Source organism: Vulpes vulpes, chromosome 4 (genome assembly GCF_048418805.1).
Source record: "Vulpes vulpes isolate BD-2025 chromosome 4, VulVul3, whole genome shotgun sequence".
Lineage (NCBI taxonomy): Eukaryota > Metazoa > Chordata > Mammalia > Carnivora > Canidae > Vulpes > Vulpes vulpes.
Window position 1 is genome coordinate 80,499,722 of NC_132783.1, and position 126,650 is coordinate 80,626,371.

General features: G+C 54.8%; 1 protein-coding gene and 1 long non-coding RNA gene across 3 annotated transcripts; one reads left to right on the forward strand and one right to left on the reverse strand.

The window, feature by feature from the left end:
* The first annotated feature begins 35,623 nt into the window (after positions 1–35,623).
* Positions 35,624–121,177, forward strand: COL13A1 (collagen type XIII alpha 1 chain). The gene is made up of 37 exons (XM_072756217.1): positions 35,624–35,628; positions 41,078–41,104; positions 43,952–43,987; positions 46,555–46,581; positions 48,625–48,675; positions 55,405–55,440; positions 56,265–56,291; positions 57,341–57,367; positions 61,877–61,903; positions 61,998–62,024; positions 62,872–62,898; positions 65,872–65,937; positions 69,541–69,648; positions 72,102–72,128; positions 72,948–72,983; positions 82,075–82,119; positions 82,990–83,022; positions 83,730–83,756; positions 86,214–86,267; positions 87,082–87,168; positions 88,685–88,738; positions 90,013–90,057; positions 90,419–90,487; positions 91,679–91,702; positions 93,863–93,925; positions 94,946–94,990; positions 95,377–95,529; positions 99,939–99,980; positions 100,893–100,919; positions 101,820–101,900; positions 108,067–108,120; positions 109,191–109,244; positions 110,245–110,280; positions 115,286–115,372; positions 116,283–116,360; positions 118,925–118,963; positions 120,731–121,177. Exons 3-37 carry the CDS (start codon positions 43,973–43,975, stop codon positions 120,731–120,733), a joined length of 1,701 nt encoding a protein of 566 aa, XP_072612318.1. The 5' UTR covers positions 35,624–35,628; positions 41,078–41,104; positions 43,952–43,972; the 3' UTR covers positions 120,734–121,177.
* On the reverse strand, positions 89,339–108,019 carry LOC140598623 (uncharacterized). Of its 2 annotated transcripts, XR_012001108.1 has the most exons (7): positions 107,795–108,018; positions 99,374–99,492; positions 96,531–99,126; positions 95,964–96,171; positions 91,563–91,994; positions 91,189–91,317; positions 89,339–89,670 (listed from the first exon to the last, which is right to left on the reverse strand). It is a non-coding gene; the product is annotated as an uncharacterized lncRNA (long non-coding RNA). The 2 variants fall into 2 exon arrangements; XR_012001107.1 differs by having other exon boundaries at positions 95,964–99,126; positions 107,795–108,019.
* Positions 121,178–126,650: the final 5,473 nt, after the last annotated feature.

The window sequence follows — 126,650 nt, forward strand, 5'->3', positions numbered from 1 at the left end:
GTTTCCATTAGCTCATCCCTTGCATGTAAATAATGATCTCACAGGGTTACCGCAAGAGCGCTCGGTCAACTGTGCAGTCCTACACCATGAAAGATCCAAGAGGAAAAGCAGCTAGGCTTGGCCACAGTGCAGTACTTAGCAGAATGTAGGCTGTGTGAGTGCTGGGGGCCACAGAGAGCCATGGACCGTGGCGGGGGGGGGGGGGCGGTGATCACAAGTGGGGTGATAGTTGGCTCCTTTGACGGGGTGTTTGAGATCACTGCTGATACTGTGGGTCAGGGGACCTGGCAACTGCGGTTTATGAAGAGACTCACCCTCCCTGCATGCCACTGTCTCCAGCCACAGCCTGGAGTGGGAACCACCGGGCAATGGGACTTTTCTGAAAGGTCGTGTTCATACTTCTTACCCAAATGGAGGCAGGCTGTCAGCTTCGCTCTCTGTCCGGAGAGAGAAACAAGCCACACTTGTAGCAGCTGTGTTGCTTGGGGTGTGGGTGACTCTGGAATTTTGCAAAAACTCCAAAGAATCAGGGACAGCTGTCTGGCAGGGGGGACTCCCAGGTAGGCAGCAGCACTCTCTGTGTGTGCATTTCTCCTTGTCTGTCTACCTCCCTATCTCAGAGAGATCAGCAGAGGAGATCAGGAGAAAGAAGAAACCATACTGCCCGAGGTCCCAGAGGGCCATCCACTCTTGTGATGATTCCGCATGTTTTTATCAGACGCTCAGCTGTCAGTCTTTTCCTTACAACCTGCCCTGTGAGGGAAGAAACTGTGGCCAGAGGAGTTAAGTGAACCCCCACCTCCCACCTCCTAACCCCAACCTAGCAGAGGCAGGATACACCCCAGTGGCCAGACTTCTGGGCTGGCCATATACTCTTTACGAGCTCTAGGCTGCCGTGGGCTGCATCAGCAAGTGACCTTGACTCACAGACGGGTATCAGCCACTCAGTGCCCTGGCAATACCAGGTGAATTACAGTTCCTCCTGTTCAGAGTTAGGTAAATGCTAAACGGAGTTGGGAAATGCAAGAGGAGTGGTTACTTTTAAAAGGAGGAGTCAAGAAAGGCTTCACGGACGAAGGAGCATTTGAAGCAAGCCTTGAAAGACAAGTAGATTGTCAGTAAATAAAAACATAAATAAGACATTGTGCACTAAGTAAACAGGGTAGAAAAGGTGTCGAGACTTAAGGAACCAGCTTTTTCTCTCCCTCCCCACTCTGTGAATGATCCAGAATAATGGTAGCAAGCTCCCATGGAGGGATGGAGTAAGAGATAAGGCTGAAAAGAAAAGTTGGGGTAGGGGAGGTAGCCACGGAGGGGGTTGGACATCACTCTGAAGATGCCGTGAGGGTGTCCAGGAAAGGATGTGACATGATCCAGCTGTGCGAAGCTGCAGCTGAGGATGAACTAGAGCCAAGGAAGGAGCCAGGAAGAGGCTGCATGGCCCCACTGAGAGAAGACATGGAGTGGCATGCGGAAGGGACGAAGAGAGGGGGTAAAATCACAGAAGTAAAACGCGCAAGTGTTGGCCACTTGTTAAATGGTGGGCAAGGGACAGTGCATGGCAGTGGCGAGCCCGTGGGCCCAGGTAACCACTGACGATCCTGCAGGTATTTACATTAGGAGAGAGCATCTTACCTCGTGCCTTAAATACAGTCCAAGCAGTCTGTGACGTGGGGCTGTGGTCATCTCCAGTTCGAAGCTGAGGCCACTGAGGCTCCAATGTCTAGGGATCACACAGGTTCGGATGCAGAGAGACAGAGCCAGGACTTCAGCCCAAGGCTTCTAATGGTAGTACCTTTGCCCTAGGGACAGGGCAGAGGGCCGTCAGATAGAGACGAAGGATGCAGAGCTCTATTCTGGATCATCTGAGAGTAGGGTGGGGTGGGTGGGGAGGCAGGATGTCCCTGGGGAAGTGCTGAGGGCCCTGGGAGGGCTCGTCTCTTAGGGACAGTTGGGTAAGGAAACCTTTGATCCTTTAGCCTTAGAAAAGGGGCTTCATCTGGCTGGCTGCTGAGGTCACTGCTCAGGGCACAGAGAGGACGGGGCAGGTTTTGCTGGAGAGTCACTCGTCCCACACCAGCTCCAATTCCATGTGTGCCGTGGAGCTAAGGGCTTGTCTCAGGCTGCTGAGGGCAGAGGGGCTCCCTGCCTCAGACTCCATGGAGGATCCCCAGGTCTGGCCTCTGCCCACTATGACCCACAGGGTCCCAAGAGAAGACTCTACCATAGTGTCGCTAAAGGAGTATCCATGCCACTTTATAGAAAGAGGACAGTAACCAGGAAGGCCTGTGACCCTTATAAGATAGGATATATAACATAGGGCCTTATAAGGTAGGGCACGTGGGTGCAGCCTTCAGTTCTTCTTTCTGGAGTTTCCGGGCAACCCTCTCCATCACTGACCGACCCACACCTTGTCACACCCCAGCCAGCCTCTTACCTCAGTGACTCCCTGGCGAGTTCCTGTTCCACCATCAGGGCGGCCTAGATGGTAGCGTGATTGCCTGCCTTGAGCCTTGCATAAGTCACCTCCTCCTCCCCACACCTCTCTGATGTGAAGGCTCCCATGATCACATTTTCCGATGCGGACCTTGAAGCGGGGAGGGCTTCGTTCAAGGATACGGGGCCGGGAAGTGGCGGAGATGGCACTGAAATCCAAGCCCAAAACATCAGAAGATACATGCTTCTGATGCACGTCCTGCAGGGTACCCCCTCCAGCGAGCAGAGGGCTGCCCTGGGGCCCATCAGGCAAGCGAGGCCTTGCTCATCCAGGGAGGCAGTGCTAGATGAGGCTGGGGAGGATGCTCGTTAAAAGTGGCCACAGCCTATATCTGTGCCAGGCACTGTTGTAGGTACTGTTAGCGCCTTATCTCATTTAATCCTCACATGTACTCTATAGGCAGATACTATGATTATCTTCGTTTTGCATGTGAGAAAACTGAGGCCCAAAGACGGGTGCGATGTGGCCAAGGTCGCAGAGCTGGTATGTGCTGAAGCCGCAGCTCTCTCGCTCAGAGGGAACCAGGACCGTCAGAAGGCAGACTTGCTTTCTCTCTCTGTCTCCATGGCTTTCTGTGACTCACTCAACAAACTGGTATTGAGCACCAGCTCTAGCCCCCATCCTGTCCTCGGGAGACTAAGAAGAGCTCACAGACCAGGTGAAGAGATGCATGGGCTGAGCAGCAGCTACCGCAGAGCCCCGGGGTGCAGCGGGGCAGGCCCCACAGGTGGTGGCAGGTGCATGCTTTGCGAGCCGTCCAGTGGCAGTCCTGGGCAGTCCTGGGCCGAGCCCTGGGATCCCGGCTCCTGCGAGGTGGGCCCGGGGCAAGGCAGACACCAAGGCAGGGACGCTGTGGAGACCCACACGGTTGTTGGTGGCCTGCACAGCTGGCATTTAACTGAAGGCCACTGGGGCTGGGTGAGAAGCAGGAGAGGCCCCCAGCACAGAGGGGAGCTGGCTGGGCGCATGGGGCTGTGGCAGAGGTTGGTGGGGGCAGGGCAGACAAAGAAAGGGGAGAGGATTACAAAAGGATCAGACCCTCCAGAAGCTGAGTGGCAGGGGTCTGGCCTGGGGCCTGCCTGTCATTCTTTCCAGCTCACTTCACAGACTTGTTTTCGGACTTCTTGCCATCCCCGCCAGCCCTGAGGGGGGTGTCTCCAGTGGGGCGGGGGTGCAGCTGAAAGAGCAGGAGGTGGCTGGGCTGGCGCATGCCGGGCCGCATCCTCTGGGAGGCCCTGCGGAGGCTCCTGGAGGCGGGGATGGGGGTCGAACATGGGCAAAGGACTCCAGCAGAGCCTGCCTGCCACTTCAGTCCACCCAAGTGGGGAGGAAATGCGATGAGCCAGCCTGGCGTGGAGCCCTAGAAAGATGCCCAGCAGGCATGGGTATATAAGTGGATGCTGGCTCTCTGCATAGTTATGCAAGTTGTCACAGCGGGCTGGCACACGGTGACAAGCTAGCAGGGAGGGCGAGGCAGGCCCCAGACATCCTGGGAGCAGCGTGTAGGGGGCAGAGTGGCTGTGTGTTCTGAGAGCCGCCCGCGTGTGGGCACAGAGGGCTGACCCGTCTGTGTCCCCAGGCTCCAGGGCGCCTGGGCTCGAGGGCTTTGGCAACTGAAATCCCTCCCTCGTTGCCCTTTCAGCCTGGAACCTGGTGCCAGTCCTTCTCAAATGAAGAATTTCCGTTCCCACATGGTGCTCAGGAGTCTGGACGTGATGGCCTTACCCATTAATCACGCTGGCATTGGTTCGGACTGATGGGTCCCGCATTCTTATAGTTCCAGATACTTGACAACATCGGCCCTGGCGCTGCTGTTGCTTGCCAGTCGGCACTCAGAGACCACGACCAGCACGCGGTGCTCTGTCTTTAGCTTAAGGAGTGGGGTGAGGAAGGGGTAGAGGATTCACTGGGCCGAAGGTGCCCTGCTTGTGAGACACCGCGTTGGAAGTCCACGGACACCTTTCTTTCATGGCTATTATGTTACTATTTTGAAGTTATGCACCCCTGTCTCCTAAAAGGGTAGCATTCTGGATAATTGAGTTTCCTTTCTGCTTAGTCAACGTGTGGTGTGTTTGATGCCCACTCGCCTACTTTTTTGTAGACACAGATCATTCGCTTCCCGTCTCCACTTCAGCTCTTTGTTTCTTCTCCACCAACCATGAGAGAGAACTCGACTTTGGAAAGTGTGCCCAACTCTAGAACACAGCTCCCAAGACTCACAGTTATGATGTTGGCAGCTGCCAACGTGCTCCCCAATTTAGCTGAGGGAGAGGTAGGAGGAGCAAGCCCCGGCCTAGGGGAGGGGGAGCAAGGAGCCTTTCCTCTGGGGAGGGGGGTGGCCTAATTCTGCATCCAGACCAGGCCTCTGAGCAGGTGTGGAGGGGACTGAAAAGAAAGGGTTTGCCCCTGTCCCGTTCCACCCAAGGTGAGCTCCAACATCCCCTTGGTGTGGACTGGACAGCTGTACAGGGGACGCAAGTGCCCCTTCAGGATGGAAAATCCATTGGTGTCCCCTTGTTCATTTGCAGTTGGACAAAAGGAGGCCCCCGAGAGGACAAAAAGAACTTGTCTTAACCTGCGCAGCCAGTTGGGGACTAGAGGCATCCTCCATTCCTGCTGGGCTCGTCCCACTGCATCCTGTCCCCCAGATGGTCCCCAGAGCCACTGCTGGGGTCACGGGGAGGCAGGGGTTTTTCAGAAAGGAAGGCAAGGCCAAGGGCTGTTCAACAGCGTGTGGCCAGTGTCAGCCAGCACCGCAGGTCCTTGCGCCTCCCGAGGGGAGGGCTCCGGCCAAGCAGGGTGTCTGGTTCCGGATGCCAGCAGACAGCCTGTTCCTCCTGACAGAACAAGACATGCTGCCACATCCCCGAAACTGGCTGGCCCCTGCAGCCACCATCCCGCACAACTATTTCTAGGAATGAAGTCAGGTCCAGCCTCCTCTGCTCTCCCTGGGGCGCCTTCTCACTCACCCTCCTACGGCCTCTGAGGCCGAGGAGGGTAACCTTCCCCGATGAGTCAGGACGAGGCCCCGCTCTCCTTTCTGTCCTCCACGCCCATCCCCCCGTGGGGAGGACACTCAAGCGGTATAGTCCCATTTCTATAGGGCGACAGACTCACACACTCAGGGACAGAGGGAGGGAGGGAGGGAGGAAGGATGGAAGGAAGAAAGGGAGGAAGGAGAAAGGAAGAAAGGGAGAAAGGGGGAAAGGAGAGAGGGAAGGAAGGAGGAGGGATGGAGGGAAGGGGAGGAGGAAGGAGGGAAGGAAGGAAAAAGGGTGGAAGGAGAAAGGAAGGAGGGAGGGAAGGGATGGAGGGAAGGGAGGGGGAGGGAGGAAGGAAGGAGGGAAGAGGGAAAGAGAGAAAGAGAAAGGTAGAAAGGAAAGAGGGAAGGAAAGAAGGAGAAAGGAAGGAAGGCAGGAAGGCAGGAAGGAAGATACAGAGAAGGTTTTCTTATCCAGAGGAAGCCCAGGCTGGGAGCCCATTTCTGACGTTCATTTGAGCAGCTCTGCAGTGGGGAGCATGTTCCTCGTAGCACTTGCCCACCGTAACCCCCTCCCTGCCCCCGTGGATGTGAGGAGTCACTTTGTTGGTCGCTCCAAGGCCTCCCAGCCCTCCTCCGTTCCTGGGTCCCCCTGGCCTCTGTCACCCAGCCAGCACACGAGCCTGGGGCCCTGTGGATGATTGTCCCTGGCCAGTCCACCCATGGTGCCCTGCGCAGAGCACGGTCTGCCCCTGCTCCAAGCCAACCAGCAGGCCCTTCCTCAGCTTGCAGGGGCGGGGGTGGGGGGCGCACAGGAAACACCAGTGGCCACACATCTTGTCTTGTCACCTCCCTGACTCTTGTTAGAGTGGGACAGGCCTAGACAAGATCTTGTGTGAGCTGGGGCTTTACAGATAGGCTCTAAAACCCAGAGAAGATGAGAGGTTCTTTCAGGGTCACCCAGCCGTTTCTGGAAGGGCCCTCACTAAGCAGTGGCACGACTGTGTGCTGGGAAAGTGACTTAGGTTCTCAGAGCCTCAGCTTTCTCATCTGTAAGATGAGCACAATGACAACATTTACGTTGCACTGTTGTGGGCATTAAGGAAATGTGTGTAAAGCACTTGGTGTAGCGCCCGGCACAGGGGAGGTGCCTAATAAATGCTCTTGAGCTGCTGTCACCCCGCTCTCCTGAACCCCAGCCCAGCATCCTTTTGACTGCTCACCTTACCTCTCCTCCCAAGTGCCCCGGGGACCAGACCGTCCAGCGGGCTGTGAGCAGGAGCCCCTCAGGGCTGCCTAGTGGCCGCAGCAAATGGGGGTGTCTCCACTGAGCCCCATGCTGTATACAGGGCACCCGAGCTCAGGTGGGCACAGCCCTTGGGAAAGGCTTGAGATCTGCACTGGGAGATGGGGGTGAGCCCCGGCTTTTGTGTGCACTGCGTGGCCCAGACTTTCTCTGCCTTAGCTCCTGCATCTGTAAAATGGGGCTATGACAACCTCAGTGAGTAGCTGGGAGAGACCCATGAGTTCCTACCTGGGAAGATCCTTTGGAAGTTCTACAGTGCATTGCCATTTGCTGTGAACCCACCAACTGCTGTTTTCACATTTACATGAAGGTGGACAAGACCTGATCCCCTCCTTCTAGAAGCCCATCTCCTCACGGGGTCTCCAAGCAGCATCCACAGGAAACATTTCCCACTTAGATCCTGTAATTTGTACAGGCCAGCCGTAGGGTTTAGAAAGCCTGGTGGTCTTAGAAGCCTCCTGGGGAGAAGTGACCCCTTGATTCATTCATTCTCACGGACACACACCGTGCGAGGCTTTAGGGACACAAGGATCAACCCGACCGACAGCTCCTCCTGGAGCTTCTAGTCCAGTGGAAGAGATAGCCAATGAGAACATAAGGAAATAAATAAGAAAATATCATTGGTTGTTATGATGCAAGTGAATCAAGACTTATTTTCTATAGGGTCTGGTCTGCAGGGAGCAGTCTATCTGTGTCAGAGGAGGCCCTCACAAGCAGGGGGCATTTGACCTGACAGGAGGGAACCAGCCATGCAAAGAGTTAACAAACTCTTGATTCAGAACTCAAAAAGTGCTTAGAACAAGCCTGGCATCAAATAAAGCACAATAAACGTGTCAATTGAATAAATTAATTAAATAGTTAAATCAGAGGATGGGGTGAGCGTTCTGAGAAGCGGGAACAGCATGTGCAAAGGCCCTGAGGTGGAGAAATGAGCTTGATGTGTCTAAAGAAGAGAAAAGTCAGAGTGGCCTGATGGAATGAGGGAAAAGGAGAGAGAAGACAGGGTGTTCAGAGGGGTCATGGGACCAGCCCGCTGGCACTTTGCACGCCTCTGGCAGTGGGTTTGTAAATTTTACCCTCAATGAACCAGGAAGCTATTGGAGAGTTTTAAGAAGGGGAGCCACACACTCAGCTTTACATTTTACATTCCTCTTGGCCCCGGGGTAGAGAATGGATTAAAGAGGTGTAAAAGCAGGTAGAGGAGAGCCCATTGTGGGTGCCCAGGTGAGAGGTGACGGTGACAGAGGAGTTGTTTCAGAGATGATGCTGGCCCCCCTTGCTGCTGGGCTGCCTGTGGGGTGCCAGCGTGCAGCTGGGTCATGAAGGGCAATGAAGAGGGGCTGCAGCCCAAGGCACTGGGGGTGGGGACGGTGTCCTGGAGGGATGGGACAGGACTGGAAGAACAGGCTGGGTGGGCAGGACAGTGGGCGACATGGAAGGAGGGGTCCTGAAACTGACACGTCCCCCAGCAGTGGCAGCCCTTTGCCAGAGCGAGAAGTCAGTTGAACGGCCTAGTCTCACCTCTGGTTCATCAGGCTTGCTGGGCTTAGACCCCACAGAGGGGGCCTGGGTTTGTGGGGGGACAGGAAGAGACCGGCGGCCCGCCCTTACGGTTGTGGGAGTACAGCACGTTCACTGATGAGATGCAACGGCCCCAGAGTCAAAGATGTCCTGAGTTCCCCTTCCCACCGGGCAGCCCGTAGTGCGTTTCCTCCCCCACTAACTCCCGAAATACTAGGATCATGGGCCCCCCTTTGAAACTTGAGCGAGGTAAGTTTAGGACAGATTAGAGGAAGTCCTGCTTCTCACAATGACTCAGGAGCTCAGGGGACTGGTTACCCCATGAGGTGGTCCAGGCTGGGAATGTCACGGGATCCCAACGGGATCTTGGTAAAAAGACAAATTGCAGCCCTTACTGGCTCCTGAGAGGAGACCTGGGATCTGTGTGACCTTTATGTTGACGTCAGAGAGGAAACCAGTCCCCTGAGGCTCCTGCTGGCAGTGGACTCCGGAACCTTCCCAACCTAGCCCCATGGGCCTCATACCCCCAGGCGCCGGAGCTGGAGGGCCCCGAAACTGCTCACTCAGTCTTCTCCTTTTACGCAGGACACTCGTCTGTCGCCCCCCTGCCTGAAACCCCACAGTGGCGCCGGCGCCTTCACAACAAAGTCTCACTGGGCCGCCTGGCCCCTTCTCTCCCCGCTGCCCCCCACCACTTTGTGCCCAGCTGCTGCTCGGCCCTCCTTGGGCTCTCTCGCTGCCAGCCCTTTGCCCCTGCTCTGCCTTTGGCCGGCGGGTCCCCCCACGTAACCTCATCCAGGGAAGCCCTCCCTGGGTCCCAGCCGTACGCCCACCGAATGCCTCTACTAAGTGCTTGCGGGTCTTCCGGGCAAAGCCTTATGCTGCTGTGTCATAGTGTCCTGTTTGCATGGCTGTCTCCCCTCTAGACAGTCATTCTTTGCCCTTCCCAGCACTTGGCATGGAGAAGATTCTCGACACGCCATCATTTAAGGTATCAGGCCCAGAGAACAGAATTGCCTTGCACAGAATCACAAAGCATCCTTTCATCCATGTGCACCTTCGTGCATTCTACTCATGCTGTTGAGCACTCACTCCATGCCAGGTCTTTGCTAGGTGCTGGGGACCCAAGGGTGAACAAGCCATGGTTCTTCACGGAACTTAACAGTTTCGTGAGGAAGGCAATTTCCATCAATTGCACTAGAAAATGTAAAATTGCAACGAGGACCAGCCCTACCAGAGGGATATACAGGGGTTTTCATGAAAAATTGGAAAAATCCTTAATAGTCAGAGAGGTCTAAGAAGGCTCCCTCGAGGCAGTGATCCTTAAGGAGTAGAACTGACTGGGCAAAGAGGAACAGCTTATGCAAGGGCCCTGGGGTGAGAAGGAATATGGCAGGAATGAGGAACAGAAGGAAGAGCAGGGTGGCCAGAGCAGGGAGTTTGGGAGACAGAGAGGTATGAAACAGGTTTGGAAGGCCAGCGGTCGTCAGAGTACACGGGGCTCTGCGGACTAGGTCAAGGTTTTGGTCTTTATCTTAAGAGCAACAGGGAGCAATGACGTGTAGTGAGCAGAACTGTGACCCGATCAGCCTGGTGTGAAAAGCTCCCTGGCTTCTGTGCAGAACAGAGACGAGAAGCCAGGTGTCCTTGTACCCAGTCCTCACGTGATGTGCATATTCTGAGGCCTCCCCCTGTCCCCAGGTCACTGCATCTCTAAGGGTGCATCCCACCTCCCCTACCCCCCGTCCCCACCCCCACAGCATTCATCTGTCCAGGCTCACAGAGCACTAACATTGTCCCCACCCCAAACACTGGCTTTCGATGATGCCATAGTCTTCTCTACACCCTTGTTTCCAGCAGTCAGGACAGGCTGTGGGTGCCCAGAGGCTGACCCCCAGGTGCTGCCACGGGCCAGTGTCAGTGGCAGCACCCACTGGGTGAGCACTGCTTCACTCTGGTTTGGTCCTCCGGGGAGCAGGGATCCCAGCCTCCTGCCACACCTGTTGGGCTTGACTGCATGAGACACGGGCCCAGCAGTGGCCCTCACATGCTTCAGGTCTACAATTGTGGATGTTGGTACCAGGACCAAGCATGGGGACATCTTCCCTGTTGCCTGGGCCACAGAAATGCAGTGAGAGTAAACTGTTTATGTTCTCGGGCTGCAGAGCCTGTGGCCAAAAGCCTCTTGCAAAAAAGCTGTGCTTTTTGGGATGTCAGTGTGGGAGGATGTGGGATCTCCCTCCAGTAACCACTATCAGAGCAGGAAGGGGGCCCAGGAAGGGCCATAGTCTCACATCCTTCGGCCACACAACACAAAGTGTCCGAGGGCTGCAGAGGTCACCAGCCCGCAGTGGAGCTGGGGTGATGATGCTGACTCTTCCCCACTGCACCCACAATCTAGGGATGAGGCAAGGAGTTGGAGTTACAGCACGGGGATTGCCCATGTCTGGATGTCAGGGCCTGTGAGTCACCCCTTTATCATTCATCAGATGCAGGCTCTTGGACAAATCGCCTAACCTCTTGGGTCTTCCTTCATCTACATACACTCCCATGTCCATTATGACCACCACTGGCTACATAGGAGTCTATATTTAAGTTCATTCAAATTAAATAAAATTTATTTTATTTTATTTTTTTAATTAAATAAAATTTAAAATTTAGTTCCTGGGTCACAACAGCCATATTTCAGGTACTTGCGTGGAAATGGTATTGGACTAGCACAGGCGTAGAACATTCCGTTACTGCAGAATGTTCTATTGGACAGCTTTGATCTGGAAAGACAATGAGAAAGAAGGCTCACTCTGCTGATCGGGACATGATTCCATGAGGCAATGGACGCACAGCCAGTCGCGTGGCTCCGGGCATATAGTAAATGCTCAACTAATGTTTACTGGGATGATGAGATTGGTGGCTGTGCATTCACTTCCACACACATTCTCAGTGTCCTGCTGCTTCCACCAGGAGAGGTGCCTCCAATGAATAAAAACGTGCAGGAGCTAGGCGTCGGTAAACCCGGACTGCTTTGTCAGGAAAAAAAGTTGTGATCATCTACTCTGGGCCAGGCAGCGTGGTAGGTCTGTGATGGATCCCAAACTTAAACAAGACACATGCTCATCCTCCAGGAGAGACGCCCACAAGGACACAGTGGCAATGCCCTGCGAAGGAAGAGGAGAACATCTTGCCTCAAGATCGGCCCCATGGCAAAGACAAGGCGGTCTGAACCTTGTGCTTTGGTCCTCATCTGTAAAATAGGGAAACAATAGTAGCCACTCTATTGGCTTGTTGCTCAGATTGAGCGAGTTAATGCATGTGGCGGGCTTGGCACGGTAGCAGACACAGAGGGAACGCTATAGAAGGGTCAGCTGTCAACGTTGGCTTGATGACAGCAGAGATAGTCGTTTTTGTCTTGGAGAAGAGAAGTGTTGGCCGACCTACCTCATTATTTGAGCAGGACTTAAAGGTTCTTACCTTAAAGGTGTTTGAGACCATAAAATACATATGTCAGGTGAATGCACACTGGAGAGACGGGTGCCCCACACTGTCAGTTAACGGCCGTGCTGGGGAAGCAGGCGGATTCAGTCTCAGTTCCTGAGCGGGTGTACTGGTTTTGTTCTGGATGGCCTGGGTTCCATTTGGGGAATCCCAGGGGAGGTGACTTCATATGGGTTTTGAGAGATGAGTAGGAGTTTGTCAGAGAGGACTTCAAAGAGAACCATGTCACCTAATTAGTCATTTGATTCTCTGTCCCTCAGTTTCTTTATTTGCAAAATATGTTTGGTTGGATGATGCCTAAGATCCCTTCCTGAATAGCATCTTCTGATTTGTTCGGTGGAAGGCTTGGCACTTCTCTGGAGGTCCTCTCCCGGATGGTGGCAGCCTGGGGCGAGCCACAGGCACTCTCCCACTTCCCATAACTTCCGTATCTGGCGGTATACAGGCATCAGGAAGGATGGAGAAGTCACAGGAGGGTCAGTGTGGGCCTGAGTCGCAAAGGAAGTGGCTGGTGCAGAAGGGGCCACTGGCCAGGTCTCTGGGGGCTCTGGCAGTGTCTAAGCCACCAGGGATCTCCAGCCTCCAGCTCCTCTCACCTTTCCAACATTCAGAGCCCAGGACAGAGTCCCTGACTTCTGTACCCTCAGTCCCAGAGGATCTGTGGGAAATGGATGGCCCACCTCCCCAGGCTCCTGAGACAGTCTGTTCTGTGTCATGGCCAAGCTCGCTCCTACTCACTCCTCAGGTCTGAGAGGACAAGTGCCGTGCAAGGGGAGCTGTCTCGAAGCTTCACCCTGATTAGTTTGGGTCCCCCTGGGTTCTGGGCCTGGCATAGTGTCTGGCACGTAGTAGGCCCTCAGCACATAAGTGCTTCAGCTGAGAGCAAGGCTCTTGGTCCTCAGCACACATGTCCCACCCAGCTGCAAGCAGGCCTTGAACATGAGCAAGAAATGAGGACACACATCTAACACCCCCAAGAGGCCACAAGCACTCTATAGAGATGGGGTAACAGGCCAGGGGGTGAGGAGCAGAGAAAGGGAGAAGAGAGAGCTCCAGGTCTCCTTGGGTGAGGCCCCACACCCCCTCAGGCCTCAGTTTCCCTACCTGTAGCATGCTCAGAGTGCCACTGCGGCCTCGTCCTGTGCTGCCCTTCCCTGAGTCTGGGCCAGGGCCAGGGCTCTGGGCTCCCCTTGGCCATGCCCCACTGGGACCCATGTGCTCTTCAAACTTCACGCTCTGTGACATCTCTCTGCCACCTCCTCTCTTCTCGAAATGTTCCCCTCTCTTCCGGGACCCTGTTTCTCCTTGGTTTGCTCGTGCCTCCCTGCCTGGTCCCCTTTGCTAACTCCTCATCTCCTTGCAGTGTCGGGGCTCCTCAAACCCACCCTGGCCCCCTAAACTCCCCCCCAGGGACCTCATTCACTCCAATGACCCCGTTTCCGTGGGGGTCAGTGTTTCTCAAATGGCAAGTCACAGCCTATCAGTGTAAAATCAATTTAGGGGGTTGTGACCAGCATTTTTTTTTTTTAAATTAAATGAAATCAAATAAAGACAAGTGAAGTCGAAAATAATAAGTGCATTGCAGCTGGTAGGGGAACTACTGTTTCAGGAAGCTTTTTGCTTCTGCGGGTAACTGACTTTCTTACACTAGGTCAGTTGAAAATTGGAAGCCACAAAGCCTTGGTCTCTGCTATCTCCCCAATCCACATCTTCACCCTGCTTTTCTTCCCTCCATCTGGATCTATATGTCCAGCCGCCTGCCCGCTGCCCATCTCTCCTGGGATGGCCCCCCAGGGAGCTCGCAGTTACCAGGTCCAGAACCAAAGGCCCTTATTCCCTCCTCCCCCTGAGTCAGCCCATCCGTCTTGTATCTCCAGCCTCGGGGAGAAGCAGCCCTCTCCACCCACCTCCAAGACTAGAAACTTGAGAGTCTCTGCAGCTTCCTCCCTGGCCCTTCCCGCTCTGTCCACCAGGCACCATGTCCCGTGGACTCAGCCTCCTTGGCACTCCCCATGGCTGTCCGCCCCTCCCGACCTCCTGCCACCATCCTACTGCACCCTACCCTGGGCCATTGTTGGGCTTCTTGCCATCACCTCCTAATCTCTGCCCCCTCCTCCACTCTGGTCCCCTCCACCCACTCAACTTTGCAGCTAGAAAGGTCTCTCCAAACTGCAAACCCAAGCAAGACCTCCCTTCCTAAAGACCCAAACTCCCCTGGGGTGCTTCCATGATTTCACTTCTGGCTCAGCCGGGTCTTGGCCCTTGTTTCAGCCACGCCACGCTCGGCCTTCTGCATCCCGCCAGCCTGCTTCACCCTTCTTCTTCCTCAGCCCGCCCTCCTTCCCCAGCAGGAATCCGCTCAGGCCACCAGATCTCGAAGGCTCTTCCCGCCTCCTGCAGCTGTCCCCACACCCCTGCCTGGCACCCTCCTTGTCCCCTACATTTCAGCCTTCTTCCAAATCGATGCCAACATCCACCTGCAGCAGAATCACCCGCTCTGCTTACAAATGCAGATGCCCAGGTCCCACACCAGACCTGCAGCCTCAGAATCCCCTAGAAATCTGCATTTGGGTATCTTCTGGGTCATCCTTCTCCTGTTGAACCCTGGAAAGCCCTATTATATATACATCTCATTTTCTCAAATTCTGTTTGCTCCTCTCTCTTTCCCCGGCACTGGACGGCGAGGTCCTGGGGCCAGGTAGCGAGGCAGAGACAGACACAGTGCCTTGCTCTCCATTTCCCAGTACCCGACACAAGCCCTGGCACAGCGCCGTGCCCACACAGTTCTGAATGAACCATTCCTGGACGTGGCGTGGTTCCAGACCCCCCTTCCCGCCTGTGCCGGAAATAACCTTTTATGAAGGCTTTCCTGAGTGGTTTGAGATCTCTCTGGGAGGCCGGGCATGTTTCCCTTGGTTACAGGGGAACCTAGATGAAGAGTGGCCCAGCCCTTGGTGACAAGGGGCTCAGGGTGGCCCTGGGACAGGGAGCCTGGATGAGGAGGGGGTCTGGTCAGGCTGGAGGGGGACTGGGGGAAGGCGTCCCGGTTCCCAATCAACAGGAAGGGCCTTCTTCCCTCCAGGATCACTTTTCAGCCCAGCTGCTTGGACATAACCTGAGCTGGGGTTGGGGCAGTGGGGGAGGGGCGACGACAGACAGACAGGCTGGAGGGAAGGCCAGCATCTGGACACATGGCCGAGGGCCCCGCACGCCTGCCCGGCTCCCACACCCCCCAGTGCCCGGGAGGCCAGTCCAGGGAGAAGGCTGGGCTGGTAAACACTTACTGCCCCGCCGGTCCCCTCCCCCAGCACTCCCCTCCCCTCCTCTGCTCTCTCCAAGCCCAGGGACATTCAATCCTTCCTTTGATGGACAGCCAAGAAAAGACTTCTTCCACATCCTAAATTTGTTAGCACCAGCTAATCATCTTAACCTTCCTCCCTCTTGCACTCCCAACAGGCGCCTCCTTAAAGACACAGGGGGCTTTTTTGATTCTCAGCAGGGAGCCCCGGGGGGGGGGCAGGGGCACCAGATTCCCACCCCCTGAGGTCCCTCAGCAGTGAGCAAGCTGTGCAGGAATTCTCTAGTTCCCCCTCCATTATTCTTAGCTGGGCCTTCCCGCGGGAGCTGCCATCTGCCCTCCTCTATCCTCCATCTGCCATGCTCCATCCTCCATCCACCATCCTCCATCCTCCATCCTCCAACCTCCATCCTCCATCCTCCATCCGCCATCCACCATCCTCCATCCGCCATCCACCATCCGCCATCCACCATCCTCCATCCGCCATCCTCCATCCTCCATCCACCATCCTCCATCCGCCATCCACCATCCTCCATCCTCCATCCTCCAACCTCCATCCTCCATCCTCCATCCGCCATCCACCATCCTCCATCCGCCATCCACCATCCTCCATCCTCCAACCTCCATCCTCCATCCTCCATCCGCCATCCTCCATCCTCCATCTGACCCCTCCATCCTCCATCCTCCATCTGCCATCCTCCATCCTCCATCTGCCCTCCTCCATCCTCCATCCACCATCTGCCATTTACCATCCTCCATCCTCCATCTACCCTCTTCCACCCTCCATCCTCCATCCTCCGTCCTCTGTCCGTCCGCCATCCACCATCCTCCATCTTCCATCCTCCATCACCATCCACCATCCGCCATCTGCCATCCATCATCCTTTAGGGGCTCCTCACCACAGTGCTGCAAGAAAAAAGAAGCTGCCCAAATCCCAGGTGGAGACAGGCGATGAGTTCTCACGCTCCAATACGCCACCTTACCTTCTCCTGTTTTTCCCCCTTTTCTATCCCCTGTCTTTCCTGGCCACCCCCCCTCCTCCCCATGACAGCCACCATCTCTTGCACGTTTCTCAGTGTGCCACGCACCATGCTGAGGTCTTGATTCCAGCTTCTCTAGAACTCTGGGAAGTAGAAATTCTCATACCCATTTTGCAGATGACAAAACTAAGGCTCAGAGAAGTGAAGGAAGCTGTCTGTATCCAAGTCATCCCTTAAGAGTCAAGGCCAGTATTGGGACCCCAGCCTGACTCAAAAGCCATGCTGTCATTGACCGCAACACCACCCTATCTCCCAGCACATGTCTGCACTGCTCACGCATGCACGTGGATTAGTGACCTACCGCAGTCTGCTCAGTGTAAACACCTGTGACCGCCTCATCTAAGACCAGGCACAGAGTAGGCCCTCAACATAGGAGCGCCCCTCCCCCATCCCATCCCCGCATCTCTCTCTGTCTCTCTCTGCCCTTTCTCCTTCCCTCCCTGCTTACAACCCAGGTGAGAAGAGCCAGGACAGAAGAGAATGTGACCACAATCTCATTCTGGCCCTAAGCCTCTCAATAAATAATGAGTCTGTGTATAAACCACTGGCTCTGCAGCATCTCAGCCTGCGAGGACAGGCGTTTGCAGGGGAGGGATTAAGAGCCGGGGGAAGGAGGGACAGGAGCCTTTGGCCAAAGTGGGGGAGGGGCTCTTACTCCCCTCTACCCTCCCCATCAGTGACCCACAAAGGCAATGTGGCAGGTCCCACAAAATCAGCCGAGAAACTTAAAGAGCATTCGATAGGTTTTCCCCATCAAGGTCCTCAGTGGGGATGGAGCTGGCCCACTGGGAGAGAGGGAAGGGGAAGGGGGCCCTCTCCCTGCACAAGACTAGATCCTCACCCAGAGGCATGAGAGTGCACATGCTCCTGTGCTCAGAAGTCAGTGTGCAAGAATTCTTGCACAGCCCTTCTAGCCCCGTGGCTCCACCCTGCTTCCTCTGCGGCTTGTCTGGGTCCTACTGTGGGTTGTCTGGGCCCCTTGGAATCAGAGATGAGGGGCTCCAGGGGAGGAGGTGCCATGCTGCACGAGGGTCACCAATACTGACAAAGGCGAGCAAACCGTGCCTGATATAAATTAAAATCACCCTACAGCAAACACCCTAAACCCACATGATGGCTTTAGGAACCAGAAGCAACGCTGGAGTTTACTGAGCACTTATTAAGTGCGTGACCTTTGCCTCCATGGATCCTGCCCTCACAATAATCTTGCAAGCGGATTACTCTTAGTCTCATTGTATAAATAATGAGACGGGGGCTCAGAGAAATGAAAAGAAACTTGCTGGGGGCTCCAGAGCTACTGAGAGTCACTGAGATTAGAACCCAGGTCGGTTTGACTCCACAGCTCAGGTACTTCTGAGGAATGAGGAAACCTCTGATCTGGTGTCCTTAAGGAATGTCCAAGTGTAAACAAAACTGCGCTCCCTGGAAGAGAGGTCGCCAGCAGGTGCACACGGACTTGTGTGCCTCTTAGACGGCGTGTGAGTCTCCCGTCCTCCCTGCCCCAGGCTTCTGGTGTGTATTTCTGGAGACACATGGGCAAGGATGGTTCAGTGTATGGGAAAGGGATCCCCATCCCCTAATGAAAACAGAACAAAGCACCCCACACACACCGAAGAAACCCCTGGCACTCTGGGGGAGCTTGAGGACAAGCCAGGTGACACTGTCACCCCTGAGAGCCCCCCTCTGACAGCTCGCCTTCTCCTGTGCCTGCCTCACAGGCAGTCTGCACGTTGGTGCAGCCAAGGGCTGACACATCCAGCCGACATTTGCTCCTGCAACGCTGTCCCCGTGGGATTTCCTGCTGTTGTCACCATGCCCCGCTGCCCAAGATACCTTGACACCCTTCTCTGCCTGAGCCATGAGGGCAGTTTGTCTCCATAGCCACCCTCCAGCTCAGATGGACTGGAATTGCCTTAACGGTTTTGCCAAAAACACGGAGAAATATCAAAATCCTTTTTTTTTATGTCTTTGAAATTTAAAAGCATTTTGAATCGTCAATGCTTACAAGTGATAGGTTTCTCCCAGGCAAGTACCAACCAGGCCCCTACCCTGCTTGGCTTCTGAGATCAGGTGTGTTCAGGGTTATAGGGCCATAGACTCGAGCCATAGGTTTCTGGCCCTAAACCAAAGGAAGATCACTTCCAGGCCTCAGCCCCATTCTCTGGTCCCACCAGAGACAAGATAGCGTTTCTCTCCCCTGGAATTCCTTTCGTACTTCCTCCAGGAGGGCAGCTGGAGGCTGACATAGATGCCCTGATGCCCTAGCCAGGCCCTTGAAGGCAAGGGGGCCCTCGTCCTGTCCCCCCACCCCACCACAGAGGCCCACGGTTGGGACCAGATTCAGCAGCCGGGTCAGTCCCCTGCTCTGCGCTATGGGAAGGGCTGGAGGTTAAGTCCCTCCTGATGACAACTTTCTATTCTTGTTTCCTTATAATAAGAGGAGAGGATGGTGTTTCTCTTTTTTTTTCCCATTTCTATTTGATCCTGGCCCCAGTCCTCCCCCACCCTGGGCCCCCATTCTGAGGACTTTCTGACCCTAGTTGCGTAGGGAAACTGGCTTTTCAGAAGTCTTGTGTAGTCTTGTACAGTCCTGTGTCGTGTTCAGGGACTGGCAACAAGGAGAGTATCTCCTGACATCTTCCCAGGCTGCCTCATCTTGTCCCCAGGGCAGGTCACTGCTGTCATCCCCAAGTGACTCTTTTATGGGTGTTTTTTCCCATCTGCTGAAGTCACAATGTTCCTGGCCTCTTTCCAGGCCTTGCCCACTGTGGGCTGCCTAGAGGATTGTGGCTTCCCTGAATTGTCCTGCCCTCGTGCCCGGGTTATGCACTGGTCCCACAGCCAGCTCCTGGCTGAGGTCAGGGGTCAGGAGAGTAGCTTGGGTTGACCACCCTGGGCTCCACTGAATGATTTATGAGCCACTCTCTCCATTAGGGGCTGTTAGCACATCAAAACCGTATTTGTAGAGCCTGGAAAAGTAGTGACATGACATGATGGACGGTAGCCGTGACCATGCCATCAAGCCCACTCATTGAGCAGGGGGTGGAGGGAAGGGGGTGTCACTTTGGTTCTTGGCTACAGCACGGGTAAGATAAATCCAAAGGCCCACGTTCCTTAACATGAGTTCGTCCCCCACTGCACGAACCCTTGGGTGTGGAACTCTGTGAGTCTAGGCCGCACAGTGCAGTGTAGGCAAAAAGAGTGGATTCTGGAATCTGCAAGATCTGAGTTCAAATCCCAGCTCTGGCTTCTGGGAGCTTTGGGAAATTGGGCTCATTGTGGACTTTCTCGCAGCCTGGGCCTTGCTTCCAGCCAGATATGGATCACAATACTGCTCTTGGAGGAGGCCTGCAGAGGACATGGCCCACATGTGTAAACTGTGTGGCTGGGGGCACTTGGTGGATAGGATTTCTCACCCCTGGGCCCCGTGGGGACCTTGCAGTGGCCATCCCTGTGCAGAAGAGGAAGCTGCCTCTGCTCAGGGCTGTGCTGGACTTAGTGCTGCCCTTGTGGTGACTACTGCGCTGTCCGACTCCTCATCTGTCTCCCACCCATGTGCTAAAAGACAGTTCTCCTGTGAGCTGAGGTGCTGAGGCGGCCTGGGTGCTCTGGCAAGCCTGTGTCCCACATGGGAGGGCAAGAGAAGGAAGCAGGAGCCGGTGAAGGGAGAGGCTGTGCTGTGGTCTCAAGGAAGGCCTCGCCGACCCCACATAGCTCTGGAGCTGGGAAGGCCTTTCAGGGCTGTCCCACGTTGGGCACGGGGGGCCAGGCCACCGAGGGGGCCCTTAGACAAGGTGGTTCTCTTCGCCAAGGCAGTTCCTGAAGACAATGGACAGTGGCAGCACTTTCAGAGTCTGGGGCCTGTCCTTCACTCTCTGAAGGGGAGCTCGGGGGGGCACAACACAGCTTCCACCACTGGGGCCTTTGTACAGGTGCCAGGACACAGCCAGGACCAGGAGCTCCACCTTGGTCTTCACTAAGTTGGGAGGGGGAGACATGCATCACTTGGGGAAGGGCCAGGTCTCTGGAAGTTTCTGCGGCATTCCTGTTTACTCTTCAGAGCATGGACGTTTATCAGACTTGGTGAACACATCTGTTCCCCTGGAGCTCTGACTTTTGAGGATTCCTCAGGCTCAGACAAGCCGGAAAACCAGAGGGAGCTCCTCCTCTACCCCTAAGCCAAAGTCTGGACACCCCAAAAGTCTCCCAGTGCACTTGGGAAGATACCAAGCTCCTCAGTCTGGCCTCCAAGATCCCTGCCCAGCCTTCCTGCCAAATCTTGTGTCCATCTCTTCTTTTCTCCCAAAGCTCTAAGGCAGAGCCATTTACTAGAACTTTCTACAACCATGAAAATATTTTATACCTATGCTGTCTGATACAGTAGCCATTAGTTCTATGTGGCTCTTTAATACTTGAACTGGGGTTACTAAGACGGAGGAACTGAATTTTAATTTTATTCAGTTTTCATATAAATGGCCACAGGTAGCTACTGGCTACCGTATTAGACATCACAGTTCCAGCCACATAGGCCTTTTTCCCTATTTCCTGGAGACCCAAGCTCATTCCTATCTCAGGACCTTTGCACTTGCCATGACTTATGTGGAATGATCAGCCCTTAGATCATCTCACACCGGCTGCTTGTCATTTTTTAAGTTTCAGTCCAATCGCTTCCTCAGAAAGGCTTTTCTCTACCCCCAAGGCTACAGCATTTTCCCCGGTCTCAGGCCCCTTAGGTGCATTGCCATATGCAACTTCACAGCAGTTATCAATGCCTAAATTTTCTCACTTAATTATTTTTGGTTAATGTTGCTTGGAACTAGAGAGAATAATAACAATATAATAATTAACATGGACATACCGTATGTTGGGTACTGGTTTGAGCACCTCACATACATTGTCTCAGGTAATTCTCACTCACCACATCCATCCCTATGAGGTAGGTGCTGCTTCTTCCTCACTTTACCCATGAGGACAGCAAAGCTTGGAGGTTGACTTACCCAAGGTCACGTGCCAGGACCCACTTTATCTTTTCCAGCTCTGTAACCCCAGCAGCAGCTTTGAACAGTGCCAGACCCTGAGGGCGAGGGCTCTGTAAGAAACTGTTGGCTGTGGGCTGGCTAGGGCTCTGCTGGGTGAGGAGGCCCAGGAAGGCCCCGGGGCTGGGCGTTCGCACCAGCCCTATAGCTCCGTGGAACGCCAGGCTGGAACAGCGAGCTGGGGGTGAAGTCCAGGGTGGCACTGAGTCTGACCTAGAGTCACCCGTTCAATCCTAGGAGTCTCTGGCAGGCTGAGTGTAGAGAGGAGTGGGCCTGGCTGGGCTAAACTGACAGATTTTTTTCTCTTAGGCAGTGATGTGTGCTCTCAGCCAAGGTTGACTCTCAGTGGCTAAGCCTGGCCTGGGGCTGGGACTGGGGCAGAGGCAGGGCTAGGGCAGAGGCTTGGCTGGGCTGGGGCAGAGGCAGGGGCAGAGGCAGAGGCAGAGGCAGAGGCGGACGCCAAGTCTGGGCTGAGGATGAGGCAAGGGCAGGGGTTGGGACTGGGGCAGAGGCAGGGCTGGGGCTGGAGCAGAGGAAGGGGCTGGGCTGGGCTGGGCTGAGGCAGAGGCAGAGGCCGGGTATGGGCTGGGGATGAAGCAGGAGCAGGGGTTGGACTGGGGCAGAGGTTGCTCAGTCTGTGTTTATTATGCTTTCCCGGTGCCTCGGGCAGAAAAGGACCAGAACTTTGGAGACCACCCAGCTTTTTCCTCCGCAGAGAGCTCTCACACTCTCCTGCCCTCCCCACCAAAGCCCGAGCCTGGGGCTGTCCAGCTGCAGGAAGGTGGGGTGGAGGGGCTCTGTGCAGAGCTGCAGTGGGAAGAGGCTTCTCTGCCATGAGCTCCTTCATGCGAATCAGCACCTGATAACACAACCTGGTGTCCTGGGGTGACCTGTCCGGCACCCCCCCACCTCCTGACCAAACAGCATCTTCCCTTAATTGATAAGTCAGACGGGGCCTCCTGTGGGGAAGGCACATTCCATGAGGAGGGGATGCTGGTGGCACAATTCAGAGAGGCTTCACCCTCTTGATGTTTCCTGTAGGGTCTGCATAGCACACCCTCTCCCCAAACTGCCCCATGCCCCACCCCCACTCCACAGGCAGGGCTCACGGGTGTGCAGGAGCTTTGGACAAGAAGCCTGAGGTACAAGGGCTAGTTCCAGCGGAGCCTCTCTTCTGCGGGGTGACCTGGAGTAAGCTTCCTAACTTCCAAGCCCGAAGTCCAATGCTCCGAAAATTCTTGAGATTTAACACGTGTGAGGTCCAAAATAAGCGCAAAAAGTCCCAACGATGCTCATACAAAGTTTGCGTGTTGACCCAACCATCCACTTCCTTAGCCTAAGAAAATAATTTATCAAAGGTGCTAAATGCACAAAGGTATTCATTGTAGCATAAAATATAAAAAAACATAGAAACTTCCAGATCTAGCAGCCAACAAATCTAGTTAAGTCATGATACACTGTGCAGCCATTTGAAAAATGGCATTTGGAAGGCTGCACAATGTGGGAATGTGTTTACCTTGTCACGTTAAGCGAAAGAGGCAGTGCGCCGTATTACGTGCATGCTCGTTTCCACTCTGCAAGTGTAGGTATGTGTGTGGAGGAGGATCAGAGGCGAGAAGAGAAACTGGAAACAGTTGTGGGAAAGCGGGGGGCTCGAGGGGTGAGGGACGATGCTTTTCTTTCACAAAATGTCCTTTAATGTTCTTAAAGAGCTGTTTGAACAATAAATAAATGTCAGAAAAACAAACCAAACTTCTTTTTAGAAAGCAAAGCCAAATGTAAGATCCAAAGTGTTTTCACTCTTCTGCGCTCAGATGTCTCTAGTTCCTTGGCTCCACCTTCACCCCAGCACCCCACAGCCCAGACACATACACGTGAGGTCATGTGCCGGCCCATCCCAGGCCTGTCTGGCCTGGCACACAGCCTACAGGGCCTCACCTCATCCTCTCCTCTTCCTCTGTCCCTTTTCCTTCACGTGTCTCAGATAGCAATTTCCATCTATCTCTGCTGGCCATTGGACTCTGGCTGGAGCTTCTGCATCCTCTGTTATGAAAGTTCCTTCACTCACAGCTGCACTGGGTCCCTGGCCAAGGAAGGCGAATGTGTTTCCTCATGGGTGCCAGCTCCAACTAATTGGTTGTAGCTGCCAAAAGTATAAGAAGCGGAGCTGAAATCGACTAGTTATGTCTGCGATGGGCCCCAGATAGAGGGTAGTGGTATGTGTCTCAGGTATTTGCCATCCGAGAGTAGTCTGGTACTAAAAATAGGGCTCTGACATCTGGGTTTCATCTCAACCCTGCTTAGTGGTTCTCTGGAGCATGGTGGCTGCTGTATGTACACCTTTGTCCTGTGTAAGGAAGAGTGGAAGCACCCAATGCTCCAGGCAGTACGCTGGTGTGGAAAGAGGGCTTTGCAGTCTGACAGACCCAGATGGGAATCCCAGCTCCACCATTTATTAGCTACTTGACCTTAGACAATCAACTTACCTTTATAGAACTTTCATATCTGCCCCTGTAAGTGAACATATTTGCAGAAAGGTTGTGTTACAAAAATTAGAAATCATGACTAGAAAGTACCCAGGCTGCTGCCCGACACACAGTAGGCGTTTCTGTGGCTATGATGGGGTTCAGGGTTGTGGTGGGGCTGTTCAGGCAGGCAGTGTGCCAGAAGGGCCACTCAGGAGCTCTGGGCTGCTGCCCCTGGGTCCATGTATTTCTTTATGGCTCCCTCGCCCACAGCTACGCATGCACACACGCATGCACGCACACTTTAACCACGGCCTTGTGGGCAAATAACACAGCTGCTTAAGACATAATTCATTGAGAGACAAAGGCAACCAAATTTTTCACTTGATTATGCTATTATAAATGAAAACACTCTGTATTCTGAGCCAAGCGTTAACATTTATTAATGACTAATCATGGTACATGTTTTTAATTGTGTATAATTTAAAGTAAGATTTAAGAAAAATAGATAGCCAGGGGCAGTTAGGTTCCTAACTGATTGTTAATATATCCCAACCACTTCTCCACATAACCCAGCTTCCCCTCCAGGCCTGAGTAAAGCTCCGCTGTCTTACTCACCTGACATCCTGAGGTTTGAGCCTTCTTTGTTGCTGGTCTTCAGCTCTGGGCTTCCATGCCTAGTGCAAGGAGAGGGCCAGAGGGGAGAGAGGCAAGCGCTCTCGAAGGTGACATAACCAAACAACTCCGCACAGGGTTAAAGCTCATGCTCAAACACAAGTCAGTTTCCAAGCACTGTGATGGCATTGTTTTTTCATAGATCCTTAGTTCAGGTGTCAGCCAATGGACCTGCCCACACGCTCATTCATGAATTCAGCAAGGATTTACCGAGCACACCTTCTGTGGAATTGGAACATGTAGGGCCTGGAAGGCCCCCCACAGAGACTGTGTATTATGAGGTCGTATTATGAGGACTGCATATTATTGGCGACTTGCGGTCCAAATATACCTCCTTTTTTGCTTGCAGAGTAGCTTTTTTCTATTTCTTAAATAATTCATAAATGTTCAGCATGGTTTGAAAGTTATCTAAGTTTGTAGGACCAGATAAAACGAGGACCCCTCCTCTTCCACTATCTTGCCTCCTCCTCCCTCTATTTTCTTAAATTAATATCAACATTTAGAAACTAGAAAATTTTGCATAAAATATCCCATTTTTCTGGAATATTTTCAAGATCTGACAATAGTGAGTCACCTTCCCACCCTGACAGTATTTGGTTGGAGCTGATGAGTGCTAATTCCATTGAAGGCACACAGGTTAGCCCTTAGAACTTTGCTACAGTTCCTATCCTGCCCTGTGGCACTACAGTTGGGCTGTTTCATTTATTTATTACTTATCTGGCTTCTTGCGGGCACTGGGGTTTGCAGCATCTAATCTCCCTCAGCTCTTCTTGGACTTGGGACTAAAAAATAAATGAGCACACCCATCAGAAATCTTACATTCTAGGGATCCCTGGGTGGCGCAGCGGTTTGGCGCCTGCCTTTGGCCCAGGGCGCGATCCTGGAGACCCAGGATCAAATCCCACATCGGGGTCCCTGCATGGAGCCTGCTTCTCCCTCTGCCTATGTCTCTGCCTCTCTCTCTCTCTCTCTGTGACTATAATAAATAAATAAATAAATAAATAAATAAATAAATAAATAAGAAATCTTACATTCTAACAGAAAAGGCAAGGAAGGAAAACAGAATTGGCATCTGTACATAGAAATGAGAACAACAACTAACTGAATATTTGGAGGGCTTGGGAGAGAATTGAGCATGGGACCACGGGGCCTTGGTAAATCAAAGCCAACTGCTTGGAAGAGGTGGTGTGCAGCTGCCGTGTTTATGCTGCGGCCTTTGCTGGAGAACTGGTTGTGAGTTTTAGATGTGGCAAGGGAGCAACATTTGCTCAACTGCTGACTTCCTCAGCTGCTCACTTCCTGGGAAGGACCCGAGGAAAGGCGTGGGGGTGGGGTGGGAAGTAACTCTCCTTGAGAGCTATCTCCAGGTCATTTGGGAGGACCTCACTGCTTCTTAGAGATACGGTGACAAACTTGTCAAAGGTGACAAGTTCAAGTGAGACTCCAGATCCTTATTGAAATAGGGTCGAGCGGGGGAGGTAGAGCCAGCAGAGCTTGATGGGCACCCCGTCCTTGATTGCTTTCCACCCCGACTACACAGGGGGTGCCTTGATGGGGACCCTCTCCCCAGCACCCGGCCCACTGTCCTCATGTGTCTTCAGGCAGCTCAGCCCCTCTGCCCTGAGCCCGAGGCTGTTCTGGGAAACAGGCCACGGAGAACAATGCTGGTGGCCCTTGGCCCAAATCTGCAGAATTGGGCCTGTAATCTCCACCAGCAAGACCTGCCCCCCAGACTTCCTCACTCAGGACTTCTGATTCTGACCCCAACTTGGAAGTGTCAGGGGCCCAAGGAAGTGAGAAAATGCGTAATTTGTCCCACTGGTTCAAAGCTGGCGACTGTCATCTGTACTATTTTAGTCAAACGGTCACCCGGCCCCATCCTGCTCTACTGATCTCAGCTTGCTCTGACCCCTGCCTGTTTGTTCTCCCTGGTTTCCAGGGATTCAGGGGCTCATCAGGGAGGCAGTCCAGGAGAGAGATGAATAGCCAGGACCCTGCAGCCTGTGGCCCCGAGCAAGGGGATGCACCGCACTGCACCTCTACTTACTCATCTATAGAATGAAAGCGATAAAGGTGCCACCTGATAAGGCTTAGGAAGGATTGAATAAGGTAGTGTCTCTAAATCACGAAGAACGACGCTGGGCACATGGAAAGAGCTGAGTATCAGTTGTCCTTCTGGTTAGAACACAGAGGAAGGTAGCATGTCCTTCTGGGACAGGACATCATATTCAGAACCAGAATAACCATCAGACATATCATCTGCTGAGCGCTCGCTCTAAGCCAGGAACCGTGCTAAACCCTTTACCTGTATTCTCTCATCTGCTCCCTGTAACCCAATGAGGTTGATACTCTCGTCACCCTGTTTTACAGAAAAGGACACTGGACCTCAGAGAAGTTAAGCAACTTGCTCAAGGTCACACAACCAGCCAGCAGCAAAATTGGGATTTGAACCAGTGGCTGTCTCGCCCAAACTGATGCTCTTACCCACGGTTCTGGGCCAGAGCCCCATGTGATGTGCAAAAGACCCCAAGTTGTCAAGTCACTTTTCTATTCCGTTACTTCTGCAAAAAGGAAAGGATGAATGGTTCTCAATGAAACCATGAGACCACGTATGCATGTGGCTGGCTGGAGCTCCTGCTCAGATGCGCCCCTGTCCATGTGGGGTTAGCAGCCAGTCCTCAGTGGGGGCTCTCGGGGCACTCACTGCAAGAAAGAGATGAAGGCAGTCTGAAGTGAGCCCATAGATGAGGTCTTGCAGTCCTCAAAGGGACTAAAAAGAACATACGCAGATTTTCTTTCTCTACAGTCTGACCCCCTCACCCCACCATCTAAGCTTTGTCAACTCTTACTGGCTTCCACAGTTGAAGCAGTTAATGCACAGGTTAAAAAGAAAAGCTTTTGGGAGTAGCTAATTTTGAATGTCAGCTCTGCCCCTTACCAGCTGTTTGACCTTGGAAAAATTATGTGGCTTCTCTGGGCCTCAAGAGCCCCATCTGTAAAATGGAACAGTAATAGGACTGCACCTGCCTGCCAGGATTGTGGTGTGGCTCTTGGGTGAGGTACTGCCTCCATCTGGGGCTAAGGATATGCTTGTGTGCCCCCGTCTGACTGTGGGCCTGTAACTTTGCCTGTGTGCCTCAGTTCCCTTCTCTGTTGGGTGTGGATGATAGTAGTGTGACCTGTAGGACTAGTGTAGACGAGACGATGTGTAGCACACCTGGCCCTTGCTGGAGGTTGGGGAGTACTCAGTACCTGTAGGTGTTTATAACCATGCGGAAACACAAGATTCAGGATGCCAGCCCCTCCTGGGTCATCAATAAATGTGACTTGAAAATAAAAAGCCCTTCCCCGGGAGGTAGAGGCCTGTTTGTAAAGATAAGGCGACAAAGCCTAGGGGCTGTCCTAGGGCCTGAGGGATAATGTCCTGTGTGGGTCTGCCCAGGGCCGCGACCCCTAGCTGCCCGCCCCCACCCCCTCTCCTTCTAGCGCTTGCCCGGTGGGGCCCTGCCAGCAGAGAGGTGACGTGTGAGCTGCCCCAGGCAGGGCCTTCCACGGGAACATCGGATACGGCGGCAAGGCGGCAAGATCCGGTGTCAGGAAGGACAGGGTCAGACGTTGGTGTCTCGGAGGCTTATCCTCCTGCAGGGACCGATGTGACAGCCTGCGGAAGAAAGCGAAGCCTGGTTGGGGGCTGGGAGTGGCAGTGGAGGGTCTCATGGGGACCCCCTGCCCCTGCGGTGCTGTCCCGACACGGGTCTGCAGGGGGGCACCAGGGGAGAGGTTCGCTGGTTGGGCAGCCCCAAGAGGCTGTGGGCAACACGTCCCCTACCTCTAACCTATTTTGCCACCCATAGTGGGGCTGCTTTTACCTGCTCCCACCTATTGGGGATTTTTTTGGTGGGTCAAATGAAGAAAGATAAAACAAGAGCCTTGAAAAGGCAAGATCTGGTGCCATAGCACCCCAGGTGGGAGCTTGAAGGCCGTGAGGGGGAGGGGACAGCTTCGCTGCGAGACCCGCAGCAAACCTGGCCCAGATGGTGCTCAGGGTCTGGGGCTGAACCCGGGGGTCAGGGTGGGGGCCCCGGGCTGACTGGGGTGTCTGGGAGGACTGTGGGAGGCAGTAGGTAGGGTGACCAGCAGCTGAGCTTTGCTGGAGGGAGAAGCTGGTTGGAAGCTCAAGCCCAGGGACAGAGTGTCGGGGGGGTCACTTGAGGTGGGGAGGCATCCCCTGAGCTGGAGAAGCAGCCCCTCAAGAACAGCCACGGTGCCTGATTTTCACCCCATCCAGCACAGCTGGCCACATGGCTGGCATCGAGCAGATGTTCGCAATAAGAAACATGTGCACAGTGAGCATGCTGGGGACGCAACTAAGGGTGCCAGGACACACTCTTCCCCCTCCTAGTGCTGCGCTCGGGGCCGCCCTCAAGCCCCTGCCTCCGCCGAGGGCGGCCGGCTGACTCAGCCACTGCCTGCCTGCTACTCAGCCTTCCAGGCCCCCTGTTCCCCCGGGCTCCCAGGGCTGCAGCTGAGGGGACACGGGGGTGGCGGGTGGCCACCTCTGGTCTGAACTGTTGTCTATCCTGCGGGGGCTGGGCCTGGCCCTCTGTCCCCTGGGTAGGGCCCCCATGGCCAGGTCCCCAGGCTCCTTCTCCTCCCTGCCTGTGGCCTCCTGCAGCCTCCCAGTGGCTTCCGGGGCCTCAGGGCTGCTTCCCCGGGGACAGGGTGTGGTGGAGAGAGCTGAGGTCATTCCCTGGAGAACAGATCCCCCGTCCCTTGGTGTCCTCAACTGCAGGCTTTCCCCCGGGCCTGCTCAAGCTGACCCCACCAGGGCCATCTCCACCTGCATCCGGGCCCTAGGCACTTCCCCCTCATCCCTTCCTAGCTCGGCGTGGGGGAGAGGGGGGCTTCCCTGCAGACATGGGGCCATGTGGAGCACGGTGGAGACCTGAGTAAAATCGGGGTTACATTAGGAAGGATGCGAGGAGAACCAGGTGCCGGGGAGGCAGCTGAGGAGAATGCTACCCTGGCATGCCCCCTTGTCCCACCGCCCTCTGCCTATCCCTGGGAACTCCCCAGGAAGATGGAAAGCAAGGACACAAAAGGGGATTATCTCCAGATTGAAGGGAAGGGTTTGCCAGGGGCAGAGTGCTCCAGAACCCTCTGGAACTGGACCCCCAGGAACAAAGGCCACTTCCATGGTGTTTGCCGGAAGGTGGCCACTTGAGTTGTTCTGATGACCCCAGATGGGGCAGCGATAGGTCCTCCCCTAAGGACCTCCTGTGGCCAGAGCAAGAAGGGAACTGGAAGGGCATCTTGATAGCTGCTCCCTTCCCTGCTCACGCCTCCCATGCCCTCTGCCATTCAAGACAGCTGGATGGGGATGGGGGAGAGTCCTGCCGTGAATGTTAATCTCTACCCCTGGTGTGAGGTGGTGTATCTGGGGGGTCCTGGGTACCCAGCCTCCCCCCCCCTCCATCTTTGCTGTGCCCCAAGGCTAGACCCAGCCCTCCTGATAAGTCAGAAAAGGACCCTCGTGCTTCTCCCACTTGTTTCCCCGTGTCTCAGCCCCCAGGTGGCTCTAGTTCCAAGATGACTAATAGGTTCCACCTCAAATGCCAGTTCCTGCTGATTTATAGTGGCTGTGTTGGAAAGAATTATGAAGCCTTGTCAAGGCTCATTGGGGAAAGACTAGCTGTGATTGATTAGCAATGTCTGCAGTGAGTGCAGAAGGAGAGCATGTGGTGTGTGTGATTTTAACTGCTGCCCACTCCTCTCAGGACCTGTTACTCTCCACCAGCCCAAACTGGAAAGGTCTGTGGATGTCTCGTGGCCAAGAGACATCATCATGGGACAGATCTAAGCTGCACCGTGCTGGGAAATGATTAACACATGGCTCTTGGGGTGGGGGTGGGGTGACTTTGTAGCTTTTGCCAATTTCTGTGGTGCGAATACTCCCATAATGGCTAATTTCCAGCTGCCAATGTGAAGTCACTGAACACAGAGCTGGAAAGAGATGTGTACAATCGACTCTCGCGAGGCTATGAACAAGCTGGCTTCAGCACACCACTCTCTGAGTAGTTGTGTATTTTTTTCTCAGAAATGTAAAGCCCCCATCTTCCCCTCAAAGCTCTGCCAATGGTAGGCTGCTCTGGAAGAGCACTGAACTAGGAATCGGAATCACGTACCAGCCATGGACCATAGGCAAGTGTGTCCCTTCTGAGCCTCAGCGTCCTCATCTATAAAATGGGAGCTGGGTTGTGGTGAAGCTCAATGAGGTCAGAAAGCTTGATTTGTCAGGTGGGCTCCCAGAGCACCACATCCAGGGGGTCTGCCCAGAAATCTGCCCTGGCCCTCCCTTCAGAGCAAGTGTTCCTGCCTCAGGGTGTAAGGGAGAAGGGCTTGCTGTTCTCTTTGATGTCAACCTCAAAGGACAGAGGCTGCCTGGGAGCTCATTTAGTTTCCCTTAAAAGGCCATCATGTCTGTCACTGATGAATTTCTCACGATTTTTTTTAAGGTTTCTTTTATTTATTCGTGAGAGACACACAGAGAGAAAGAGAGAGAGGCAGAGACACAGGCAGAGGGAGAAGCAGGCCCCATGCAGGGAGCCCGACATGGGACTTGATCCTGGGTCTCCAGGATCACGCCCTGAGCATTTTTTAAACTACTCGTGTTTCTCTCCTTTACCGCTCTTTGGGAGAGAGGGGGCTCCATTTATTTCTCATGCACATAACTTCTTCAAGCTTCAGGGACCCCACAGTCCTGGAAGGCTGTGCCACGCTGTGTCCACGCCATGGTGGCGTCAAGGCAGATCTGGGTTCACGTGCCAGCTCAGGCATGCATGAGCTCCCGACCGTGAGCATATGTCTTAAACTCTTCCTGGGCCATGCCTTTTCATCTGTAGAATGGGAATAACAATAATGATAGTAACTACTTCACCGGGCTTTCGGGTGGACTGAGTGACATAAAATACATTATGGTTCTTTGCATAGTGCCAGGCAGACTAGATACTCACTACATGAATTATTATTTGTCCTAACAGGGTCTTGAATGGAGGTAGGACAGGCCAACCTATAGAGGAATGGGATCCCCAATGTTGGCAAACCATAGGGTTGAGCGAAGGCTGGGGCCTCAACTCAAGGGCACAGGCAGGACTGTAGGTGCACGGGGAGCCCCAAGGCAGGACTGGTCCCATTAGTCTAGGGCAGGGCTTGTCACCCCCAGTAGAGTTGACATTTGGGACCACCCCATTCTTTGTTGTAGGAAGTGGTAGCCTGTGCATCACGGGACGTTTAGCAGCAACCCTGGCCTCTACCTACTGGAGACCAGAAGCAGCCTCCCAGTCATAACAATCAAAAGGTCTCCAGATATTGCCAACTAACTATCCCCTGGGGTGCAAAATTGCCCTCGCTTCAGAAACCGTGCTCCAGCAGACACAGCATGACCAGCACTGTCCGTCACCCCAGCTCCAAGGAGAGCCGGAGGCAAAGCATTTGTCCCAGCAGAATGGGTGGGTCGGCACGTGGCAGAGCCAAGTGGCAGGTGGTCAGCTGCAGGCGGCTGGCAGCAGGCACCAGGAGGCATGGGTCGAGGCTAGGACCCCAGCTGCTGGGAGCCCAGCGGTCAAGCAGGGTCAGATCGCAGCTCATATGACATTAAACCCTATGGCTCTTTGCTTCCCCCTCCAGGACCAGGACTGGATCCAGGGTCTAGGCAGGGCCAAACCCCCAGAGTGGGGCAGGAGGCTTACCTGCCCGCATCAGAAAGGTATGAGTCTCAGGGCCAAGCCTCCCCTCCCACCCCTTATGACTTTCATGACTTCTAGCTCAACAGCACAGGCTTCTGGGTAAGAGAGACCTGGTTCAAATCCAGGCTCTGCTGTATGGAAATTCAGCCTAACAAAAAACAAAACCCACACACATAAAACCCAGACTCAACCACTTAAGATAAGGAGACCACCTTAGGCTGGTTGCTTAATCTCTACACCTCAGGTTCCTCGTGTTTGATGTGAGGATGAGGGTGGCGACCTCAGAGAGTTGTTGCAAGGGTTAAATGTGCTGCTTTAATGACCGTCCTCAGTGGGATGCCTGCCACATAGTAGGCGCTCAGTAAATGCTGTTGATTGAATGGGTACATCCTCCTGCGCAAGCCTTTCTCCCTAAATCCTTTTGTTCAGTTCATTCCCTTCTCTGGAAATTCTCCAGCTTTCTAACAGAGCAAAACTGTTGATTTCTCAAGGGGAGGAAATGAGTTATTCATTTCTGTGTCACTAGAGCTTAGCCTGGGGCCGGGTAGGTATTAGGTGCTTAAATAATGAAGTCTTCCTTTCTCGAAGGGCAACGACTGCGCCTTACGCTTCTCTGTATAGCCACAGCCTGGCACCGCGAATGACACATGGCAGGTGATCGTCAGGTGTATGTTGAATAAATGAATGAATGAATGGACAAAAAGAATGGTGGAAGAAAAGTATGACCCAGAATTCTACCCCAAGATCCTTCCTAGAAGTCCATTCCTCCATGTCCATTCAGGAGGAACATCGCCTCTTCCCTGGAGGCCAGCCAAACCCTGGAGAGGACAGCAGCATCCTCACTGAGATGACAGTTGACAGACAGACAGAGGGAGGAGGGTCTCAAGCAGAACCTCTGCTGTGGATGCTGCTACACCCTGCTCTGCTCACCCCAGGGGACTGCTGGGCAGGCCAAAGGTGGAGTCAGGTGGCTTTCTCCTCTTTCCTCCTTCAGGCTGTGGCAGCGTGGGTATGGGTTGGTTAGGAAGCCCCAGTAGCCCTGGGTTCTGACCCCATCCCTGTCACCCACCCACACCACGACTACATGGTCACTACCCTCCCTGGGCCTCTGTTTTCCCCTCTGTACAATGAGAACTTGGTGCTGCATTGGGGTGACCCTCTCCTTTGGTGCCTGGCCTCGGGACAGGCTGGTCAGCGGTCATGGTACTGAGGATGGCCAAGTGGCCACATGGGAGACCCGTCTGCAACATCAAGGCACTGCTGGATTTCACAAAGCCATGAGCTCCAAGCCACCTCTGAGCTGCTGGGCCTTGAATCCAGCGTTGTGGGTAAAGGAGTCCAGTGCTGACAGGGGTAGGGCAGCATTTAGGGCCTGAGGATTTTCCAGGGGAACACTTGAGGATCATCAGTGATGGGGAAACGTGTTTATGACAGAAAGTCTTTTTTTTTTTTTTTTTAATAATTCCTCTAGCCTTCTTTCCCTTCCTAAGGTACAGAATCAAGTAATAAACCGGGGGCTCTCCTCATTCCTCAAGTCTGGGTGGGGAAGTGGTGGCTGGAAGAGATTGACACAGCCAGATTCCCTTGCATAAGAAAAAGGAGCCCATAACAGAGAGAGACAGAGGGAAGGGAGGATCTAGAGAGAGAAGCCAGAGGCTGAAAAGCTGGGCATGCAGGCAAGGGAGCAGATCTGTGGGCAGTTTGGGGGTAGGCATGGAGGGAGGCACTGTAGCGAGGGCCTGGGGACGGTAGCCCAGGTTTGCTGTGCCCCAGAGTCTTCATCTGCAAAATGGGGATAATAGAACCTTCTCCATAATGAAAAACACTTAGAATGATGCCCAGCACCTGGTAAGGACCATGGAGGTGTCTGCAGTGACAATGGTGGTGACGATCATGTGGAAACCCTTGACATCTTCGGTAGAATTTTTATCACTCTGGGGCGGACCCAACAAACGGCTCTCCTGGGAGCCGGCTAAGCGCCCAGTCCGGTGTCAGCTGCCCAGCCCCATCCAGCTCACCCAGGCAGCGGGGACGGCTAACAGCAGGCCAAGCCATCGCCGAAGCAAGGCTATGTCACCAGAGGTTCCTCCAGAGCCAGTGGCTCTGGCAGGCCCGGAGGGTGCAGGGCATCTGTCCTCCATGTGGCTCAACCGTCCCAAACTTGTCGTGTACTGAACTTTGTCACCAGCCTGTTTCTCATGAGGACGCTTCCCCGAGGCGGGAGGTATGGACTTTCCAGCTGGGCTGGCCCCTCTGGCAAGCTGCACTCAGGGGATATTTTCAGATTCTGGGTGACATTCCCCTGCCCCTCCACCTAATAGGTCCCAGATGCTCCCCTCCTCCGTCAAGCTCCCTCCCTCTCGCTGTTCTGCAACCGTGCCAGGCTGCCTCGGGCCTCCCTACCCAGTCACTACTCCTCTTGACTTATTATTTTCTTAATTTAAAACATTTTGTTCCCCCTTAACACTGATGGCTTGACAGGGGCCAGCATGAAAGGGGCTGTTTCCTCTTAGCCGGACGGAGAAGCAGGCAGGTGAAGGCAGAGAGAAGGAAGGCGGCCTGGGGAACGCGAGGAGTCAGGGGAACATAAGGAGTCTTTCTTGGCTGAGCATAAAAGAAGCAACAGGAGTAGCAGCTGTGTTAACGTGGCCAGGTCACCGGGGGCCCGGCAGACGCACCAGGCCCAGCTGGGAATCCCACGGGCCCTGGGGGTTTCATGACTCGCGTCAGGGCAGAAATGCTTTCGGTTCACTCTCCTGCAGCCTCTGCTCCTTCGGCACCTTCCCTCTGCACCCATCATCCTGCCGCCTTCACGGAGCATTTGAATCTGTGATTCTTGGCTGTCGTGGGCAATGAGATTGGGCGTTGCTGAGACCGGGGGGGGGGGGGGGGGGGGGGCAAGGTGGACAGAAATAAGAGAGGAGAAGGAGAGAAGCGCCCAGGGAGCGGGGAACCCCTGGGCACAGGAGGGCAGGGAGCAGGAGGAAGGAGTGGGCAGCAGATCCAGGGGGTAGAAACGCCTGACTCACCGCTCAACAGAAATCAGGACAGGCCAGAGACATGGGGGGAGCCTGGTGAGGAGTGTCCGTTCGCCCCTGCTGCTGGCTGGCTTGTTGCCGTTGGAAGCCTGGAGGGGACAAGTGAGCTAATAACCGCCCTCTCTTGAGGTTCTATCACACAGTTGACATTTTGCAAGGTGACCTTGGTGCTTGGGCACCTGCGTTCTGGAAAGTGACCACCACCGTGTCCCTAAGTCGGGGCGGGGCCCCCCAAGGAGCCCATCTCCTGGGGCGGGAAGTGAGAAGGGACCATCCTTGGGCAGTTAGGGCCCTAGCCGGGCTCCGCCTGGGGCCCAGACCTCTGGATTTCTCATCCAATAATGGAAATAAGGAGATGAAATAAAGGGGAAGAGATTATATTGGGGAAAGTGGGCCAGGAAAATACAAACTTCGAAGACCAGATGGAAACCCCTCAGCCGAGGAATTCTTGGACTCAGTTTCTAAGGCAGCTCTGCTTGTCCTCCCCGCGGTGACACTGACCCTGGCATTTTCTCTGTCTCTTTCAGGACCTCCTGTAAGTAACTCCAGCCGCAGCCCAGGCTCACACCTCTGAAAGGCCTTGCTCCCTGCTGGTAACCGGGCCCCGGGTGGGGGTCTTCCGGGGGAGCCCCTGTACTCTCTGCAGAAGTTCTGCGGGGTCCCTCCAGGATGTTGACACAGGGGAGGAGACTTCCATTTTGCTTTCCAACCACCTCTGTGCCTCTCCTCTCTTGGAAGGGGACAAGACAATGACTAATGACTGCCCCTGGGGCACAGCAGGTCCCAATTTCAATCTGAAAGGCTGGCTTGCCCCATTGTCAGGCTAGCTCCTGTGTCCCCAGAGGAAGCAACTGGACTCACAGAAGCTCCAGGTATTAGAAAGAAGAAAGAGATCATCTCTACTCACTTCTGGTCCCGAAAGGTCTCCTGGCCTTTCAGTAAACAGGTCAGCCAGTGCGCTGCTCTGAGTGAGGGTGCTCCCAAGGCCGTGCTGTCCACACGGCTGTGTGCGCAGCTCCATTCCAGCCAACCTACTTGAGGCCGGTGGTCGTGGCTGGTGGTGGTAGTGGGGGGGGGGGGGGGTATTTTGATGTGAGGGATCGGTTTCAGTGGGCTAGACAGCGGGAGACAGCACAGATTAGAGCAGGTCAGGCTCCTTCCCCGGCCCAGGGCGGGGCGCGGGAGCCCAGTCACTTCCAGAGAACCTGAGAAGAGCCCACGGAGACTGTCTCCCCGAAGTAATGGATCCAGAGAATAGGAGCTCGTCTTCTTTGAGGACAGCATTTGATACCCCAACAAAAGGCCCCAGAGGTTGCCGGGAGGGCTGGGGATGGGAGTGGGAAGGGCGGAGCGCTCACAGCAGATCTTGCCAGGGTTCCTGACAGCAGCAGCGCTATCCCAAGGCTTGCTCAGAGCTGCCATCGCACGGCGGGTCCCCTCTTGGCCTGTCCTTCGAGAGCAGCCGGCCCAGTTTGCTGTCAGATCAGTACTTACCACTCGGTCTGGTCCTGAGAGGCTCACTGAGGCCGTGCGGCCGGCCCAGCCCAGCTCTCTGGCCGCCCGGTTACAGGGAGAGGAAAATCGTGTCAGTCCCTGAAAGCAGGGGGATGATTTATCGTGGCATGTTTTAGATGTCAGATCTCAATTCCTGTCATCAATCTTCCAAAATAAACTCCACCATAGGAGAGACTTCAACAGACCACCTGCTGGAAATGGGCTGCTTTTCCCCTTCTTTCCTGACAAAGCTAAAAAGAGCCCTCCTCACTTCCTCCCACGCCTGGGATCTCCCCCATACGCCCGGCCCCCACCACGGCCAGGCTGCTGGGCCAACCTGCTCCGGTTGGCCTGACCAGGGCCTGCCCCCCACCCCCGGAATGTAGCCTTCTGAGAGCCTCCACCGGCCTCACCCCCAGGGGGTTCCCAGCCGGAGAAGGTGCTGCTGCTGCCTCTGGGGGCTGTGCAGTGCAGGAGCGAGTGAAGGGGATGGATATGGGTCTCCCTCGGTGTCCCTGCCCACCAGGCTACCACCTGAGCCCAGCATAAGGGGGAGAGCCCAGGTGGCTCCCCGACACAGCCTCCGTGTGTGTCCTGCACTCTCACCTTACCCTGGTTGAAACCACAGGGAGGAAAGGGGAAGCTAGCTGGGGTGGGAATCATCTCCTAGCCCGGTTCTATCAGCTTCCTGCAAAGGAACAATGCTGCAGAGGGAGGCCAGGGATAGAGAGATGGCAGCTGGTGGCAGGGCCTGTCCCCACCTCTGAGTGTCTCTTAGGAAACCCTCCTGGGGTAGCTCTGTAGTCCAGTTGGAAGACCCAGGTTCCCATGGATACAGGATGGCCACTGCCCAGGAGGATGGATTTAAGTAGCAGCAGGAATCCCCACTGCCCCACCCACTGCACCCGTGGCAGACATTGCTAATCAATCAGGGGGCTTCTTGCCATAATGCTTTACTCAGCGGCTACCAACCCATTGGAGTCTGCGCATTGGCGGTGGCACCTGCGGCCCATGTCTGCCTTAGATTTCAGAGAGAACTTCTTTAAAAAAAAAAAAAAAAAGATTTTATTTATTTATTCGAGACAGAGAGAAAGGCAGAAACACAGCCAGAAGGAAAAGCAGGCTCCATGCAAGGAGCCCGATGTAGGACTTGAACCCAGGAATCCAGGATCATGCCCTGAGCCAAAGGCAGGTGCTCAACCACTGAGCCACTCAGGTGTCCCCAGAGAAAACTTAATGGGAACTGTAAGGCTGAAACAGATGGCGGAGGGAGGTGGGGAAGCATCTTTCTCCGGAGGAATACAAGGGAAAACGTGATGTCCAGCTGCCACCGTGGCTGAAGGTGATCCTTACTGAAATCCTAGCTCGCACTTGCTGTGTGTTAGGCACTGTTGTGTCTGCGTGGAGGCAGTGTAGCATAGTGACTCCAAGCTTGGGCTGTGGAGCCAGGCTGCCTGGGTCCGAATCCCGGCCCTGCCACTTCTAGCTGTGTCAGCTTGGGCAAGTTGCTTTACCTCTCTATACCTCGGTTGCCTCATCTGTAAAATGGGGATAGTAATACTGTCTGCCTGTTGTTTTTTTTTTTTTTAAGATGCTCTTTATTTGAGAGAGAGAAAGTGAGCATGAGCAGGGGCAGAGGCAGAGAGAGAGGAAGAAGCAGACTCTCCGCCGAGCAGGGAGCCCGATGTGGGGCTGGATCCCTCTGGGATCACAATCTGAGTCAAAGGTAGATGTTTAACCGACTGAGCCACCAGGTGCCCCTAGCGTCTGTCTTTTCCAAGAGTTGTGAGAAATATATAAATATGTAATTATATGCATATGTGAGTGTATATCTCTGCATTTATATACATAAACATACAAATGTGTGTTAGAACACATTTCCGGTTAGAATATATTAATCCATTTAAATCCTAGATTTAAAAGATTCTGATAAGCCTTTAATTTTAAGGAGGAAATTATGATTCTGTGCGTTTTCATTAATTTATTATTTCATCTATTTCTACCCACCTTATTTTAAAATGCATTGTGGGGTGATTTACAAACTAGATATGGAAACAGTGGAGTAGAGTGGAGAGCAGAGGCAGGAAAGCAGAGGGATCCAGAGCTGATGACATTACAACATTCCATGCAAGACGAGCCACTGACTTGGCTCCGAGCTTCCTGGTGGTCAGAGCAAAAAGGAAAGCAGAGTTGTTCAAGTCAGGCTGCGGTAGGGTAGGAGCACCCCTGCCACTTGAGTGGAACACAGCTTTTCCTGGTACTGAGACCCAAGAGAAGTCCCTCCTGGGTGCAGATGAGGTAGGATGAGTAGGTGGTTGGTCCACAGGAGCGGTAGGTAATCTGTCCCTCTGTCCCTCTTTGGAGCAGACCCACTGTGTGCTTCTCCCTTCCCAGGGATGTGGAGAAGGTGGCTGCCCTACCTCTTGCCCCACTCCCTGGTGGCATCAGGACCAGGCAATGTAGAAGTGACAGAAGGCGGCATTGGCTCGGTGCTAAAAGCTCTGGGTTAAGGAGGATGCTTGGTGCCTGAGCTGTCTTTGTGGGGACCTGGGAAAGGAGGCTGAGCTCCCAGGCTCAGGGCATCCGCCCTCAGGTTCATTTATGCACAAATAGGAATTAAGAACCCACTAATTGCTCAGCACTCTGCAAGGCACGGGAGGCACATTCATGAGCAAAACCCAAACAATCCCTGCCGTGGGAGCTCACAGTTTAGTGCCGTGGAGGCAAAATCAAGCAGAGTGAAGAGATGGGGACTGGTCATGTACCCATGAGAGCCATTACCCCGCATTCCCCAAGGACTCCCTCCCTGGGCCTGACCTGGGCTCTCTGCGCCACTGTCTCCGGGATGTCCTCAGGGATAAGGGACAGAGGGGGCGACTCATTCCGGTGCTGCCTGGGTTTGTCCGAGCAGCCTTGCCGCAGACGGCCTTGTCTTCCAGTGAGCACCTTGGACCCGCTCCTGGTTCTGCCTTAGGTTTTACAGGAAGAGCAGGAAGTCTGGAAGGAGAGAAACCACATCCGCTGGCAAAGTCTCCGCAGGGAGAAACCGAGGCCAGATCCACACACCTCCAGCCAGTGCTCTTCTCCAACAACCCTAACAGCTAGCATTTATGTGGCGTTTGCTGTATGCCAGCCCCCGCACCGTGTGGCTCACATACACTGTCTCACAGGATCCTCGGGGACAGCTCTAACTGTTCTCCCATTTACGAGATGAGGAAACTGAGATACAGGGAGGCCTAGCAGCTTGTTAAGGTACCAAGGAGGAAGTGACAGAGCTGGGAACGAGCACAGGCAGGCTGACTCCGAGCCCGTGTTTGTCACTAAATCCTTCCTGCTGTGTCTGTTACCATGTCCCCGGGACCCATGCCCCAGCCCTGCCAGTGCAGCATCTCTGCGCCAAAAGCTCTCTCCAGGTGTTTCCTCCTCTTCACCAGGTGCTCCCTGATGCCCCCAAGGCCCCTTCTGAGCAGTTTCTCAGCCACCCTCTTGTAGCAGAGCCACCTGGAAGTTGAGTGCCAGACCTAAAAAGACATGATTTTCTTGGGATTTGCTTGGTTCTTGAGCCATCAGCTCTGCACATTGCTCCATGGTCGTTACCAGCACTAACGTACATTTTATTAAAGGTCTTCCTTTTCCACTGGGATTTCAGATCCATCACACGGAGCCTTTAGTCTGTGCCCAGAACTGTGCCAGGCAAGAGTACTGGGATAATGGGGATAGGGCTGAAAGACACTGCTGTGGTCCATGAAGACAGGCTTCTGGAACCACACAGGGCCGGGCCCCACATATGAGGGGAACCAGGTTCCTGCCTCGTGCCCAGCACTGGCTCATCGTGGAGAGGTCTGAAGCTGGTTGGAGGCATTAGAGGAGGGACGTCCCACTGCTTCCCTCACCAACCCAAGAAAGGGGAAGAGGCCCTCTGGGGTGCCCCTCTTCCCCTGGCCCCATAGCCATGTTCCAAGGGCACAGCTTGTCCAGCAGAAGCATCTCCTGGCAGATGTGCTTCGCCAGAGTGGGCATCTGACTTCTGCATGGTAGGACAGGGAAGACCCAGCCCCCTCAGGCCCTTTCCAGGCCAGCGCCAGCACGCACGCATGGTGGACAGCCTATCGCACTGACTGAGATGGACAGGCTTCAAGGAAGGGGAGGTGTTGGTGAGGCCCACGGCCCTAGTGATCCTTGAGTTATGAGGAGCAGAGACATGGGAGGGGACATTCTTGTCTTTCCTTTCCTTGCACCTTCCCTGGGTCTGACACAGAGGAGACCCCCACTAACTGCTTTTCTGAATGAATAAATGAATGAGTGAATGCTAAAACTGAAAGGAAGCTTAGTGATCAAGGTCCTGCCTTCTTTTCATTCATAAAATAACAGAGGCTCCTAGAGCACAAGTGACATCAGGCCACATAGCTAGTTGGGCAGTGTGGAATGCTCAGGTGTTAATACCTTGACCTTCATAAATCTCTCTCTCTCTCTCTCTCCCTCAATTTCAGGGTCCCGCTGGAAGACCTGGCCTCCCAGTAAGTAGCTTTCGTTTCTTCCTTCCTTTGTGTCTCTCTCGTCTGCTCTCCTCAACCCCAGGGCTGGCTAGGTTGGGTGGCTGCTTTCCTTCAGGCGTGTCTGGGTGAAAGGCCTCGCTCTAGCACCTCTAACCTCCAGCTGAGAGGGAAGCTCCTGGGTAGCCCCTCTGGGGCCCCAGGCAGGCAGATGACAGCACGCAGGCCCTTCCAAGGCTGGACTTGACCTCTAGACTGAAGGTCCTCTAAGGGGGGGCTGGAAGAGGAGGCAGCCCACTGGCCTTCACTGGCTATCCTCCTACCTACCAGCTTAGCCTAAGACCACTGTCCTTCCTTTGTCCTATGACATCTGGTAAGAAGAGACACAAAAACTTTGTCATCCCCCCCACCACCCGGCCCAGTTACCATTTCTGGATGCTAGAGAGGCTGAGTCCAGTAACCATGGAGACTTTGGATTGAAAGTAGAAGTAACACTAATAGACTAAGAGCCACCTCTTATTGCAACCCTACAATAGGCCAGGCACTGCTAATCGCTCTTCATATATTTGATTTGTTTGACGACTCAGTGAAATGGCTATTATCATACCCATTTTATAGATGAGGAAACTGAGGCCCACAGAGGTAAAATACCTTGTCCAATTGTCCAAGCTTCAGTTAAGACCTATGGAGGGGCCCATGCTGTCACACACATTTTGTACCTCTGTTTCCTGTGGTCTGTGCTTGACACCTGAGAACAGTCTTTAAAGTCTTCAAAGACATGGCTCTGTGGGATGTAGCCTGGGGCATAGATGCACTGAGTGCTAGATACTGTGGGCCCTGGGGTGGCTGGGGAGTCAGGCAAGATGTGGTAGCCAGGCTGAGGGCAAGGCCAGGTATGGAGGGTAAGCCAGGGACTGGCACTGGGCTACCCTCCTGGCACCCAGGGCCACATCCACTGGATGCCAGACCCTTCTGGGCATCCCAGCTACTCTTCTTTTAGACATAAATTATACCGTAACCTCTTGACTAATCTAGCAGCTTCTAGAATTCATGTCCAGCAGTGACTTTCTTAATGAAATGCATGTGGGAGGGTGTTTAGCCTCGAAACTGGAAACTCTCCCAGTAAGTATGAGCCCCGGAGCAAAGGAGGACGGGCAAATCGGTCCCATGAAATCCAAGGAGCGGAAAAATCAGATGACTGGGGAGAACGTGGGCAGACTTTTTTTTTTTTTTTTTTTCTGACAACGTCCACCTTTAAAAGCATTTGGGGGCAATTCACAGAGCAGGGGCTGCTGCACAGAGTTCCCAGTCTCTGGCCATTCCATGCCTGTCCCTAACCCGAGCATTTTACGGCCAGGACTGCAAAGAACATTAGTTTTTAAAAAGAACCCGAAGAGAAACCAAAACACACATGCTGCAATATCATTCAAAAGCCCAAGAGTGCGTGGGCCGTTGGGGGTGTCACAGCCAGTGTGCGGCAGGCCTGGTGTCCCCAGCAGGAAGGGCAGACCCCTGGTCCACGGGTCATGGTCCCGTCCCCCTTGTGCTTCTACGTGGGGGGACCTGGGAGTGACCCGCAAGATCTGCTGTTGGCAGCCCCTTGTGAAGTGCAAAACGTGTGAAGTACAAACATGCTTATAAAATTCACTTGCCCGTGGCGGTGCTGGGCTCACTACCTGTAGACACGGCTTATGCAACACTCACCAGGTGCCAAGCCCCGGGAGAAGGCTTTCCAGGCCCACCTTCTCGTAGCATCCTCCCAGCTGCCCCTTGAGAGAGACGTGGGGGCTCAGCAAGGTACAGAAACAGATGCGGACTTACGATCAACGCTGCTACCCCCGTTTACTTTTTTGCAAAGGGGGAACTAGAGACACCACTGGCCTGTGTGTGTAACAAGAACCTAATTTCAGAGCTACTTGCTGTTCTCGTGTGCATCTACGTACATCTTGAGATGCTAACTGTCCCTCAAGGTTGCTTCAGTGGGGTCAGCAGTCACAGAATTGCCCCCCAGAAATGCCCACACCCTTCAGGGGAACCCACAAGCCCATCTCCCTCCTGCCCAGGAAGCCGGGACAAACACTGTCTGATTTTTGGCCCCGTTTGCTTTCTGTCCTTCTAGACTCCTAGCAAACCCCAGGCCCCACCCCAGATTTTATGATGTCTGCACACGTATGATTGCAAAAAAATATTTTCTACCAAAAGCGAGAGGAACAAAACTTACTAAACAGATTTCCAGAGTGAGAAAATGTAACCCCTGGATACAAAACAAAGTGGTTCCCTCTGAGCAGCTGAACCTCATGATGCAGCCGCATCCACATGGCTCCCCATCCTTCCTGTCGGTGCAGGGGGTGGCTGAGAGGAGGGCCAGGGAAAAGGACTGTCGTAGCCTTCTCAGACGGAGGGCCTGGCGAGGAACAGGGGGGACATGGGCACTCACCTCCGCTCTGGCACACATAGACCACTCACCTGTCACGTGCGGCCACCACACCCCCAGCTCTGTGCCTCGGAGTTGAGCCGGTTGAGGATCCAGCACATCCTGGCAACAGCTGGCCTAGACTGTGACAGCAGAAGTCTAAGGAAGGAAGGGCCTTGGACCCCTTATGAAACACACAGGACAACCGAGGCTCAGGCTGGGGACCAGACTCCTACGTTAGTGCATTTTCCTCAGCACCGCTGAGTGCAGGTCGTCACGGGGTGGCTGCTTGCCTAACAGTCCTTGGGGGCTGAGTGGGCAGCTTCTTCCACACGACACCTGGGCTCCATCCCGACTGCCCACGCAAAGCAGGTCTTGGGTACGTAGCCAGCCCATGGGGTCCTTCATGTGCTGGCCCCGCTCCAGCCACATCTAATTGTTTCTGCCTCCTTCATCAGGGGGACAAAGGTGCCATTGGGATGCCTGGACGTGTGGTGAGTTGGCACATTTGCACCTGCTTGGGTGGCCACTGCTTGCTTCTTCATGCTGGCTTGTCCTCCAAACTATGGCAACCTCCCCAGCCCCAAGGAGTGGTCAGACCTCTCTCTTCCCCCCACCCAAGTCAGCTTCAGAGAGGGACAGAAGGGAAGAAGCTTTATTCCGGTCCTTCAGATCTTGCAGTATGACTTTACTCTCCAGACAGCTGCCATGGCAAAGGGAAAATCCAAGAAATGGCACTGAGAAAGTTCTTTGTCGATCACCCACCGGGTGACAGGATGAGGCCCAAGCCGCTCCTGACGTCAGGAGGACTCCCACCCCCTCCATCCCCCCCACCCCAGCCCCCATCACCCTCAGATCTCCAGCTGCTCTGCAACCACCACCACCACCCCCAGCAAGGGCAGCAACAGATGGTGAGAAATGCAGCCTCAAGATGCCCTATGGAAGCTGCAGGGGGGCCGGCTTCCAGAGACATCCTCCCTAGGCAGAGGCCAGAAGCTTCTGGAGACAGGGCTGGCTCCCAGGTGGTGCCTCCAAATCCTCACCAAGAGGCTGGAAGTTAGACACTGAATGTTTCCTGCTGAAAACTTAAGATGAAGACAGGGAAACAGGAATGTTCCACAGGGAGGGTACAGCTCAGAAATGGGGAGGCTGGCACTCGGCCTTGGGGCCCCAGCACCAGGCGTGTCCTGGGGTGGCTGCTAGCCCTCCAAGGAACTAGAAAGGGCAGCCCAGGCACTGATGGTGGCCCAATGGAGTGCTGGCCACACGCTGGCCTCACCAGCACCCAGTGAGTCTAGGACGTGCCCAAGCTACTCTCCCCGTCTACCCCTGACACCCTGCCAGCCATCAGCCTCATCCTGCACCCTGGCTCCCGGGTGGCCTGAATGCCCCCCACATCATCCTTCCATGCCACTCACATGCCTTGCCTCTTGACCTCACCTCCTCATGGGTTGGCCTTAAACCGGGTGTGGGTTTGCTTGCCTGGGGTGAGCCCCGTGCTCGGAGAGAGGGCAGCTAACACTGGAGAGTGCTCACTACATGCTGGGTGTTGTGCTCAGAGCCTCACATGCATTAGATTAGCTGGTTCAGGGTCCCCAGAACTACCCACAGCAGGCACAGCTTCCACCCCCATTTTTCAGATGGGAACCCCGAGGCTCAGACGCTAAGTGACCCTGTCCCTCTGCTTCAGGTTTCTAATTCCAAACCCCGGGTCTCCCAAGCCATCCCTGGTCCCTTCCCATGTGGAGCAGAGAGAAAGCAGCCAGCCAGCCCTTCTCAGGGGCTCGCCATGCGGCAGCCTGGGCCGGGCACGTTCTCCACTGTAGCCTTCCAGAAACTTGTCCTACTGATGAGCATGTTGAGACTAAGTCGGCCTGGGATGGGGGGGGGGGAGGTGTTGTGGAGCTGGGCGTTGTACCCAAGCTGACTGTCAGAGGCCAAGGTCCTGGTTCCTAACAAGTAGGCTCCGGGACTCTCCACCCTGAGTGTCGCTGCCAGCCCACAGGGACGGCTGCAAAATGCAAAGGCCTGCCCCCTCCTGCTCTCCTTCTTGGGCTCTTGTGGACGTGGGTCTTCGGGAAGTGTCCATCTGAGCTGAGTTCTCACCCTCAGCGGTGGGGGCATGGGGTGGGAGCACAGGAGGTTCCCCTTTTTTTGACACAAGGCTGTTTTCAAGCCCCTTGGGGGTTTTCACACTGCTTGTGCTATTTTAAATGTGACAATGGACCCATTTGGCTACCCAGCAGGAGTCCTGGCCCCGAGCCTTCTGATAAGGCCTAGGGTGGTCAGTGGGTGTGAAATGCATGAATTGCTCCTGTGGTTCAGCAGAGTTGGCCCCACTGGCTTCAGTGGATTCGGGTAGATTGGAGCTGTCTGTCTGCTGATTGCACCCCAGACCCATCCCCCTATCCTCCATCCTCCCAAACGTCTGTGTCCTACTGTCCATCCTGTATTCCTGTCTTCCCTCCCCTACCACCTTGCCTGGCCCACCCCGATGTCTCCCGCTGTGTGTAGCTCTGCAAAACTTTGTGCTTGGCTCTCAGCTGGACCTTCAAACCAACTAAACTCCACCTCATAGCACAGTCCTTGGGCAAGTGCCCCTTACCCTCACCACCCCCAACACCTCAAGTGACCCAGTCAGCTGGGGACATGGCTTCTCAGGAAGATTTTCTGACCTGGGTGGGTCTCTCTCTCTCTCTCTCTCTCACACACACACACACACACACACACACATATACACACACATACACACACACACACACTTCGAGAGGTCTCTTAAGGCTCCTGCCACTATTTCTCTCTGTTATCTGGGACAGCTGGTGGCTGGGGCCAGGCCCCAGGGAGAGGCAACAGCCATCGTGCACTGTGCTTGTCGGACATGGGACCTGTCACGTGTCAACACCTATGTTGTGTTTTGTTCTGTTTCTTATCTCACGGCAATTTCTTTCGTTTGGTCACTGTGCCATGAGCACAGACTCCTGTGTGTGTGCCTCTCTCTTACCCTTTCTTTTTTCTCTCCCCCTCTCTCCTCTACACTCTGTGTTGCATGTGGCTGCCCCAGGGAGTAAAGGGCCAACCAGGCGAGAAGGTGAGTCCTCACTCTGCCCACCACCCTTCGGCCCCAGTGTCTTCCCTTGGACCCTTGGGGGTGCTTTCAGAGGCCCCCATTTCAGCCTTCCCCCAGCAGGCAGGGCCCAGCACTCTGCCCTCACAGGCTCTCATGGCCCAGCGTCCAGGTCCCTGACTCCTGGCCAAGGCCCCAGCTTCCCTGCTGCGTGGGTCTAACCAGTTCACTTTACAGAGAAGGAAACTGAGGCCAAGAGAGGAGGTGGGGCTTGCTGGAGCTCCCACAACAATAATGACGGCAAGCAGGGGCTGGAAGCCAGACCTCCTGATGCCCAGCTTGGTACTTCCTTGCCTGTACGTGGCAGTGTGTGTTTCTTGAGCGTCTCCCTATCTCCCAAATAATGACAGTGGCGGTGAAACACTAGCACTATGATGTACTAAGCACAAACTGCCAGGTGCAGAGGTTTTGCCTCTGTTCTCCCAACTAACACAGATACAGCCCGTCTACGGAGGCTTTGATATTCTTCCTCACATGAGGGAGAACTGAAGCACAGAGAGGCAGCTTCACAGATCCAGGGTCACACAGCAGCAAGTGACAGAGCCAGAGAAGAGCCCCGGCGTGTCTGACTCCAAGGCTGGGGTTCCTCACCATTGCGCTATGCTGTCCTCCAAACAGGACAAAGGCTGTCGCTCGATCCCACCCCAGAGGGTCCCCTCCTGGGGCTCCAGGCTGCCTGGGAGAAAGATGAGGGACATGATCGATCGATCGTTGCAAAGGGATAATTGCAAACATTTGCTGGCCCCATCATGCGCCAGGCACAGTCTTAAGCACTTTACAACATTATCTCGTGAAACTTGCACAGCCATCCTATGACACAGGTGCTATTATCCCTCTCCTTGCACAGATACGGAAACTGAGGCAGAAGGAGGTTAAGTAGCCCAAGGTGCCATAGCGGGAGGGAGCAGAGCTAGGCTTCATTACAGTATCCTGCCTTGTGTAACAATTGCTGTATCATTGCCGTGGTACAGACAGTTACAAATTCGAGATCACTGCTCACCTACGTGTGAGGCATGACAGTCACAAATGCATTTAGGTCCTTTGCTTCCAAAGATAGCAGAGCAGCCCTCAGCACCCAGTTCACAGAGGACGGCTGGGGGCTGGGAGAGGGCCTGGGACTTGCCTGGGAGACCTGGGAGTGAGGCCCCGGGCGTTTCCTCTGCCAGGAGGGGGGATTCCTGGTGGGAAGCAGCATCCAGCCCTCCTCCCAGCAGGGCCGGGTCCAGGTCCTTCCGCCAGAGCATCATCTCCGACCCCCATCTGCATCCCATACACCTTCATCTTTGTGTTGCCCCTCCTGCCCCCAGCACCCACATGCGTGCCTGCACACGGTGTAGATATCTGGGCAGCTCGGCCACCCTCGGATGGCACTGGGAGCTCCCAGCTCAGCAGTGGCCGCCATCCTCTCGGGGCTGAAAGTGTGTGTCTTGCCCCCTCCTCTGTTCTGAGCAACGCCATCCATGGGGCAGCCGGGTTCACCTGTTGCCTGGTGTGCACCACACAGGCATTTGGGGGCTGGGGTGGAGACAAAGGCCTCAGGGGCTCTGAGCTTGGGTGGGGCGGGGGCAGGTTGGAGGGCGCTGGGCAGGGCAAGGGGGAGGCCTCTGGGGCCTGAGCGGTGTGGCTGAGCTGCGTGCCTCCCCCTCCCTGTGCTACCTCTTGCTCATCCCTGCGCTGCACCCCTTCCTCCCTCCTCTGCCTGGGGTCTCACCTCCCTCTGTCCCTGGTCCCGCATCTTATGCTACTGCTCACTGCTCTTCCCTCTTCATTCCTCCTGCCTCCTGCTGCCCTTCTCTCTCCCTCCCGGATGCTCCATGCACCCTGTGCCTCCTCTCCTCTGATCCTCCCTCCTCCCTCCATACCCTCTGCCCCCCTGTCCACCTTGCCTCTGGCTGGGTACCCCACCCACCCTGCTCCCCTTCCCCACCTGCCAGCTCCTTCCTCTCCCCTCCCATCCCTACCCCTCTCCCTCTCCCTCTCCCTCTCCTGTCTCTCTCTCTCCCACAGGGGGCCCCAGGAGATGCCGGCATGTCCATCATCGGCCCCCGCGGCCCCCCTGTAAGTGGTTTTTCTCTTCTTCAGGGTGGGGGATGGGCCAGTTAATGACAAGGGTTTGGGTGGAGGGGCAAGTCCTGGCTGTGCCTCTGGGCCTGGTGGCCACTGCCTATGATGTGGTCAGCCAGGCCAGGCCTGCCTAAATAGACCTAAATTACACCCTCTCAGGAAGGTTCGTGAGGGCCACCCTTTGGCCAGGAAACCAGCAGCTATGAGGTGGCCTTGCTGTTTACAGGCAGGAGAGAAAGCACTTGTTTCTCCCCAGATGGCGTGCTCCAGCTTTCCAGGGGACAAGTCTTGCTTCCAGAAGCCCCTGGAGCAGATACCCAGCATCCAGATCCGTTGCCCCAAGCACCCACTCCTGGTGTCAGCAGAGGCCCGACCTACCACTCGTCCTCAAAGTCTCCTTCCTATGTACACTGCTGGGTCCTGATTCTTAGTAGCCTCTATCCAGTGGCCCAGAAATCAGAGGCTTCCCCCTCAGATAGGTTTCCTTAGGGACCAAAAGGGAACATAGGTGATGATGTGGGAAGATATCGTGACTATGGGAAGAGCCCAAACCACAGGGCTTCGGTACAATCAACAAATGTCAGGTAGAGAGGACTTCAGTGATGGTCTAGCACAGCCCCCTCAGAAGGGGAAACTGAGGCCCAGAGAGGGGCCAGAGGCCCACACACAGAGACTGGGGCAGGACTAGAACCTAAATGCTTGACATCCAGGGCTTCCATCATGGATCAGGCCATCCTCACCATGCTCTGCTGTGCACTTTTCCTGCCCTACACAGTGAGAGGGTGAGGGAAGCAGACAGCTACCCTCTGGGAGTGTGAGGCTAGCCCAACGAAAGTGTGGAGTCCAGCCTGCCCATTCCCCTGCCTTCACTGAGGGAGCCAGTGGGAAGCAGGAGCATCTCCTACCCCTAGTCTAGGGATAGGGGTCAGAGAGCACATTGCTAAATCACACCCAAAAGAGGGGCTGTGCTGAGAGCGAGGAGCGGAGGGTCAACCCTTCAGGGCTGCTTGGAAGTGGAGGGCAGGTCAAAGCGCGGAGCCAAAGGGCAGGTCTAGGGGCTGGGGAGCAGGGCTGGCAGGCAGGTCAAGGGCAAAGGTTGGAGGCAGGCTTGGAAGGGCTGTGGGCTGCAGAGATCCAGCCTCCTGGGCAAGATTTCCTCTGATTAGGGTCACCCTTGGCAGTGAATCTGGCAGGCAGCATCCTAAGACCATTACACACTGCAACTCACCAAATCCTCACACCAACCCCACTGGTAGGTACGATCAGCGCCTCTGTTTCATGGATGAGAAAAGCCCAGCACAGAGAGGCTGAGTGACTTGCCCAGGGTCCTTCACTAGAGTGTGGCCATGCTGGGATTCAGTGATTCAGCCAGGCCGTGTGGCTCAGAGTCTGCCCCTTGGACCCTCACTGCTGTAGCAGACCCCCAGGCCGCTTGCTTACCAGCATCTGTGTTTCTGAGCCCATGTGGCCACTGCACCATCGGGCCATAGCTTCTGTGTGTGTTAGAGGAGCCACCCCGTGGATGCCCCAAGCCCAGCCATTCCGGACAACGGTGGTACTCAGCCAGGGGGTCGCTAGAGAGGAGCAGGTCTCAGAGAAGGTCTCAGAGAAGGTCACAGAGAGAGCCAGTCCCCAGGTTCTAAAGGCCAGGACCAAGCGTGGGCAGGCCTGTTGGGTGAACAGAAGAGCAGCAGAACACAGGCCCTACCCCTTGGCCACCGCCTCTGATTGCTGCCCAGGCTGACCCCAGATTCCATTGTGTGGCTCACGCTGGTCCTCCAACACCCTCTCGGTGGTATGATACCAATGAGCTACCTAAGAGTTGTTGGAAAGGCCCCCTGTGGAGAACATACTCAGGGGCAGCGGTCTGCTTCAGTGCCCTTGGCTCCAGCCCAGTGTGCCCAATCAGGAACCATAGCCCCTCCACTGGGTTTGACTCCAGTGGTGAAAAGTACCTTTGTTTAGATACTGGTGATAAATTCCATCCCCTGGGCACCCGTCCTGCACTGAGAGCCCACCTGTGCCCGGGCCTCCATCAGCCCTCCCAACAAAGCTGTGGGGCAGGCCCGCCAACCCATCTCCCAGAGAAGGAGACAAGAGTTTCATAACTCACCTGAGGTCACTCAGCTAGCCAATGCTGGAGCTGGGGTTGGGCCAGGTCCATCTCATTCCAAAGCCAGCATTCTTGCTGCAACCCTTCCTTCCAGGTTTCAAGCTCTACTGTTTAAAAGAGATATTTACCTTCAGGAGAAGAAACAGTTCTCCATGTGGGTACAGACTTGGTGGTAGGAGAAGTGTATAGGACTGGGTTAAGCCCAGCATGCTTCTACTTTGGCCTTTGTGGGTGACCATCACCCAGGTGACTGGGGCGTCCCTGCTGAGTCCTCACGAAAGACCAGGGAGACCACCTCAACTCCTCCCGGGAAGCCACCCAGAGCTGGTGAGAACAGAGGGTGAGGGGAAGACAAAGGGGACATCTGTCACTAAGGGGGAGAGGTCAAGTAGGCAAGCCCTCTGTGGCCAAGGATTATAGGGAACATGTGGCTTTCCATTCAACCAGAAGGGGCTCAGAATAAATGCAATGAGTGTTATTTGCAACTAATGAATTATTGAAAACTACATCTGAAATTAATGATGTACTATATGTTGGCCAATTGAATTTAAATTTTAAAAAATCAAAATTAAAAAAAAAAAGAAATGCTCCTAATAAGAACCAGCCTTGCCACTCTCAGGGGCCACCTGCCTCCTCTCTTGGAGCTTCTTCCGAAATAGTCTGAGCCAAGGGGGAACCAGCCAGGAACTTTGGAAAAGGATAGTTCACATTCCAATGAGGCAAGATGCTAGAGTGGTGTGCCCCATTAAAGCAAGGGGAGGCCGGGACATTGGCTGGCCCAGCAGACACTGGGCAGGTCATCTTCCAAGCTAGGAAACACACACACCCCCCATCTCAAGGGGAGCTCACTCCCTCCCTGAGCCCCCCAGCTTGTCCTCAGGGTCTGGGAGGAGCCATCTGAACTTCCAGCCCTCATTCACAAGGAGGTGCTCCTTGCTGGGTTGATATATCTGTTGAATGTTTCTTCATTTTTTCATCCCATTAATATTTTTTAGGCACCAACTGGAGGCTAGGTGCTGAGTAGACAATGAAAATCGGACCACAGCCTGCTTGTCCCTGTGCAGAGAGACGAGCAATCCCATAGTGATTATAATATAGACCATGCTCAGCTGTGATGGTTAGGGATCTGGGCAGACAGGGAAGAGGCACCCAAGTTGGAGTGGAGGTGACAGAGAAGGCTTCCAGGAAGGCGGGATAACTAAACTGTGATCAAGAATGAGTAGAAGTGCCCAGTTAGTAAGGTGAGGGAGGAGACCCTGAGGTAAGAGAGTTCCTTATAAGTTACCGGGTGAGGCCAATGAGGTGAGCAAGAGCCCAGTTGGGAAGTACTTGGACAGGGTCTTCAGGAGTCGGGACTTTATCCTGAGGGCAGGGGAGAACACTTGGCTTGTGTTCAGCTGAGGATGGACATGATCAGATTTGTAGTTTATTTCTTTTTTTAAGATTTTATTTATTTATTCATGAGAGACACACAGGGAGAGATAGAGACATAGGCAGAGGGAGAAGCAGGCTCCAGGCAGGGAGCCCAGTGCAGGACTCAATCCCAGGACCCCGGGATCATGACCTGAGCCAAAGGCAGATGTTCAACCACTGAGCCACTCAGGCATCCCGCAGATTTGCAGTTTAAAAAGATCTCCTGCCCCTCCCTGCTTGGGCGTGAAGCATGTTTAGAAGCGGCTACAGGTCAGGGACTGGCTGGTAGGCACATGCATTTAGCAAGGGCTGGGCTGGTAGGACCTCTCGTAGGTGGAATTGGCCAATTAACTGCCCTTCTCCAGAGAGGGGAGCAGATTTTGCTGGGGAACATGAGTCTAGCTGGAACATGATGAATTGGATGTCCTTGTAATGTCCAAAGGGACATCCCATTTGCTGCTGGAGGTCAGAGCTGGAGCTGGCTCACTCAGCTCACAAGAACACCCCCTACCAACTCTGCGTTCGGTGGCATCATGTTGGTAGCTTAAAATCAGCCAGGGTGGGAGGTATATTTACACCCCCAGAGACTGGCAAATGCTGTACAAATCAAAACTCTTCTCTCCCTCTCGCTGTCACCTCAGCTGGCGATATTAAACACTGACCGGCACGGGGTCTTGTTTGAAAGATAGTCAGCATTGACTTGGAATGGGAGGCCGGTTCTGGGCAGATGGGGAGTCCAACTGAATAATATTCATTTCATTTGGGAAAAAAGTAAGCTTTCATAAGGATGTCAGGAAAATTCTGAAAAATAGAGCGAGGGGAATAGAGGAGGACAGGACCAATTGTTCTACTAGATATCAAATGTATTATAAAAACAGAGCAGTTCTATGGAACAGAACGAGGAGGCCAGATATAAAACCAAACTCATCTGGGAAGTTAGTCCATGGCAAAATTTTGTTTCACAGGAAGAAGAAAAAAATAGATTGTTTAGGAGATGATGCTGGGATAGGGCACAAGCCATTCACCAAAAGGTAAAGCCAAAAAAAAAAAAAAAAGCTGCATCTGTGCCTCACTTGTTATATCAGAATAAATATCAAATGGATGTAAAACATGAAACCATAAAATATGAGGACAAAGCGTGAGCAAACATTTATGAAGTTCGCACCAGGGAAGGCCCTTGGAAACATGGCATAAGACCCAGGAGCCTTAGGAAAAGATCGATAAGTCTGTCGACATAAACGTAAAACTTCCATCAGGCAGGAAATACAGCATGAAAAAGACAAATGCCAAAGTGGAAGGAATATTGGCGACACACGCGACTCTCAAAGAGTTACCATCCTGGACAAAGAGCTCTGTCCTCAGGTTAGTGGGAGACAAACAAGCGAGGGCAGATTGTTGGTAAGGAACACAAACAGGCGGTTCGCAAGTAAATGACCGGCCCATAAACACTGGCAGAGATGTCCAGCTTCAGCGTGTGATTGAAGAGATGTAAATTAAAATCCAGTTCCAGGCCTCCGAGAGCGCCTTCCACAGCCCAGCATCTCCAGGAAGCAGAGTCCCAGTTTCCACTTGGTCAATGACAACATTTTTCCCAAGATCCCAAAAAAGCCCTGGTTGGCTCTGGATTTGGCTCTGAGCCGGGGAGATGCATTCTGCTCCCGGGCAGGCTCTGTAATTAGTAAACCATGTGATTATCCCTACTGTGTAAACATTATCCAGAGTGGGACTTGAAGATGTTTCTTGGAATCCTCTCCTGCTGACCTTTTTCTCAGGCCTCTCGGCAGAGTAGTTGGAAGTTTACACTGCGAGGTTCCAGAGGCCACATAGTACTGTTTCAGGGTTTTCTCCTTAGTGCTATTCTTAGCATCACTTACCTTTGAGAGGAGCAAAGCCCGGGGCCCTCTGACATGTGAATGGCATCTCCTCCCTCCCCCCGCTGGGCTGCTGCCACAAGCCCATCCCGACCCCGTGAGCCACCACAGCTCGCTCCCCACTTCGATACCCCCACCCGGACGGCAGAGTCCCTGGCCCACTCAGCCATGTCCCCTGAGCAGAGACTTTGGGACACTGCCTGCTTGGGCCTCAAGGAAGACCCCTCCGGATGGGCATGGACAATCATCCATAGGTTCAATGGTGACAGCTGCCACTGAGGGAACCTTTACAAGTACAATTGGATGCAATGGAATGACCCTGTGCGGGTACGCTGTTGTCCCCATCCCGTCAGGATCAGTAGAGGGAAGCCTAAGGACTTAGCCCCCAGCCACGGCTGCAGGAGGTGGGACTGCAGCTCCGCCTGCCAGACTCGGAGGCCCAAGCTTGGGAGGATGTTGTGACCGTCTCCATCAAAGCCAGACTCCAAGCTGAGGGCTGACCGTGGGGAAGATGGGGTGTGTGTGCAGGGAAAGCAGGGGAGCCATGTGCACGAGCAAGGCATGGGGGAGATGCGGTGGGATCAGGGCTTACACGGTGAATGACCCATGAGGCGAGGGGACCACCAGCCTGACCTCCTGCTCAGCCCCGCCAGCCCTGGGTCCCCACGGCCCCACCCTTCTTCTGACGTCTCAGCACATCTCTGTTGTCCCGAGGCTGGAGCAGAGGCCACTGGGCTGTGACTAGCGGCGTCTAGCCTCCAGCCTAAACTCCTACCTGCGTGGCACTCTGCACCTGCAGGAGAACGGGTGTGAGTGGGCACAGAGATTGTCCAACCCAAGGGGCCCGCTGGCCAGGGTGAGAAAAAAACAAGCCATCTGACCCGTGTGGCCTGCGAACGCACACTGTGCAGGTCGGTTTCTGCGTCAATATAAAGGACTCAGGAGATCGCAGCCCAGGAGCTCAGGGTGCAGCAGGCCAGTCCCCGCTGTCCTGCTGTCCAGCCACCTGTTCACACGTGGGGTTCAGGGCAGGGAGGCAGGAAGGAGCTCTTGGGGCTACTTCCCAGGAAGACCTGAAGGATGCTGGGCCCCTCCTCCCTCTCTCCCCCCCACCCCCCAGCCCCTGGAGGACGTTTCCCTGGTGTTCGTGTCCATCCTTCTCCATCCTCCCTGCTAGCCAACTCGCCGTGCAAAGTATCTCCAATGGAGGACCCCAGGAGAGGGGGACGGAAACCACCTGCCCGCTGGGGGCAGAGGCGAACCTGGGGACTCAGATTCGCTTCATCCCCTTTTCACCCATCCTCACTCTTCTCCCGCTCTTTCCAGGGTCAGCCGGGCACGCGAGGTTTTCCTGGATTTCCGGTAAGTCGGGAGGGCTGAGGTTAACTGTGTCCCCGGTGACCCCTGGGCCTGACTGGGTTAAACTTCATGTGGGGCCAGCCTTCGAACTGCTCTTGACCTTCCAAACTCGGGTCAGTAAGGACCCTTTCCTGCAGCCTCTCACAGAGAGCAACTGAGAGTAGCTGGCACTTGGCCCAGAGTGCAAGAGAGGACAGGGAAACCCTTAGGGAAATGAAGAGACAGTAGGACGGGGACAAGTGAGCGAAGTCACAGGCTAGGTAAATCCAGCAGGACACTGGAACGTGAAAGAGATGATGCACCTCCAGGAAGCAACCCCCAAGCTGGTCTGGAGAGATCCACCTGCAGGAGGCAGTGAGGCGGCCACCTGGATGTCTGTGACCCCTGCCCCAGGGATCTAAGACCGGCTCTGAGAGGAAAGGCAGGGGAGCGGCTAGCTCTCCTTTTCTGCAGGCCCTGGTGCTGGCCAGCCCCAGGCTTTCTAGAAACATCCAGCTCACTTGCCACTTGGAATGAGGAGGAGGTCTGTGATTGCCACAGTGACTCTCATCCATCAGCTTGTCCCTCGTGCCAGGCACTGGACAGGTGGCATTTCGTTCACTCCTCACAAAGACACTCCCCCTTCATGGAAGACTCTATTTTCCCCATTTTAGGATAAGAAATTGAGGCCTAAGTTTACCCATGGTCACATAACCAGTAAGTGGTCAAGCAGACACTTGAACTCTTACTTGGGATTCCAGAGCCTGTGTCCTTGACCACTGCCCAGGCTGCCTCTTCGGCAGGACACCTGTGATGCTGTCTTTAATGTGGCTTCTTTCCTCTTTCAGGGTCCCATTGGGCTAGACGGCAAACCGGTGAGTGGACCTCTGGGGCTGTAAGCTCTTCTCCCTGACTTAACCCAGGTCACTAACCCTGGGTCCTTAGCCCTCTGCAAGACCCTAACTCCATGAGAGAAGCTCCAGACGGAATGAGAAGTTCCTGGGGTGGGATATTGTCACTAGTGGGAGGCGGGAAGGGCCCCCCGACCCCAGTGGGCCTCCCCTGGGCACAAGTACATGACCGTCAAGCCGGGCTCTCAACATCCTGGGCAAGAGCCACCCCTAGAAGCTGGTGTTTCTGAGGTGCCCTTGGAAGGGGCTATGCTAGGGAGTGAGGCAAGGATGCAGCCTGGAGGGAAGAGGGGTGGAGGGCTCAGGCTGCTGGCTCTAACTGGAGCCTGGGCACCCGCTCACACCTGCCCCCTAGCACCACCAGGCGTCGCCTGCCCCTCCCTGTCTCCTCAGGTCTCCCATCCCTGTTGGGACCCATGTACACCCAAGTCCACATGGAGTCTGGGTCCCCATCCACAGCTCCTGTCTCTGTCCATTTTAATCCTTTGGACTTGGACCCTAGACCCCAGTGTTCATGGGGGAAAGGAGACCCCTGCCCACTCCTAGGAAAGAGTGAGCTGGGGAGAGCTCGACCCCTCTGATGCCCTCAGAGATTACATGGGAAGGCAGGGGGTGCCAAGCCCAGCTCTATGCACTCACTTCTCCCCCCGAGCAGCTGGCATCCTCCAGATGAGGGCCTGGTCACCCATCTGGTCCGTCCCCCACTGCAGACCAGAGCTAAGCACCACGAGGGGTCTGGAGGCCATTTGCACTCAGCTCCCAGGCCCCGGCATCCCTCCACCTCCCCCAGGTGTGTGCCTGGGGCAGGGGCTCTGCAGGGGCTGGCAGCTGCTAGTAAGACCCAGCGAAGGGCAACAAGCAGATGCCCCACCTGAGCCAGCGGGCCCAGGACTGAGAGCCAGAGAACTGGGGAGGAGGAAAGATGTGTGCACAATGAGCGGTGGGTGAGGGAGGGGGCAGGCAGGGGCTTCTGGGCTGCAGCCTACCTGGCTCTCACGCTCTTCTCCTTCCAGGGCCACCCCGGACCCAAAGGGGAGATGGTAAGACCCCAGCTTTCCTGCCTTCCCTTGAGGGGTGGAGAGGTCGGCCTAGCCCTTGTGGGCCACGGCCAAGCGCCACCCGACACAGGGGACCCACAGGGACAGTCCTTTGGCTGCCCCCATGGTCACTCCCTAGCGTCCTCACATCAACACAGGGAGGAGAGGTGGGCAGGGGGCTTTTCCACCTGAAAAATGAGGAAAAGGAGGTCCAGGGATAGATCAGTACCACCAGTGCCCCACAGAGGAAGAGGCTGGTGCTCCCAAACTGCCACAGGTCTCTGCCTCTGCCTCAGGGCTGAGTTTACATTCGGTCCCCCGTCCTCGCACTGGGGGTGTGAGGAGCCCATTGAGCACTTTCTCTACACCCGCACTCCGCTCTGGGTGGCCCCAGGGCTCCAGGCACTCCTGTCCCAGCTGGGCATCAAACAGACTTGGAGAAGGGGACGGTTGCCCCCACCTTCCCCCTAACCCCTTCCACCTCTGCAAAGCCTTTTAAAGGAATTTCCTGTCCCTACAACTCCTCCAGGCCACTCCTTCCAGAAGGGAAAGCCTCCCCTTGTCAGGGGCCACCCACTCCAGGGGAGGGGGCCAGTTCTCCAGGGACGGGGACAGATGGGCCATTAAGAGTAGATGGGCCAGCTCCCCGGGCTGCCTTCCAGGGTGGTCACCTCTACAGTGTGAGGACCCACCACCTGCAGAAGGGTCTGGAATGTGCAGGGTGGTGAGACTGGCACGGCAGGCTCCCCGGCTCCCCGTCCAGCCCAGCTCAGTGCCTGTCCCGCTCTAAGGGCAGGCATGAGGACACTCTCCACTCACAAGTGGGGCACAGCCACAGCACAGGAGGCCAGAACCCTGCCCGCCAAAAGAGGTGGCCAACTTCGTGGATGGGAAGGGAGTCCCAGCCTTCACCCTAGCTCCCCCTAAATTGTGTGGGACCCTTGGCAGCTCAGCTCCCTCTGGGCTTCCGCCTGTCCCATCAACTCAGGCCCAGCTAACATAATTGAGGGTTTTCTATGTGGTGGGCACGGGGCTGGGCACTATGCATGTCTAACCTCCTCTATGCTCAGCCTAAGCCTGGGCCCCAGGTCCTAGTAGTAGCCCCTTGACAGCTGCAGAAACGAAAGTTCAGAGAGTCTAAGTAACTTGCCTGAAGTCACACAGCTAGAGAGCATCAGAAACAGAATCCGAACCCAATTCTCTAGGTCCTTCCCTCCACATTTCATTGCTTTTCTCCCTCCTTCCTTCCCCTGTCTCCTGTCCTATCTCCCTGCCTCCTGCCTTCCCCTTAACACATTCTTAGGGAGTATCTGCGCTATGCTGGGCACTGAGCCAGGTGCCAGGGGTAGAGACAGGAGTCAGAAAGACACTGTCCTTGCCGTCCTGTAGCTCACCGTCTACTGGGGGAGCAGGTATTTAAATAACCACTCACATAATTAACAAACCGCCTTGGCAATCAGTGCTGTGCCGGTTAGCCTGAGAAACCTCCGTGTAACAGCGCCTCACCCAGGCTGAGGGTCAGAGAGGCTTTCTGACAAAGGCTTCAACTGGGGCCCAGGGGATGAGGGTTTCACAAAGAGAAAAAGGAATGGGAAGGAGCATTCTGGACATGGGAGAGCAGCATGTGCAAAGGCCCTGGGGCAGGCAAGTGCTGAAAACATCCACAGAACTGGGAAAAGGGTAGTGCGGTTCTGGAGGCCGTGGGCAGAAGAACTGGCTTTGGAATCCAGGTGCCCAGCCAGCTTTCCTGCCCGTCACAGCCACCCCCACTGCAGGTGCATGTCCTGCTGCCCTTCCCCTGTTCCCAGCATGGTTGTGTACATGCACAAAGCGGTGGAGACTAAGACAGGAACACTTCCATGCTGCCATTGTTCTAGAGGCACAGGGGTTTAGATGCCAGGAGTTTGGGGCCCTTGTTCCCTCAACCCCTCCCTGCCACCTTCTTCCCCTTCCTAGTGGCCTGACCCTGCCATAACACAGTCTGTGGCAACCCAGAAGTAATAGTAACGGTCAACTAGGCACTGTTGTGTAATCCTCACAGCAGCTTATTATCCCCACTCGACGAAAGGGGAGATGGAGGCACAGAGTGGTTGATATGTTGCCCAAGGCTACCCAGCTTCTAAATGACGGAGCTGGGATTGAGCCCCATGTGGTGGGATCACACCACACCTCCTTTCTGCTGCAGAGCCCTTTGTCCTGAAGGAGAGGAACGCTTCTACGGGGCTCCTCCTCTGCCATCTGTCTGTCCCACCCCACTGAACGACCCATGTGTCCCCCTGTCCGGAGCTAACCCGGGGGGGAAAGGGAGAGGCCATCCCTTGTCCCGTGAGCCCGCATCAGTGTGATAGATCCTCTGTGTGCCTCTCAGTCATCCGTCAAAATCTGACGGGCCACAGAACCATTAGGCTTCTGTTTGGCTTGGCACAGGGACCCCGCGCTATTAATTCAACACACTGTCTAGTGTAATTATCTTGGCCTGCTTATCATCTGTCTTTCTCCCACTCACCTCCATCCCCAGATGGTTCCCCCTCTGCTAGGCATCCAACATGGGGGGCTGGGGCTCACTCTCACATGCTTACCCTCTGTCCTCACTTCCAAAGGGGATCACCCCCGGCCCACCCACCCCATAGGAGCCCCCAGAACCTAAGGAAAGGTGTGGACAGGATTAGGGATCCCACAAGTGCCATCAAGGAGAGCCGGGACCCTGAATGCACATCTTCTTCCACTGCTCAGGGCTGCCCTAAGGGTGGGAGCCCTTAGCAACCAAGTGCTCACAACAGTGCCCAGCAGACGGCAGGCAGGACAAGCACCCTAGCACATCACCCATGCCCTATCTTAAAGGGGCAGCCACTATTCAGCAAGAGCTAATTGGTGCCATGTGTGGTTGGGCCTTGAAATATTTAAGAGAAACTTGAAATCCAGACTCGTGTCATACTCTCCTTGCTCTTAAATGTTGGCAATTCATTGAAATAAAATTGTGTGGCAGCAACACAATAATACCTCTGGGGACCACTGTTGTGACACGGGCCACCATCTGGGACATCTGGATTGCATCCTGCAAGTCCCTGCAGCCCCAAACCTTTGTATGGCTTTCTTCAGCCGCGGGCCCTCCCCTCCTCATCATATGCCTCTGTTCATCATGAGAGGGGGTGGCCAGTCACCTGCAGGCTGCTTCCCTGCCATGCATCACACTCTGCTGGCCTTACGCTGAACACATGGTCAGCCACATGGGCTGTGATGCCCCATGGATTGTCCCAAAGGCCACTTGTCCCCTCCCATCGTGAGAATTTCCCAGGTTGTTGGTTGGTCCCATTGACAAGTCAGGGACAAGAGAGGCTCTTCTCCCACCCACATGGGCCCTTCCCAGAAGATCCTGAGTTCTTTCAACCCCAAAGAGGCTGGTGCAGCAGATGGATCCTCACAGGAGCTCAGGATGGTGGCTGGAAGGGACCTCGGGGCCCCAGGGGCAGAGCACTGCCCGTGGCTCTGGCCAAGTCTAGAAGCCCTGCCTTCAGGGGCCCAGTTCAGAGAGTGTGGCTGAGAGGAAACAGCTGGGCCTTTGCAGTCAGCAAACCTGGGCTCTCGTCCCAGCGCCACCGCTCACTGGGCTGCAGGGCCCTGTCTCCATCACCTCGGCTGGGAAGCGGAACTGACGCGAGCGTCTTCTCCATGGGCCAGTGCGGGTGTGGGTTCGGCTCATACTGAAAGCCTGCCTTGGAGCGCGTCCTCAAAGTATCCCCTCTTCCTCCACACCAGCCTCGGGTCAGCTCCTGAGACAGCCAGCTGAACCCTGTGTCCTCCTCAAAGGACTCGGGTCTACCCTGACCCCAGGCTTCTTTCTCAGCCCTACAAACTTGACAAGACACCCCAGAGGGCACCCCAAGGCCCCTTGTGTTACTCTCAGGGGCCCAGAACATGGCTTAGGTCACCAGCTCCCTGCTCCCTCTCTTCACCAAAGGTTTCTCCAAAGGCCCCATGTGTCAGCAGCATGGCCCCCAGCACCCCCCTCCACTGCGCATACCCCAAAGCCCTTCTCGCTCGGTGGGTTTCCTGCTGAGGCAGTGCTGGGCAGAAGATAGAATGGGCCAGGGTCTCCTAGAGGCTTTCGACTTCTACTTCTTGGTCCCATGAGGGGAGGAGATGGGCATGCGTGAGGCAGGGCAGCCCACAGCAGCAGAGCACCACTTGATGTGTACATGCAGCCCCCTTCACAGCCGGCCCATGAGAGGGTGATGGAGAGGAGGAGGAGGAGGGAAGGCCCCTGGGCTTCCCCACTGGGGCCCAGGGCACCCTGAGTCACACCCATTGACGGAGGAAGAAGCTGAGACTTGGTGTACAGGCCACATCACCTAGAACATCCTGGGCTCAGGAGCACAGGCCATGGGTGGTGGAGCCCAGCCTTCAGGACTCCGTGCATTCCCTACAAGCCCTGGCCCCCAGCATGCCCCGCGCATCTCTGATCCTGCCCGCCCTCTGCGTGCCCACTGACCTCTGTGTGTTTCCTCCCTGCAGGGCCTGACGGGTCCCCGAGGACAGCCGGTTGGTACCTCGCCCTAATGTTCCTCAGCAGGGAGGTTTCGGGCCCCTGTGGCCTTCGCTTCACTTTCTAACTGCCATTTCTGTCTCTTCATAGGGACCTCCAGGACAAAAAGGAGAAAAGGTAAGCCTGATGGAGGTTTTCTAGAATTTTCATCATAGGAAACAGCCTCCCTAAATATAGAAAGCAGTCCAAAGCGATGGTTTTCAGATGTTAGTATTCATCAACAGGACCAGGGCATCCCTGGTGATGCTGCAGTGGATGAGAGACAAGAGGGAGGGTGTTCTGGGTGATGTTCTCTCCTCGGGAGGAGGGGAGGCTAGGAGCCTGGCCCCTCAGACTCCTTCTCTGCCCCTCCTGCACGTACACCCAGGGTGCTCCCTGATGTATCCCCACGGGCCTCTAGGATTTTGAGGTGTCCATTTGTAAACCACTCACCTGGTTCCCTTCTTGGCCTCATACATTTGCCATCTCCTTAAATTTCTCATGGACATCCTGCTGGGCTCACCCTGCACACTCTGCTGGGTGCACCTGGCACCCCCAACCTCAGAGAAGGCATCTCCGAGGGGTCCATGCCCACAGCCCCCCTCCGTGTCTGCACTTCCCATCCAGAGGCTCCTGCTTGGGGCAGTGCGATGGACCCACCCAGAGGGTTGACCTTTTCTGGAAGATACCTCCAGCCAGGCATGGAACATAACTCCTGAATGCGGTCATGGCAAGTGGGATATGGCAGGAGAATCCTGCCCTGTGTCCCACGGGACCATGTCCAGGCAGGCCTCAGGGGTCTTCCCCGCTGCCAGCCAGCGGGAGGGAGGGAGTTTGATCTCCTGTCTCAGAGAGTTTAGTCCAGGACCAGAGCAGGGCTGGTGGGGGATGAGTACGTGTGGTATGTCCCCAGGTCCTGAGGATGCCTCTGAGGCACAATTTCCCCAGTGCCTAACACAGTCTTCTGCTTCCCTCCCTTCCCCAGGGGCAGTGTGGAGAGTACCCACATCGGGTAAGTGAACCCCTGACACTGATCCATCCCCTGGGCACAGCCCCCAGCTCAGCCTCGTCTCCCTGGGGCCCCCAGCACCCACAGAGGTTGGCCAGAGCAGTGGCCGTGGGGGTGGCCGTCCCCCAGCCCTGGAGTATGCCTGGTGGTCAGCAGCGCGCTTGTGCAGGGCTGGTCTCCAGGGCTCATGTCCACCCGCCCGTGCACGTCTCTGTGCATGTGCCCCTGTGCTGGCTGGCCCGCAAGCCTCCCAGCGTGTGCGTACTGGAACTCGGGTATCTGGTCCTGCGACTCCTCTGCACACCGCGCCCCTCTGTAGGGCTGTGCAGCTTGTGGGAGTCTGTGATTCTGACTCCCTGCCCTACGTGTGTGTGTATGTGCGTGTGTGTGTGTGTGTGTGTGTGTGTGACCGGGTGTGCATGCCTGGCTTCCTGCCCCGGCTGAATCAGAGGGACTTTCAGCTTAGTCATTGTTGCAGATGACCCAGACCTCAATGGTGGGAGATAACTGGGGGCTGGCTCTATCAGTTCAAGGATAAAGTCTCTGCTTTGCCTCCTTAGGAATAGAGGAGGCCTTCTCCAAGCAGAGTGGGGACTCTCTGGGCTGGGATGGCCTCCCAGTCACCCCCATGCCCTAGCTCCTTCCTTTTCCTTGCTTTGCCCCAGGATATAGGGCCCAAAGCTTGCTGTAGTCCTATTAGGAAGCTACAAACATATGCAGCAATAGCAGGAGGGCATTCTTGGGACACAGAGGGCAAAGATGTGGGCCTTCCAGTAAGACCTGGGACCAGAAAAATATTGCTCTCAGACCCTAGGATCTTTGGGTGCCCAGCCCTACACCATGGGCCTCATTGTGCCCAGAAACACACGCACAGTGTGGCTTCCCTGGCTGCCACCCCCATCAGGCAAGGGGACTAGAGTCAGGCTTAGAGTCGACCTGGCTATAGAGGGCCACTGGGAGGGCCTTGCCAGCAGCATCCAGCCACTTGGACTCTGACCCCGGAGTTCCTGGGCTCCTGGGGAGAGACTGCAGGTGGTCTTCAACATAAGCAGTGGGGTTTGGGGGTTGAGGCCAAAGCTGGGTTGGGCTCTGGGCAGGGGGCGCAGGCCGGTGGCCACGCAGACGAAGCTAGCCTGTCAGCGACATGTGCTCCAGGAACGCAGGGGCGCTGGTGTTCCGGCCAGCCTGATCCTGATACAATAATAGAAGGTCAGCTGTGTTTATTTGAAACGATGGACTCACAGGATTGTTATGTTACCCGAAAGAAAGACAGCATCCCCCAGCACAAAAGACAACACGACAGCAGACATGTTGGCGGTGTGTCATCCGTCTTTAGTGAGTGCGGGGGAGGAGGAGTGGAGGTGGGGAGGCTCTCTGCCCCTCGATTCAACGAGAGACAGAGAGAGAGAGAGAGAGAGAGAGAGAGCAGTGATGGAAGCCTCCAGAAGCATCTTGGCCACAGAGTGCAGCAAAGCTATGACTGTGGCAGGGTTAGAGACCAAGTCAGGCAGGGGTGAGAGCCGATTTGGACAGGGCAAGGCAGCTGGCACCCCCTGTTGATCTGGAAGTGGGTAGGAAAGCAGGGAGCATCTAGGGAGAATGGTCTGTTGGTGTTCTGAGGGGTCTGCAGGCATGACGGGGGTGGCAGGCCTCCAGGATCCTGCCTCTGCTCCAAGAGCTAACCAGAGATCCTGCCTCTGCTCCAGCCTGTAGCATCCCAGGGAGGGGGGGGAGGGAAGGGGGGAGTGGGGCGTGGAGTACCCCGGGACAGGGAACAAGGCAGCTGGTGTCTGTGGGCTCCGGCACTCACGCCCGGGTTGCCCTGTCTCTGCCACCTCGGTCCCCTCCCACGCCAGGAGCACCTGAGCAGCACCCTTTCGGCTCTGCGTTCCAACCAGATCATTACCCTGAAGGTTTGTGGCTTCTGGAAGGTCTGCGGGCTCCTCTCTGCTGAGAGGCTCCCTGGACGCAGAACCCAACATTGCACATCCCCAGGCCCCACAGCGGGAGGCAGTGGGGCTCTCGGGGCAGCCGCTGCCCCTCAAGGCAGCAGGACCGGGAAAGGCCACAGCAGGCTCCCAGGTCTCAGTCCAGGTGGGCCCCCGGGTCCTAACACTCATCCCAGGGGCCTCGTGTGAGGTAAAATGCTTTCAAAAACAAGGGGTCAATGATATGCCACCCTTGTCACATGGCCTCCAACCACTTCCTGAAGCCTTGGGGTGCTCAGAGAGGCTGGAAGCAACGAGAATGTCCAGAAATGAAGATCACAGTAGCTAATGTGATTGAAAGTTGCCTGCCCCAAAAAAGTGGTTGAACATGCTGGAGACATCTTTGCCCAGCCTTTATTTTCCAAACCCACCACCCCCGGGGGGGTGGCGGGGGGGGCATGGAGAGACCTCAGAAGCACTTAGCTCGTGCCCACACTGGCCACACCCTCGGCCGGCTCAGCCCCCGGGAGCCCGACTTGGCACTGCCCGTGACCATCCTCCCCAGATTCGCTGACGCTAGCCTTTCTCGTTCAACCAAAAAAAGAGCCCAGAGGTTGCCACACACCAGCCTGGCCTCAAGTCCCAATTTAGCTGGTCCTGTGGGTCCCTCCCGAGCCTCTGCCTCTGCTGCCCACGTCCACCGCCAGGGACAGACGAGGGGCCGACAGCGCAATGGTGGGCTGTGTGTCCAGGGGCCTCTGCGGCCCAGCCGAGGAGGGCCACTCTCCCAGTCGGGGGTGCTGCTGGCCAACACCCCAGGGGACCATGTGCCGTCCAAGGGCAGGCTCTGCGCTGCGCCCCTCGAACGGCGAGAGGGCCCACCCACACCTTCCCTCCCTGCGCCTCATGCTCGCTAATCACTCTTTTCTCTTCCTCTCCTCCCCTCCCACTTGGCCACCCTGCCTTCCTGGCGACATTCGGCATCCTTCTGAGCATCTGCGATCTTTGGCCTTTGCCCTCTGGCCTTCCAACTCATCTTTCTCCTCAGCTGCTGCCTCTCCTCAATTCTGTGCGACTGGCTCCACCCCCAGTCATAAAAAGACGGACCTTCCAGGTAGACACCGTCCCTTTGTCGGGACCACGCGTGGCTTCCCCGGGGGCTTGGCAGGGCTCCGGGCCCCGGCAGGCCAGCTGGGGCTGGAGACAAAGCCAGCACCTCACTCTACTTCAGTTCGATTCAATTAGACAAAACTGGCCCCGTGAATGGCACAGATGTGGAAACACACGAGGCCCGAGCCCAGGAGGTCCCCCCACTGGCACACACCGCGGCTCCCCAGAGCCGTCAGCAGCAACAACAGCGCAGGGTGCAGCCACGGTGCTACGGGTCTCACAGGGCCGAGCTCGCCTCATTCCTCTGACCACTTTATGGCTTAGGCACGATCATGCTCATTTTGCAGGTGAGAAAGGCAAGGTTCAGAGACACCCAGTCGGTTGCCCGAGGTCACACACCCAGTACATTGCAGAGCACCCAGCTTCTGTGACTCTCATTAGCTGCGGGGTTGGGAGCAAATTGCCTAACCTCTCTGTGCCTCCGCTTTTTCATTTGTCAAACGGGGACATTAAGGGTCCCTGCTGCGAAGTGTGTGCAAAGCACTTGGGATAACTCCTGCTATTATTAAAGTGAGGCTCAGAGGAGTGAATTTGTGCCCAAGGTCACACAAGCAGCGAGAGGCAGAATGGGAACCTGGCAACCAGGTCTTCAGAGCCCACATTTGTGGTCTTCTCCATTGGACTACACCCTTTATATTTAGAAATGGATTGCTTAGCACTTGATCACTTGTAATCTGAGTTTGAGGAGCGAGGGAATTTGCTGAGGGAATGTAGCCCACAACCAACAGGTGTAATCGTTGTGAGCAACTGCTTCCTTCTCCCTGCCTTACGAACCCAAGGAGGCTAGGGTAGGGCCAGGTTACAAAGAACAGAAAACAAGAGACCGCAGAGCCAGGGACCCAGGCACAGGCATTGCAGCTTGATTCTGGGCTGGGCAGCCCACGGCCGCCACTTACACCCCAGCCTTCGTCACGCTGTGCGGGAGTTAGGTGACCCCCAGGGCCGAGGGGATGCTGGAAGGGGCAGGTCTCCGAGGCTCTCTGAAAGCCCAACGGCAGGGCCCGGAGCCACCATCTGGCCACACTCAGGAGTCAGGAGCCCAGGGGCCAGCGGTTCAGGCACCTGATTGAACAAGGCTGAAGAATCACTCCAATTAACAGCTAAAAATACAGAGGGCCACGTGACGCGTGTGCCACCCGAGCCTGCATATCCCATTACAGCAGCCAAATCCTCGAGAGCCTCCATGTGCTCCCAAGGCTTACTCCAGGCACGGCTCTTCAGGGGCCCCACCGGCAGCTCAGAGAAGCACCAGCACCCCCCTGTGACCCCCCTACCTGTGTCAGACCCCATTCCAGAAGAGCTGCCCTTGCCCTCACACTGGCCGTTCACCTCAGCCCCCAGGAGCCACCTCCTGGCCTTAGTTACATTAGATGCTGTTCGTTAAGCCTCGCTGGGCTCCAGGCGCTGCGGTAAGAATGCCACATGGATTATCTGGTGTCATGTGACACCGGCCAGCGGGCGGCGCAGGTGCCATCATAATCATGCCCACCTTACGGATGAAGAAATCGAGAGGGTGCCCAGGATCCCATCCAGGCCACTGCACGTCACTGTCTCCCTTTTCAAGGGCAGGGCGTGGGAGCGCCGGAACTTTCTGTGCTGCCCTGACCTGGTTTCCAAAGTAGAGAGGGAAGCATAGGGGCCCCTTCCCCACCCGCCGTGGATCGTGCCTGGAGAAAAGGGTTTTTCTGCGGTCACCCATCACAGGACGTAAAAAGGCCTGCCCATTTCCTATCAATAAAGTGATATTGATTTTACAGGCTCTGTAAGGTGCTTAAACACTGGCCTAACATTTGCTGAAAGAGGAAACTATATGAAATATGATGTACTTAGCAGATGGTGTTGGAGGCCATTTCCAAAGTGCAGAAAGTTGGACAGTGAGTAGTTTTTTCTGGGGGCTTATTTGGAACGAGTAGGAACAGTGTGGAGTTCCGGGTTTGGGACCTGGCTCCCCACAAATTCTCCACGTGACCTCAGTCAGGGAGCTCACCTTCTCTGAGCCCGTTTTCTCTTCTGTGAAATGGGACTCGTGACCCAGGCAGCCCCTGCCTCCTCCACCACGGGCACCCTGTGCCCTCCCTCGGGTGGCTTCTCAGAGGGTACGGCAGGATGAAGCCCAGGCCCCAGCATGACCATGCTGGGTGCCATCTGGGCGAGGATGTCCTGGCCCAGGGAGGCTCAGGCAGCAGCTGCTGGAACCCGACAGTTCTCGTTCTGAGGTTGCCCACCCCTGTTTCTCCTTATCTTTTCCTCCCGTGGGGTTGCAGCAGGCATCCTCAGCCCCCCCGTTCCTACAGACGGTAGGAGGGTAACAGAGGGTCACTGGGAGCACACCGAGAAGGCTGGCCGGCTTGCAGCTCCGGCCGCCCGTGTCCCCCCACATCCCAGCCCGGAGCTCACATGCCTGCCAGGTGGTTCTGCCTCAGTCTGTCTGCAGGTATGGGCCTCTTCTCATAGGAGCTGAGCCCAGACAGTCCCCGGAGAGGTCACTTAGAAAGTAACATGACAGCTTTGGTCCAGATCTAGGATGACTCCGGTTGGCCCCCGGCCCCACAATGTGGGTCACATGGACCAGGCTCTCTCCTCTTCCTGAGGGAACACGATGCCACCCCTAGCTCTCTGGGCCCTCGGCCCATCCTGGACAGGCACGGTGGGTGACAGGAGCTGGGCTCAGAGCAGCTGCCTGAGGAGTGGGGGCAGGGCACAAGAATGCTAATGGGGACCCCCGACAGGCATACAGCCCTTTATAGTTCCCAAAACTCAATCAGCTCAGGGTTGCCAACTCAATTGTCATTGGAGGCCGAGCACAGATGACGTAAGTGACAGAAGCAGGCGGCCTACAGAGAGGATGGGGAAGCGGGGAGTCGGCCTGCCTCTGTCACTTACGGGGGGGGGGGGGTGGCCCCCGCCAGAATGCAGGCCTCGAGTGCCAGGGCTACCAGTGTGACATCAGAAGCCCCCAGTCCAAATGTTTTTACACAAGAGCTCTTGCCCAGTTGTCTAGTGAGCCAGACCAACTTCTGTGGCCTCTGACCCAAGGGCCTCCTTTGACACTCGGGGCCAGAGAATCAGACAGCAAAATGCTGCGGCTGGAAATAGGGGACCGCTGCTCTCACTCAAAGCCTGGGAGGCCCGGCCCAGGAGAGGATGTGACTGGCCACGCGGAGGGAGGGGCCGAGACAGGCCAGGCTGAGGACCACGTGGACTGGACCCCGGCCATCTGACCAGGCCCAGAGCATGCCCACAGTCGGGCAGGGTCACCTTGCTCACTCCTCTACCCCTGCCCCCTGCAGGGTTCTTGCTCTAGGACCAGCTGCTTGTGCAGCAGGTCCTCCCTGGACCCTTCCTCTCGGGGGCCTCATGTCTTGGCCGTCTCCTTGCTGCCACTGGTCCCTGCATGCGGTCACCACCACAGCATCATCACCATCACGCCACACCGCCTTCCCACCAGAGCCCCTGATGGGGCCTTCACTGGGTGCATGGCACTGGGGTGGGAGCCGCTCCCCAGCCCTGGGGCTCTCCCTCTAACTCTCGTTTTCACCAACATCAGGGTGAACAGGGCCAGGCCGGTATCCAAGGCCCACCAGGGCCACCAGGCCCCCCTGGACCAAGCGGACCTCTGGGGTACCCGGGACTGCCAGGGCCCATGGGGCCACCCGTAAGTTTTCCCTTTCTCTTTCTACCACCTCCTCTCCCAAGAGTTATCCAAAAATTCTCTGGCATGGTGTGGCTCCTGCAAGAAGCTACCAGGCCCCGTTCACCTGTTATGCTCTGGTTCTGAAAACCCAGCTTCTGGGGCCAGGCCTCAAGTCCAGTCATTGCCTTTCAGAGGCTGCCCCATTCTCAGCCTCAGCAGAAAGGAGCTCGGAAAGAACGTTCCCAGGGCCCACCCTTTGATGGGTGTCCCCTGACCCCTGAGCTGGAGGAGAAACTGAGCTGGGGGCAGTGGGTTCTGAGGCAGATAGCAAGGGCACACCTGACCATCTGGCATCCTAACGAACATGCCTTTGCTGCTGTATGTGCGCCTTACAGTCTTGGGCCGCCTTCCAGACAATCTGCATGTCTAGTAAGCCAGGGAGATACCACATTAAGCCTGAGGATCGGACGGCTACTGTGGGCCAAGGGGGCAGACAGGCGCCCCCTCCAGGCAAAACCACACTCAGGCAATAGTAGGTCAGGTCGGGTGTCCACTAAGCCATCCGGTTTCCAAGCTCTGGCCAAGCGCACGCTCTCGGCCTACTTGGTGCAACAGAGCAGGGGAATCACTCAGCAGGCACCTGGACCTCTTTGCCGAAAATGGGTTCTATCAGTCTTAGAGCCAAGACCAATGTCCTATGTTCCTGAAAGGACAGGGTTAAGGGGGAAGTCTGTTTAATAGTGTTTATTTCACTGGGCTGAAAAAAAAACTATTTTTCTTTTTTTTAAGATTTTATTTATTTATTCATAAGAGACAAAAAGAGAGAGGCAGAGACACAGGCAGAGGGAGAAGCAGGCTCCCTCGGGGGAGCCCGAAGCGGGATTCAGTCTCAGGATCCTGGGATCACGACCTGAGCCAAAGGCAGACACTGAGCCACACAGGCGCCCCCTGTTTTTCTTTCTTAGGACAAAAGCATCATCCACGCATTATGAAAAATTTGGAACACAGACAAAGAAAAAGCTTTAAATTGTCTGTTTTGCCATATCCAGAGTTCACCATCATTAACATTTTGGAGGGCCCCCTTCCATTTTTCTCCTTAGACACATCCACATGTAAACATCTTCCAGGTTGGTAACAGTCTGAATAAGGTAACAGGTTGTGTCCCGTAATGTTTTTCACTCAACACCATAAACCACACCCTTTCCTAGAGCAGGAATCTCCCGTGGTGTGGATTGTAGGGCTGCTGGGCCCATTTACAAGTAGGTAATGAGTTCCCTTCTGTAATATGAACGTAGATGTTTGTGTGCATCTCTGATGCCTTCACTGCAGTAGATTCCCAGAGGTGGAATGGCCAGGTCAGCGATGTCACTGCCAGGCAGCCCTCCATGAGGATGGCCACCTTCCAGGTCACTCGGCCTCGCACCTGGGCCCATCAGCTGCTCCAGCTGCCAATGCTGAGGCTCGGTGCGGGGACCCTCCAGGCTGGCCCACAGCTCTGGCCATCCGGGGCACCCAGCTTGGCAGCTCAGCTCGGTGTGAAACCTGACTTGCCAGCCCTCCTGCCCAGCTTGACCTCCGTGATAAATGTTAACTATCGCTGTGTCGTGGGATCCCAGGAGGAAGATTAGTCTCACTTCCATGGGTTTGTAGATGGGAAAGTGGAAAACCTGAAAGGAAGTGAAATTTAGGGAATGAAACCAAACCAAACCAAGAGAACCAAAAAAACTCCTCAAAATCCACTTCTTTGAGGACCCTTACCACCCAGACATGTTGGGTTCCCACACGCTGAACCCAAGCCAGGTGGTTTTCTTTGTTAGGTTGTTTATAAAGAAAACAACCAGCAAGCATGTTTTGAAGCCGACTGAAACAGCCCAGACTTGGGCATCTTGCTTTTCTCCTGCCCATGTTTGCTGCCCAGACCTCTGCCCCAGACCACGGTGGAGCCAGCCTGCTCTGGCCTCTCCCTTGAGCTCCCGCAGGCCCTGGGCCACCCCCACCCCTGCCCCCAATCCCCCCACCATGGCTGAGTGCTGTGGTCGCAGCACCCTGGGCCAAAGGAGACAGAAGGCTCCCTGGAAGGCTGGCAGGGCCAAAGGCAAAACCAGCGCTCTGCTGAGCAAGGTCGGCTTCCCAGGGAGGGGTCCCAATCAGGAGGTGGGAGGGTGGGGACCCAGACCAAACCACACTGTCAGTTTAACAGGCTGCCGCTGACCTATTTTCCAGCGGGTGAGCACAGCAGAGATGCCCACAGCGCCTGCATGGCTCCAGAGGGAGCTGTGAGCCTGTTGTCCCCACATGTCCTCAGCAGATTTCAGATACCGTTCCAGAATCTTCTAGATCTCGTCTCTAGCATATCCAGAACTCATTATAGCTACTCGAGCACTCCTCTGCCCCCAGCCTCCACAGTAAACACGCCTAACCACACTGTTTGCCAGAACTTTCCATTTCCACTCACCTTCTTCTTGCCTCCACAGGGCTTACCTGGGCCTCCTGGACCAAAGGTGAGGGCCCTTCGGGTGATGCGCTGCATGGGCGGGAGAGCTGTCTGCGGAAGGAGGGGAGACAGCACTGCAGGCTACTGGATGAGATGCTGAGAGTGACCTCAGTGAGAGATGGGTCACATTTGACTCACTTCCAAAGTGCCATTGTCCTCTGGGGAACCACCTGGGTCCCCCAGAGATTGCACTTTGGTGTCCCCAGGCACACTTCCATATGACCAGTATGGAAGCCATGGTCCCATCCTCCAAGGAGCTTAAGGTCTTGTTGGAGACTCCAGGTTGATGCCCAAGACACTGTCACAACATCTCAATGAAAGGGTGTATCATACAGAGTCAGAGCTAGAAGGGCGACCTTTGGGATCATCTGGTCTCTTGTGAGACCTTGTTTGTAAGCCCACCGTGTTAAACTGACTGTCTCTCTGAAGCTGGGGGCCCTGAGGCCCTGGGGACACAAAGTTGCAAAGGACTGACCCTACCCAACCATTTTATACATGTGGAGGCTGAGAGCCCTCAGGAAGAGTGACTTGTCCAGGCTCAACAGAGAGTCATTGATGGAATCAAAACCAACATTCGGGTCTCCTGGGCCCCTGCCAAGTTGACCCTGTCCACCTCCCTCTGCCTCTGCAAGCTGGGGACTTGTTCTGAAGAGAATGGTCTCTGCTGGCCACACAGGAAGCAGAGCTATTGTTCCAGGGAGGGCCGGAAGTCGGGGGGATTTGCAGTCATTGAGAAGAAGAGGAATGGCGATGTGAGGGGAAGAGTGCGAGCCAAAATTTGGCATTTGGAAAATCCCACTAATGGTCTTCTCTTTGTTCCCCCCAGGGAGACCCAGGAATCCAGGGCTACCACGGCCGGAAGGTAAGCAGGAAGGGGAGGGGAGGGCCCTACCCCCCAGTAGTAACCCACATGGGGCTTCACCACAGTGCATACAGGGTCAGGACTTGGTCATGCACATGTATTTTTGCACACACACTTGCCCAGTGTGAGCCTCACATTTGTGAGGTTGGCCGGACAAGAGTTCATGTCTCCACTTGAGGAAGGAGAAGGCTCAGAGGGGCAGGGCTTTAGGCAATCAGGGGCCCAGTCAGACCTCAGAACCAGGTGAGTCTCCTACCACCAACCTGGGTTGCTGTATCTATACTGAGGCAGGCCAGGTTGTCACTGGCCCCCCGAGGGCCTGGTAAATGGGAGCAGATTACCAGGCCCCACCCTAGGCAGAGGTCCATGCTAAGCACGGTGAGGGATTCGGAGGTAGGGATCCCAGGCCTGCTTTCTGGCAACTCACGGTCCAGAGAGACAGATTCCTATGAAGGCAGATCGTGCTAAACTCTCATCACAAAGCATCGTGTGAATATGGGTGGCAGAGGGTAAACAGATTAATTCCAGGTTGGGAGGAGTTTGGGAAGTCTTCTGGGAGAAGACAACCTGTGAGCTCAATCCTGGCAAATGGGTGGGTGTATCAGTTATCTAAAGCTGTGTAACAAACCATCCCAAACTTCCCGGCTTAAAATGAGGATTTATTTCCATTCTGGTTCTGTGGATGGGCCATCCAGGAGTGCTGCTACTCTCCTCTGGACTCAGTCATGCAGTTGCATTAGATGACAGATGGAGAAGCCTCCAGATGTTGGGTGGCTGGTGCAGGCTGTGGGCTGGGTGGCTCTGTTCTCTACAACATGGCCCTCTCAGTGCCCCCCAGTAGGCTATACAGGGTTTCCTACAGTGTGGTAGGCCCAGGGCAATGTTCAAACCTGCCAAGTCTGAGTGCACAGGAGCTTTTCCAGAGTGGTCATGGGCATCATGCTTTCTGATGTCCTATCGGTCAAAACAAGTCACATGGCCAAGTCATGCACGTCAGTGGGGGGAGAGGAGGGGACTCAGCCTCCCCTTCTTGAAGGAGGAATAGCAAAACATTAGTGGCCTTTGCCAAGCCACCACTGTGGTCCTTCAACCAGCAAATCTGAGGGGACCTGGCCTTTCAGACAGGGAAACAGTGTGAGCAAAGCCCAGAGGTGGTCATTACAGTAACAGTAACATGCAAATCATCTCAACAGTAGTCACCACTTACTAAATGCCTACCGTGTCCCGGGCTGTCCTTCGATGTGACCGAGCTGTGGGGCTGTGGGGCCGGTACTGTTCTCCTATTCAACAATTGAGGAACTTGAGGCTTGCCTAAAGTCTCGAGGCTCTTAAGTGGCAGAGCAGGAACTCAAGCCCAGGCCTGGGTCCTTCCCAGGACCACCCACTGCAGGGAGCCTGTGCAGACCTCCAGACCCCAGCACCAGGAGAAGAAAGGAAGCAGGAAGGAAAGGGAGGACAAGAAGGGGGAGGGATTTGGGAAAGGGAGAGATTGCTCCAGAGAAGCACTCTATAATCCAGGGCTGCCATCACCGCATTGTTTTATGGGTGCTTGGGGAGTGAATGGCAAGCCCGGAGAGACCTTTAATTAGTCCTGCATAAACTGAGAAGTTTGTATGGTGTCAGGAAGTGGAAATTATAGCCTTTGCGGTTGCTTCCATCCACGCATACAGACTCAAAATTTACTGCCTCCTGGTGCAGTGCAGGCGCAGAGGTTCCCCCAGTGGCTGGCCACCCTACTGTGGTGGGCATCTGCATTCGAGGGCCAACTGGAAATCTGGTTCATCCAGAAAGGAGCTTGGGGGCCTGTTGTCCTGAGGATGGGAGGCCTCAGCTTGAGGCTGGGGTGTCATGTGACTCTCCGGAGGCTACAAGTACCCGTCCCACTGTCCCAGCCCCCCTGGAGCTGTGGGTGTCTTGAGCCAGTGACCGCTATATGCAGGCAAACATTTGCTTCCCATCGGAGCTCTGAGATAGAGGCTCATGCCCAGGGGCAAGTGCAGCAATACTTCTCATCTCTGGTTCAGCCAAAGTTCACTCACTCCCGGTCCCACCTGGTCCTTACCACGCCCCATTAGAGCTCATTATCCCCCTGGTACAGATGAGAAGTTCAGAGAAGTTAATGCTTTGCCCAACGTTGTACAGCTGGCGAATGATCATGCTGGAACTGGAAGCCAGGTCTCGAAAGCCCAAGCCCAGAGGCCAGTCTTCTTGTCCAAGCACAGAAGTGAGCGTCTACTCAGAGGGTCTCAGCCCAGCCTGAGCTAACTGTGCACAGACCACCCTCTCTGTGCCTTGGCCAGGATGTGGGGGCCTGTCTCCTAAGCTCCTTCTCTGTCCGTCAGTTCTTTTTCTCTCGCCTCCTCTCTCTGCTCGGGATGGGGCACTGGGGTGGGGAGAGCTAGAGACAGCTGGAGGCTGGGCAGATGGGTTTGCCCCCACCCCAGCACCCAGGGAGGAGGGAGGGCTGGCGGTGAGGACACCAAGCTGGGACAGAAGCCATGGGACCGTCGCCTGTGTTTAGGGTGTAAGGGGAGCTCATGGGCTAACCAACAGACCCTCCACATCTGCTTCAATTGCTCTGTTCCAGTGACTTGATACACATACAGGGAGGCCTTTCTTTCAGCATCGGTGGAATTTAACTCTTAGCAAAGATGTTTCCTGGCCTGCAAAGTTTGCTAATGATTAGTTCCGTCCATCACCACCCCCACCCCCAGGCAGCTGGACCAAGCCTAGCATCCTCTCAAAGGCCAGCCAGGCCAGCAGGAGCTTCTTCTCTAGATCCTTAGGATCAAATCCCGGTGTGACCAGCAGGCCCCATGCCGCCCCCCAGCCCTGCTTGGGACCAGCCCTTCTGCCTAGACACTGCAAGTAGTGTTGCTCACCCATGTGGTACCAATTTGATCCAAATTTATGGCCACCGATCTACTTTAAATATGTTGTAAGATGCAAAGTGTGTTTAAAACATTACAACCTTGGCTCTCTTTCAAGGGGATGGATGGGTATTGTCAGACTGTATGTGGATCACAAAACCTGGTGAGAGCTTATCTCCAAGCGTGTCGGAGCTGGTCCATCTGACATGGCAGCGGGGGGTGCATTGACGCACGGGCGGTCTGGGTGGTAAGGCTTGGGGTTCGCATGAAGGACCGTGACTGAAGCACACAGTCCCTTCCCGCAGGCTGGGGACTATGCGTTTTCAGGCCAGGGGAGGCAGGATGTGAGAGCCTCACACCAGAGCTGCTTATAGCTGCGGTTACTTCTGTGGTTACTTACTGGAGGCTATGGGGCTCCCAGGGGAGAAGGTCAGATGGGCCCTAAGGTCAGATGTCTAGGGCACCAGGGTGAAGGCAAGAGGACCAGAAGCTTGCCCACCCAGCCCAAGTAGGCCCTCCTGACTCTACGGCCATGCCAGTCCTTCTCACCCCTCCCCAATCCTTCTACAAAGGGGCATGATCATTCCTAACCCTAATTTACAGATGAGTAAACTGAGGCCCAGAGAGGTGAGTCCAGGAAGTAGCAAAACCAAATCCTTACCCCCAAGGGACTTTACTCCATGGGCCTTATGAGCAAGGAGAAGGGGCAGATGCCATCATTTCCGATTTCCGGGAGGCCCCTCCTCCCCTAGAAAGAAAGAAGGTGGAAGCTGAGCTGATGTTCCTGAGAGAAAAGAGGCTGCAGCTGGATTTGGGCCTTTCTCAGAGCTTCCTAGCCTCTCTGCGAGCAGACCTTGGGGTCCTTGATGCATTTCAGTCAAGGAATCTGGAAAGTGGAGTGTTTTGTTCATTGGCACTGATCCCCCAAATTATTCCCCCAAGGAGTTTGCATAGTCCCGTGACTTCCATTAAAGGCAGGAGAAGACAGCCTGAATCAGGCCCCCACCACTGCCATTCCTGAGGCCCCCGTACCCCTCTGGCTCTCAGAGGGCCTGAGGAACCCCAAGCTGCATGCAGCATTCACGTGCATGCAGCAGAGCGCTCCATGCAGATGGAAGCCGTAGATGCAGGAGCCTTCTGGGGTGCGGACGGCACTTTCTTTCAAAACCATGAAATCCCACCGGGGACATGCAGACCATTTCAATTAAAGCAGATCAGGGATCTGAGACATGGGCCTCAGATCGGAGGCCTCGTGGGGGCTGAGAGTCTCACCCCGCCGGCCTCCAGCCCCCAGCTTGTGCTCTCTGGGCCCTGTTTCTCCCACACTCCAAAGCCCACGGATTAATTAGAGCTGACTTTTCTTTTTGGAGCTAACTACAAAATCAACCGATCTCAAATCGAGATTACAAGCCAGCCGCCCTTCCAAAGCCCCGGCCTTCGATGGGGCGCCTGACCCCGGTAATTCCCCAGATTACTTCCTGCCGGTCCTAATTACCAGAGGACCTGGCATCTCCCTGGTTCCAGTCCTCTCCTGTCTGAAGCTGGCTAGGGCAGCGAGGAAGGAAATGAGCTGCCTTTTCCTGGAAGGGAGTCCTAGGAACCCTTTAGGGCAGAAGGAGACGTGAGTCCGCCTTGCCTGCTTTCCCAGCCCAGGGAAAGGCCCTGGTCCAGGCAGAGGCCAGAGCCGCCCGCTGGCCTCCCCCTGCAGCCCTGCGCGCCCAGCTCTCAGACAGGCCTTCCTCCTCCCTGCAGAGAACAAAGAGTCTGTGTGTGGAGCTGCTTCATCGGGGCCCTCCCCTGGTGCAGGGCTGCAGCGGGAGCTCCACACGAGGGAGGTCCATTCATCTCCCCACACTCCCCTGGCCTGACCCCTGCTTAGCTGGGGAGCTGACCTTGAAGCCCCCCACCTCCCTCCAGACTATGTCTTCTTGCCAAGTCCCTGCCCTGCTCATTCAACAAACAGTAAATCACCAATTAAGAGGCCACTCCCGCAGGACAGGAGTGTGGCCATTTTGTGCTCCAAGGAGCTGGCTTTCATCCTGTGGTCTTGGTAAGCGGTAGGTCCCTCCACGGAAGTGGGGACCAGAATAGCCAATGTACTGAGGCCGCAAGGCGCTCCTGTGCCAGGCTCAGCTGGAGAGGCCCCGGCATGGTACAAGTCAGGACTGGGAGGGGCCTTCCAGGTCATGGGAGGCAGCCCCCTCCCTACCCACCTGTGCTCACCCAGTGCTCTCTGAGGCACAATGACTGGAATCTACCCCTTCCTGGCCAGCAGTGAGGCACAGGTTCTTGGCAGCCTCTTGGCTAAAGAGCCAGGCTCCTCGGTGGTGGGATGTCCGGCTTGATTCCACTGCAGCCTGTGCCAGCCATGCTCTGTGCACCTGCGCGGTGCTCAGTGCCCACCTCCGCAGCTGCAGAGTGGCCCAGATAGCATCACTGGGGGCCCACTGGGGGAGCCCCAGAGTCCTACTGGGAGGATAAGGAAAGGCAAAGATAGAGGGGAAAAATAGGAGACCTCAGACTTGGACTGACTAGGAGAACGCCCTCTGTACCTAAGACGAAGACACTTGCCAGTTAGTGAATCTAAATTCAGCACAATTCCAAACTTAGACCTTTCTTTTTAAGATTTTATTTATGTATTCATGAGAGACAGACAGAGGAGAGACATAGGCAGAGGGAGAAGCAGAATCCCCTTGGAGTAGGGAGCCTGATGCAGGACTCAATGCTAGGACCCCAGGATCACGCCCTGATCCGAAGGCAGACAGTCAACCACTGAGCCACCCAGGTGCCCCTCCAAACTTAAACCTTTTAAACAGGAACACTTTTAAGAAGGGAAATGTAGAAAAAGGAGCCTGTACATATGCCCTCACAAAGACAAACCGAGGGGAACCTGTACGAACAGAAGTATCATGGACACCCTTTTAGCAATAGCCACCAGAAAGCCCCTTCTTGCTCCCTGCAGACAGGTGCCCTTGCCCACGGCCACCCTCAAGTCCTTGACAATGACTCTGCTCCGTCTCACCTCACAAATCCAGGCATCGGCGCTTCCTGGCGTAGAACCGGGCCGGTCCCCAGGTCAGAGGTCAGGCTGGGGTAAGCCCAGCCTGATGAGAGTGGAATGAGCCTGCAGAGTGGGGTCAGCCTGGGGCACCCCTGCTTCCTGCCCGACAGAGGGCTGGGAGTGACGGAGGCCTGGCATGGGATCAAGAGAGCCTGGGTCATCTGCAGAATTAAGAGACTTGACCCAGAGGGCAAGGAAAGGGCAAAGGTCAGCCACACTAACGAGGAGGGCTGCCTGCTTAGGAGGCTCCAAGGGGCCCCGATTTCCCTGGGGCGGGTAGTTTTGTCTTTACACACAAGCCAGCGGCCCGGACTGAGGACAACCCCAATTAGCGGGGAAACCCTCACTCCCGGGGTTCGCTCTGCACCGCTCCTGCTGAGACTGGAGACAGAAGCCCAGAGATGGGGCTCCAGCAGACTCCACCCCCCCCCCTTGCTGAAGCATCTGTGGCCATCCCTCGGCGGGGTGGGGGGGGAGCAGAGACCCACTGAGACCCCCTCCTACACCAGCATTTTCCCCACAAGCTCAACTCCCACCTCAGTGGCCTCGCTCTGGAGCTGCCAACAGACCCAGGGGCTCTGACCTCTCTTCCCACTAAAGGCCTCAGGTAGGCGGGGCTGGGGGTGGCTGGAGAGAGGGTCGGAGCAGAGGTCTCTCATCTGGGTGGGTGGGAGGTCTCTGGTCTCCCACCCAGAGAGGCAAAGAGGCTTACCTAGGGTCACAGGGCCTTTCCTGACTCCCAGCCAGGTCCCCCAGCTGGAGGCGAGAAGAGGAAGGCGGGGCACTGAGAGAAGGCTAAGGGGAAGAGGAAGGGCCAGGCTGAGCTCCCCCCTGCACCCCCCACCCCAGGGGACTCTGTCCTCGGGGCTAAGTCAGTTGGGTTGGGCCGGCTGGAATGGTAGCAGGAGATCTTGGTCCTCTGAAGGAGAGAGTGGCCCTCAGCTGGCGCCTCTGAGGAGGGGGCTCTAACGGATCCCCTACACTGGCCAGACTTCTGCCGAGGTCCTGTGGCACCCTCTGCTGGCCACAGAGAGACCTGGGCTGGCAGGCGGAGCCCTGCCCAGCAACTTCCTCCTGGCACAGGGCACGCTTGTGGTTAAAGACTCAGTCTGCCCAAGAGCTGCCCTCCTATGCTGATCCCTTCACCCTCGTGGGGCACGGACCTGAGGGCCCTCCAGCAGAGAGGGGCTTTAGAATCAGCCCCTCTGATGCTTGGGGTCGGCTTAAAGAAATGGGTACTTGGGCTTTGGCAAAGACCTGTGTTCAAATCCCTGCTCTGCATGACCTTGGCCGTTGTACCTGGCCCCTCTGAGCCAGTTTGTTCGCCTGTGAAACAGGGATAAAATCCGTGGCCACATTGGAGAGGAGTCTTGGAGACTGAATAGAGGAGAGATGTAAAGGCTTTAGCCCTGTGCCAGGCCCCTGGCAGACACAGTAAATGGCCTATAAGAGGCATTTCCCAGAATTTGGCGGCTGGGCCAGATCTCAGGCCCTGACTTATCTGCTGCGCTCACTTCCTGAGGGCGGCTCCACTAACCTTGCCTGTGGCTCAGGGGTCCTGGTGGGCCAGGGTGAGGAAGGGCTCCTGTATTTGGAGCTAAAGCTTCTGGGCCTTTTGCAGAATTAAGAGACAGCCCAAGGAGGATGGAGGTGAACCATCCCAGGCAGGCATTAGTTCATGCCTGCAGATCACAAATGCCAAGTGGTCCCTGCTGCACCCCAGAACCAGCACTGGGTTATGGAGCACAGCAAAAGGCTTCACAGAGGAGATGGTATTTGACCAGGACCCCCGACAATGAACAGGGTGTTGAGTTGAGGGAACATCAGAAAGGCATAGAATTCTGGGGCACCTGCGTGGCCCAGTGGGTCAAGCATCCAACTCTTGGTTTTAGTTCAGCTCGTGATCTGAGGGTCGTGAGGTCCAGCCCCCCATCAGGGCGTGGAGCCTACTTGAGATTTTTTCTCCCTTTCCCTCTGCCCTCCATCAAAAAGCACAATCATCCTGAAAATGAGTGGTGTTTCCAGGGAAACAGGGAATAGGTATCAGGATGTGAGGAGATGAGGCTGGGAAGGAAGCGAGGACGGAATGCCTGGCCCCCTTTCTAGAGTCAACGCCAAGGAGCGGCTGTTTTGAAATAAGGGAGTGTTATTGTCCGGCCTGGGGAGCTTACCCGGGTGCCAGCGTGGAGACCCAGTCATGGAGGAGAGAGGTTGGGAGAAGTTCCAGCTTTGGCCAGCAGAAGGGTGGATAGGACTTCCCATAAGATGGCAGAGAAGGGATGAGGACAGCGGAAAAGATGCAGGCCGGGTGGGACCTGTCTCCCCCTCTGCCTGTGAGCCTGTGGCAACTGCAGCCTGGCCTGAGGCCACCGCTCTTGGGTCCTGAGTGGGGAGGCTGGTCTGGGACACGGTCTGTCAGGACCCCACGTTGCCAACCCCAGCCTTCAGATGCCTTCAGAGGCCTTCAGATGCTGGGAGCTGCAGCAGCGGATGGCAGCCACCTGTCGCTGCAGGGCATTCAGAGCCCTGGCTGGGGCTTATCTGGGGTTCAGCTCATGGAGACGGGGGCGGGGGGGGGGGGGACTGCCCTCCTTCCTCTCCTGCGCACCACCCCCTTCTCTGACACAGTAGGTTAGTCTGGACTTGTCTTGACCTCCATTTGTCACCAGCTGTCCTTCCTGAGCTCACACCTCTGCCCCACAGATTTGGCATTTTCACGAGGAGGTAAAAGAGGTCAAGGAGAAAGATGGGACACTGCTGAGGTTGAGAGCAAAGCCCACAAAGTCCTGAAGCCACAGCTGTCTTGGTACCTCTGGATGAGTTCCAGGCAGCGCCCTGCCTCCACCCCTCACCCCCCACCCCACAAAGCACAGGCTGGCCTTCTGCCACATAGGGCCAAGACCCACATGCCCTCAGAAGGAGTTAGATCCAAGGAAGCTGGGAGGAAGAGGAGCCCAGATGAAGAGGCAGGGGGGCAATCTGCCCTGTGGCCCCACCAGCAGGTACCACTAGAGCAAAGCTACTGGAGTGAAAATGGAGCAAGAGGTGCTAGGTGGCAATGAGAAGGAGGGGTGCACAGCTGAGCAGTCACGTGCACCCAGGCCAAGGCCTCGGGCAAGTAGGGTCCTCTTCTCAGCGTTTCTTTTCTTTCTTCCTTCAGGGAGAACGAGGCATGCCAGGGATGCCGGGCAAACAAGGAGCGAAGGTACCTGCCCCTCACCCATCCCCCGCAGCCCTTCCCTGAGCCCCAGCCAAGTTCTGGAAGTCCAGCTCCTTCTCCTTCCCATGTCGCTGCGAAGCCATGAAGACAGGGCACACATTTCCTCCCCCCGCCCTCTCCCTGTGCTGTGCCAGCCTGCTCTTCCAGGCAGGGGTGCTTCTGTCTGGCTCACGAGCGACACTCACCGGCGCCCCCCTGGTGGCCAGACCTCCTCCTCCTGGGCACCTCTGGGTCATCAAATAGTTTCTCCAGTAAAGCCCAGCTCTGGCTGCAGTCCCCTGCGGGGAGTAGGGACTCCCTGCAAATCACCTCCGCTTGGGATTTATTAAGTGGTGCGTTTGGCAGCCTCAAAGTGGTTGGTTTGAGCTCAAGATGTGAAAATGGGGTTCACTCCCAGCTGCTCCCTAGTGCATGAGGGCACAGGTCCGGAGAATTCTCTATAAGAAGAATCCCACCTGCACACCCAGAAGTCAGCCATCTCCCATTCTCCCCGTCCACGCGGCTCTCCCTTCCACCCCCTTCCCTTCCCATCTCCTCCTCCACCTTTCCTATCCCACTGAAGCCCTCCCCACATTGCACCCTAGAGATGTACCCCCACCTGGACACGCATGGGCTCCCCGACAGGAGGGCCTGGATGCTGAGGAGGGGGGCAGGGAGCCTGAGGGACTCACCTGTGCTGCTCAGAGCCTCTTCCTTCCTCGGGTCCCACGCTTCCTGTGCCAGACTCAGCCACCCACCTTTGCTGAGGGATTGCACCTCACATCCCCTTGAGGAGAGCCTGGGACCCTGGCCGCTCCCTCTGGTGCTTTGCCCCAACTGCACAAAGTCGCCATGCCTTTTTCTTCTCTTGTCCAGGGAGCTCCTGGAATTGCTGTGGCCGGGATGAAGGTTAGTGGAACGTTATCACTCAACACATTAGGGGCAGGATAGGAGGAAGGGGAGAGGAAGACAGAATTGGGGCTTCAGGGACTCAGTAGGGTGGCCACTGGACCAAGGAGGGACAGGATTCAGAAACCTTCCTCTTAAGGCAACACTGATGCCATTATGCACAACTTGAACAAGAGACATTTAACTAAGCCTCGCAGAGTAAGTAGGAAAGGTTTACGAGCCTCAACGAAAGGGCTCACCACCCTGCCAGTGTGCAAGGGAACCCAGCCCTTTCCTTTATGCTTCAGAATTCGGCAGCTCTGTGCTTGCAAAGCTCCCAAGAAGAGAGCAGGAGTCCTGCCCCTGAACCCCACCCTAACTGCCCATTTGGTTGGCAGGCAGATGGGTGAGGACCCCCAGAAGCACAAATGTAGATCTCCCGGCAGGTCCGTGGACGGGGGCCACTGTGTCCAAAGCAGATGGCCATTCCTTCCTCTCCCTCCTTGTGGGGTGCCTCACTGGCCCTCACCCTTGCCATATCCCTCACTATAGGGAATTGAGGCCAAGAGGCCTCCTCTGGCCTGGGACCTGAGGCCTAGGCAGAGGGAAGCCCTGGGCTGGCCAGATGCTTCACCTACCCCGTGAGGACCTTTGCTCATTTACTCCTGCACTGGCTCTTACTCCCTCTCCCTCACCTCTTTATCTGAGTTTTCTTTTTTTCCACACAGGGTGAGCCAGGGACCCCAGGAGCCAAGGTACGATACAGAGGGAATGTTCTGGGCTACATGGAGCATCACGCATGGGGTGGAGGTGGCAGTGGCTGCTGTTGTTATGCTCTCCATCCCCCTGAGGCTGGCCCGGAGCTGGGGACCTGACTGAGCAGGCAGGGCTTGCTTGTCAGGAATGCCTTCCCCTCCCCGGATCCTGGCCTGGAGCTCGGTCAGTTTGCCTGCACACCAGCTCCAGCACGTAACTGTTGCCCCCTGTGCCTGCAGGGCTCTCTCTCTTGTCTAGTTTTATAAGGGATGTCACATGAAAAAAGTTTCCATGCCAACTATGTTTGGGAAATACAGAGATAAAAATATTTCACAGGGTTGTCCCCCCCCCCCCCCCTCCACTGCAGGCCTTTTTAGAGCTTTTAAGATGCTCTGTGTACATTGGGAAGCTCTAAAACTGTTATCTCTGGTGCAGCATTTTCAAACTACTTGACTAGAGCATCCTTTTTTTAAGAGGAACATTTCATGGGGCCAGTATTCTGGAAATGCTGGTTTACAATCACTGTCCACCGTACCCTTCACCACCACCACCCCTAATCCTCTTATCAGTGACTCTCTCTTCTTACCCCAAAGGGAGACCCAGGAGCAGCAGGGAAGCCGGGGCCCCCAGGTTTGCCAGGAAAGAGGGGGCAAAGGGTAGGATACTGTGTCTCTGATTGTGTGTCCCCTTCATATGGGCCTCTGCTGATCCTCCCACCCCCTGCCCTACCCCCAAGGTTGGAGTGCCGCCTGCAGTGTGTCCCTGGGAAGGGGGGAGTGCAGAGATGGCCTAGCTCGGGAGCACACCCTCCCTCCTCGGAAGGAAGCATTGCTTTCCAGGAGGAAAGAGCAGCAGAAGGAAGGCCTTCCTTCCCTCCATCCCCACTCCCTGGGGGCCTCTGTAGGGCAGCACCTGCATCCCTTCCCTTTAGAGTTGGCCTGTTTCAGGGCATGCCCAGCTAAGGCACAGCCCAGGCACAGCAGGCACAGTCCAGGCACAGCCCAGGCAGGCCTGCTGGGGCCCCAGGACCCACTTCCCTCCAGTCACCTGGGCCTCCCCTAGCTTCCTCCCCTCCCTTGACAAGCTTCAGGCTATTTTGTCATTCAGCTTCTACCCAAGGGCAGGTGGCAAGGGGATGACACTTAAAGACCTGGTGTGGCACCGTCTGTGTCTCCAGGTGGCAAATTATGCCCCGGAGCCCTCAATTTATAATATTACCTACAAGAACCAGCAGCCATCAGGCTGTAGGGAGAGGGGCTATAGCGCTGACCTGGTGGGGTACTCTTGGAGCGCTCTCCTGATATGGGACACTGTGAGTGCACATGCCATCTTCATGGTGTTGAAGCTGGAGCTTCAGGAGGCTTGGGGAGCAGACCTGCCTCTAACACTTGAGGCGATGAGGGGGGCTTATAGCCACGGAGCCTCTTCATCTGTGCAGTGAGAGCAGGGCTCCATGATGCATGTCATGGGGGGGAAAGTTCTTCAGGGTAGAAGAGGATAGTTCGGCGGGGGGCGGGGGGGGGGGGGTAATTAGTTTACTGGAGCTTCCATAACAAAGGACCACAGAGGATGTGGCTCAAACAGAATCTGGAGGCTGGAAACCTGAGATCAAGGAGTGGGCAGGGTCGGTTCTTTCTGCAGGTTATGAAAGAGAAGCTGTTCCACGCCTCTCTTCTCATGTCTGGTGGTTTGCTGGTGTCCTTGGTGCCCTGTGGCTTGTAGAACTGCCACCCCAATCTCTGCCTTCATCTTCACATGGTGTTCTCTCCGTATCCATGTCCTTGTCCAAATTTCTCCTTTATGAGGACACCAATCCTCTGGGATTAAGGGCCCACCCTACTCCAGTATGACCTCATGACCCCGCTGATTACAACTGTAATGACCTTATTTCCCAAGAAGGTCACACTCTGAGATACTGGAAGTTAGAACTTCAACATACGAATTTTGGGAGGACACAAGTTAACCCATCACAGGAAGCAAACTCCTCAAAATAGTCCTCCAAAGGAGAAGTCTAGCTAGATGGGTTTTGTCTTCCCTGGAGGCAGGGAGGAGGTAGGCAGAGACCGGGAGCCTCTAAATGCTGGACATTTAAAAAAATGAAAAGAGCAAAGCGGTTAAAAGGAAAAGCTTCCCCCAGCTACCAGCCTTCTAAACTGCTTGCCTCTCTCCAGGAGATCCCCAAAAGGAGCTAAATGCTCTTGCCGCCTCTCGCTTTGTAAATGATGAGGATATGGAAACAGAACAATGATACAGGTCCTCCCTCATCAGTGTGAAGTGGCTCAAGGAAGGTGCAGGTGGGGGTCTGGGGGGAAACGGAGTCTTTCAGGAAATGGCCCACAGAGGGGCAGGAAGGCAGCAGAGAGGAAGCCAAGGCTAGATGCTGGTGGGGCTGGTGCCTTCCCAGTCGGCCTGGAGAAACCCTTCCTCACCTTGCACCATCTGCATTTCCCCCACAGGGCGAGAAGGGGGCTGCAGGCCCCCCCGGGCTACTCGGCCTCCTAGGGCAGAAGGTGGGTATTAGCAAGCTCTGAATGGTGGCTTCTATGCAAAGGCCTTGTGTTCATCTGCACCCACATTCCCGACCCTGAACATTCACATGGGCCCCAGCACTGGAGGTGTCCCTCCCAGACTGGGGGGAAGCAGCTAGAACACAGCCGGATTAGTGTCGGGTACCACATGGGAGGCCCAGATGGGCAAAAATGCTCATATGCAAAGACCAGTAGCTGTACCTTGTCAGCTTTCTTTGCACCAACTCTGAAAATGTGCTCCTTAGTACCTGAGTTCCGTAAGACATTCCATTAAAAAAAGAGAGAAAACACTTAAGGTCAAATTAACGTGGGGAGAGCTGCATGAGGCAGGCCCCCTTACAAGGTCCCAGGGCACTTTAGCCAGGCAGAGGCTCAGAGCACCCTGCGGTGAAGGAGCCTGTCCTGCCTCATTTTACTGCGCCTTCCCTAACAGTCCTTTGGCCACCAAACCCTTTTTGTCACATTTCAAATGTTTCCCACCCACTGAAGGAGGGGTTCTGTGGACACACTTTGAGAAACAGAGTCTAGACCCAAGGCATGATGGGTCTCTGGTTTCAGCTCCATTCCTGTTCCCCAGCGACAGCCAGAGGTCCATTCTCTCCTCAGTGCCCATGGCCAGTGAGACCAGGCCAGGCTTCTGAGGGCCTCTGTGCCCAGCCTGGGTTGAAGAACGGTCTGCTGCCCCCACTCCTTGGAACTGGGAGGGGAGAGAAGACAGGGATCGGCCACCCCCCTCTGGAGCTAGGCAGACCAAAGTGACGGTTACTCTCCCATTCTCCCACACTTCCACCCCCAGGGAGAAAAAGGTGATGCTGGCAACTCCATTGGAGGAAGCAGAGGGGAGCCGGGCCCCCCAGGGCTCCCGGGGCCCCCAGGCCCAAAGGTGAGTTTCCCTGGGGTCTGCGCTCTAGGGGGACGCTGACTGTGGCCTTTATCTTCAGCCCATTCTTGGGGACTCTGTTCTGGGTACCTTGCCTTCTATTCTGCTCCAGATGTGTGGTTTTCCCGTGGATTCTAGAAAGGCGATTTGGGCTGAGCTCCTGATTTTAAGTGGTGATAGTTTGACTATCCAAGAGAAACAGAGGGCAGATGGATGGTCCCAATGATTCAAACAGTTACAAGGTAACCAAGTCAGGGACAGATGGCCACAGGGCCTTAGGACAGCCACAAGGCTCCCACCCAAGGCTCTGAATACGAGATCAGTGATCAGCTGGGCCCCACCTGGTGCTGGCACACGGGGGAAGGGGTTGGTAGCCGCAGGGGGTCAGCTGCCCTCACAGTCCTTAAACTGGGGGAAACTGCTGGGATGAGACGTGGGTTTCCCGAAGCAGACGCCTCCTGCGCTGCTTGGTTTTATTCCAGGAAGTGAGGAGGGCCTCCTTCTTAGCTTATAAGGAAAGGACTCGTTATATGATCGTAGACAATACACACATTCATTGCACCGACATATATATCAAGGGGCTGCTGTGGGCTGGGCCCCACCGGGGCTGTGAGGCCGTAGAGAACCTGCTCTCAGCTTGCTCACCAAGCAGCAGGATAAACAGACCCACAATTCATAGTGGCAGGAGCCAGAAGGAAGCCCACAGGACGCAAGCTGACGTGGCAGGAGGGTCTCGAGCTAACCCCCACGTGCCCACCTCTCTGACCGTGGTGGGAACAGAGCCTCCCTGGCTTGAGCACCAGCTTGGCCACAGGGTGGGCCTGCCAGCCGGGCTCTGGGCCATCCCCAGGGTTGGAGTCCGTCCCCGCAGGGCATGGGTACCTTGGCACATCTTGGGTCTTGATTTGGGGTTGGGGAAGCCTGGTCACTACTATCCCTGCTCCCTGGGACACAAGAAAGGAAAGCTAGAAGGCCGTTCCCAAGTGCGTGTCCTCCTTCAGGGCCACGGGCAGTGCTGACTAAGGGGAGTATGTGCAGGGGACCTGCTACCCTCCTAGGCTTCCCGGGGCCCCTCCCTACGCGCCCAGAGCCTGCACGGTCCCCTCCGTCTCCCAGGCAGGACCTGATGAGGTGTGCCTTCCCAAGTGTTCCTGCCTCCCTGTAGCTAGGGATGGGGAGCAGTCCACACCGGGGGGGCCGCAACAGGGTTGGCATGTGGGTGAATCAACTGAGGAGGGCCTGGCCCTGCAGGTGAACCCCAACAAGTGGGGCAGAACACAGAGGAGGAAAGGGGCAGACAGGGAAGGCTTCCAGGAAGAGGTGAGACCCGGGCTGGGCCCACAGGTAGGTGGGAGTCAGATGAGTAGAATGAGGTGAGGTAGTAGAAGCCTGTGCAGAGGACGGAGACCCAAAGACACCTACCGCCCGGGATGTCAACAGCAAGGCCATTCCCCGGCCCCTCAGACAGCTGGCCAAGCTGCCCTGTGTGCCCTCAGCCCGTGTCTCTCCTCTTCCCCAGGGAGAAGCTGGTGTTGATGGCCAGGCTGGCCCCCCAGGACAGCAAGGAGACAAGGTACAGGGGCTCCCAGTTCTGAGATGAGGGTCGGCTTGGGAGTTCAAGCCGCAGCTCAGGGCGCTCAAGAGTGGTGGCCGTCCCTGCAGCTGGACCCCCAGGGCGATGGCTCCTGGTGGCTGTCGCTCCTGCCGGCTAGGGAGAGCCTTCCACTGAGTCAGCTGTCATGCAAACGCTGGCCCAGGGACGGACCCAGAGCCCCTGCTTCTGGTAGCTTCCACGCCACTGGGAAAGGTGGGGCTCCCACTTCTCTCCAGCTACTTCCCCTGGGAGGGTCAGGCTGGTGCTGCCCTGGCCATCGCAGGTGCAGTGGGGGGCAGGGAGGTGAGGGGCAGGTTACCTGCAGGTGGCAGTGGCTCGACACTCCCTGAGCAGACCAGCCATGGGTCCTGAGGAGTTATATTAAAGGGTCTCTTGGGGCGCCTGGGGGCTCAGTGGTTGAGCAACTGCCTTCGGTTCAGGGTGTGATCCTGGGGCCCTGGGATCGAGTCCCGCATCGGGCTCCTTGCAGGAAGCCTGCTTCTCCCTCTGCTTATGTCTGTCTCTTTCTGTATGTCTCATGAATAAATAAATAAAATCTTTAAAAAAGACAAACAAAACTTTAAGGGTCTCTTGACCCTTTACATTTACTTTCTGTCTTGATTTTTAAAATTTGTCTTTACTGTTAACATTGCCCCAAAACAACTGCACTATGGTTTGTTTTCATTTATTCCCCCGAGCTCTGTCCTGCTTCCAGCAGGAGCAACCCCCGCCCTGCCCTGTGGGGAGGTCCAGGTCTCCTACCGCCTTATGCAGCCGCATCCCTCCTTCTTCCTGCGGTTTGGGGCTGTCACAAGCAGAGAGGCCCCTAAGGAGCCCGTGGTCCCTCCATGGCAATTATTGAACATTCAGGCGATTGGCAAAAAGCTCCTGAACTCTTCTTGCTCCTTGCGCTGAATGGAAATAAAGAGAAGCAAAGGGCTGGTCCCTGTGCCCAAAGAGGAGGCTAAGGTAGAGACTGGGGAGAGGTGGCCAGGCAGACACAGTGGAGTCCCGCACAAGGAACCCAGGACAGAGGAATGTCCTTCAGCGAGAAGCCAGAGGAGCCCAGAGGTGCTGGGAGGCACAGAGGAGGGCAAGCAGGGGGAGATGCTTCCCAAAGGGGAGGTCATGCCCAAGAAGGTCTGCAGACTCTGGGCCTGAGCTAAGATGAGCCTCCTGGGCCCATCTGGGGACATCAGGCTCTCTCGTACCCAGCTCTGTCCCCATTTCACTCCAATTTTGTCGTGCAACAGGGGGAGCCCGGAGCAGCTGGAGAACAGGGACCAGCTGGCCCCAAGGTACGTGCGTCTCACCCGGAGTCAGAGCACACAGCATGAAGTGGCTGGACTCCAGGTCTTAGGGGGAGGAAGGGAAAGAGTCTTCTTCCTGCAGACGTGGCGGCTGTGACGGGACTCAGCCGTCACATCTAGTCCAGAGTTGTCTCGTAGAGTCTCTGTGTTGGTTCTAGAACCTCTGGGCATCCCCTCTGGGTGTCGGGAATCCCCGGCCAGGCCCCCATCCCGCAGTTATAGGTGCACCTGCGTGCGGCTGGGCGCAGCACCCCCTTGCCTACAGCCCCGTCTAGCTGAGAGTGGGCACCCGTTGCCCTCCCGGCCCTACAGGCCCTGGCCCGGAGTTAAGACCGCCCTTGTCTTGCAGGGCACCAAGGGGGAGCCAGGGAAAGGAGAGATGGTGGACTACAATGGGAACATCAATGAGGCCCTCCAGGTGAGCGGGAGCCAGCCCAGAGACGGGAGATTGGGAGGTGTTCCGGGGGGCGCTGCACCATGGCCCTGATGAGGGGCCGCTTCAACACCCCAACTAGTGTGTCCTTGAGGCTAGGCTATTGGACAGAGCATCCAGGAGAGCGATCCCCTTGCTCTCTCTCTCCCTCGGCCTTGCTTCCAGCTTCCAGGCAAATGCTGCGTCCCCCACCCCTCATTTGGCAGCCAGGTGGCCTGGTTCTTGGTCTGGCCGGGCTAGCAGGTTATCCTGGCTCTGGGGAGCTGGGCACCATCACTGGAACATCCTGTCGCCCTGTGGGGTGCTGGCCCATCCAGGGTTCTGGAGCCCCATGTCTTCAATACCCCTTTCGCAGATAGAATCTGTCTTTCTGAAACATGTCTCCCTTTCATGTTGGTTCAGTCATGTTCCAAGTTCGTATGATGCGCACCCTTTACGACAAGGCTACTCCACGCCAGCACTGTTGCCAGTTAAGGCTGGGTCATCTTGTTGGGAGTTGTGGGGGAAGGATGCCCTGTGTGCTGTGGGGTGCCTCACAGCGTACCTGGTCTCTACCCACCAGTTGCCAGTAGCACCCCAACCCCGGTTATGACAACCAAAACATGTCTCCAGGCATCACCAAATGTCCCCTGGGGGCCAACCCCCACCCCTGGGCTGAGAACCTCCCATTTAAGGGAACTTTGTACCTCCATGAATCCCTTTCCACAGTGTGCGATCCTGTCTGCGTGACATGGTCCCTCCGGTTTCTTGTGTGGCTCCGTATTCTCCTATTCCACATTTGTTATTTACAAGGAAGAACATCAGAGCCTTGGAATCTGGGTTCAGGGGGAAGAGGGAAGAACAGGGGAGGGTCCCGGTCAGTGATTAGAGAGAAGAAGAGCTGTTGTGTCCTCTTTGGCCAAGTGAAGGGAAGTTAGCGGTCCATTTCAGGGCTTGCCTGAGTCTGTTGTAGGACAGCCTTGGTGAGCTGTAGGGAGTCCTTTGTCCAGTGACTGTAAGCCTGGGGAGAGGTGGGGGCGGCATGGGGTTGGGAGGCAAGGAGCCCACCGAGAGGACCTACCCCTACTGTGCTCCTAAGGAGGGGGCCAGCTCCCATGTTTCCACGCCTGGGCCAAGGGGACCCTCCAGATGGTTCTTGACTTGTTCTTCAACTGATTGCATGGCATTGGTTTTTAGGAGATCCGAACGCTGGCCTTGATGGTAAGTCTTCCTCCTTCCCTTGGGCATTGGGCTGAGGGCTGGAGGGCTGGGGCTGGGGGCCGGAAGCAGGAGGCTGGGGCTGGGCAAGGACTTGAGGTCCGGCCTCCAGAAGCAGGTGCAGGGCTGCTGAGTTAGGACTGACTCTGATGTGCCAGGGCAAAGGGTGATCCGAGCCTGAGCAGGGGCTCTCCGGAGCCTCCCCAGACCGGGGTCCTGGCTGTCCCGTGGAGCAGCTCCTCACCAACTCCACTGCAGACTCTTGTCGCAGCGTAAATGCTGGTTCTCCACACAGCTGCAACAAGAAGATGGAGGTACAGAGGAGGACGCTTTTGTGTTTCTCCTTATACTCAACCTTCAGCTAATAAAATCCATAACCCTAAAAAATTAGTAACCACTTAACCTGCACTTTTCACCTTTCCTAGAAATCAGTCTCCTTTTCTGCACTTGGAAAACCAGTGAATTCCAAGCCCAGATTTTGCATGTGTACCTACTCCCAGTGACAGGCCTATGGATATTTGTAGTGAATATTTATGATTAAAACCACTACCATGAGGTTTAGCTTCCAGGCAGAGAGCAGAAAGGAGATCTCAAGGTTCTCAAAACTATTGGAATTTCATTTCACTTAATATTTTTATTTTCATTTTTTGAAAAGATTTTATTTAGGGGCACCCGGGTGGCTCAGTGGTTGAGCATCTGTCTTTGGCTCAGGTCATGATCCCAGGGTCCCGGGATCGAGTCCCGCATCAGGCTCCCTGTGCACAGCCTGCTTCTCTCTCTGCCTGTGTATCTGCCTCTCTCTCTGTGTCTCTCATGAATAAATAAATAAAATATTTAAAAATAAAAGTACAAAATAAAGATGTTATTTATTCATTTGAGAGAGAGAGATTGAGAGAGCAAGAGCAGGGGGAAGAGGCAGAGGGAGAGGGAGAAGCAGACTCCCCGCTGAGCAGGGAGCCTTACCCAGAGCTCCATCCCAGGACCCTGGGATCATGACCTGAGCGAAGGCAGACCCTTAACCCACTGAACCACCTAGGTGCCCCCTCATTTCACTTAATATTTTTAGTGGCCATGTGCCACAGAACACTCAGGAGGTACAAACCCAGACTCAAACGCCGGTCACATCATGCCCCAACCCCAGAGGCTGATATTAACATCACATGATTCTAGAATCAATGAACTTCATCAGGGGACATTAAAATATATTATTTGAAATAGCTATGCAACGCAAAACTTTGATGGAATTTTCTTTCTTTTAAAATCAACCTCTAAATAAATAAATGATAGATAGATAGATGATAGATAGATAAAATCAACCTCCAGGTATAATTTACATACAGTAAAATGTACCTACTTTAGCTGTAAGTAAAACCTACTTTGATGAGCTTAGACAAATGTATATACCCATGTATCCACGACCCCGGGCACTCCAGAAAGTTCCCATATGTGCGTCAGGAGTCCATCCCACCCCTATCCTCAGCCCCTGGACATCACTGATCTTTCTGTCCTGGTGGATTAGATCTGCATTTTCTGGAGTGTCCTCTGAGTGGAATCATGCAGCGTAGTCATCTGTGTCTGGCCTCTTTTGCTCAGCATAGAATATCTGGGTTCCATCCGTGGCAGGTCATGCACGTGTGCTTGGTTCATTTTTGTACTGCTGAGTAATATTCCATTGGATGGGCATAGCCAACCTGCACCTGTTTTGGTTTTTTCTTTTACATTTTTTAAATTTAAATTCAATTTGCTAGCATATAGTATAACACCCAGTGCTCATCCCATCAAGTCAACCTGCACCCGTTGATGGATATTTGCATTGTTTCCCGGAGGCATTTTTAAGTCCCTGTCAGGGAAGGTGAGATTTATCTTCTTGGAGCCCAGGGGCGCTCAGAGGGAGGTGGAGGGAGAGGCTGGTAGGCATGGCTCCAGGAGCCCCCCTGCCCCCTGCCACTCTAACCCAGACACCCTCAGTGCTTCTCCACTTTACATTGTGGGGACCCCGTGCTATTTCCTTTGTGAAAAAAAAAATGTTTCTGCCACTGATGAGATGTTCGAAAATTATCAACTTCCATAAAGCAGCCTCCACTTACACCCCTCTGGCAATAGGCCGCCCCTCCTTGGTTGGAAAATTCTTCCACAGGACTTTTTTTTTTTTTTATTTTGTAGGGGCCCCCTGGTCTTCCCGGGCAAATCGGCCCACCCGGAGCCCCAGGGATCCCAGGCCAGAAGGTAACACTTGTCTTGACAAGGATGCAGACCCTGCAGAGGCACTGCGTGTGTCCCCAAGTGCGGGCTCCAGAGGGTGACCCTCCCATTGTCCCTGCAGAGCCATCACCACCACCTGGCCTCTGATTTCTCCTCCTGCTCTGTCCTGCCCGCGTCGCTGCCGCCCCCACTCCTGCTGCCTCAGCTTTGCCATTTTTCCCTCTGCTGTCTGACTTGGGCTCCTGTCACTCACAGGCTCTTCTGAGGTGGTGGAGCTTGGGTCTAGACAAGCCGGTGCTTGTGGGGACCCCAAGCCGCCCATCAGGGAACATGGCACTTGAGCTCCTCCCTCTGGCTTCCTGCCCCTGCTCCCCTTTACTCTCTGCCCCACCCCAGGGATTTTCTCAGAAGGTACTGCATGTTTGCACCTTTGTCCTCTGCTCATGAGGGCCCCTGCCCTGAAGTTCCTTTCCCCCTTCCCTACTTTTCCAAGTCCTGATATTTCAAGCCCAAGTCAAAGGCCACCTCTTCCATGAAGCCTCCCCTGATCTACCAGGCAGGACTCACTGCCCTTTCGTCTCTGCTCCTCTCATAGCATCATCTTGCCTTGATGGTGTGGCTCGCTGTTTACTGGCCTCAAAGACAGAGGACAGGCCTCCTTTATCTCCCGCCCTGACCTCAAGATGGGGATTGGGTTGATGCCACGATGCAGGGAGCTCCCTGTGGGGCAGGCAGGACAGGAGGGCAGGGGCGTGGAGGTGGACTGGGAGGCAACACCCCTCCCCAGGCATACCCAGAGTCCTCAGAGCCAGCGTGTGGACTGGGAAATGTGGACTGGGAAACCAGGAGGCCCCTACTCAGATCCAGCTGCCTGCTGCACTGACCGCAGGCCTTGGACACACAGCTCTGCCTTGGGGTGCTCACCTGAAATGGAGCCAGTGTAACTACACAGCTCCTGGGTGACCCTGGCATGTAGAAAGTGTGCCAGGAGGGACAGTTATTCTTCTCTGCTCTAAGACTGACCTTCGGTCCTTCTGGCCACAGGGCGAGATCGGACTCCCAGGCCCTCCAGGACACGATGGGGAAAAGGTAAGAACAGATGCTCCCCCGAGATGAGCCTCTGAAGGTGGACCTTGACCTGGGCTGACCGGGGATGATGGGGGGGTGGGGGCAGAAGGTTCTGGAAGAAGCCTAGGTGTGAGCCTTGTGGGGAAAGGAGTGTGGGAGTGTGGGGGCAAACCCTGCAGAAGCCTGAGCCCCACACTGCTGGCCCCAGAGGAGCCAGGAAGACCCGACTGGGATGGGCTGGGGGGGCTTCTCCGATTCCGAGGGAGGTGCACAGGCTCTTTACCCGGGCCAGTCGGGACAGTTGAGCACAGAAGAGCCATGTCCTTTGGACCTCCCATTCTTTCATGCTCTCTCTCTCTCTTTCCTCCATTGGTGTATACAGTAAGTGTTGCTAATGTTTTCTAAAGGGACCTCGAGGCAAACCAGGAGACATGGGCCCCCCCGGCCCCCAAGGCCCCCCAGGAAAGTCTGGACCTGCAGGAATGAAGGGAGAAGACGGACACACAGGGAGCCCAGGAGAGAAGGGGGAGAAAGGGGAGACGGGACAGGCAGGCGCACCGGTGAGTGCCAGGGTGGGCTGGCCAGGACTCCACCCTGGGGTGCATGCAGGCTTGCGCAGGTGCACCCCCAGCATGGCTTCTGCGGGGTGCTTGCTGCAGCTTGGGCTAGAAGCCTGGAGCCTGGAGCTGGGGGCAGGAGACTCACCCGGGTTTCCCTCAAGCCCCTTGCTTTTATGGAGGCCAGTTGCCCTCCTCAAGAGAACTGGGCCTGCTCTGTCATCTCCCGTGTCCTTCGGAAAGTCACTGGGCCTTGCAGGACCTCTGTTTTCTCATCTCTAAGATGTGGGTGGTAATGCCCTCCCTGGATATTTTACTGGCTTGTTGGGAAGGAGATGAGGTCATAGGTGTAAAACCTGCCTCTTTGGAAAGTATGCAGAAGCCCTACACCCAGGAGAGGCTGCATGTACAAAAAAAAGGGGGGGAGGGGACCTTACCCAGTCCAACAAGGCTGCTGACTTGACCTGGGAGTCTTCTCTGGACTTCAGTGGCATGTCATCTGTGAAATGGGCACCATCCTAGACACCTGCCCTTGGACGAAGGGAGCCACACGTGCATGCCACAGTTGGTCACAGATGCTCAAATGATGACCTCGCTCTTGACTAACAGAGATCTTTGTCGATCTGTAGGGTCTAGACGGCCCAACTGGGGAGAAAGGAGAACCAGGTGGCCAAGGGAGACCCGGAGCAACAGGATTGCCGGGCCCTATCGGGCTCCCGGGATTTACAGTAAGGCGAGAGGGTGGGGTATCAAGGTTGTCAGCAGGCCCCTGTGAATGAGGGCACACGAGCAAGGGTGCCCTCACGGTGGTCACCAGCCTAGCGGATGCCTGGCACTGCAACGAGGCTGCACTAACCCCCCCCCCCCCCCCCGCATGCCTGACCTCTTGTGGGGAGGGTCCTCTTGATGAACAGCCAGTCTGTGAGGAGCACTGGAATGTGAATCTTGGCCTCAGAATCCTCCTCTTAGAATAATAAAGAACCTCAGAGGTCAACCAGTCCCACCTTTGACCCAATGCAGAAGTCCCTCAGGAGCCACTAACGGGGGCTGTCCCACGCAGCCCGGACAGACTGGCAGCTCCCGGCCTCCTGACGTGTCCCCTCCAAGGAGGAGCAGCTCCAGGCTGGAGGACGTGCTCCTGGATGTGTTGTGGAAGCTTCCTCGTCCACCTCCCACCGCTGGCTCTCGCCCTGTTCCCAGAGCCATAGTCATTTCTGTAGCTGCGTAACAAATGGCAAATTCAGCGGCTTAAAATGATGTGCACATGTGATCTCACCATTTCTGAGGGTTGGGGGTCCAGGCTCGGTCGGCATCACGGGGTCCTCTGCCCGGGGGCTCGTGAGGCTGCACGCAGGCTGTTGACTCACCTGGATCGTCTTCTAAACTCACTGCTGTTGGCGTGACTTAGTGCCTGGCCATAGCAGGACGGCGTCCCTCGGCTTCTAGGGGCTGCCCACGGTTCCTTGCCAAAGGGCTCTTCCCCAAGACAGGCAGGTCACATGCTTGTCCAAAGCCAAGGCCGGCAGGAGCCTCTGAGTGCCGGCTGCCAACACAGGGCCGTGTATGTGTGTGTGTGTGTGTGTGTGTGTGTGTGTGTGTTACGTAACCTTAACACATGCATGTTGTAATTTGTAATATAAGCTTGTAACAATCGCAGGAGTGACCTCCCATCACCTCTGCCGTGTGCCATATTCTACTGGGTAGAAACAGGTCACAGGTCACCCTAGGGTCTGTGCAGCGCAGGCTCCATACACAATATCACCCTCTCCTCCCACAGGCTGGGCCCACAGGTTCCTAAAGACTGACCTTGGGTCCCTTGTCCAGTCTTCATACTGCAGGCTAACTGCCCCCTCAGCCTCCCAGGTGGTCCCTGACCACACCTCGGCCCAGTGGAGTCCCTGTCTTGTCTGCCACAGCTGTGAGGGGGTCCCTGTGCCCAGCCTTCCCTGAGCGCCGGCATCCACAGCCTGGTGTTTTGTGCCCACAGGGAGAGAAAGGAGAGCCTGGGGAGAAGGGTGAGCCAGGACTGGAGGTAGGTTGTGCCCGTTCAGCCTTCTGTGTCATGGGGGAGGGAGTTGACAGGGACCTCATCAGCCCACTGTCCCTCGGGACATGCAGCATTTCTGTGTTCTAGAAGGAAACTCATGGTTGCCTGATGTGGGAAGCGAGCAAGAAGCTGAGCGCAGTAGCTCGGCCTCAGAGCCCCAGTTCACGGTCTCCCCACTGGTGTTCACAGAGCACCCACCACGTTTCGTTCCCGGTGCTAGAAGGAAAATCAACAGAAGCACCTCTGTGCAGCGAACAGTCCCCAGCAGCGAGCACTAGAGTAGTTAGCTGCTCGAGAAGCTGGGAGGGCATCCTAGAAGATGGGCCCTTTGAGCGGGATCTGGAAGCCTTTGTAGGAGTTTGCCTAGAAGCTCCAGAAGTAGGCTTTCCAGAGAGACACATTATACCCCGGAGGTGTGGTGGTGAAGGGAAGAGGAGAGACGCTGGGGAGAGAGGTACTCGGGATGGAGGCCAGGTTCTCATAAGGTCAGAGGGCATCGGGCATATGTGTCGGCTCAGGGAAAGAGCCAAGAAAGCAAAAGAGCTCAGCAGCATGTGAGGGAGAGGATGTTTGGTGGGAGGGCCTGTGCCACCCAGACAGAGCCAAGGGAGGGCCCACCAAGCCTTCTCAGCCCCCCAGAGAGGTCTCCGGGCCCCTGTCACTTTCGGTGCCACCAGGGCCCATCCGCTCTGGGGGAAGTGATGAGACGGCATGTATGTTCCTGAGTTAGAGACGGGTGGCCTCCTGATGAAATGCTCCAAGATTCAGGAAAACCACTACACACAGCAATGTTCCCTCCAGAAGTATTTAAAGTAAAAATTGGAAACAGCCTACGTTTCTAACAAGAAGGAAATGATTCAATAACTTATGGTAATAATACTAATGGTATAATAGTCCCCATGTTTGGGAGCGTTCCTTGTGCCAAGCGCCGCTCCGAGCCCTGGCCGGGGAGGAACTCATTTCATGCCGCTCAGTCGACACAGAAAGGAGGCTTGTGGGGAACATACAAAAAAAAAATTGGAAAACCGGGTTTCGGGTTAAATGAAAAGCAGTAGAGAAGCAAATTATATATATAAAATCATCATTAAGTATGGACATACATTCAAGTACATTTTATGTGTCCAAAAAGAGTGGAAGGAAACAAAGCAAAATACTAGGAGTAATCAGATACTTATTCTTTTCATTCTTTCAGCTCCCTTTAATTTATAAAAATTTTTAATGGGTCTGTTATTTAATTTTTTTATTTTCAAAATTATCATACAGTAAAACTGACTTTTTTGGGGGGGGAGTGTGTATAGTTCTGTGGATTTTATTTAATACATTCATAGGTTTGCGCAGCTACCACCACAATTAGGATTCATGAATCACTTATTTATAATAAGGGGGGGAAAAAGTAGTAAACTTAAAAAAAAAAAAAGAATATAGAGTTTCCAAGAGATGGAGCTGAAGAGTTCACGGATTCTAGAGGTACCGGGTCAACCTGGTGCAGGGGCTCCTCTTTGTTGACCTTGCAGAGGGGTCGCCATCCTGGCCACATTCTGTGGGATTCTAACCTGAGAAGGCGAGAAGAGCCCCAAAGTTGAGATGGGGTGACCAGCTCAGGCGTCCCTCCTGCCTCTTGGGTGGCTGAGTGTGAGCATATGGATGCCCACACTCACCAGAAACAGAATCTGCAATGAACACCATCCTCCAGAAAGGGGAAGACCCCCTGAGTCCCTCTGCCTTCCCCGTCCTGAGTGAATCTGTTCCACTTCACTCTGCCTTTAAGGGAAGCAGAGACCAAGCAGTCTTGTCACAAACCTGAGGGGACTTGAGGGATAGTCTTCAAAACCTGCTCAGCCTCCCCGCCTCTTCCACATAGCCAATCTCTGCTCCCGTGAGCCAAAGGGCTCAAGTTCAAACGCCTCCAAGGGCCAGGCCTGTAACAAATGAACACAAAGTTCCAGGTCAAAGACGATAGGGAGTGGTGGGGACTGGGGTAATCTGAAGATCTCGTGCCCCACCTGGAGGGGAAAGCTTTTATTCAGCTCCAGGCAATTACTGCCATGCATGAACAAGAGCCTAGGGCTGCCAGGTTTTTCCTCTTTCTTTTTTTTTTTTTTTTTTCCAAGAAAATCTGGAAGTCTGGATGTTTTGACAGCATTTCCTGGCAATGTTTGGGGTTTTTTTTCTTTCAACATTGTGTAGAGTAATGAGTTGCTATGAGTTTCTGCCCTGTTCTCAGCCTCCTTCGGGAGACCACATGTTGGGCAGTTCTGTCCCCCTCTGGCTTTGCTGTCCCCACCTGGACCCGGGGCCATGTCAGAAGGGGAGCCCTCTTGGAGTGTACCAGCGGGTAGGCTAATCATCTCCCTTTGGATTCTAGGTTCCTGGGCCTCCAGGGCCAGAGGGGCCCCCCGGACCCCAGGTAAGTTTGGAGGGCTTGTCAGCATTTCAATCCACTGTGACTGGGTCCCTAACATCCCCTGCCCCTGGTGGTCACTGGGGTTCATCTCAACACAGGTCACTGTCACCTCCTCATCCCAGGGTGGGATCTCTTATGCACAAACCCTTCCCTACTCCTTTTCCCTCCCGTATGAAACAGGCACCATCTCAGTGACACCAAGGAGCCTGGGCATTGCCAGCTTTCATGGAAACAGTTGACTGGCACAGCAGCCCTGGGGTCTGGTCCCATTGCCCTGCAGGAGTCCCTCTGCCACTAAGCTCTGTCCTTTGCCATCAGATGTCTGCTCTCCCCCTTCCTCCTTCCTACTCATCAGCTAGCCAAAAGATCTGGATTAAGATGGAAAGTGATTTAAAACCAGCCCCACTGGATTGACCTTTCCGGGTTACAGGCGATAAGATGAAACCTTTACAGGGCTCCCATGCATGCTGCTAAACCAATAGGTGCTGTTCCTTCCTCTGTGGGATTCCCAGGACTCATGGCACTGTGTCAACTATTGTCTTTGGCAGAACAGGAGTTAATAATGATGGTAGCCAGCATTTACCAAGACTTATCACGTATCAGACACTGCTCCAAGCACTTTGCATATAGTAATTTAATCAACTTTTGCTGTGTTCCTTCTGAAGCTTCCCTTCCTGAGACTCTAGGTCAGCCGTGGGGGTCACAGAGAGACTCTCTGTCAGTCCCTGGCTGGGGAGGCCTGGCTCAGACCCCACCCCAGGGAGCCCCCAGCACAAACACTCTTAGCACCCCCTCCGCCTTCCCTGGGCAGGGACCCCAGGCCCTTGCTCTTTTGTGGTCCAACCTGCAGACAAGGTGTTTTTGACTTAACTAGAAATGCAGTTCTGAGGTGCTGTGTTTTGATTCCAAATGCAGGGGCTCCAAGGTGTTCCTGGACCAAAGGTAAGAAGAGGTCCTGGGACAGGTGCTGGGGTGGGAGGAAGGGCGGTGTCAATGAGGATCAAAAAGAAAGTCCTTCAGAGACAGGTACTCCAGGCCCCTTCCCTACATGGAATCGTGTGACACGCTGGCCACTGGTTACACCCAGGAGATAATGAAGCCCTGCAGTGCTTTTAACACCCATCACTGACACTGGGCAGGCTTCAGATTTAGAATTTCCCCATCCATTAATCCACCCTATGAGTGACAAGTTGGATTCTTAGCAAATGATGAAATCCTTTTCCAAGTACCCTGCCCCAGTCCTCTCACTCACCCTGAAGTATAAGATGGGACACAGAGAGGATGTAGTGTGGGCCCCCTCCCCGGGGCCAAGCCCTCTGGTCTCTGGCAGGAGGGGGGGGTGTCTCCCAATCTCCCCCTTCAAAACCATTTCAACTGGGTAAGAAGGGCTGAGGGCTGATGGCATATAGGCCTGTACCTCCCGCTCCAGTATTCTTTAGGGGACTGTTGGGCACTTTTTGTCCCAATTAGCTCGGGACCCCCCATGCTGGCATTTCAGGCACCTGCCAGCCAGTCTCTGCAGGCCCATTTTCCAGCTCTGCAAATGCCTGAGCCTGACCTGGAACTGCCCTGTGGGTTTGTCTCCGCTCCACCCATCCCCTTTTCCTCTGGGGACCTCACAGTAACTATGGCGATACTGAGAACAGAGGCAGAAACTGGCTAGGAATTCCAGGATTTCTGGACCAGCCTGCCATCCATGGGCCAGCCACCTCCCCCCACCCCTCCTTCATCCTCTACCTGCCCCTGTCTCCCCAACCCACCCTCAACTCCAGGACCCCAGAACGCAAGAACAAGTGGTCTGAGACATGCCTTTCTGTGATCTCCCCCCTCCCTTTCCTTCAGGGGGAAGCAGGACTTGATGGAGCAAAAGGAGAGAAGGGTGCCCAGGGAGAGAAAGGAGATCGGGGGCCACTGGGATTACCCGTAAGTATCTCAGAGCCAGCAAACCTCGGAGGAGCCCAGCTGGGTGGTCACGAGGAGGCTAGGGTGGGGTGCAGGACCCTGGGAGAAGGCTGCTGCCAAACTGGAGATTCTAAAGTTCTGAGCATTCCAGAACTCCATGCAGTTTGCCTTCCCACCTGGGCAAGAACATAGGCTCTAATTCCCTTACCAAGGGCTTCCTCTGGGCCAAGTCCTGGCCTGGGTGTGGGGAGGATGCAGAGCTAAATCAGACAGGCCCCCCCTGCAAGGAGCACCCAGCTGGAGAGCCACACGTGGCTGAGAACAGCCTTAGGCCCTACATGTGCCTGATTCAGAGGCAGTAAAATCTGCCCTTATGGGAGCCAACCTTGGAAGACCTGGGAGCAATTAGAGAGTCAAATGTTCTCCATCTCCCTCCTATTTTCCCACTGAGACCCAGCAGAACCCCTGATCTCTGCTCCTAAGCACTGGCCACAGCAGAAAAGCTTGCATAAAGGCGGGTTCTCTGGTCCCAGCACGCTAAGGCCACTCAGATCTCTCATCTCAGCCAGCCCTGAGATCAGACCCCAGGTCAGGGCGAGGGCCTGCTCAGGAGACATCTACATTTCCAGATGTGGGGCCTGGCCTGGGCGAATCTTTTGCCCCAAGCTCCAGTGGGCTCACGGCCTCATCACTGCCTCGCCTGTGTCCAGGTGAGTGCCCTCTAACACCACCCTGGAGCCCTGGGCTTCATCCTCCTTCACACCCCGGTGGGGCTGGCACTCTGTGGTTTGGCTTTCGAGAGCTGGAAGGGACATTAGTGATCCATCTACTCATTTTACTGATGAGCCCAGAGAAGAAAGAGTCACTTGAGGTCACACATGAAGTCAGTGGTTAGGCCATGCCAGAGGCAGCTCCTTCGCTAAGACCACAGCCTTGCAAAGGGGCTCATTCCAGCCACGAGGGCTTCCTCTGTCCTGGGCGTAAGGCCAGTTCCCACCCTGGGAAGCCATAAAGAGCAGGAGAACAAAGAGAAGCCCAATTACCCCAGCTTGGCAGAGCTTGAAGGTCTGGTTAATATAATCACAGCAACCAAACAGCAAGAGCAAAAGGTATGATTACACCCTCATTAGTGCATCAAATGTAGGACATTTAAGGAGCTGATGTGCCTTACAGACTATAGAAAACTGATGACTTTAGCAGACATTTTCCCGTGTCTCAAGCTGTGTCCAGCATGTTTAAGTCCTCCTTATTAGAAAAGGGCCTTCCTGCCCCGACTCAACCACGAATCTCTCCTTGTCCGCCTTCATGGCCCCAGTGCCCTAGAGAACACCAGAGAATTTAGTCAGGGGGTCGAGATGCAAATGGCACAGAGACCAACCAGGTTATATAAGACAAAGAAAGTGCCAGAGGAAAGACCAAGTGCCCGGTCTATCTTTAACGTGTCAACATTCAAGTAGGGACATGGGTACAGAGAAATTCTTTTGCTAGCTTAAGAAAACCACACAGCAAGCATATCTATCAATGGCAATGAACGAGGACCTGAGAGACAAGAGAAAGTAGTGAGGACTATGGCACACTGGAGATCATGTGTCCCTTCTTGAGGAGAGCAGTCCCTCTCCTGCTCGGCAGACTGTTGTCTCAGAGGAATGAGGGCCCAGTATTTCTGGATAGTCTCATTTTTCCAAGGAAGCTGGACAATCTGGAAATTTATGCAATATCTCCCCATTTTCTAATGTTAGATCAAAATTACTTGCAACCCGTAGACCATGCAAGATATGTCAGTGGCCCACATATGGCCTGGAAACTGCCAGTCTGTGCCCTCTGCTCCAGATCCCTCAAGATAACTCGCCATTGGTACTGCATAGACAAAGGTTGTGGATATTTAGTTAAAGTTCTGATTTTCAGCTTCACCCCAATACTTTATGTCATATAGTAACAGCCTGTTTTTCCAGGCTATACTATGGAGTCCCTCCTGTTTGCCCTATGGGAGCGGTTCTCAGTGCTGACTGCACATTGGAGTTGCCTGGAGCTTTTCAAACATGCCATTACCCTGGCCTCACTCATGGAGACTCTGGTTGAATTGGGGTGGGGTAGGGCCCAAGCATCTCTATTATTTTACGTGTCCCCCAGGAAATTCTGATGTCGCCGTGGGGTTGAGAACCACAGCTCTCTAGGCCATGAGTCAAGATCATCCCAGAACTTTGTGATCCTAAAACGGAGAAGGAAGGCCCTGTAGGATCCTACTACCCATCACTTTATTCCCTACCCTTCCTTGCTCGGGGGCATTCCCCCACCTTTAAAATCCTGAGGCCTAGGCTCATTTCTGAGGCTCAGCTGGAAGCAGTTCTTAAGAACTCAATCCTTACTGGGCTAGATTGTCTCCACTGCCTTCTCTCTGGTTTGATACATTGGAATCACTAGATAAATTTCCCTCTGGTTCCCCTAGGTGGGCCCTGGGGGCAGCTTCCCAGCCCAGCATTAGAGCAAGAGCACCTATCCCCACCTCATATATCACTGGACCCTGCATAGCAAGTGGGTCTTAATAGCATCCTACCTGCCAGCCAGTTTATTCCAGAGCATACACGGCCTTAGACCTCTGTCCCCATCAGCAGCCCCCAAAGCCTTTTTCTATAAAAGGGCCCTTGTCTGAGAGAACAGGAATGAATTGAGTTTGTGCTGAGCTTTGCAAACCACACAGTGCCAGAGAAAAGTCAGGCATCGTGAGTACGAACACCCGAGGGCCTACCCCCACCACCGCCACCACCACCCCGCTGGAGCAGAAGCAGGCCAGCGTCTATCCACGTTCCCAGGCCAGGTCCTGTACCCCAGTACCGATGTTCTCAGGGGTTCTCCGGCCTGGCCGGGTCTCAACGGTTGTGCCAGAGAGGCTGGGAAGACAACCCACCTTCCACGGAGGCTAGTCCCTCGGCAGTGAGACTGGTCCTGGGAAGGATGCACCCCCTCTGGTTCCAGACACCTTTCCGTGACCTCTCTTTCTGTGTCCCCGGAGCGCTGCGACCCCCTGGGAGAAGGATTCCTGAGAGGGGCTACCAGGAGGGAGGGGGCAGGGGGCACAGAGGATCAGAACGGCCGTCTGCACTGCTCTCCACCGGCCCGCTCGCCGCTGGCCACACTGCACTCAGTGTCCGTTTTGTTGGTTTCCGTGTGAATACCATCACCTGTCCTCCCAAGCTTATTTCTCCCGTTTTGTTTGATGACCAGCATTTGTGTCTGTCTGGAGCCACTGCTTCACTCACCTCTTCCCTCCCCGGTCCCTTTCTCTCCCTCCCGTTCCTCCCCTTCCCTTCTCTTGGTCAAACTGTTCCCTTCGTCCAGGGAGCTTCAGGTTTGGACGGCAGGCCTGGGCCACCGGTGAGTGTCACTTCTCTGTTACCTTCAGCGCCCACCCCCATCCCCCACCCCCCGGCCTGTGACCCTTCTCGTCTGTCCCTGTCCCGCTGTGGCCTCGTTTTCCCAGTGAGTCATGCCTCATCCCAGCACCAGCACCAGAAAGGTACCGTCTATGCTCAGGTCAGAAGTGCTCATCCAGGCCTCTTAGCCAAAGATGGATGGCCTTCATCTGAATTCCCCTGGCCATCGTATGAAGCCAGGGGCCTCAAATCTGAATCTCCTGACCGCTGGGCATGGGGTGGAAAGCTGCTCCAGCAGCACACACTGTGTTCCCAACAGAAGGTGGAGTGGGGCCTGGGAGTTCAACCCCAGGGGTTGGGACCATGACTCATGCCCACCAAACACGACAGTGTCTGTATGTGCCCGTCATGCTGTGTTGTCTTCATGCTGTGAGCTCTGTCCATCTCCTGTCTGCCCACAAGGGCTTCCTAGTCCTGTGTATGGGGGTGAGAGCGGGTGTAGCATCTAGGATCACACGGGACAGGCCCAGCTCAGGGTTCTGTGGGCATGTTACAGCCACCTCCTGTGGTGCCATGGCCGCCCTGCCACTCAACAGGAGTTCATACAGAACAAAGGAGGAAGGGTCCCCTCTTCCTCCATTCTTTCTGATTCCAGAAAACAGGCATCACCTACTCATGACTAGAAGGCATCTGGCCCTTCTTGTGACAAACAACTAAAACATCAGAAAGAGAGTGTCTCCTCTCCTCTCCACCTTCCAGGCCCCTCCTAGAGCGCCCCATGAGGTCTTTAGAGAAGTGGCATTCCCACTGGGTCTAGGGATCACTGACCATCAGGGGCCAGGAGGCTGAACTCCCCTGCCCACGAGCCCATGTGCCCAGCCCCTTCCAGCCAGGGAGTCCCAGCTCGGCCCTTGCAGAATGTTTTTGAGGCTACAGATGCATGATCTGCCTAGAAGACCAGGTTCTACTGAACTGGCTGGAATGACATTCGGTGGGGAAGATGAATTTGCAGGGTTTCATTTGTGGGAGGGAGGTCATGCCCTTGGGGTACGGGGAGATGTCAAAGCACAAGGCCAGCAGGCCTTCCCTGGGCCCTGGGGGTGTACCTCACCACTGAAGCCAGCGGGAGCCTAGAGCTTTCAGAGTGGGAAGACCAAGAGCAACCCCACTCAGAGCCTCACTCTATTGCAGGTGCCCTCCTAAAGCAGAGGAGAGGACAGGACGTGGCTCACCCAAGACCCCATCCTTTCCCCAGTCCCCCCCACCAACTCGCATGTGTGGAGGCCACACCATAGATCTCCCATTCGGAGACTAGACCTCTTTTCTGGGAATTATTATGGCTTTGCTCCTCCTCAACCCCTCCCTTAGCACCCTCCCCACACCTAGTGTGTCTTCCCCAGGTGGCCAGTCAGGGCGAGGGGGATGACCTGTGGCTGGAATCAGAGAAACCAAAACTATCTTCTCCACTACATGCTCCATTCTTACTGGACAGAGGGGAGCAGTGCAAATTCATAGAATTTGCCCCCCTTCAGACCTCAGCTTTTATTTTTCTCATTGAATCAGTATCACAACCTTAAAGGGAAAGTTTTACAGGAAGAATAACCCTGCCCTGCCAGTACTAACTTTTGTTGGTGCCAAATGTGTGATGTGCGCTCATCCATTTTAACCAGGCAGCAGCCTCGAAAGCAAACACTCATGTCATCATCCCCATTTTACAGGGGGGAAAACGGACCCTCAGAGAGCCAAGAAGCTTCTCAGCATTGATTGGCCTTCAAAGCTTGACTTGAAGCTGGCCAGTGACTCTGGAGTTCTCAGCCATGGCCTTGATCAAGCCTCTTTCATTTTTGACAGGCTCTTGTCACACATGCCCATAGTCTTCCCTCGTAGCTGCAAAGGGGGCATGGAGGATGTCTTATTGCTTTTTTTTCCCTTGTAAAGTAAATCAGCACTTCCCCACTTGCTCGTGCCCCAGAGCAGCACCAGGGACTGCCCATGACTCAGCCCCACATCCCCAGGTCCTCGTCTGTGCAGGAAATGTAGCCACTGAGGCAGAGCAGTGGAGGCTCTGAAACATAGACACTACCTAGTCCAGGGGGAAGTCGGGAACCTGGGGAAGGTGTTTATGGTGTCATAGCAAGCCTGGGCTCTGGCCCCAAGGCTCCAGCTACCCTGACTCCCCCAGAGCCCTGAGTCAGGAGCCAGTAGGACACAGGAGCCGCCAGGCCAGTGCCAGCGGACCCCCGAAGCTCAGTCGGCCACTGTCCAGGCCAGCCTGCCCAATAGGGCCGGGGAGTGGGACTGGAGGCTGAAGGGACCGCAGTGGGGTGGGGGGTGGGACCACAGGGGGAGCGGCGGCTGGCTGACCCCCTGTGCCTGCCTCTGTGTGTGTGCGTCTGCATCGGTCTCTGTGGCATGAAGGCCCCCCTCTCCCCGCTGCATGTGGAGCTGCAACAGCAAACAGGTGCCAGCCCCCGCCCCCACCCCGGGATGGCATCCACCCCTCCCAAGCGCTTCAGGGAGCCAACGAAGCAGCAGTTCTCCTACCGTTTTCAGCCTTGGCAAGCTTGGTTATGAAGCAAAAGGGTTTCCCTCCTCAAATCTGGCTCTGAGGCAGGGGGAGGCCTCTCCGCCCGAGGCCCCCACCCCAAACAGGAACTCACCCCAGTCCAATGACTGCCCTGAACGAGCCTGGCCTCGCCAACCCTGAAAATGGGCCTCTGGACCTTGCTCATCTGCAGCGCCGGGCGGGGCTCCGGGGCTCCCCACCCCAGTTCCGGCAGCAGGCCCCTCACCTCTGCTTTCTTTCACCTCCCCAGGGTACTCCAGGACCAATCGGAGTTCCAGGCCCAGCGGGACCAAAGGGCGAGAGGGTGAGTGCTCGGTCACCAAGGAGCCTGCACACCCGGAGCAGGGCCGGGGCCCCGGCCCAGCCGAAGGCCCTCAGCCCCAACCCGTTCCCCCTAAATAAGCCAGTGCTCCATCCGTGTCCTCTCCTGGTGACCCTCACAGCAGCCTGTGGGGGACCTGGCCGCCTGGGGTGCTCGCTCTATCGCTATGAGCAGACAGACAGAAGACTTCTTGTGCTCAGCTCCTGGTCGCCTGGCTCAGGCTGGCCAGGCCCCAGGCGCTACTGGGGGCAGACACACCTAAGCCTTGCGACGATTTAGGGAGGCAGCATAGAATGCAGTGACCGTAGTGTAGGAAAATCCTGGCATCATCGAGAAGTCGGGAGGCCAGGGTGTTAGGCCATGTCCCACGGCAGCAGCCCAGGGAGTGAATGTGTGTGTGCGATGCTGGTGGGGGCCTGGCTCAGTGAAGGAGGAGAGCTTCCTGTCCCATCCGGGTCCACTCTTCCCAGCCAGACCTCGGTTTCCACACGTTTGGGACATAGACCATCAGAGGGCTGCTGGGGGCGCTGGACCTCTTCGGGGCACATGTCAAGCTCTCTGCCTCAGGGGAGCCCCTGACCCCCTGGCTCACAGCCCACACCCCTGCGGGATGGGTGCTAGGGAGCTCCTGAAGAGGGGCACGGGCTTCCCTCCCTAAGATGACAGCCACTTTGGGGACCAGGATGGCTGCTTTCAGGGGGGACAGTTGTGCTTCAACGAAGTTCTCTTGCTCTCGTCCCCACGGTCCCTGTCCCTGCTCATTTCCTGCTCCTTGTCTCCCGCTCTGCTCCTGCTTGAGGCCAGCTCGTACCTTCGGGGCACTGTCCTGTCTTTCCAGAGGGCCTTGGTGGAGGGAGGGTGAGGGGCCTCCTGGCCGCCTTGACATGGTGGCGCCCACACCAGCCACACCCTCTGCTGAGCCCTTGCATCATAGAGGGCTCTTTGGAGGGACCAGAGAGCTTTCCCGGGGCTTCGTACAAAAACAGACAACGGTGGGTGAGAGGTGGTAACCACGTCAGGGAGGCCTCATGGGTTTCTTTCTCCTGTTTCAGGGCAGCAAAGGTGACCTTGGGATGACAGGACCAACAGGAGCAGCTGGGCTTCCTGTAAGTGCCATGCGACTGGAGCTTTCTCTCCACCTATCCCCCCGCCCCCCAGAAACCCTGTCAAAACAGAATACCCAGAGCCTGGAGCAAACATCCAGAGCCAAGTGAGAATGCTGATCCCCAGGACAAAGGTAGCTGCCAACAGCCAACTGGTGGTGGGGCTTCCCTGCTGGGCACTGCCTGAGGCAAACCTCAGGACACATGGTCCCCTTGGGGTACCGGGTCCTTAGCCATGCGGACCATCTGACGTAGCAGAGGCATATGGGCCCCTCCCACCACAGTGGGGGTCACACAGATGAATGTGCTATGGCCCCTGCCATCGAGGAGATGCAGAAGGAAATCCAGATCATTATAAGGCAAGAAGGACATGTTTCATGAGAGGGGAAGCCTTCCCAAGACACTGCCTCCCAGTTACAGCAGACTTTCTGTTGTGTTGTTATAAAAGCTGATGGCCTAAGAGAGCCAAGACCTTTGTCTCCCACCCACTTGGAGGTTGTACATCTGTTCACCAGTCCCATGCTTGGCTGCCCAAGCAGCTTTGCCCCAGCCAACCCAGGCCAGTCTTTGCCTTGTGCCATTCCCCTAGCAGAAGACAGGGAGAATAGCCCGTACCTTGCAAAGAGGGTATGAGCAGCTTTGGGGTTACTTTTCTAGCAAGAGCCTGGTGGGAGAGCCACGCAAACACCTCTTCTGGCAGGAGACTTTTCTGCACCCAGACCACGTCCTCCGCACCTGCTGCTCACTGGCATCCGTGAGCTAGAACAGGGTTGCGGTCCAGGGCCTTGGCTGCAGACCAAGAAAACCAGAACCATGTTCTGGGCAAAGCCCAGATGTGTCTTGAGGTCAAGTCCCTTTGTCCCCCTTCAGTACAATGGGGATATCGAAGCCTGTCTCTGGAGAATTAGGCATCGGTGAAGACCTTATGAGCCTGGAAGGAAGGCCTGGACGGCCATCCTGTCTTTCCTCATTGATGTGTCTTCATTTCTGGGATTTATTGCAGGGTTTACACGGACCACCCGGGGACAAAGGAAACCGGGTGAGTCTGAGCCCTTGCACTTTGGCTTTGCTTACTAATGCCTTCATGATGTGGTGGAATGATCAATTGGGGATTCCTGACCCAACATTGGCAAATACACTTCTTCCTGGTAAATCATCCTAAATTACAAGGTTTTATAGTGAGGAGCTTACTCTGTAGCGTGCAGGCAGCCCGGGGCCTAATCCTGAAATGGAAGCATGGATTTTTCCACATGACAAGCGGAGATCAAATCCCATGGTGGCCATCAGATTAGCGTTGCCATCCAGCAACGGGAGTCACGTGCCCACTCTCTCTACAGTGCCCTGCTAATGGATCCCTGAATGGTATTTTTTTAGACCCCTCATTGCCTAGTCGTAGCCTTCTGAGACTTCATTTCGCCAGGCAGCCCAGGCCACTGGTGAGAGAGAAATAAATTCCGGTTCCAAGCACAAGCAGACAGCTGTTGTAAGCAGCCAACCCTTTAAAAAAGTGTCACAGCCCTCATTTCTCTTGGAAAGGGTCCGCGGGACCATGAAATGAATTGCACCTTCTGAGGTCCTTGGCTGTCCCTTTGATTTCTGCTGTCATCACCAGGACACAGCTGTTGAATGTCCACAGCACCCATGGCCACGTGGTAGGATGTGACACACGCCATGTATATGACACATGCCACATCTGGGCCCTGCAGGGACCTTTTAACTGCATTTGACCAAGAGATGAGCTGTGGGTCGGTTCACAGAATGTCTCATCTGCTGCTTCATCACAGTGGTCCCCAGAGTGTGACCCACAGTGCCTAGACACCCCAGTGCATCTACTAGCAGGTCATGGTGTCCCGGGGTCTTAGAGGGAGAAGAGAACAAGTGGAAGACCAGATGGAGAGGCAGGCCAGAACCACGACAAAATATACTGAGCTCACACAGAGCATTAGAGGCAGAGCAAGTGGCTCCTAGATCCCAGGTCTTCCAGATGATCTTTGAACACTGATAGCCATGATCATGAATAGAAAGTGCCAGAATCTGTATGCTTATATCTTGCACCAATTCTAGGCTTTTCCATTTAAGATATTTATTGAACTCTTTTATATCCCTAAATTCTCCTTTTTTGGCAGCTGGTGGAAAGTAACTCAATACGTTCCATATATTCTATAAATAAGAAGCAGGCAGAGTGACCCCTCCCAAACTTTCCATGGAACACCAAGTCTAGAAACCACCGGAATTGTCAGACCTATTTCCAGGAAGGTGCTGGCTAGGAAGGCAGGCTAGGAAGCCCACCTTCCTTACTGTGCCATCAAAGAATTGAGGCCACTAAAAAAAATTGATCATTCCACCTCTTAACTGGCATACTAATCTCTTTTCTAATCTATTTCTAAAGTGTTCTGGTTGTCTTTATCACATTCAATTAATACTTTTAAACTATTTCTTAAGACTTTTTCAGTTGGCTTATGGCAGAGAGTCATTGGAAAGCTGAGAAACTAGTCCTTGGGTGGCAGTGATCACGTTGCCCTAGAGGTGGAGGCAGGGCAGGCAAATGCCCTTGTCACAGGTGGAGGGGTGGCAGGGGCCTGGAGGCACTGAGGTAGGCATCTGGGGTTATGAAATAAGCCAGTAAGGTCCCGGGAATCAGTGGAAGAATGCTGCTTCTCCACATCTCCTTCCTAAGGAAGTTTTACAACCCTTCCCCCGCCCCACTATAAATTGGCCAATATGTCACTTAGTAAAACTCAAGTCCAGAAAACAGTCAAGTTGCATGAACCTACTTTCGAGTAAGCCATAAAGAATAATTGACTTACTCCAAAGAGCAGGTTTCCGAACCAAGGAACAGTTTGTGTCCTCCACTAAGAGATCTGACTCTCTAGTTGTTAGAATGTCCTGGAAGACCCCCCCCATCCTGCATCTCGCCTCCTTAGACCTCTTTATACCGCTGGCCCTAACAGACCTTTTGCAGGGAGATGCGACGGCTTAGTAATAAAGCCTTCCCGACAAAGGAAGTTCCAAAGCGCAGTCAGCGCTTTGCCATGGACAGGTCATTTTCCTGAGGCCTGGAAGCTCATGACACTTTGGTCAAGGGAGAAGACCAGAAGGGCTTAGATGCCATTCTAGGTAGAAGCCTCACTGTGACTTGTGAAGGCAAAGCTGCAGGTGTCCCAATCCCCAACCCCACCCACCACCATGTGTGAGAAGGTGGCTGCCTGAGACAGCTCTCATACTTCACCAGGTGTCACACCTGGGCCTGTTGTTGTCATCGTCAGAGAGGCCCTGGTGGGTGCACCACAAGCCCATTGCTCCATCTTACAGTGAATGGGGACACCATCTCAAAATGACCCTTCTCTGTGTCCCACCAGACAACAGAAGGCGGGACATGAAAGGAAGAAGGTCCTTGTAGTAGCCCACAAGGCCCAGAGCTCCAAACAGGCCGTTTTTCTAAGAGGATACACACAGCAGTGGAAAGAATGTCCTGTCCTTATCACAAGGGACACTCTGACCCCTAACAGCCCTGGGATTTTGGCCCGGCAGCCATGTTTAGGATAAAAAAGTTCATCACACGATAAAGGATGGCCCTGGGCTCCTGGGGGGCCCAGTGGGTTAAGCGTCAGACTCTTGATCTCAGCTCAGGTCTCGATCTCGAGGTCGTGAGTTCAAGCACGGAGCCTACTTTTAAAAAGGGGAAGGGGGAGGGAAAAAAATAAAGGGTGGCATGAATTTGGCACATGGTATCGGGAAGTTAGGGTGCAGCGGTGGAGCTGCCTGCAAGCCAGCCAACTGGAAGGTCTGCATGCATGCAAGGCGGTTGCTGTCACTCTGTGAGACGCCTTGTCTGGGGTGCCTGTGCATGGGGTGCATGTATGAGTCGCCTGCTCAGCCAGGCCCCCATGGCCTCCTTACCTCTCCTCCTCCGTTATCTCCTTTGGCCGAGGCCGGACTCTTCCTTCCTTCACTCCTTCAATACTTCTCCCTGCAGATGCACTCACCCCACTGCCAGACCCCAAGCCTCCCATCTTCCCCCTCCACTCTCCCAGCTTCAACTTAAAATCAATATATCTCTATTTTTTAAAGAAACCTCTGCTGCTTGACTTTCATCTGCCCTTTCCCTACCTAGAACCCCTCTCTGCAGGGCCTCTTTCATGCCACTCTTTGGGGCTGGGAGGTAGGGAGGATGTAGGTGAAGCTAGGACCCCCACTTTAGAGCCACTTCCTGGGCCCTTAGAACATGGGCCCATGGTGCCAGCTACCCACCCTGAAAGTCAGGACCACCACCTCCCCTCTGTTGCCCATAGGCAAATCATCCGGGACCTGAAACCTCATCTCCACCAATTCCTTGCTCAGGATCCTTGCCCACCCTCTGGACGTGGAAAGCTGTGTTCACTCCTACACTGGCTTGACCCAGGAGAACGAGGGACCACATTGCTAGGAAGGTCTACATGGGGCTTCCCAGCCCAACAGCTAGGGGTTTTGCTGGCCCACCTACTCGGAGGCTATTCATGCCATCACGTTCCCCTTGGTGGGTGTTGCTCAGAGCCTCACACCTAATACGCATATACACATTTCCTCTTGAATGCATCATTTTCCAAGTCAGCATTTGCACTTTAGAAAATTCACTCAGAACAAGCCACTGGCAATTACAGAAAACCTCTGGAATCAAGACATTTGAGGAGTTTCCAAAGATTCAGAGAAACATAAAAAATATTCTTGTCCTTGGCCTCCCCCTCAGGAACTGTGCAGCCTTCCACTACGGGAACACTGTAGACATGCCAGGTCATACGGCTGGCGGCAGCCTCGCTCCAGCACTGGCTCGTGAGAAGTAGTCGTCACTACTGTAATCATCATGAAGCAGCTCTCATTACGAGCACATACTCTATGCCACTAGTAAGTCCTTAACGTGCACAAAGACATCACAACAAAGTTTTGAGGCAGGTGTTATTATCCACGTTCTACAGGTGAAGAAAATAAGGCTCAGGTTTAGTAACTTCCCAAAGACACACTGCTGGTAAGAGACAGGACCCGCTCTGGCTCCAAGGCTTTCTTCTGATCACTGTGCCACCTGCCTTCAAGGCCTCGTCCACCTCGAGTAGCACGAGGAACCCCCCAACATTAGACAGTCAGCCTCCTGTAGTAGAGGAGAACCGTTCCCAAGAAGACACCCCATGGGCACATTTGGCCCCTTTACAAGGAGACCCAACATGAAAATCCAAACTCAAATTCATCACGAACACTTCCCCACAGCCCTTCTTGAAATAGAGAGTGATCCTGACACGTACAAAATGGGGTTCGATTTAGAAAGATGATGCTTACCAAGTTTCTCAGAAACAGAAGAGTTCCTTGAACCAGCTTCTCTATATACAAATAGCTGCCTCGGATTCAGAGCAGGGTGGACCAGAGACACACATACGATGAGAGGACCTGATTGAGAGCCAGGGGTCACCCAGGAGCCCTGGACACACACGTACATGTATACACTTGTACACTCATGCACATGCATACACTTGTAGACACCTGCCCAAGCACACAATCACACACCCATACGTGCAGACGTGTATGTGCACACATTCACATGGACCGTGTTCACACACACACACACACACACCACAGCTCTAAATAAAATGATCTTGCCTCCTAATAGAATATCAAAGAGAAGAAAACCTATTGGGACAAAAGTTGTCAGTTCAAAGTCTTTCAAAAATGAATCCTTCCAAGAGAAGGAAATCGGTCCCTCTGTTGATCACAGGCCCACTTTGGGCTCCAAATAAGCAAAACTGGCCCCAAATAACTTCCACTGCATTTCCCTCCCCTTCCAGCTCTGAACCCCCAGGTCTGATTTCCTCTTCTCCCCGCCCCCACCAGCTTTAGCCAAAGTTCCCAGTTTCTAGAGAGATGGGGAGGGGTGCTGGCCTCAAATCCAATTGGGAAGAATATCCTAATTAAGAGATGCTATTTTTTTTTTTCCTTTTTCTGTTTCTAACCATAACACATGAATGATCCTAAAGTTTTGATGTTATTTTTTTTCTCTCGGACTAAACCATTATTTGCAGGGGGAGAGGGGGAAGAAAGGCTCTAGAGGGCCCAAAGGGGATAAGGGAGACCAAGGAGCGCCTGGATTAGATGCCCCCTGCCCGTTGGTATGTCTTCATTTATCACTTGCATTGTTCTGGTGTTCTTCCTTGAGGTTTGCAAGTTGGAAACTAAGAAGGCAAATAAGCTAAGACGACCAGTGACTGTCTACACTGATGCTACCAAGTCTGTTCACTTGGCCAAGGAGAATCTGCACTGTTGGTGGTACCCTCCAACCACAGCTGCAAGTCATTCTGGCTAAATCCCTTTCCTTTGAAGATGCAGAACAATTGGTGTATGGAAATAAGAACTTTCTCCCCAAGGAAAGGGATTTTGGAGCAGGCTTCAACTCTTTGCTCCAGAATGGCTTTGGAAGCCAGCGTAGCATTTGTGAGCCAAACATTTGCCTTCTTCGTTTTGTGACCACCTCTGTGGCCAACAGTTCAAGCTGTCGGAATCTTCTGTCAGGATGCAGGACACTCGGACCTGGGTGTCCATCTATGCCCCTGGGGTAGAACAAGGCCAGAAAAGAGGCCTTTAATATACGGCCTCCCAATGCCCACTAGCCAGCAGACCAAAGTCAGTAGATGGACTACCCCCCAGGAAGCACCCCCAAACATGCTTATTAGGAATGATCTGGGGCTCATGAGCTGGGCTTCTCAACTGCCTTCACAATCCATTTGAAGGTTCTGCAAATTATGATGCACTAAATTTGAAGTTCATCTGTGATTATTCCAAGTGAATCTTTAAACGGAGAGGGGGCTGGTTGTACATGTTCCAAAGCTCAGCTCGTGAGGAAGCCAAAGAATGCACAAAAGCTGAGTTTGGAAACTGGGAATCAGTTGAGATTTGGGCCCTACTTGTAGATACTTGCAGGGTCCTGCATCCTGGCTGGGGTAGGACTTAGGCCTCTCCACTCCACAGTCGGAGCTGGCCAGCCTTGACCTAAATAATCATCGTGGTTGGTTTTGTGAACAGGGACACCGAGGTTTTAAAGGAGAGAAAGGGGAGCCGGGGTTACCAGGGCTGGACGGACTGGATGCCCCATGCCCATTGGTATGGCATCACCATCCCCTGCCTGCATGGCCGATTCAGGCTTCCCCACGTGTGTGGTTCTTGCCTGCATGTCTCCCCGGACGCCCACCCCCACCCCCACCATCACCGCACGCCTCCTGCCCCTTTTCTCTAAGGGTCACCCTGCCCTGGCTGGTCCTCCAGGGCTCCCGCCATGCCCCCTTGAGCATGCAAAGTTTGCCAGGATGGTTTCTTGGCTTCTTCCTGCAGCTGCTTGGAAAGCACATCCTCTGAATGCAAGCCATCCTACTCGACCCCAAAGCCAGCTTTGGCTGCATCTGATAAAGAGGATGTGATATACATCACATTATATATATAATGGAATATTAGCTCCTTTCACAGCTGCTTCCAGCCAAACCTGCCCCCAGAAAGAAACCTAGGGAAGCGGATTCTCTGGACAGGTTCTTAGCAACTGTGACTTCTCTTCCTTCACACACTGCGGTTGGTTCGGCAAGCATCAGCTGAGCACCTGGCAAAACCCTTGAATGAGATGCCTGAGCCGGTCACACCCCCCTTCCCGCTCCACCATCTCTCAGGAGGTGGCACAGGACAGACGGGCATATTCATAAACACAGGTGGACTGAGAAGTTCTAGAACTGAAGTAGGGGATGGGGCCACCCTGCCTGTTCTTCCAGGCTGGGTCTGGGGTCGCTGCCCCAGTGATACCCCCAGAACCAGGGGATGGTCCAAGATCAGGATTTTTAGATGCTAAAGGGTTCATCCCTTTTGCTGAAACCCTGGAAGACACTAGAAGATCCTCCCTTGGTTTCCCTTCCTTTCATCTTTAAATGGTTCACCACTGGCAAGTCTGGAAGAGAATAGAAAGGTTGGGGGTGTCATTGAGGAAAAGAAGGGAGGAGATGGGGAGGCACTTAGGAACCCTCTCCATGCATGTCCCCAGATGAGGACTCCGGGTCCCACATCCTGCCCCAGGGTCACATGGGAATTCTCTCTAAAGACAAGAGGGCAAATTATGAGAAACTATGCTGTGTGACCCTGCGACATGACCACAGAGCTCCATGAAGAGAATTTTAGGACCAGTATACACAACACAAGAAGAGCGCAGAGTAGCTTGCTCTCTGTTTCCCCATCTCTGAAATCCCTGCTCGCCACCCCGCTTCCCCATTTCCCGGCCAGATGAACCCAAGCATGCAACCCGAGCATGCAACCACAGGACTCCCGGTCCCTCCAAAGCACCTCCACTAACCACCAGCCAGGTCTCCCGTCTGCCACATGCCTTCCATGAGTTCTGCTTGCCGCAGCCCCAGCCATCTGCTCCTCTTTCCCACCCTCCCTCTGCCTGCCTCACGCCCCTCCGTGCCCCTGTCACCATCATGTGCCAATGGGAATGCCGCCGTGGCCCTCGGAGGCTCCTCTCCCTTCCAGAGTCCATGTGAAGTGCTGCACCGTGGCGGGCTGGGGAAAGGGGCAGAAGGTCTTCATGAAGCCCTGGAATGTACCACCTCCCTCTGCGGACCCTCCCTGACCCAGAGGGGACAATGAAGGTCATCTTTATTTGGTCCTTCATGCAAACCGGGGTTTTCTCTAGTAACATCCCATATCGATGTGTCCTTCGTCTATTAATTTTGCTGTGGAAGTGTCTATATCGTCCCTGTCATGTTTCTCATTGTTGGTCTTCTCCCGGTCTCCTGCGCTGTGTTATTGTGGACTTGGGGGGCGGGGGGATCTATCTCAGTACAAGATAACCAGGCTTCTTCGGCCTCTGGGTCGGGCCAGCTGCCTGCAGAATGCCAGGTGAGAGGTTTAGGCACCTGCCATGGTGATGAAATCGGCCTGGGGCACAGAGAGCTCCCATTCAACCTTCTCTGGGCTGACCACTGGCTCCGGTCCCCTGAAACCTGTGTCCATCCTTTCTGTGCCCTGGAGTGTGAGTTCTAGAATCTGGGCTACGATTCGAGTAGACACACTCTGAGAACCAGATCTTTGTCCCGGTTCAGCTCCATTTTCCCCATTTTGTATCTCAGGACCACGTTGCAATACCTGTGAGGATGCTTGCCCCTTCATGTCCCGTCTTCCTCCTTATTGATTATCAGAAGGGACCTGCCTACACGTCCTCCTCCTACTGCTAAGGAAGAGAGGCAACCAAGACTGGGGGCATCTTAGCGACCATTTCATACAGCCATGCCTTCCCCAGGTTTTGCAGAGGAAGAGACAGGCCACCAAGTGCTGAGCATCTTACCCGAGAGCACCTGGCGTTCAGTCCAGCCAGAGCAGAGACCCGCGGGGCTTAAGGCTGTCCTTAACAGGGCACTCAGGTCACCCTGCCCGCTGACCCCACAGGCTGGGGCAGCCCCTCCTGGCCTTGCATTGTAACTACAGGTGACCCTAGTCAATGGGAAGTCCGCCTGGCTTGCTTCCCCCCCTTCCGAGGCTCTGCCCTGGAGCAGAGAAGTAGACAACAGATGGGCTGTGTCCTGATCGGCTGCCACAGTATCTGTGGCCCTTGTCTCCCCACCCCACGCCGTCCCACTTGCCTGGGGAGCTATGTCAGAGTCTGAGCCGTCTGCCTTCCTTCCTCACTGCAGGGTGAAGACGGCTTACCGGTCCAGGGCTGTTGGAACAAGGTAAGGCTGCCCAGCGGTTTGCGGCTTCTTGGGGGCACAGGTGTACTTGCGGCTCCATTCTCAAGTGTGATTAAGCACATGCAATCTCCGTCCTGGGCCTCTCTGCAAATGACATAGGTCGAGAAAGAAACTATCCCAAAGGAACAATCACCACTTACCCTTCCCCTTGAACGATCCCAAAGGTGCCCATTAGACATCCCACACACTGCACTCAGAGAACTTTTAAAAAATGCCTTTTAAGGCCTCAGCAGACCCTCGAGTATGAAATTTCCATGTAGCCACACAACTGACGTCTTTATGCGTGATGTGGTTAATCTGCTCAGCACCTTTCCTCCAAGGACTACTGGACCAACTAATTTGAAAATTAGTTACCAGTAGCAATTCTCACAGCGTTCATATGTGGTCACTGAAGCCATTAAGCCACATGGTGACATTTATCCAGATGTAGGAAATCTGTGTTGCTTAACCTGTACCCTCACACAGCTTCTCTACCTCCTCGTAGAGACTGGCCGGTCCCTTACTCTACCCTTCTCCTTTGAACTTAAACTGCCAGAGCTTCATGCTTGCACACACAAGTCCTACAGCCCAGCCTCTCCTGAGGTCCCAGAATTCCTACCAGTAGTGAGTTTCATTTCTTTGCCCCTGGCTTCACCATTATTAAAGCTGACAACACAGGGCTTTGCCCCCGCATGAAATCACCCCACTCAGTCAGAGCCCCCCAAAGCACATGCTTTGGGGGGCTCTGACTGAGTGGGACCTCAGGAGGGGCTGGGCTGTAGGACTTGTGTGTCAACTTGACAAGGGCCATCATTTGCTAATCCAGAAGCCCAGTCAGGTCCGAAGCAAAGGTAGCAGCTGCCGTGCTGCTCACCCTCCCTCTGCGGCCTCCCTCCACCCTGCTCCCGCTGAGATTGCTCACAATCCCACGTGGTCTCAAGGTGTTGGTTTGTCCTCATGAAAGGGCTGGAGACCCCAGCATGTTCAAGAGTTTGTGCTTAGCTAATCTAGCCCTGTCTCAGTGACAGCAGAGCACACTAACAGTCAGACGAAGAGCTCCTCTGTGCTAAATGCCCAGAGTCTCATCAGTTCACAGGACTGAGTTAAAAGTAGTGAAGCCACCAGGATGGCTCCACGAGGCCCAAGGCGGAGTCCCTACGCGCCCAGGTACCCAACACATCCTTGACCAGAGAAAGGGAAAGCTCAGTCTCAAGGGAGATGGCGCCCTGAGAACCCACCCCTCCAGCCATGCCTCATCCCCTTGGTGGGTTCCCCTAGACCTGGTTAAAACTCCATCGACACAGGGAAGAAGCACATCGAATGAGGTGTTTCCAAGATTTCCTTCTTCACAATTGCTGCTGATGGTTAGGAGATGGAAGTGGTTGAACTTAGGAGGGGAAGAAGAGTCACTATCGAGAGCTACAGTGTCTTGGGGCAGCAACCAGAGAGCCTCCTGTCTGTTGGTTCACACCATAGGTTCAGTCTGTGAAGATGCAATAATTCATCAAAAGAGGCACCTTCAAAGGCCACATGGGGAGCAGGTGCCCTCTAGTGTCCAAGAAGGGGGTGACAGGAAGGCGAAAATGATTTTCTGCTTTGGGGGTGCAGACAGCACCAGGATCTTCCCCCCGGGGGGCCGTGGTTCCCCCATCCAGAGCTGCCCTCCACCCCAAACCTGCAAAGAGCACCCTCCTTTCCCACAAGGGAAATAGACACCCACAGACCCATGAACACTAACTCTACATCGTTTTGTGTGTTTTTGTTTTGCAGTGATGCCTCTAACCTGGGATTGGCCTGTGTGTGTGTTTGTACATAGAATATTTATTTTTATACAGTTTTCACTTTTTGAAAATGCCATAAGTATGATGCATCTTACAGATTATTAAAAAAAAAGAAAAAGAAAAACCTGCATATTTTGTACAGAAAATGCCAACCTCTTTCCTTTTGTTTACAAGATGTTTTGTATAAGTCTACGACTCTAATACACTTTTTGTTTGTGAGTATGGGCATATGTTTGCATGATATTTGTGCACACTTATTAAGTATTGAAGCTTAATAAATTATTGTGTTCTGGTGCCAAAGGGGGCCAGCCGGCACCCAGGTGCTGGCTAGCTTATGTGTGAACTCACGGGGAAGTGGACGTCAGTGGTGTTTGCCAACTAGGTGTGTCTAAGAATATTTTAAACTCTTATAATTAAAAAAAAAAAATGAAACGTGGCAACTCATGATCCTGATCAATCATTACTTTAAATACATTCTTTCTTGTGAAAGCAGGAAGTCCCAGAAGCAAGGGTTCTCAGAGGTATAGGGGAACGTATGGAAATGTGAGATCCAACAGAGGGAAGGGGGGTCACTTAAGCAAGGCCTCTTGTATGTAACACATCCCAAGTTCATTATGGTGCCATTGGAGCATTTCAAGTTCCAGTTCAGCTCTGCTGAAATCCACTGGGTCTCCAGAATCCCAAAGGGCTATTTGTTACTGCGTTCAGTGTTGTGTTCTTCTCTCTTTTGAGAGGCAGTTGGTAGTAACAGCCATTGCTGCTGGTGGCTGTTCATTTAATGCAAATTTGCAAGGCCCATTCACCCCTAGCTGCTGAGAAGTGTGCCTCTATTCCCATTCCACTCCAACAAGAGTATTCAGAATATACTCACAGATCTGGGCCAGATTGACAATCCGAAGTTGTGTTATTTTTTAATAAATAGGGTTTTAGGGCACCTGGGTGGCTCAGTGGTTGAGCATCTGCCTTTAGCTCAGGTTGTGATCCTAAGGCCCTGGGATCGAGTCCTGAATGGGGCTCCACAAAATCTTTAAAAAAAAATTTTTTTGAATAAATAAATAGAGTCTTATAGAATTCTATTCATAGCACACAGCTTAGTAAAGGTCTCAGGAAACCTTTATTGCCTGCCTTAAAGTCTACATGAGTACTACCTGTGATGTAGCACACAGGTTTACTGTTCAATGGTTTTTTTTGTTTGGGTTTTTTTTTAAGATTTTATTTATTTATTTATTCATGAGAGACACACAGAGAGAGGCAGAGACATAGGCAGAGGGAGAAGCAGGCTTCCTATGGTGAGCCTGTTGCGGGACTCGATCCCAGGACCCCGAGATCACAACCTGAGCCAAAGGCAGATGCCCAACTGCTAAGCCACCCAGGTGCCCCTGTTTGATGTTTTAAAACATAAGTTGGTGCTGCTTCAGGACTTGAAAATAACAAACTGCTTGAGTATTATAAACATCCCCCCTTTTTATTTAATTTAGGTTTTAATTTTTCTTAATATATCCTTTCTTCATAGACAGGACAATGGCAAACTTAAGCTCAGACTCTGTACACACAGTCACACGAACTCTATATGAAGGGCCTTCACATTCGTGAGACCCTTGCCACATTGCAGTAATGGGACCACGGGCTGCCCAGACCCCATGGACCAACCATCCCAACATTCCCACTCTAGATGGCCGACCACTCCATGTTTGGGGAATCAGACGGCTTTCTCCTCTGGGTCTCGGCTTCCTCGTCTGACAAGCAAAGTGTGGAACAGGAGCTGGCCTCTCTGGTCATTGGACAGAGTTCACCTGTCCCCTCCCTCACAGGGCAGAAGCTGCCAGCTGGCATGCTTGCTATTCCAATGGTGGGAGGTTGCTAGGATGTGGCCTTTTCCAAGTAATCCTGAGTCCAGGGATGCTTCTCACCCCGAGGGAGGGCTGATTCATCAGACAAAGTGCCACAGGCCCGGGCCCATAGTATTTTCAGGGGCTAAGAAAATACTTCCATTTTCATTTCTTTTAAATTCAGGGGAGAAAAAAATGAGTCTTCAATAATGAATCCAACCAGGGTTATATTCATCTTTCTACCAGAGCAGTCCTAAAATCTAATTTTTGCCACAAAGACAAAAGTGTCTACAGCCCACGAAAGTCACAATGCAGCCCTGCCCACACCTGCTCCCCGAGATTTGCCCATTTCCACCACTTGCAGGGATGAGCCCTTCCTTTTGCTTCCATCTACCCCAGTGGAGGTCCTGAAGAATCAGGGTACCTGGGTCTCGTAGACCTGCTCCCTTTCAGCCTCTCATTGGAGCGATCTTAGCCCACTGATGGCCTCAGACTAGAGTCAAACATTAGCTGGAAGGCCCCAGAGCCCGGGCACTGTGCAAGCTGAATGCCCAGGTAAACTGGCCAAGTAGAAGGCTCTTGTACTTGATTTCAGTCCTGGTGTTAATTCATTTCCTTATTACCCGCCCCCCAGCTAGCACCTCAGGGATCCAAGGCCCCTCGAAGGAATGCAGAGAATAGCACAGAAATACATTTGAGGAAAAATTTAAAAGCCAGTGCCAAGGAGAAATAAGTACAGAGGAGGTGACAGGCCCAGATGGGCTCAGGAAGGTCCTCCACACATGTCACTTCAAGCTGCCTAGTGGTTGGGAGACTAAAAGAGGGACTGGTTTCAGTGACCACGAGGCCCTGCCCAGTGGGTGGCCGTTCATTGGGGCAGACTCAGCGTATGCAGGCTCGTTGTCTCTCCATGAGCTTTGGTGCCTGGTGTATCCTCAGCCAGGACCTCCCCTCTGCAGGGGCCGAGAGCTGTGTACCTGAGGACTCCTGACTTCAGGACTCCTCTTGGGCCTCTCCAACTGGGACCTTCACTCAGCTTGTCCCTTTGTCAAATGGAATGCAGGGAGATTAGAAGTAGGGAACCCTGGGATCCCTGGGTGGCTCAGCAGTTTGGCACCTGCCTTTAGCCCAGGGCGCAATCCTGGAGTCCCGGGATCGAGTCCCACATCGGCCTCCCGGCATGGAGCCTGCTTCTCTCTCTGCCTGTGTCTCTGCCCGCCACCCCCCCCCCCCCCCGTGTGTCTATCATAAATAAATAAATAAATAAATAAATAAATAAATAAATAAATCTTTAAAAAAAAAAAAAAAAGAAGTAGGGAACCCAATGGTCAAGAAGTCTGCAGAGTCGCTGAGGATCAGTACTAATGCCAGCAGACCAGAAGCACAAGGAGTACCAGGTGCCAGGGGCTGGTACCAAAGAGCATTCACAGAGGTTAGGGACCCTCACTGCCTCCCTGGGACTTTGCAGCCCCTTCTACTGAGAACTGCTCGCCCAGGAAGCGAATGATGCACCCAAGCCCCACCCCTGCCCACTGCCCTGTCCAGCCCTGCGCTCTGCCTCAGGTACCATGTTATGGCCCAGCACTGCCTATCTGGAGGCTTGCGAACACCTGGCTGAACAAAAGACTGAGCCAGTGCCCCCACGGGGACAGTGGATCGAAGTGGTCTAGGCCCAAATAATTGCTCGCACCAAGGTCAGTGACTTGTGTCCCTGAAGTCATGTGGGCCAAAGGAAGACTCCCTAGGAAGGAATGGCTCCCTCCACACGTGTCCACACCGCCACACCTCTGCCTCATGCACTGCTTCCTCCCTGCCAGGCTGAGGGCCGGCCTCCCTTCCAGGGCCCCTCATTTCACCTGGCAGACTGAGGTGCCACAGACGTGGGGGGACTTCAGGTGAGTCCACGGAGGGGGAAGGCGCTCACCATCAAGTCAGGAGGCTCAGCTTCCAGTCTGCCTCCGTTGTCAACTATGTGGCATGGGACAACTTATTCCAGCTCTCAGTTTACCCAGACGTCAAACGAGGAAGTGACCTCATTTGCCTACCTGGAGGCTTGCAAACCTCCAGGGTGACCTCTAACGACCCAAAACCCGCTGATTCTGCTGACCGGGCGGCATCCAGGAGGACCAGGACACTGGAGCATTCGTTCCCTGGCCCTCTAGCTAGAGCTACCTGGCTGTGACAGTATGATGCATGGAGTTGGCATTGCAAAACCGTGTGCTGCATGTGCGTGCTCCGTAACCCCAAAGGACAGGACTCCAAGTAGCCGGAGCCGATGGGCTCAGTGAGTGGGGCAGCTCTCCTAGGGCAGGATGGCGGCCTTTCTCTCATTGGTGTCTATACTGCTAAATTCATCAGTGAAAAGTGATACAGGTTTAACCACCTGGCACACAGGGGGAGTCCCTAGAGCCTCACAAGTGTTCAGGGACACTGTGCTGCCGTGGTGAGGTTCACCCCACCCTCCCGCATCTCCAGCTCCCTGCACCCCTGCCCATGCACCATCCGCACAGCACAGCCTGGCCGGCCACCCACCCTGGCCCGGCCCCTGGACACCCCTCAGACACCCCAAGAGTCAAGCAGCCTCGGCTCCGCACCACTGAAAAGAAGGGAAGGGTGGGCCAGTGTGAGTGAATCTGGAAAGAAGGTGCTCACAAAGGGGAAGAGCAGGGAAAGAAGAACCAGGGAGGGACAAGCTGCCCATTTCTTCAAGGAGTGCATTTTCGAGGTGGAGTTTCCTTGAGGCATGCTCCCACTGTGGTGGAGGACAGGGAGATCGCACAGGGAAAAGGAGTTGCTGTGGGTTTTTTCTTAACATTTTATGTATTTATTCATGAGAAACACAGAGAGGCAGAGACACAGGCAGAGGGAGAAGCAGGCTCCCCACAGGGAGCCCAATGTGGGACTCTATCTCAGGACCCCAGGATCACGCCCTGAACCAAAGGCAGATCCTCAACCTCTGAGCCACCCAGGTGCCCAAAAAAGGGGTTTTGTATGCTGAGGCACAGCGACCACCACCCTACTCCACCCCCCGTCCCTGGGGAAGCCCTGCCTCTTGGGGACAGCCAAGCATCCGCAAAGAACAGTGTAGACAGAGGCAGAACTGGACTGAGGCCGAGCCTGGGCACCGCGGGGCCTTTTCCTGCCCGGGTCTGCTCACAGGTCCCAACACACACCCTCCACTTCCCCTCCACACCTTGGCCCATGCCAGGCCCTTAGCCTGCCAGGCTCTTCTTTCTCACCTGTCAAAACTCTACCCTGCTTTCAAGGCTCACCTCAGACCACCGGGGCCCTGGGAAGACTTTTCTGGGTTCCTAAGTTGAGTGAGTCTTCTTCCTTGGAACAACCTGGAACTCTGAGTTCTTTTCTTCCTCCATCTTCTAATAGAGGAGGAAATGTCTGTCTTCCACACCAGACAGTGAGCTCTTGAGGGGAAGGGACTTACTGATCCATTAGGCACTTGGAGGGGCCCCTGGGTGGCTCAGCAGTGGAGCGTCTGCCTTTGGCTCAGGGCGTGATCTTGGGGTCTCGAGATCGAGTCCCACTTCAGGCTCCCTGCATGGAGCCTCCTTCTCCCTCTGCCTGTGTCTCTGCCTCTATCTCTGTGTGTGTGTCTCTCTCATGAATAAATAAATAAAATCTTTTTAAAAAAAATTAGGCACCTGGAGACCTAGCTCAGTGTCTCCTTCCCATGGGCAAGACTCACAAACATCCACCACCTGATGAGTCATCAGGCTACCTGATCAAAGCACTGCTACAAGCAGGCAGTGGGCAAGGAGGCTGGGGCTACTGTGGACTATGAGGCCCAGTCTGCCCTCCAAGAGGGAGCAGGGATGCTAAGTGCTAAGTGAAGGCACAGTGGGGGGACTCTGTGGTGGCCAGTGTGGCCAGAATGAAGGGACAGAGTTTGCTCGGAAGGGGTTACAGAGGAAAGAGGGAGTAGCTGGCTGCCATGGACACAGTCTCCCCCTTGCCCGGTCCTCCATCCCCTGGTACAGTCTTCCGTGGAGCATCCGCCTGGGCCACGCTTGCTTCTCCAATCAGGGATGGGATGATGAGATTTCTGCAAAAGAAGGGGGGCAG

Excerpts from the sequence above, each read along its gene's own strand:
- COL13A1 (XM_072756217.1), top strand. Across the intron at positions 69,649-72,101 it reads CAGGGCCCATGGGGCCACCC|GGCTTACCTGGGCCTCCTGG; the intron begins GTAAGTTTTCCC and ends TTGCCTCCACAG. Across the intron at positions 95,530-99,938 it reads CGGGACAGGCAGGCGCACCG|GTTCCTGGGCCTCCAGGGCC; the intron begins GTGAGTGCCAGG and ends TTTGGATTCTAG.